General features: G+C 50.2%; 3 protein-coding genes across 4 annotated transcripts in view; 2 read left to right on the top strand and 1 right to left on the bottom strand.

The window, feature by feature from the left end:
* Window positions 1–5,787, top strand: part of Gpr20 (G protein-coupled receptor 20) — a 10,106-nt gene extending 4,319 nt beyond the window's left edge. Inside the window, exon 2 of the mRNA XM_032916524.1 lies at window positions 4,103–5,787. Coding sequence (XP_032772415.1) covers window positions 4,103–5,203 — 1,101 coding nt within the window. The 3' untranslated portion in view covers window positions 5,204–5,787. The remainder of the gene's footprint in view (window positions 1–4,102) is intronic.
* A 51,923-nt stretch (window positions 5,788–57,710) lies between these two features.
* Window positions 57,711–125,092, top strand: Slc45a4 (solute carrier family 45 member 4). Of its 2 annotated transcripts, none has more exons than XM_032916498.1 (8): window positions 57,711–57,762; window positions 98,039–98,670; window positions 116,363–116,551; window positions 118,261–118,440; window positions 118,878–119,944; window positions 120,593–120,692; window positions 121,478–121,689; window positions 124,389–125,092. In XM_032916498.1, the coding sequence occupies exons 2-8, from the start codon at window positions 98,427–98,429 to the stop codon at window positions 124,752–124,754; spliced, it is 2,358 nt and encodes a 785-aa protein (XP_032772389.1). In that variant the 5' UTR covers window positions 57,711–57,762; window positions 98,039–98,426; the 3' UTR covers window positions 124,755–125,092. The 2 variants fall into 2 exon arrangements, with proteins under 2 accessions (XP_032772389.1, XP_032772396.1); XM_032916505.1 differs by lacking the exon at window positions 57,711–57,762 and adding an exon at window positions 57,847–58,351.
* Window positions 125,093–134,560: 9,468 nt separating this feature from the next.
* The window catches only part of Dennd3 (DENN domain containing 3), a 58,794-nt gene continuing 51,278 nt past the window's right edge, over window positions 134,561–142,076 (bottom strand). Inside the window, exons 20-23 of the mRNA XM_032916514.1 lie at window positions 140,115–140,248; window positions 138,742–138,857; window positions 138,522–138,659; window positions 134,561–135,963 (exon numbers count right to left, since the gene is read on the bottom strand). Coding sequence (XP_032772405.1) covers window positions 135,763–135,963; window positions 138,522–138,659; window positions 138,742–138,857; window positions 140,115–140,248 — 589 coding nt within the window. The 3' untranslated portion in view covers window positions 134,561–135,762. The remainder of the gene's footprint in view (window positions 135,964–138,521; window positions 138,660–138,741; window positions 138,858–140,114; window positions 140,249–142,076) is intronic.

Below are 142,076 nucleotides of genomic sequence, written 5' to 3'. Positions count from 1 at the left end.
TGAGTGTTAGGGCAAGAAGCCAACCATGCCCTGCCAGCTTTGGCAGGGTGGCTATTGTGTGCTGGGCCCTGACAGCCCACAGTGCTCGGACTAGTGAGGAGGCACAGCATACAGCGTCACAGAAGTAGCAGAACCACTGAGTGAGGAGCAGAAGGCCAAGTTGAAGGGTCACCTAGAAGCTGGGCAGTGATCATACTGCAAGAGAGAGAGTTTCTCTCTAGCAAGCAAAAGCCCTGGCAGCAGGGACACTCCAACCCTGGTCAAGACTCAGCCTCAGGTCCCTGGTGGAAAAAGGGCTTCCCAACATCTCTGAAGTTTGTTTGTGTGTGATCTGGGAGACCTAGCCCACCACAGCTTGCCCTCGGCAAAGCCTCAGCTGCCCTATAACATGCAGACTCTGATCTCCTGAAGGGAAGAAAAGATGTTAGCAGGGCCAAGCAAGCCTCCACCAAGTATGATCACTCTCTGTAGAGGCCCACAGCGGACTTTTCTGCCCCAAAGCAGTGGAGACAGGGAGGGTGGTAAAGAGGCATGGTGGCCCCATAGAAGCCTTCTCCTCCTTAGAGGCTGTCAGACTCAGACAAGTCTCTGTGGCCTGCTTGTTTGCAGCTTCCCTCTTCCTCAAGGGCCACGTTTGTGCTTCTCCTTCCAGGCTTCCCCAGTTTACACACCCTGTCCACTGGGACTGGGGAGTCTGGGAGTGATCACTTAAAGACGCACTGAGGACTTCAGTGTGAGGGGGAGGTTGGAACTAGGGGAGCACTTGACGGAATATCAGGGGTGGAAGTCATAATGGGTACAGAGGCAGCAGACTCAACAGAGGGGGTAAGAAGGAAGGAGGGAGTGAGGGAGGGAGGGAGGGAGGGAGGGAGGGAGGGAGGGAGGGAGGAAGGAAAGAAGGAAGGAAGGAAGGAAGGAGGGAAGAAAGGAAGGAAAAAGGATCACCTGCCCATTGCGAGGCCCTAGTTATGAACAAAACTAGAGCTTCACAAACAAGACCAGGTCTCAGGATCACTATGTAACTATAATTGGGGACCAAGGACCAGTATACAGCTGTTCTGGACCAGGGTCCAAGGGATCAGGGTTCTGTCTGTGTGTCCAAGTACAACAGAGACATATGTCTAGGAAGAGGAAACCATGCATGCCGGATCAGGACTTAAAATGAACCTGGGTCAGGGTGTGACAGAGATTAGTCTTCTTGTGTCTATGGGCCTGGAGATGTGTGTCTGTCAGATCCAAAAGAAACTCAGGGCCAAATGGGTATCCGTGGTGCCAATTGGCATACCAAGGTATGCGCTGGCCTTTGGGCTCTCTCAGAATCACAAGTGCCGGTTACAGAGTCCATGCTTGCACTCTGGCTCTCCTCCCTCCCTGCCTCCCTCCCTGCCCACACCTCACACCCTCCCTGGCTTCCTGGTCAGTAATAGCTCTACTATTGTAGCTATACCTTCTCTCTTTTGTCTTCACCTCTTGGTCCTCCTCTCTCAGTCTCCTCTGCCCACGTTTTCTTCATCTTCATCTCTCCTCTCACCCCTCCACCCCCACCCCCATCTCCTTTCACACCTGGTCCAGTCTGCTGGCCATGTTCAGTTTGCTACTTTCTCTCTTTGCTCTGGATCCTTCCAGACACCTCTGGCTGCACTCTCCCTCATTCTCCTCAGCCATTCCTTGGAGCAGTCATAGTACTCGGTTTATACACCTGGTGCTTTGGAAACCCTCAGTTCACCCAGTATATAATTAGGATCAGGGCTCGTTCTATCTCTGGGATCAAGTCTCAGTGTGTAATCAGGATCCAGGCTCAGAGAGGGATCAGAGCTCTTACAACAAAACAAAACAACACACACACACACACACACACACACACACACACACACACACACACACAGTCTCTTTATGTAGCTCTGGCTAGTCTATAACACTATGTAGACCAGACTGACCTCTGTCTCACAGACACAGGCCTGCCTTTACCTCCTGAGAACTGGAATAGGGTGTGCACCACCACACCCGTTAGAGCGCTCAGTGTTTGACTAAGGTTGGACTCAGAGTGTTACAAGAATGGAGGCTTCTTGTGTTATTGAGATCAGGGCTCAATGTTTGACAAGAGTCAGGGTTCAGTGTGTGAGCAAACACCCATCTCAGAGTGTGACAGGAACCTAGGCTCATTGATTTACTGAGATCATGGCTCAGTTAACAAGTTTTAGGATTTACTGTGATACTCAGATCAGAACACAGCTTTATTCAAAGCAAGGGCTCAGATTCTTGGAGCAGAGCAACAATACGTGTGCCTCCCTGCCTCCTCACCTGACTGGACTCTGGGATATTCTGAATGTGGCTCCCGGCTCTCTCAAGGCTCAGGATCCCCAGAGCCCCACCACTGAGCTGTTGTGTCCCCAACACCTCCGTAACACTTCTGGTGATCACAAATGGCCCTGGGTAGCTTCTGGGGAAGCAGGGCCCTAAGAGTTGGCTACACCCTGGGACTGACTCTCAGAGGGAGAGCTGTAATGTTTATTACAAGTCTCTGATTGTGACACTCGTCCAAGGCCAGAGCCTAGGGAGTATCCATAGAGAATAGTCTGTCTTTCCTGGCTCTGCCAGCTTTTCTCCCAGCATTTTCTTAACTGTAAAGTAGGAACCCATCAAGTGGTACCTCAATCCTTCTAGGAACCTTCTGTGTCCTTGATCCTAAGGTACAGCCCATAGCCCCAAAATGCCAGGACTTAACTCCACACTCCCTTTCAACTATAGAATACCTTTCCTGCTCTCTGCCTGGTGCCTTGGAACCATAGGGCGGGAGGAAGGCCATACAGTTTACTCAGGAAACACTTTCTGCCTAGAGGGGTTTGTGTCCCGGGCAGCACAGAGATTCTTCACAGTGGTAGATGTCCAGGTACAGGACTCTGGGACAGAAAGGTATGCTGGATGACCTCAGCAGGCAGTGATCTCTCTGAGCTTAATAATAGAGGTGACTACCAGCCCTGTTCTTTTCCATTCAAAGTCAAAGCTGAATTTACCCTACTAGGATAGGCATTGGACTCTCACCCCTACCTCCTGGGAGTCAAGACTTGGTGACTCACAGGTCACAGTGGCCAGAGGGAACCTGCTACCTGAGGTCATGTGGCCAAGCCCTGGGAATAGATAGTGCCTGGGCTGTTTACAGCAACCAGCCAACGGCCAACAAGAGTGATATAGGGAACAAGCCTATGGGTGGGGAGGGTCTTCTCGTGCCCTGCAGGGGGATGGGGTGGTGAGCGCCAGCAATGTCTTATATGCAGCTCTCCTCCCTGCCTCTTCCCAGAGGCTCCTTTCCCCTGAAAACCCCCCAAAAATGTCCATATTTGGAGGGTCAGTCGGCTGGGGTGGGGGTGGGATCCTGTTAACCCTTCCTCTTTAAATAAAGGGATAAATCAGAGCAAAATTAAACACTATGACAGAAACATAAACAGCGGGTGGCTCCAGCCCAGCCCCCTGCTTCCCCCGCGCCACCCTGCACAGAGTCCAGTGTTTATTTGACTCACACCAGGGGGCCAGGCAGCTAGGCAGCTTCTGCTGGGGCCTGCCTCCTGCCTCCAACCCTCAGCACCCATGCAGCCTGCTGCTGAGCACCCATTCTCCAGGGAAAGTCCAGAGTGGTGATCTGGAGCTGGCCCCAGAGAAGGTAAGGATAGACCAGTGCCCAGAGGCTGGGACCTTGACAAGGGGTGTAGGGCAGGAGTGCAGCAGGCCGTTTCTAGTCCCCACTGGTTCATCATCCATCAGCTATGTCTGCAATGCTCCCAGAGGCAATGGGATTCCAGTGGCATGGAGCAGAAAAGAAAGCACAGTAGTTAAGGGACTTCCCTGAGACGGTGCAGCTAGGACATGTAGGAGCTAGCCCTGAACTCACATAGCAGCCCCGTGTGTTGGCTTTTCTCTGGAGTCTGAGGACAGTCCTCCGTGCAAAGTTTTGTCTGTCCAGCAAGGTTGATTGATCTCTGGAGTCTCAGCACCTTGCCCCATACACTCAGTACAGTGTCTGGGTGGGATGCAGGGAGCTGGGTCAAACAGAAGCGTGTGTTGGGGAAGCCAGATACCTGGCAATGACTCCTTTGTTTGCTTCCAGGCTGGGGGTTCACTGACCACTGCCATGCCCTCTGCGTTGTCTTCGAGGCCCTGGGACGCTGTGTTCCCCAATACCACTACAGCAGCATGGACCAATAGAAGTATGCCAGAGACTCCCCTGTTCTACCTATTCGCTCGGCTGGATGAGGACCTTCATGCCGAGTTCCCCAGCCTGTGGCTGGCACTAATGGTCGTGCATGGCACCATCTTCCTTGCCGGGCTGTTCCTCAATGGACTGGCGCTGTACGTCTTCTGCTGCCGCACGCGGGCCAAGACACCTTCAGTCACCTATACCATTAACCTGGTGGTGACTGACCTGCTGGTGGGCCTGTCCCTGCCCACACGCTTTGCAGTCTTCTACGGTGCCCGCGGCTGCCTACACTGTGCCTTCCCTCACGTCCTGGGCTACTTCCTCAACATGCACTGTTCTATCCTCTTCCTCACCTGCATCTGCGTGGACCGCTACCTGGCCATTGTGCAACCCGAGGGCTCCCATCGCTGGCGCCAGCCGGCCTGCGCCAAGGCTGTGTGCGTCTTTGTGTGGCTGGCAGCGGGAGTCGTGACCCTGTCTGTATTGGGTGTGAAGACTAGTGGACGGTCGTGCTGCCGTGTCTTTGCTCTGACCGTTCTGGAGTTCCTGCTGCCGCTGCTGGTCATCAGCGTGTTCACAGGCCGTATCATGTGTGCACTGTCGAGGCCAGGCCTGCTACGCCAGGGTCGTCAGCGGCGCATGAGGGCCATGCAGCTGCTGCTCACGGTGCTGGTCATCTTCCTGGTCTGTTTCACACCCTTCCATGCCCGCCAGGTGACTGTGGCACTGTGGCCCAATGTGCCTCACCATACCAGCCTTGTGGCTTACCATGTGGCCGTCACCCTCAGCAGCCTCAACAGCTGCATGGACCCCATCGTCTACTGTTTTATCACCAGTGGCTTCCAGGCCACTGTTCAAGGCCTCTTCTACCAGCGTGGAGAAGAATTCAAGCCCAGCACTATGGATATGGTCAGCATGCACAAGAGCACCAAGGGCTCAGCCCCCATTCACATCCTCAGCACCGGTTCTCACACCCTCACCCAGCCTTTGACCAACGGGCCTGAGCCATAGGTAGCAGTACTCCACCAAGGGTCGAAGGTCGAGGCTCTGAGAGGTTACCAACCAGACACATCCTGGTCCTGGACAGCAGTTAATTTCCTATTGATCTGTTGGATATGACTGTTCAGTGTGTTGTGTTGACAAACTGAGCCCACTGTGCTGTGATTGATTAGCAATGTCTGCAAGGGCTCCAGATAGGGTATAATGATATAAATGCTGGATGCTTGCCTTTCCTATGGTTATGTAGTATCCACTGAACACTCAAAAAGGTATCTAGGAGCTGCTCCTAGCCTCTGTGAATTGTTCCCTGAAGAAGCTCTTCCAGAGAAAGCACAAAGATCAATGTTCTGATGACTCCAGGAAGGTTAAACCCAACCAGAAGAGTCTCCACTACAGGTAGATGGAGAAACAAGAGTAGATGGTCAGTGTTTGGGGGGCAATAGTGTTATGTACAGGGAGTAGAGACACCCCAGACTTCTGTGAACTACACCACAAGCCAGCATAGCAATACAAGGTGGCCCTCTGTGTACCAGGAGTTGGACTTGGGTATCCTGGTTGACATTTGAACCACTGCAACCCCAAATGAAGAAGCTAGTTTTAGTTGCATCCTTGGGTGTATGTGTGTGTGTGTGTGTGTGTGTGTGTGAGTGTGTGTGTGTGTGTGAGAGAGAGAGAGAGAGAGAGTGAGAGAGTGTGTGCATGCACATGCACACACAGAGGGAAATTGACCTAGACACCACCACTGGATTATAGTGGGCTCGATGCCAAGAACCAATCTCAGTCTCCAGCATCCCAGCTCCTGCATTCATGGCTACCTCCCAGACTCCAAAGATCCAGCCTAAGAATAGTCCTGAACCCGCTGACCACTGCCCCAGACTCTGTGTGGCCAAAGCCCTGTCCAGTGGTAGAAAATGCCAGGAATAAAGATACAAAGCAACTCAAACTCAGGGCCATGAACCCAAGGCCTCTTTGTCCTGTAGACTCTCCCACGGAATGAATCTCTGATCACCAGCTCCATGCTGGATTCCAGAGAATCTCATTCTTGCCTCTCTCTAGCTCCAGGCTCCTGCTTGGTGTTTGGGGAGTAGTCTGTAGGGGAGGGGCAGGCTCTAGGTCACAGCTCCTAAAGCAGATTAGATGAGATCTGGGCCCAGAGTGTACACTGGTCTAGTGAGAAGTCTCCTATGTTCCAGGGACCTCAGCCTTGAGCAACTGGTAGTTGGGGCAAGGACAGGATACACAGTTTTCACTGATTCAGACAGGGTTTCCATATCCAAGTTCTGGGGGGCTGTGTGAGAGCAAGAAAGACAGTCAGGGCCCCACTTTTCAGCAAGAAGTCTGGACATGGGGGTATAGCTCACTGCTATATTGCTAGCTCAACATGCATGGTGCCCTGGATTCAACTTTTAGTCCAACACAACAAAACAAAAAGGGAACCAGGACCCGAGCTTTAGAGGAAAGGCTTTGTGACAGCCATGATGGAGAAGTGCACTTTGTTACTCCAGGCAGGCCATGTCATCTGTCCCCACCCCTGTTCCCCACCCTTCTTATCCCAATTGGGTCTCTATGTCCTGGCCGAGATGACCTGCAGTTCAGACATCAAAAACATATGAAGTCAGTGGGGCAGGACCCTGTCTAGGGCTACTTCCTGTCAGTACACCTGAGAAGCAGGGAGCAAAATCATGACATTCTTTTGCCCCCTGCCCCTAACCATCATGTACCTGATCCTCAGTAGAGGCTTCTGTTGTACCTCCCCAAACAGTAGGTCATACTGGTCCAGAGACCCCAGACTCCATCCTAAGGAGTCTCTCAAGTTCCCATAGGCTATTCATGATTCTCCCAGGTGCTCCAAGCCAATGTCCTTATGACCTGAGGTGTGATACCCCTCTGACCATGATTCTCTTCTGTGCTATGAGACCCACTTAGATCTCATAGAGGTGGGAACTGCGGACAATGGAAAGGAAGGCTGAGACAGGGAAACAGCTTGCTTAGTCTAAGATCAGTCCGAGCCCGCCTCTCTGAGAGCCAGTGATCACAGGGAACGACTCCAGCCTCTTTGGCCTCACATGAACATCATTCAAACCTTTTTTCAGCATGCCCCAGTCTCCTACTCTAACCCCACTGTCCATGCCACAGCAACCAGTCTGTTATCTCCGCCCTTTCCCGTCCCCATCAACGCTCCCTTATGCTGACTCCCTGTCGTTATCATTCTAATTCTCACTAAAGAGTGAATGACTAGGCTTGGTGCTAAACAGATTGCAGTTGTTCTGGGACCATCCTTTCTAAAAGAAAGGGATCCCTAGACTGGATGGACAGATTCCCCTCCTACCCCTAAATCCAAAACAATACCATTAACCCGTGTTCCCCAGGGCCTTGGAAGCTTCTCGGCCTTAAGAGCCCTTAGTCAAGGATTTTGAGGACCAAGGTAGGAGTTTTGCCACCATTCAAAGCCAAGAGGACTGGCTGCCATCTCAGGGGTCAAGAGCCAGGCTTGGAGCCATCCTCCCACCTCTGAGAACTCAGACAACCCCTCTTGAGGCTGTGGGGCCTCAGCTTCCCCACGCCCCAGTCCCTTTCCCTCTCTTTGAAGATGGTCTCCCTGGTCTTGGGAGGTCAGGCAGCTAAGGGTTTGTCCAGGAGGGCTTTGCTCAGGCCATAGTGCCCAGGCTATGAGGTCTTGGTGACCAGTTTCTCTTCCCTCCCCACCAAATGACGTGAAATGTGTATTTATATCCGATGTAAACAGCATCCTTCACTAGAAGTCTTCGCCCTAAATTAACACTGTTTATTTTCTCTGTGCCTGGCTCAAGGCCCAGTTGGCAGGTGGGGGCTGGTGGGGGCCCCCAGCCTAAAGGGACTTGTGTGCCCCTCCCTCTCCACTCGCTGTGGAACACCCAGGAGGGAAGAAAGAGATAGACGAGCAGCTAGATGCCTCACAGTACCTCACCAGGTCCCTAAGGAGTGACCTAGAGGTAGGGGGAGCATTGGCTCGTCTGTGGCCCTACTAAGCGCTTGAAAGCCACTCTCTCTGCCCTTAAAGGTGAGGGTACCCACTTCAGTTCATTAATGGGAACGCTGAGTCTAGGAAGGTTCTGCTTGGTCCTCTAGTACCCAGCTTTTGTCTCTCAAACAGCCTGACCGCCTTGGCCCTGGGAGGCTCAGAGGAGACGGGTGTAGGGAGGGACTTTGGCTGTACGGGGCTCATCATTCTTTCTGTCTGGCACCCTAGAGCAGCCGGAGGCGTCTGGAGGTAAATATTAGGGACTGTTTAGATTAACCTCCATTAATAGCAGGAAATGTCACCTCGGATGCCTGCCTTGGCTTCCTGTAGGCCTGAGGCGGGGCTAGTCCATCTCAAGCTGATGGCCTGCAGAGAATTGCTCGAAAGAATTCCAAGCTCAGGCCCTCCACACCCATGCTCCCAAGCTCAAGGCCACCTTCTGGACTGAGAGGGTTCAGCCTGCCACAGCTCCCTGAACCTCACTCTCACTTCCTAGGGGGATCCTGGGTACAAACAAGGGAAGGAGGCATCACCTGGCTGGCTGTAGGTACCACCACATATCCTCTGGGCTTGACTCCCTTCTCAGAGGGGGAAAGTGAGGTTGGAAAAACAAGGAGATAAAGTAGTGTCCCACCCCAGTGTCACCCAAAGACCAGACTGGAACTCCTCACACTGACCATGCCTCAGCCAGGACCCAAATGCACAGGAACCACTGAAAATGTGGATCTGGCCAAGTAGGCAGAGACCTATCCTATATCCCTGAATGCCAGCAAGGGTCACTTGGCCTCAGAGAAAGATGTGGGGGCAGGGCAGAAAAGGTGGAAAGACCCCTCCTACTACCACATCACACTCTCTTTTTTTTTCAATATTTTTTTAAAGATTTATTTATTTATTATATATAAGTACACTGTCAGTGTCTTCTGACACACCAGAAGAGGCCATCGGATCCCATTACAGATGGTTGTGAGCCACCATGTGGTTGCCGGGATTTGAACTCAGGACCTCTGGAAGAGCAGTCAGTGCTCTTAACCACTGAGCCACCTTTCCAGCCCCACATCACACTCTCTTAAATACATCTTCCCTATTCCAGAGTCCACAAGACCTCATGGCCTAGGAAGACCCCTAGATTATTCAGTCCACAGTGCTTCCTACCTGTGCCCCACCCCACCTGCCTCTGTCCCATCTCAAGATAGTTCTACTCACAATGTTACCAGTACCTCCCGAACCCTTACTGTCCTGGGGACCACCTCCCTCCTTTGCCTCGCTCCCTGAGGTCACTTGTGCCCAGACCCACTCCTCTCCAGCCCACTGCAAGATAGGACCTATTTCTCAGCACCCTCTACCCTGTACCCTTCCCCAACGCTCACCCCATTGACTTTACTATCTGTCTATCACTAACTACCCTAAGACCTTCTGCTTCTCCAGGTGAGCCCATTGTCCCACACTGTGACATCTTCCTGTACCCTGGTACTGGTAGCCTGCTGGCACAGCTGGGACCAAGCTTGGGTCAGCCTGTGACAACAAACAGTGAGTCCAGTCATAGGAGGGCTTCATGGCAAAGAAGGGACCCTCTGCCTTAGCCCCCTCCCCCATCTGTTTCCTCATCCACAACCAGAACTCAAGTTCACTGGCTCCCAGCCCCAGCAAGAGAGTGGCGGAGCCTCCAGAATCACCAAGCCTCCTTCCCCTCTGCCCACCGCCTGGAATCAGATCTCAGCGGAGACTAAACGGGAAATGTTCTGTAAATGCACTGCTCAACCCGTTGGCCCCCACCTCTGTTAGTCCTTAGGCTCCTTAGGCCTCAAGTGGTTGGGCTGTAGATGAAGCCCACTTTACCCTGAGTGGAAGTCCAACCACTGTCATAACCTGGGGAGGTCAGCAGGCACAAAGAGTCTAGACTGGTCATAATCTGGGCAGGGATGGCCCCTGCCGTGTTTCCTGTACTGACCCATCAGTCTCTTGGTTACAGTGGGCTTTCTAGGTTGATGACATAACAGTACTTCTGGGTTTGGGGCAGTCTTTGTATTTTACATGGTCTGGGTTCACAGACCACCAATTCACAAGGGACACAGTGGGACAGGCACTGTCTGCTAGAACCTGCTAAGCTGGGACTGGGCTCTGAAGAGCTGGGCCCAGGGTCACCGCTTTCTGTCTCTCATCTACTGCCCACACAAAGCATCATTTCTTGGTGGCAGTATCCAGGCTTCTAAGAGGACCATGAGCCTGACAGCTTCAGCATCCTGTTGCTTTACTCAGCAAAGGAGGCACCTCAAGCTGGGGAGCAGGGACCAGGTCTCAGTGGGTTTCGCTTCCTGGCCAGACCAGGGCTGTCACCTCCCAGCCCTGCATAGTAAAGACATCTAAGCCTACAGTGATACGATGTGGCAAGCCTCTCCACCACACTGACCCATAATATCAAGCTCTTGTCCATGGTGAGGAGCCCCAGGGCTTTGAGTTCCCCACCTCATCCTTGCTAGAGCAAAGCCATAGAGTTATGTCAGAGAAGTTTCCAGAACCCTGCTCAGGAGTTCACAGCCTCATGAGGACAGGCATCCAGAGAAGGTCCAAACCAGGGACAGGGTATTCCACTTTCCTGCCAATTGCTCAGTTTTCTTAAGATCTTCTTCTGACCTTTAGTGGACTCTATCTACCTTAAAGTGAGAATACAAGAATAAGTGAGAGTGCGTGACCAAGGGAGGATTACCTCAAGTTCAAGGCCACCGTAGGCTACATAATAAGGCCCTGTCTCAGAAGACAAACGAGTGTCTATGCATATATAGGTACATATGTGTACATATATGTAGACATATGTATATACACATGTATACACATATAGACATATGTAGACACACATTTGAATGTGTGTGAAAACGTATATATACATATATCATGTGTGTATGTATGAAAGTATATGTGTGTCTGTGCTTATGTATATATACATGTGAGTCTACATGAATACACCTATATATACATGTATGTACAAGTATATCTGTGTACCATGTGTGAGTATGTGTATGTATAGTTTTAAGTCTATGTGTGCATGTATATATAAATATGTATGTGTATATGTGAGTGTGACATGTGAGTCTGTGTATACATGTGTGTATGTCTACATGTACATGTATAAATGTATATGAATATACATGTGTGAGTCTGCATGTACACAGGTATAAGTCTATATGTGTGTGTATTCATGTATATATGTATATGAATGTATATGTGTAAGTCTGTGTGTACATGGTTATAATAAGCCTTTGCATATGTGTCCATGTGCCTATATGCATGTGTGCATGTGAAGGTTGTCGTGGCTGTCAACCTGAAAGGATATGGAGTCACCTGGGAGACACCATGTCAAAAGAGGTTTAATTGACAAGGGAGGCCCACCCTCAGAGTGGGCGGCACCTTCCTACAGATAGCCCAGATATGGAGGTCTGAGGAAAAGGCCGAACTGCTCACCGTCTAGTCTTTCCGAATGGGCTTAAAGAAGCACCATTAGAAAGAAACTTCTCTCCACTCTGGATTGATAGGAAAGATCTCTTGACGGGCAGGACCTCACTTCTGGCACCAGTTTTCTGTGTTAGTTACTTTCCTTGTTGCCTTAACTCAACGGCTGACAAGAAGCACCTTAAGGGTGTTGGTAAGGTGGCTCAGCAGCTACAGGTACTTGCATGGCAGCCTGCAGGAGCTGAGTTCCATCTCCACGTCCCACCAGGTGACAGGAGAGAACCAGATCCCGTGAGTTGTCCTCTGACCGCCACATCTGTGCCACATCATGCTCACACCTGCACTGCCCCCACACGCCATAAGTAATAAATAAAAATATTTTAAAAGAAGCAACTAAAGGGTTTATTTAAGGCTGTAGTTGAAGAAGAGTTCAGTCCAACATGGCGGCAGGAGCATGAGGTGGCTAGTCACATTGTGTCTGCAGTCACGGAGCCTGTGTGTATGTGCATCCTGTGTGTGGTGCCTGTGTAAGTAATGAGTCTGTGTATCTGTGTGTCAGCATACATGAAGGGGCATGTGTACACATGTACACATACGTGCGAGTCTGTGTGTCAGTCCTTGGTACTCAGCATTTAATAATTAGTGATTAATTTGAGCCACTTAAGAGGACAGGGTTATCCCCACGAAAGCCAGCCCATTCACTCAGTCCCTATTCCTGCGCACTATGCCTCATATAATATGAGGTCTCTTTCCCAACAGGACATGTACACACACTTGCATGTACACATACACACATGCATATATGCACATGGACAAGCACATGCACACGCGTGCGCACACACACACACACACACACACACACACACACACACACACACACAAACGCTGGGGTCTCAGTGATAGAGTCCTCAGCTGGCGTGCATCCCACACATCAGAGCTGGTCAGAGACAAAAGAGCAGTTCCCTGGTCCCAGGCTGGGTGCAAGATTGCTGAGTTTCATCCTGACTTGACATAGAGAGCGAGGCCAAATTGTAGCCTTGGAGATAATCATTTGCACCAGGGTATCTGTGACCAGAGGCCACCAGGTGGCGCTTGCTGGCTAGGAACAGGTGTCAGAAGTCCTGACCGGCATTGTGAGGAACCAGCTTCTCAGTACCTGGGTTACCTGGAGCACCAAGTCTAGAAGGCAAGGCCCTTGCACTCAGCCAGCTGTGGAACAGGATCTCCCCTGTAGGGAACAAATTCAGACGAAGGGCAGAGCCTTCCTCATTTTTTGCTAGGGGTCCTGGGAGGATATCCTCACCATATGCTTGTCCTCTTGAAGGGCCTCACTGAGGGCAGCACAGTGGTCACACACCCTCACCTACATAGCTTGGGTCCAGAGCACCTACGCCATGTCTTCATCTGCGCTCACGGGAAGTATGTCGGCAGTCATCTCTAAATGTGTCCTTCCCCGCGGAAGGGAGCCTGAGTTCTTAGCACGGGTATAAGGTCCATTCATGAGGACTTCCATTTAAGGCAGACACCAAGATTCTCTTGGAGGAGCATCCAAAGGCCACACTTGAAGAACAAGATCTCAGCACAGCGCAGCAAGCAGACGCATGGAGACAGGGAAACAGAAGGGATGGCTTTTGGTGCCAGGGGGCTGCCCTGGGATGGGACCTGAGGCTTGAGTAGGGTAGAGGGGCTCTGACACAGAGTTAATGAACATGAACTCTGGCTCTGGCCTGAGTTACCCTTGTCCTGATGCTCTTGCCAGCCTGCTGCCTGGCATGGCAGGTAGATGTGCAGTGTCTGGGAGTGGAGAGAAAGAGAACTGTCCTTCTGTTAGGGAAGGCATCGGTGGCCAGGCCCTGTGGCTGAGCAGGCCTGTAACCTTGACCTTAGTTTCTCCTGACGCAGTATATGAGTAAACCATGCTCTAGGCTCAGAGGCGTCCCCGCCTGTAAACTGTGTACAGTGTCAGCCAAGAAACCCGTTGCCTGTAAGCACTTAAACCCTGGCGCCAGCCAGGAACCAAAGAGATCAGCTGACTCTGGCCTTGGAGCTTGAAGGCCTAACTCCACCGTGTGCAGGCTGTGCCCTAATCCAGGAGTAGCGTCCTACTCTGCCCAGTATAAAGCTAGCACGCTGAAGAGCCACTCTCATAACCCCACTGCCAAGCAAGTATTGTCTTCCCTATATGACAATGAGGACATAAAGAGGAAGGGACATCAAGTAACTGGGCCTGGAGTCACCCCCAGGAGCAATGGTGGGCTGGACAGGAAGCAACTTCCTTCCCTCCCTTGGGCCATGCCTCTAGGCCTCCTGTCTCTCCAGCCATAAGTTGGTGGGCTCTGTGGACAGAGTCACCACCCTCCTTCCAGATATGCCAAACTATAATGGCAGGTGATTTGTGGGAGCAGAAGGCGCCCTGGTCAGAACTGAGGAGGTGACTCAGTGGTTAGGAACACTGGCTGCTCTCGCAGAGGGCTTGCGTTCAGTACCCAGAACCCTCATGGCATCTCAAAGCCATTTGTAACTCCAGTCCCTAGGGATCCATCACCATCTTCTGACCTCCACAGGCACCAAGCACACAGGTGATACACACACATACATGCAAGCGAACACTTACACAGGAGGGCAAAATAAATAAATAGTAAGGGAAAATAATTTTACTCACAAGCTGCGCATGGTGATGCTTGCCCATAGTCATCGCAGTCTGGAGGCTGAGGCAAGAAGATCAAAAGTGGGGCTGGAGAGATGGTTCAGTGGTTAAGGGCACCGACTGCTCTTCCAGAGGACCTGAGTTCAAATCCCACCAACCACATGGTGGCTCACAACCCTCTGTAATGGGATCTTCTGGTGTGTCTGAAGACACTGGCAGTGTACTCACATATATGTAATAAATAAAATCGTTTTTTTATAAAAAAAAAAAAAAAAAGATCAAAAGTTCCAGGCTATTCTGTGCTACATAGAGAGTCTCTACCTTTAAACAAACAAACAACCATAATTCACTTTATCTGCTATTTGAGAGCCCAGAAAGTTGCCTTCCCTGAGTCATAGAATCTGGCTGGCAACTGAGCCCACTGCGTGGGCAGGAAAAACAGGTCTGAGGATGGGGTGTACCAGCAAACAACACCTTGCATATTCAACCACACAGTGCTGGCAACTGCCCTAGGCCAGGAGGTAAGGCAGCAGCAGGCAGAGTAATGGAAAGATGCCAGTGGCATGCAGTCCTGGGGCTCTGCCATCAAGCAGAGAGGATAACACAGGCCTTAGGGACCAGTAGGCCCTGTCCCAACAGCCATGGCTGTGACAGTGCCATAAGCACTTTGGCTGCAGAGAATAGCATGGAATGGCGGACCACTGTAAGCCAACCAGCTGGCTCCATCAGGGTTTCTGGCCTGCCGTAGGGCCTCTGGGCCCCAGAACCATCTGGGGTCCAGCCACAGCAAGGGCTTGTGTCAGGAAAGGTGTCTACCACCTCTCTGACCAGATCATAGGGGTCTCCCATCCTTTCTTCTACTGCCCGCAGCCTGTCACCATTCACAGAGTGAGCCCGTCGCCTGCCCCTCTGCCAGGAGCTCTTTGCTGGAGCAAAGGTAGCCATGAAGATGGGTGGCGGGGGGCTCAAAGCTTTGACTTTTCACAAATGAATCAGAGATCTTTTCTTTAGCTCCAGAGACTTCCTCACACCACCTACCCATGACTGTGGCTTCTGGCTGTGGCCACCCAAGTCCCTCAAGGTGGGAACCTTTGGGTTGTTGTGCTTGTCCCAGATCCTTAAAGAGCATGAGACGTGGGAATGGCCTGAGAAGAGGAGTGTTGTCACATGTCACTCACAGTCACTAGACAGTCATGCGGGTCAGGTCTCGCTTTAGCTGAATATCAAGCCCTTCCCTCTCCTGCTCCCTCCTGGAAGCTATAGATGGCAGCTACTAGGATCCCTCAGAGATGGGCTCAGCTCTATCCCTTGCAACCTGTGTCTCTCAACAAGTTCTTATAGGACCCTTGTGAGAGCAGGCCAGTCCTGCAGACATGGGGAAGTGGAGTATGAGGACATTACAATGAGAGCCAGGGCAGGAGATGGAGGAAAGAAGGCCCCAGGTCCCACCTACGCCCTGCTCTGGTTTCAAGATGGATTCCCCATGAAATCTATGTGCCTGGAAGATGGGAATGGAAGCAAAGCCCAGCCCTTGGCTGGTGTGACCTTTGGGCTTGTGATTTTTTTGCCTCTCTGAGCTGCTGTTTCCTAATTGCCAAAATGGTCACGATGACCCTCATTCCTCAGGTTACTATGCTAAAAATTCCGGGAGGGAGCAAGGCATAGTTCACTGCACACAGCCCACCACTCCATCGTTCCATACACTCTTATGAGCACCTGCTATCAGCTTTGGCGTGACACAGGGTGGGGCAATGAACAAGGCACACTCCCTCTCCTCATAGAACCCCCAGCCCCAATCCAGTGTGGTGAGATTCCCCCAGAACTCCCGCTGGTTCATCTGCCTGCCAGAGAGCTGAGGAAGGCTCTCCAGAGAAGTGACATTCAAGCAGACTTTGTTTTCCTTCTTCTTTTCCTTCTTCTTCCTTCCTTCCTTCCTTCCTTCTTTCTCCCTTTCTTTTTATTTCCTTGAGGTCAGGTCACATGCTGTAGGCTACATTCACCTCAAATGCACTTCTGGAAATCCTCCTGCCTCAGCCTCCCAATTGCTGGGATTTCAGGTATAAACCACTAAACCTGGCTTAGTTGGGCTTTGCAGGATGTGTAGGAGTTTAGGTGACCAGCTAGTAGACTAATCCAGGCAATACTCCCAGCACTGGGCCTCGGGTACCTTGTCTATAAAGACTAGAAAAGCCCATCTCCCAAGGAAGCTCCCGGCTGTGGATGATCCTCCAACTGTACTCAGACTTCCTATTTAACTTTCCATGTGTGTTGTGAAAGCCAGGGCTATTTTTGTCCACACTTGACTATTTGTGGGTCCAGAGCCTGTCCTTTCCCACAGAGGACAGAGCTGAGCTGCCATAGCCACACTGCCCACTCCCAGGCTATTGTGGGAGGGGAGGTGAATGGAGCAGGAACTCAGTCGTGAGGGGCAGATCAGGGAGGGACTCAATGGCCTAGGAGGTCTAAGGCTCCTCTGGAAACCTTGAGAACTCCTGGGGCAGACCAACTAGTCTGGTTAGTCAGTCAGTCAGTTTTTATTTTATGTGTATGGGTGTTTCGCCTATATGTCTCTGAGCGCCATGTGTATGCTTGGTGTTCACAGAAGCCCAAAGAAGACCTTAGATCCCCTGATGTCAGGTGGGTACTGGGAATTGAACCCAGATCTTCTTTTTTGTTTTGTTTTGTTTTGTTTCTTTTTTCTTTTTTTTCCAGAGCTGGGGACCGAACCCAGGGCCTTGCGCTTGCTAGGCAAGCACTCTACCACTGAGCTAAATCCCCAACACCGAACCCAGATCTTCTTAAAGAGCAGCCAGTGGCATACTGACCCCAACCTAGTTATTTTATTTTTATTTTTTATACTCATTGGTGTTTTGCCTGTGTGTGTCTCTCTGTGATGGTGTCAGATCTCCTGGATCTGGAGTTACAGACTATTGTGAGCTGCCACGTACATTCTGGGAATTGAACTTAGGTCCTCTGGAAGAGGAGACAGTGCTCTTAACCACTGAGCCATCTGTCCAGCCCCTAGTCATTTTAAACAGAGCTTCACTCTGTAGCCCTGGCTTGCCTAGAACTCCCTATATAAGCCAGGCTGACCTCAAACTTTTGTGCTCAAGTGTAACTGGAAAGCCTCCTTTTACAGATGAGCCAGGCCGGTGACTGGGGAGGAGGTCAGGCACCTCCCCAACACAATGTGCTCCTCCTTTATCAACAGCTGAAAAACTACATCTTGCCTGCCTGGCAGAGGCCCCTTCTGGTTGCCTAGCAACCTCCCCACTTACTTTCCGGTCCTGAGTATTAGCCCAGGGGTATTGAATCTTGGAAGAAAACTGGGGAGAGAAGAGTCTGGCTTTTCTGTAAACCAAGCTGTCTTCCCTGAAACCCCGGATAAACAGGGAAGGGGCAACAGGCCACTACCTTCCAGTCAGCTCCCTACCTCTGGCTGAGAAACCCAGACACAATGGGTAGCTTTCTGCAAAGCTCCTGGCTCCTACTATCTTGCTCCCACCCCAATCCCTGGTTAGGAAGACTGGCCCTTCCTGGCAGACACAAGAGGCTCTCTACTCCTGTGTGGTGAGACTCGGGGTTGCCGGCAGGAAGGAAAAGTGGTCCGTGGAGCTTTAGGCTTAGGCAGAGGGAAGAGATCATGCTTTGGCAAAGAAACAGTATTTCAAAGGGCAAGAGGACCAAGAACAGCCAAGGACAGCTTGGGAGGAAACAAACTTCACAGCAAGGCTGACCTGAGCCATAGATGTTGATGCCCCAATCAGTATGGACTAACAGGAGCAGACGAAAGGGTGAAGCCTGCCATGGGGTTGGGGATAGATGGCACAAGGAAGGAGCAACCTTTGCGCGGTCCACTGAATCCTGTGAGCCCCATCCTCCATCCTCAGTCTCCTAGGATACAGGAATGTTCACATTAAGACCTTTCTGACCATCTGACCTGAGAGCTGGGGACTATGTGTGTATTAAAGATGCCCAGAAGAACTGCAGTTCTGACTGGCCCATCCCCAGCACACAGCCAGTAACCCAGCCAGAGCCACCTCCCCTTCCAGTCCAGTCATATGCTATCGAGCCTACAACCTTCTACACCTCTTGCCAAATACCAGCTCTGGTAAAATCCACACTACACCAGCCACCTCCTCCAGGAGGACTGCCTTCTTCCAGATTTCCAGCCCAACTCTCAGGAAACTTCTCTCCTTGAGTAGGCTGAGGGATCCAGGAGTAAGAAGGTAAGGAGTGTAAGGATAGAGCCATGACCAGGGTCTATGTAAAGGGTTGTCCTGATCAATGGCCTTCCTTGAGCCCTGAACCACCGCTACAGTCAGAAGGCAGAAACAATATAAGTATGCACCGAAGGGTGACCACATGGATATCTTCAGTGGCTGGTATTTGACCACAGAAAAGGAACACTCTGACATATGGACAAGACTTGAGGGATGGTTTTATGGTTAAGAATACTGGCTTCTTCCGGAGGACCTAGGTTCTTATCCCGGCACCCACACAATGGTTCACAACCATCTGTGACTCCAGTTTTAAGGGAGCCTGTGAGGATACCAGGCACACAAGTGATGCGTGCATATATATGGATGAGCTGCCTCTGTGTGTGTGTGTGTGTGTGTGTGTGTGTGTGTGTGTGTGTGTGTGTGTGTGTGTGTACACAAGAGGGCCATGCGGTCTTGGTACACACCTTTAATCCCAGCACCCAGGAGGCAGAGGCAGGTGTATTTCTGAGTTCAAGGCCAACCTGGTCTACAGAGTGAGTTCCAGGACAGCCAGGGATACACAGAAAAAGCCTGTATCTCAACATACCTTCCTCCTAATCCCAACCCCGCTCTCCTCCCCCACCCCCCAAAAAAAAGAAAGGAAGGAAGGAAGAAAATGTCTGGCTAAGTGAAAAGCCAAATTCAAAGACAGCTCTACTGATTTGGAATCTGGAAGACCAGACCCTGGAGCAGAGCAGGGGGTGAGTGGCTAGGGCTGGAGTAGAACAGGGATCAACTGGCTCGTTGCAAGGGAGATGGAAACTGCATAAGGAAGATGCTCGCACAGCCATCCCGTCCACCAAATGCCAGAAAAGGTCGACCTGGTGCCAGGAGTGGAAAGCTATTACCAAACACCCTTATCTACTAACAAGAAGAACAACGCCCTGAGGAGGTGTGAGCACAGACCACAGGTGCTGTTTGTGTTTGCAAATGGGCTCAGGATGCTTCAGGCTCAGCCTCTGTGACGGACAGAGTCAGTCCCGGGCTAGCCTAGGACACAGAGCAAGAACCTGTCTCAGTGAAACAGACACCCAGGGGCTGAGAATGCAGACCACTTGGCAGTGGTTAAATAGCAGGCTCAAAGCCCTGGGCCTAACCTTGACATTGGGCGGGGCGGCTCATGCCTGTAATTTGAGCATTTAGGAGATGGAGGTGGGAGGTGGGGATCAGAAACTCGAGGCTATCACAGGCTACATAGTGAGTTTGAGGCCAGCCTGAGCCACATGACACCCTCTCAAAAACAAAAGGGAAAGAAAGTGACCGCCCCACCGACTGCTCCCCCTGTCTCCTCCAGTGACACCTAAGCCTCATTAGACACTGACCGGTTCCACCAGCTCCCCCCACCCCTACCTCGTGCATGTGTGACAGTTCACACACACACACAAGTGTGAGTCTGAGTGTCACAGTGTCCTGTTGATCACTTACTTAACTCCTGTGTCAGCTAAGCCTAGAGGCATGACCAGTCCTGTCCTCATGACTATCCCCTGTCCTAGAATCACGTCCCCTGCTCCAGAATTGGCCTGGCCCTTTCCAGCCCACAGTGACTGCTGGGTAGCAAGATTCTAGGGCTCATTTGACCACTGGCCCCTGAAATGCCTGTCTCCCTACTGTCATCAAGAGCGACAAATAATCACTATCACTTCAGATAATCAAGAAGATGCAGGCAAGGGGCTTGGTTCTGGAGCCTGAGAAGGGAGTTGACTCCCTGCTCTTGCTGGCAGCTTGCACTGGGCTCCCTAGAGGCTAAAGGGTGTTGGCACCTGACTGCACCCATCAGCCTGGGTGCCCCCTGTGAGGAAGGACATCCGCTCGACAACTCACCTAGGAGCTCCCAAGCCTATCTTGGGTACACCTGACTTGGCCTCGCGCTGTGCAGCGCCTGCAGGGAAATGGTCCTAGGTCCGTGGAGAACACATGCTCATTCTGTAGTAGCTCAATCTGTGAGCATGCAAGGAAGTGGCAGTCTTCTGGGGCCACCTGGTGGCCACCTCCGCTCACCCATTCCCACGCTGGGCAGGGCTAATCCCACCCTGTAGCCCTTGACCAGGTCCAGCCAGTCAATTCCTGGAGGTCTTCTATGACTCAGGGTTTCACTTTGACATCCAGACCCTATCTCTCTGCCCAATATAGTTTCCTCACCAAGCCACAGAAGGCCAGTCAAGCCCCACTGGAGATTCTTGGGCAGCTCTGCTCAGCAATCCCTTTGTTTCTCAAAACTCCTGCCTAGGACCCCTGTGCCCTGCTCTTTTTACTGACTGACTTCCCCCTCTGGCAATCACGTTCTATCCAAGGGCCCACAAGACGCTGGCTTCAGCGTGGTGCTTTCTCCCCCTCCCCCCTCATCAGACAGGCCTGGCACCTAGCAACCCCTGAGTTGCTAACCGGGTGCTCCTGAAGGCAGGTCCCTAGGTACCAATCGTGTTTCTCCATCACGATACTTCTAGTTCAGCTCCGCCTTTTTGAACATTCTTTTTCGGAGAAACCTTTAGCAGAGCCAGCCACTCAAATGAATTAATGTCCCTGTCCCTGCTGACTCACTTGAGAACATCAGCTTCTGCCAATGACTGGCAGTCCTGGCCACCAGAGAACGGACCTGTACCCAGCCCAGGGTCATAAGGACAGGGTCATAAGCCTTTAGTGCTCTTCCTATCCCCACCATCTGTGCCAAGTGTGGGGGTTCTTGGGTTGGAATTCTTTGCATGGAGTTGGGGTCTCCACTGTGACCTTATTGGAACCCTAAAAGGAGGGACCCCTGGCTTGTTACAGGTAGGGAAACTGAGGTTGGAGAAGGAAAGACTCTGGTGCTGAAGGAGCTAGATGGAAATGATCTCCTGAAGAGTCTCAGTGGAGTGTGCTTTCCAGCAGACAGGGGCTGGCCCCATGCTGGATGGTTTCCCACTTGTCTCCATCGTCCTCTTTTGCCCACTTCCCCCCACAATAAACCTGTCTCATGCGGAACTACATTGGCCTGGTGTGGTGTGTCCGGACTCGAGCCTCAATTTTCTTTTCTTTTTTTTTTTTTCAGAGCTGGGGACCGAACCCAGGACCTTGTACTTGCTAGGCAAGCGCTCTACCACTGAGCTAAATCCCCAACCCCTCGAGCCTCAATTTTATCACAGCATATAGAGGGCTCAGAGCTGGGCTTGGCCTCCAAGCATGAGTGAGACAAAGGCTGCCAGCCTGCAGCTCCCACACTTCCCTGCAGCTTCCGCTGCCATCAGAGTGTTCGATCAGGACTCAAGGGTGAGGCAGGGACAGATGGACAGATCATCACTCCTCCAGGCTAGACATCATCCGCAGCAGGCTCCCTCCGTCAGCTTGGAGGTGGAACCTCCCTGAGGCAGAGGCGGAAGGAAGGACTCAGTACCTAGGCCCCTGCAGCCAGACTGGACCACACAGTGAGACCTGCCAGCAAGCCGCCTCTGGGTCTTCCAGAACATTTTGTAAAATGAAAACTCAAAAGATTTGGTTGATTTTTATGTTCTGTTGAGATAGGGCCTCACTCTGTGTTAGATCTCAAACACCAAACCTGGACAAACAGCTGTAGTCCCGCTCACATATCAACGCTGATGCTGGTCACTGATTCTCCCAGCATCCTTCAGTCCCACCTGTTACAGGGTTCTCCTGGCTGACATACGCTGCCGTCCCCTTCCCTAAACTTCTCTAGCGCATGGCCTGGGCTTCTCTTCTCCCAGCTGCTCTTCCCTGTATAATCAAGCCATTTTGGCTATACCAGCCTCTTCACCTAGTGGCTTCTTGGCCAGTCTTGGCCCAGGAGGCCCCTCTTGCTTGGCGGCTCCACTCTTCCTCTCCCTCCCCCACCCTCTCACATGACCGACTGTCTGTTCACTCTGGATTCTCCCAGACGTCTCTGCTTGTTTTCCCCTTTTATCTACTTTATCTACACTGAAACCCTCAACGCCTTAGGAATAGTTGTGCACTTCCTTCCTTTTTTTTTTTTTTTTTTTTCCGCTCCTCTGGTGCTGAGACCAGGGACTGCACTTTGTAGCTAAGGTTGTCCTGGAGTTTAGACTGGCTTCGAATGCTCAGGAATCTTCCAGATGGCAGGTGTGAGCCACGCTGTGCCCAGTTCAGCACACATTTCATGTTGTTGTCTTTTGAATTAACAGCTCCTGAGTGAGCCAGGTCTGGTCTCACATGTCTATAATCCCAGCACTCAGAAGCTGAGATGGAAAGACTGAGTTCAAGGCCAATCTTGTACGTAGTGAGACCCTCAAAACCAAATACATATATATGTAGATTGACCATTTTAGCCCAGGCCTGTTGTTAGGGTTTAAATCTCGGCCCGCGATGGGACATGGTTCTACATGGAGAGGTTTAATGAGAGAAGGGGAGAGGAGAGAAAAGAAGGCTGGCCATGGGCACATGGGGGGAAGGGAGGAATGGGAAGAGAAGGGACAGGGACAAAGGGGAAGAGCAGGGAAAAGAAGAGAACAAAGAGAGAGCAAGAGAGCGAGAGAGCGAGAGAGTAAGAGAGCAAGAGAGAGAGGAGGGGACAAGCAGCCCCCTTTACAGTCAGGCACAGCTGGCTGTTGCCAGGCAACTGTGGGGCGGGGCATACCCAGCTGTTCCCAGGTAGCTGTGGGGGTGGAGCTTAGACAGAACACCAACACCTGTAGTCACAGAATTTGGGAAGCAGAGGCAGACTGATCAATTCTGAATTGGGAGTTCAAGGCCAGCCTCGGCAATATAGCAAGTTTGAGGACAGCCTGGGCTACCTGAGACCCTTAATTTAAAAAATAATAATAATAAAGGCACTAATCTAAGCCTGTAATTCCAGTTCTTTGGAGGTGGGGGTAGTTGGACCAAGAGTTCAAGGCTAGTTTGGCTACATGAGACCCAGTTCCAAAAATCCAAAAGATAGATCTAAATAAGCTCCTGAGATTAGGCCAAGAAGAGGTGGAACACAGAAGGCAGAGCCGGCTCCTCTCCACAGGGGGGTATGACTAAGGCAGACCCACAAGATTGCACAGCCTGTGGACTAGCTGAGAGGGAGAGTCCAGGCAGAGGCGATAGCATCTCCATTGAAATGTTAATTACACACCTGGCCATTGTTTGCAGCTCTGAGGGTGCTCTTTATCTCTAATTTCTGCTCCCTTGCCCTGCCCAGGCAAGCCTGCCGGGAAGGGCTGGGGGCCCTGCACAAGAGAATGTAAACAGCTCAGTCAAGCCCAGGAGCAGGTGGGATGTCTCTTCCGGAGCCTACCTACTCTGAGAAAAAGCAACACCCTCCTCTAAAAAAAAAGGGAGTTATTCTTTGGGAGTGTCACCAGCAACCTCCAACACCCCCCACCCCAGTAATGTCACCAGATGTCTGGGAAGCCCACGGCTGGTGGATAGGAATGTGCCCAGGTTGAATTTCCCAGCAGCCATTGCTGCTGAGCTAGATACAAAATGTGGCTTTTGCCCGAGGCACGGGGACTCTCTCTGCTGAATGACTTACAGTGAGCTCGTGTCTTCTCTAGATTCAGCTTAACACAGCCATGGGCTGCCTGTATGGTGCTGGTGTCTCTAATGCTCACTCTCAGGTTACACTAGGCATGTCCCTCTTCTGCCTGAGGGCCGTTGTGCCTGCACCCCTTTGCAGTGTGACTTTCCTGTAGAGAGCTGTGTTTCATGACAGCTTGGCCACCTTATTTAAAGTTGCCTCTAAGTCTCGGTTTCCCTGGAGCCTTGCACTCCTGTGGTCGCCTGTTCTTAGGTCTCTGCTGGGTGATCATCACACCCATTCACACTACTCACACTGACCTTGGCCAGAGCTGGGTAAACTCTGCCAGGGCAGGGAGTGTGCCTTGTATGTCTCCCTTGTTCTTGTCTTAGGTCTGGCCCAGCCCCGCAAGGGCGACTCTGGAAAGGCTTGCTGACCCACTATGGCAGTCAGCAGTATGGGTGGTGAGAGGAAGTAAGGCAGGCAGGGTCATGAGGTCAGGGCGTGCCCCATGAGAGCGCTATACATGCTGACCTCAGTCACCTACAAGATCCCTAAGAGACACGGATGGAGGAAACAGGGGTCCAAGGATGCCAAAATGATCTAAGTCAACCTAAGTCAAGCCCTGTGAACTTCAAGATGCACCACAGATCTTCCGGGCCCAACTCCCAGGACCAAACTCACCTCATGGCCGACAGCCATTTCCACCCTTACCCCTCCTCCCCGTCTGCAAGCTCTGGTCTCCTTGCCCTGACACTACCTTGGGAACCTGGCATATTTGTGCATACCTATGACCTGAGACTTAATCCTGGTCACAGGCTGAGCCTGTCTCCTGGTCATTGTCACACAGAACCTTGATTAAACTGGTTACACCAGAACACGGGTCCTATTCACAAGCCTAGATTTTGTCCTAGCCACACCCTGGACCCCTGACTGTCAGATTCCAAAGAAACTGGGGAAAATCTCACTCAGAACCCAGTGGCCCCTACCAGCACTTCTAACCCCCGACTCCGCCCCCAACCTCTCTATCCCAGGGTCTGGGCTTCACTTTCTCTCAGCTAGATTCCTGTATAACCCAGCCATTTCAGCCACTGGCTGTCTTGACTCCTGGCTCTCTCTTGGTCCACTCTCTTTACCCCCAAACCCCATGACTTGGTCTATTCTGCTGGCCATGTTCAATCTGGAGTCTTCCAATGCCTCTGGCTGTTCTCTCCCTCGTTGATGTGTTTATAAAAAGATAAGGGGGGGGTGGATATGTTCGATGGAGGTGTTGGAGATATGGGGAAGGAGATGCCTCAGCGGGCTCATGCTGAGGCATCAGCCACACAACGGTATAGCATAGAACAGAGTTTATTCAGGGCATGGGAGAGGAGTTAGAGGGTAGTAGAGAGAGAGAAGGGAGAGAGAGAGAGAGAGAGAGAGAGAGAGAGAGAGAGAGAGAGAGAGAGAGAGAAGAGTAGTAGAGGCCGGCCATGAGCACGTGGAGTGAGGAGGAGATGGAATGGGGAGAGAATGGAGGTAGGAAGGCAAGAGCAAGAGAGGAGCAAGAGACTGAGGAGGGGACAAGCAGCCCCCTTTATAGTGTCAGGCATACTTGGTTGTTGCCAGGTAACTGTGGGGCGGAGCATACCTGGCTATTACCAGGTAACTGTAGGGCGGAGCATACTTGGCTGTTGCCAGGCAACTGTGGGGTGGGGTGGAGCTTAGACAGAATGCTATCCCTCGTATCTACTGGAGAACCCTTCTCAACCACGCCTAGGAATGGGCTTGTGCTCATTTTCATCTCCTCACCCTCACCGTACTCTCAGATTTCATTTTGGTTATAGACTGAACACTGTTTTTTGTCACACGTTGAACCCCGAACCTGGTCAGTCACAGGCTGACCCCTGACTTCACCCATAATGCATAGGAGTTCCAGTGTCAAGCTGCCTCCAATCTAGGCTTCCATCTCTGTGACCTCCTGCCCCAACTCCTACCCTGGAGCATGCCTGCACTGTCCCTTCAGGGAGCTCTCACAGTCCTGGAGCCTGATCCTAAAAAATCAGAAAAAGTTCACAGGACTCCAGAGAAGTTCAGGTTCTCATGGTCCCAACTTCCTGTGTTCTAGTCCGTCTAGCCTGGCAAAGACAGGTAGAGGGGGGCATGCAGAAGTGTATGAGCTACCTGTGTGCCCCAATCTGGTTCCTATGTCCTTGCCATAGGCATATATATATATATTTTTTTTTTCAACAGTCTGAGGGAGAGATGGTGTAGAGAACCAGCATGGCACTGATTATCTCTTTGTAGCTGGGGTACCTGGATCAGGGACAGTTGGGTATGATTCAGGAGACCATGGTACTAGCCAGATATAAAGGACAGTGATACTGGCTGTATAGACTAGAAGACACGACCACTTCAAGGTATGGTTAAGGGGAGGTTTTTATTCTAAATATAAGAGAGAAAACAGCCAGAGGCATCTCCAAGAGTCCAGAGCAAAGATAAAGAAAAAAAATAGTAGTAGGCTGAAGTGGCTGAACGCCTTCCATGAGAGAAGCAGGAACAGACTGTAGGAGGGGTGGGGCTCAGAAAGAATGGAGGAGAGCCTGTGATCTAGAGAGAGTTTAGGGTACACTGGAGGTAAGAAGGGCTGGTGCTAGCATGAACTTTGAAATGTGTAACAGGTACTTGTGATACTGAGCGAGCCTGGAGGGCTCACTTTGATAGGCTAACAGGAGTCATCAGGAGCTGTTTGTCCCCTCTGCCTTTTGGACTTTGGGGAAATGGAGTTTACTCTGGATCTGACCTGGTGATGGCTGAGACCCCATGGTCCCTTGGAGACTAGGACATCAGCACACAGAGGGAATGGAGCCTAGATCTAGGGGAACAGATGTAGCAAGCTAATTGTGAGCCCTGGAGCAGGGGCTGGAGAGAAGGCCTGAGCTCAAGAGGCCAGAAAGACAGTGCGATGCAGAACCCAGCGGTGTGCGTACTGAGCATCCACTACAGACACCTAAGGCACACATGGACACACGCTGCTGCTGCTGCTGCTGCTGCTGCTGCTGCTGCTGCTGCTGCTGCTGCTGCTGCTGCTGCTGCTGCGGTTGTACCATCTGCCCTTAGAGGGGAGGATTCCCCATTGACAGTGCTCTCCGTCCTCCCTGACCTCCCCTTGCCAGGGCCTCCTGCAGGCCTTTGCTTCCCTCTCCCCACCAGTTCCTGCCCCAATGGGCTCCCCGTTTCTGCAAAAGCCAGTGTTCCATATTCCATACTGTCCTCTACGCATGACTGCCAAGCACTCGCTGCAGCCAGGCCTGCCCTGGACACAGGCACTTGGGGGACAGGTGTCGTATTCCCACAGCGGGTAATGGGGTCTGGGGGAAGACGCTGGGGCTGAGCAGGAGGTGAGAAATCCCCCATGGGAAGCAGTTTCTACAGACTTTTATGAAGATGGGGGCTCTGCCTTGGAATCTGAGTATCTGTGGCTCTTCTGGGACATCACCTCTTTGCCCTATGGGAGTAAGCAAGGAGATAGGGATTGAGGGAGAAGGTTGATTCCCAAAGGACAACTTAAAACTTTCAAATGAAGCAACCCTGGGACAGTTGGTCATAGCTTAGTTTAGAAGGAACCTTCCAAATAAGGTCTGACGATGCGTGCCTGTAGGGCCAGAGGGGAGGCAGAAGAATGGCAGTTCGTAGTGACTTTGAAAGCGGCACAGGCTACAAGAGACTCTTGTTTCAAAACCAGAAGAGCTTCTTGGGTCTCTAAATGGGCAGTGAAGCTAACGGGTAAACTGGGGACTGTAAATACCATTGGCCTTCCTGACCCAAAGCTAGCAAAAGCCAGAAGTAAACTCACAGAAATTCAGTCAGCTGTTCTATGTCTCAAGCACCATTCTGAGCTTGGGGGCCACACAGACAAGGCTTTAGCTAAATACAGGGGGTTAGGCTGAGGTTAGCTGCTTCTCCATCCTTTGGCAAGCAGAGATACACTTTTCGTAGTCAGGGTTCTCATCATCCTGGGCAGAAGGCAGCTTTTACGCCTATCTGGATGAACGCCTTGGTAGACAAACTCCAGGCCATCAGCTCTTCGGTCGTTCCCTAGTTTGCCTGTTTTGCCTTCAAGGTACACAGCCCTCGCCCTGAACTCTGCTTTACATTACAAGCTCCCTTGACTCTTCTGGTTTCTGATGATTCTTTGTCTGGGAAGGCACTGGGGAAGATGTTCCTAACCTTTTGCTGACTGTCTCATCAGGAAGAGTTGGTTCTCCCTGTTTCTGGGAACACTGCTGGGTGGTCTCCAGACCCACATACCGACACAGACGTTCCTCTGGTCCTCCTCTCCTTGTTCCTTGGCCTTCTTTCCACTCCCAACCTTGGGTGCAAAGACAGGGGCTGGCTCCCCAACCTCTATCCCCAACCGCTCCACTCCAGGTCTATGCTCCTTGTGCCAGGCCCTCCGTGTCCTTTCTCCCATTGCCACATGCGGTCACACCTCATCTTTGCAAGTTGCCAAGTTGCCAAGACTGACAAGCAGGCACCAAGCCCAGTGCTCTGGCTCTACCCACCATGCTCTCCCTTCCGATCCTCTCCTGTCCTATCCCCAGTCTCCACCTCCAAGCTCTCTTGTCCTGGGCTTCTTTCTAACTCCCAGCCTGGATCCTGCCCTGCCCCTACCACCACCAGAGGCTTCCCTTTGGAATCCCTCTCAGAACCTTGAACCTCTTGGCCCAGGACATGCCACCATCATGCTAATGAAATGGGCTGAGTGAGCCAGTGACTAAACAGGTTTAATCTGGTGAGAGCTGTCTCAACCAGCCGAAGGTGAAATAGGCTCAGAGCCTGTCAGCCCTCCCTACTCTCGCTTCGGAGAAAGGAAGGTATGATCAAGGAAATTGAGCATCGCCAAGCTCATCCCAGAAGGCCAAGCTCACAGTGGGCAAGGAGCAGGTTAAGGGTATGGAATCTTGGAGGCGTTTGGGGGAGACAGCACAAGGAGCATGGGCAGCTGCTTGTCCTCCCCAGAGACTGGGGCAGGGCCTGGCTTGGATGGCAGCTAGGGAACTGAGAAAGAGCCAAGCCAGCTTCTGTATCTCACTGTCCTGCAACTGGAACTCATTGTCCCCAACTGCAAGCCACAATTCCTGTCCTCATCCATAGAGCCTAGAGAGCTACCACAAATAGTATAGCTGGCATACTCTCCTTAGGCTGATTTCTTCCTAAACTCTGACCCTACCGTCTCCAGATTCTTGGGAGCTCAGATAGCCAGGGTCACGTGTACTGTTGCATAGGTTGTAGATGACAGAGGGACCTGAAAGCTCATCTCACCTGACTCAGCAGCTCATGCCTCTGTCTCCATCTCATCCCCTAGACAAGCAGCTCCCATACAAGGGCTTCTTTTTACCACAATTCACCTTTAAATTACATTTAATGTCCCAGTCAGTAAGTGGGGCTTGGACCAGGAAGTTTGCTGCTCAAGGGCATACAGTTCATCCAAGGCAGATCAGAGTTCAGGACCTGTGTCCTCCAGCTTTGCCATCTGTCCCTTGCTGTCATACTCAGCCTGTAACCAGGGACTGGCTGCCTTCACCTAGCTCAGGGCATGCCCTCTCAACGCGTACATTTGGAGATAGGTGATCGGATCGCACTTCCTTGTTTGTGACTGGGCTGCTATTAGGATCTGCTTCCTACATAACACGACAGCAAAAAACCAAAGGACTTGGAACAGCCAACTCCCCAGTGTCCATTGCTGGCTACGAGCATTGGTTTAACAGTGGAAAACCTCAGGGTGACAGAATCAGAGTACTGTAACTGTAGGCAAAGCAAGGGGAGTCCCATTTTGGTTCTGTGGGGTCCCTGAAGACCACCGGAAGGGAGCTAGAGGCTTTTTTTTTTTTTTTTTTTTTTCGAGCTGGGGACCGAACCCAGGGCCTTAAGCGTTTGCTAGGCAATCCTGAGCTAAATCCCAACCCCGGCTAAGAGGCTTATATCCTGCTTCCAGTCCCCAGGACAGACCTGCCACTGACTGTCCATTCAAAGGGGCAGCACTTTCTTCCACTCAGGGAATTCATGAGGAGCTTTCATTGGGCCCTGGTGTCAGGCATGGTGGTGCACACTTGTGATCCCAATACTTGGGAAGATGAGAAAGGTTGTTTTAAGATCTAGGGCGGCGGGCTGGAGAGATGGCTCAGTGGTTAAGAGCACCCGACTGCTCTTCCAGAGGTCCTGAGTTCAATTCCCAGCAACCACATGGTGGCTCACAACCATCTGTAAAGAGATCCAATGCCCTCTTCTGGTGTATCTGAAGACAGCTACAGTGTACTTATATATAATAAATGAATAAATCTTTAAAAAAAAAAAAAAGATCTAGGGCGGCTTGAGCTACACACATGCACACACAACATACACACATGCATACACCCCACACACACACACACACACACACTCACACACCATTTCTGCCTGTCTGACAACTCCATCCTGATAGTCCCTCTGTTTGAAGCCAGATATCAGCTATGAGCATCCTCAGATATCACCTCACTATGCTCTGACAGACACGTACAACCTCTGTCTGAGAAGCAGGGCCAGGGCTGTGCTAGGCTGTCAGAGAATCCTGCAGATATCCCTATAGGTCCCACACCCACAGCTTCATTAGAGATTCAAAGACACCTCAGTACCCCAAATCCACAGATGGCTTGAATAACAATGACCCTCATAGGCTTAGATGCTTTTTTAAGATTTATGTATTTATTTCATGCATGTGAGTACACTGTAGCTGCCTTCAGACACACCAAAAGAGGGTATCAGATCCCATTAGAGATGGTTGTGAGTCACCATATGGTTGTGGGATTTGAACTCAGGACCTCTGGAAGAGCAGTCAGTGCTCTTAACTGCTGAGTCATCTCTCCAACCCTGGCTTAGATATTTTAACCATTGGTTCCCAGTTGGTAGAACTATTTGGGGAGGATTAGGAGGTGTGGCCTTATAGGAAGAGGTGTGTCACTAGGATGGGATTTGAGATTTCAAAAGCCCACATCATTCCTAGTTAACGCTCTGCCTCGTGCTTGTGTAGCAGGATGTAAGATCTCAGATAATGCTCCAGAACCATGCCTGCCTGCCTGCCTGCCTGCCTGCCTTCTGTCATGCTTCCTGCCATGATGGTCATAGACTCTAACCCTCTGAAACTGTAAGCACCAAATAAACACTTTCTTCTATACATTGCCTTGGTCAATGAGTCTTATCACAGTTGTAGAAAAGTAACTAAGACACCCATCCTTATTCCTGCATCATCAGACAAAGAAAGGGTGGTCAGTTGTGACTTACCTTAGAGTCTTCTTGGTTCCTCCTAGAATTGGGTCTGAAGCAATCAAGGGAAGAGGGAGGGGCAGGGGGAACAGGATCATAACTCAGGTACACTGACTCCATGTTCCATATCTAAGGAGACCCCAACATGTGCAGTGAGCAACTGCACTTGAGTTTACCTCGGCACACTGTACCCCCAACCTACCAAAGGCAGGCAGTTCTTACCACTTAATCGATGTCTGGTCCTTAACCCTTTGTAGCAGTCTGGCCTGTGAGGCCTCCAGATGTCCCGAAGTGACCATATTGTTCCTCCTCTGCAGTTCCCCTGGTACTTCATCAGGAGTCTTAAGTACTCAGGTGCCCTGAGAGGCCTGCCCTCAGGGATTCCCCTACAACTTGCTCTGAAGTAGAGCCTGACCCCAGGATATCAGTACTAGCTACTCTTCCCTACTCCTTGAGATCCTGTTCACAGCCACATTTGACATTTCAGTGGTCACGGGCACATGTGGATGAAGATGATGCTATCTTATCTACTTGAACCTGTCCATAGACCATGAGACTTAGGAGGGCAAAACTGGCCTCTCACTCCCAGACATGCTCCAGTGTTTAGTGCAGAGTTTGACACATAGTAGGCACTCAATAAATATGTGACACAGTAGGTACTCAGTAAATATGTATGACAGAAAAATGAAAAGACAAAGAAGTCACCCCAGGACCAGGCGCTGTGTGCAAGTTGGAGGATCCTGGGCACTCACTCAGAGGGAAGTGAACAAGATACCTGGTGAGTTCGCTCCCAGAGCTGGGCTGGGTTTGGGCCCTAAGAAGAGAATGAGGATCTAGTAAGAGCAACCATTAGAGCTTACAGCCAGCCCAGACTTAGTCCCTGCCTACAGCTCTCCTCCCAGAGGCCATGCTCCGTGCTGGCCCATGTGCACACCAATGCATTGCATTCTCCATAGGTCCACAAGGGAGGCATCTAGGGCCTTGTTTTTACAGAGGTGGATTTTAAGACTTGGGGAGTATAAGTTCCCACCAGACCACCCATCTATATACTGCAGAACTTGGATGAGACACAGGGAACGTGTGTGTGTGTGTGTGTGTGTGTGTGTGTGTGTGTGTGTGTGTGTGTGTTCCTTGAGAATTCTGCTATGTTGGGGTGCACCCTGGTATTGCCTAAGCCCAGATGTTGGGAAGATACCTCCAGGACTTTGGAAACAGGCTCTGGTCCTCTGTACCCGGGAGGCTCTGGCCTCCTGCAGCTGCTGGGGGCCATGCTGGCTGGCTGCCCACCAAAGTGTGAAATGCTTCCTGAGGGAGTCCCTGGGGAAGCCCCTGGCAGACGCCCGCTGCAGAGTGAAGTGTGTTGGGGAGGCCTTCCTTCCGGCCGATCCGCTTGGGCCTCCAGGGTCAGGCCTCAGGTCACCCTCCAGATGGGACAGGAAGCCCATTAGTCTAGATTGGGGGCTGGAAGGCGGGAGCTGGTCTAAGACACATGGCTGCATGCCTGACCTGAGTTCCATCTCCAGATCTCACACAGTGCAAAGAGAGAAACAAGTAACTCCCAGAGCTGTCCGGTCACACACACACACACACACACACACACACACAGATATTAAAAATTAAAAACAAAAGCAGGTCCAGCAAGGAGAATAGACACTTGGGCTGACCTCATAGGGTTCTGCACTCCACAATGTGCCTAGCAGAAACAGAGCACCCAGATCAGTCCTTACCTCTTTGCAAGGTGGGAGAGCTTGTCCTGTGCCCCTCCTGTGAACTGCCTGTGTTAGCGTCTGAGTTAGATCTCCCCAGGTCAGCATCTCAAGGGCAGTTCTCCTCCATGATCTCTGCTTTGAGCACCTGCCTTGAGTTCCAGCCCTGACTTCCCACAGTGATGACTCAAGACCTGCAAGGATAAGAGGAGACAAACCCTTTCCTCCCCTAGTTTGCTATAAGGAGATCATGGTATCTATCACAGCACCGTATCAAAACTAGGACACCATGTAGCCCAGGCTGGCCTTGAGACATGGTAATCTTCCTCCCTCAGCTTCCTAAGAGCTGGGATTATAGCACCCATTTTTGGTTCTTTAATTAAAAAAAAAATACTAAAACTTTTTAAGTTACTAGGCAGACATAATGATGCATGCCTGCAATTCCAGAGCTCTGGTAAAGGGAGGCAGGAAGATCAAGAGTTCAAGGCCAGACTCTGCAACATAGTTGAGTTAAAGGGTTGGATAACCTGAATGTGTGTGTCTGTTTGCTTATCTGCAGAAAGGGGGAGAGAAGCTAGCAGAGCCAAAAGCCCTGCTACTCTTTCAAGGACACCTGCCAGGACCCTAAGCTAGGTGCACAATAGATACTGGAGAGATAGATAACACAGGGAGTTCACTGAATCAGCAGAAGGGAGCGAGTGAATTCCAGTACTTTCCTGAACACAGCCCCAAAGGGTGGAACATTTCTTGCTGATGCCCACCCCCTGGTGCTGAGAGACCCCCCCTCACCAGGCAGGGTTGAGTGAGAAGTCCCAGCTGTAGACCAAACCTGGCCAGCACTTGTTTATATGTGGACAGAGTCAAAAAGAAAATCTGGGAGCCCAGGGAGCTGGCTAGGTGGGTAAGCACTGGTTACACACATGTGCGGAGCCAAATGAGGGCACAGAGCCACAGAAAGCTTGACACAGTAGCACACATCTATAATCCCAGCATTCCCCCTGCAATATGGAAGGTAGAGAGAGGAGACTCCCTAGAGCGGTGGCTCTCAACCTTCCCAATGCCGCGGCGACCCTTCAATACAGTTCTTCGTGTTGTGGTGTGCAACGGTACTTTTTGGCTATTTTATTGGGTTCTTATATCTACCACCCTTCTCAATCCCAATCCCTTCTAGCCACCCAAGACTGGGTAGTAGAGAATGAAGATTAGAGGGGAAACGGGGTAGATCTCTTTAGTCTACTTCCTGCTGATGAGGGGCTTTGAGTTCCTCGGGGCAAGTCCAATTTTCACCCTCAGGATAACTCCAACCACCAATCCAGCAAAAGCAACCAGACCATGGCAATCAGTGCAACTGGCAGAAGCAGCAGCAGGGACCAGCAGAGCAGAAGCAGGGGGAGCAGCAGCCGCTGCCTCGCTCAGGGTCCTGGCATTTTTATACCCTGTCAAGAGTGCCCAGAATTCCAAACATAAACTTTCTGCAGCTGGCAGAATCACCCCCCTACCAGAGCACGAGACAAATCATAGTCCTCTGCTGTGGACAATCTGAAGCAGCTCCATATCCCACACCTGTGATTAAAACAAAAACATTTTCACATAACTGGGTTTTTAAGGAAACCCAAATTCTCACCACAGTGGTGCTCTCCAACCACAGAATTATTTTTTTTTGTTTTTGTTTGTTTGTTTGTTTTTTAATTTATTTATTCACTTACATCCCAGTATATGCCCCCCCACTTCCCAGTATCCCCATAAAATCATTTTTGTTGCTACTTCATAACTGTACTTTGCTACTGTTATGAATCATAATGTAAATATCTGATATACAGGAGATCTGATATGTGACCCTTGTGAAAGGATCGTTCCATTCCCCGGGGGGTCATGACCTACAGGTTGAGAACCACTGCCCTAGACGCTTATTCGCCAGATAGCCCTGGTATATGCAACAGGAACAATAGACCTTGTCTCAAGGTAGAGAGCTCGAGGACTAAATTACAAGGTTGTTATCTGATCTACACACACACCCTGGCACATATGTGCACACACTCACACACATACACGCACACACATCACATACATCATATATTTCATCATATATTTCCACACACACACACACACACACACACACACACACACACACACACACAACGAATCAAGAATAACTTTTACATTTTAAATGGCTGAAAACCTCAAAGGAGGAGACTAGTGGCCAATGAAAGTTATATGAAATTTAACTGTCAGTGTCCACAAATAAAGCTTTATTAGAAGACAACTGTTACTGAAGTTATTAGTGTCATAATAAGTCAGGCTTAATAGACCAGTTAAAAGTGGAAAGCAAGGGGCTAGAGAGATGGCTCAGTGTGTTGAGAGCACTGACTGCTCTTCCAGAGTTCCTGAGTTCAAATCCCAGTAAGCACATGGTGGCTCACAACCATCTGTAACAGATTCTGGTGTATCTGAAGACAGTTACAATGTACTCATATATATTAAATAAATAAAATATTAAAAAATAAATTAGTGGAAAGCAGGGCCAAGAGTCTTGTTCTTGCATAGACTGGGCGGTTCAGAGCCACCTGTCACTCAGCTCCAGGGATCCAATAACCTCATCTGGACTCCAAAGAGTCTGCACAGTCCTAGCTGTCCTGGAACTTGCTTTGTAGACATGGGTAACTTTGAACTTACAGAGATCTGCTTGCCTTTACCTGCTGAGTACTGGGTGAGATTAAAGGCATACCCAGCAATAAATCAACCAGGCTACACTGAGATGAAGGAAGAGGTCTGGTTACACTGCACTCCCAAGGTTATGTTCTTCAGGGTGTAGTCATGAGATCCAGTTTCAATAGAGGGGAGAGGTGGGCACAGTTTAGCAGTCCTAGTCAGTCTACTGTCCTTGTCTGGGCACGAGTCTTTCCTGCAAATTGGTCTGATAAGCTATAAATCTCATTCCAGTAAACAAATTTTCCCTCTGGCTAACATAAGGCTTCAGTCTTTTCCTTCTCCAGCAAGAGACACCCAGGGAAATTCCAGGTTCTTGGGTTACATTGTTTCAATCGCCAAAGGGAGGGCACAAGTGTTTCTTCAGAGTATCTTCCTTCTTCCGGGGAGTTTTACAATCATGCTTCCTCTCAAACCTTTCTTTTGAGAAACATGTCTCCCCCTTTTCTTACAGCCCAGCCTCACCTCTGACTTTCAGCTATTCTCCTGCCTCTGCCTTCCAAATGTCAGCATACTAGTGTTCATCCCCACATCCCATTAAGACTCTGGCCACTAGGTCTCATCTGTATACCTGCCAAGGCAAAGTCTTACAAGGGAGAGTTCCTGAACCACAAAAACAAAACACTCTCTGGCTCCGTCTAGAAATTTACCAATCCTGGCCATCCATGATCCTCCTAAGTCCCCGGAGAGCTGATTTTAATGGATGGAAAACGGAGGCATAGAGAATTTAAAGAAGTCACCAGAGGGCCCTGGGCATTGTCTGAGCTACTAACTTTTAAGTAGCATGGTACTCATCTCTAAGATCCGGGTCTTATTCTGTGCCGATCTGGAACTCACTATGTAACCCAGGATGGCCTCAAATTTGTAATCCTCCTGCCTCGACCTTCTAAATGCTGAGATGACAGGCATATGCCACAAACCCCATCAAACTCTCCCAATCCCCTTTTTTAAAACGATTCATTTATTATTTTTATTTTATGTGCATTGGTGTTTTTACCGGGACTCTAGTCAGTCTGATCATGGCCAACGTGGCTCTGGCAGGCCCTGCTCTTCTCCCCCATTCCCTCTGCCTTGCTTAAAAAAAAACCATTAGATCACATTCCTAAAGCTAGCCACCAGGGTCTATTCCCTTATATGGCCACTTCCTCTTCCTGAGACTGACTATCAAGGTCCAGCTATCAAATTATTGAAGTCCAGCAATCAAAAGCCCCCTTTGACTCACCTAATTAACACATCCAATTAAAATTAAACACCCATCCTGACTTGGGGGTTTCCTTTTCCCCTCTCTATCTAGAGGCAGGCATTGTCCCCTACCTGTCCCAGGACAAACGTCCCTTCCCCTCTCCCTTGTTCCTTTCTCCATCTCCTTTGTCCTCTATCTCCTGTCTTTGTCTCTTATTCCTCGACCTCTGTCCCTTTGGGGCAAATACATCTTCTTTGTGCTGAGAACTTGGTCTTGGGGTATCCTGAGCTGACTCGGTTCCTTTGTGGTTTTGCCTGCCTGTGTACCTGTGTGAGGGTGCTGGATTCCCTGGAACTCAGCTACAGATAGTTGTGAGTTGCCGTATGGGTACTGGGAATTGAACCTTGGTCCTTTGGAGGATCCTCCAGTGTTCTTAACTGCTGAGCTGTCTTCCCAGTCCTAGACGTCACCTTTGGATGGGGACACAGCCCACTGGGATCAGGTCTCAGCTACTTAGATGACATCATCTTCTGGTCCTAGGGGTTGGGATTCCCACAATTCAACGTATCACACCGAGTGGGGGGTTGGCTCCTCTCTGCACCTAACCTCCCTTGGAGTGTCCTAAATCCTCCTCCTAGCAAGTCTGTAAGAGAACCAGGACATAGAGGGGCTTCGTTTATAGGGGACGGGACGGCAACAGTTCAGGAGGTGGAGCCCAGCCCGATGGGGTGAATCGAGTTCACCAGGATGCTGTCAGAGCCAAATTTCAAAACCTGGGCCCTTGCAACAGCATCCTTGGCCTCTTCCTCCACCCCCAGTCATTGGCTATAGACACCCACAGGGGTATCGATGTTTTTTCTCCAGGCCCCACCTTGCCCTGCTGAAGCCCCAGCATCTTCCAGCTAGGATGCCCAACCTGCAGGCAACTCTGCTTTTCTTCAATGCTTTCTCAGCAGAGATCCAGGAAGGAGGATGAAGAGTCACCGAGCCCAGAGTGAGTCCTTGAGAAACACCCTCTCACCCCTTGACAGCATGGCTCTCCTGAGCTCCACAGGGACAGACAATTTTAGAAAGAGCCTCGATAGATAACACTTAGAAAAAGTTGTTCAGGGCCCTTTCTACTAGAGAAAAGCAGCAGGCTCAGAGAGGGCGTGGCCAGGCAGGGCTGACCTGACCAAAGTTTAGCCTCAACTCCCACTGCCTCAGGTCCTCCCTCCTAAGTCAGAGCTGTTAGGGTTGCATCATGTAGGAAGTATCTTCAGTGAGGCCCTCTGCAAGCCTGACTTCTCTCCTGGCCGGGATCAAGCTAGTGCAGAGAAAGCCTTTAGAAACAGGAGGCTTGGTGGAGTGAGTAGCCTGTGTAAGAGGAATGAGGAGCCCATCAGCCCTCTGAACTCCTCTGCCCAGGCCATCTGCCTTATTTCTCAGATAAGGAAACTGAGGCACAAGGGGTACCACATTGCTCAGCAGCAGGCAAGAGCCGGAGCTGAGCAGATCTCTATGTGTCCTTCCATTCCCTGGACCCCTGCCTCTTCATCCACACACCAGGCAAATCCTGCTCTTAATCCCCTTACCCAGGGGTCATTGCGGGGTCTGTGGAGCCCACAGGAGTGGAATCTTCTCTGTTGTATCCTCCCCACCGCCATTAACTCCATAAGGAGTCAGAGCCAGGTGTGTGGCTGTGTTTCTGTGTTTCTGTTGCTCACTGGGGGCATTGTGCTGGCTGATCAGAGCATTAACACGGAGTCTGAGAAGCTTCAGGAAAGATTCATGCCTCTGGGGAGCTGTGGCCGTTGGAATAAACAGTTTGTCCCAACCCTGCTGTCTCTCTCAACTGCTTCTCTTTACCAGAGAGTTCCAGGGAAAAAAGCTCTCCGCCTCCACTCCATAAGCCCTTCAATGGGAATGTTGTCCCATTTTACAGGTGGGGAAACTGAGGTGAAGGGCCATAGCCAGGATAGCTAGATAGAAACATCTCCTCTGTCCCCCATTGACAGAGAATACCAAGAGTCACAAGGATCATGAGTAACCTCAGTCAGCAGGCAGAAACCCCACCAGATAGCCCCAGCACTGGCATCAGGCAAATGGTTTGGGATCAAGGACAGGAAGGCTCCTCACCTTAGGGCAGCTGAGTCTGAGGGCCAAGAGGCTGACTGTGATCTGCATAGTTACCAGGAGAGAAGGCACTGGCAGAAGATAACGTCAGGGGGCAAGAGAGATGGCTCTGTGGTTAAGAGCATTGTCTGCTCTTCCAGGGCAGCATCCATCCACCTATGGCAGCTCACAAGTGTCTGTGACTCAAGTCCCCGTGGATCTGGCTCCCTCACCTAGACATACATGCAGGCCAAACATCAATGCACAGGAAAAGAAAACAACAAACGAACAAACAGACCTTGGTTCCGGTTCTGGAGGTTCCCCCATTGGGGCCCGAGCAGGAGGAAGGAGGAGACCCAGACCCTGTGCCTGGCAGCTCCCATGACACTCTGGGGCTCTGAGTGACTTCTCAGGAAGACTTGAGCAACAGAAGGTACATCCGAGAACAGGGTGGGAAGAGCAAAGACAAAGGTCTGTGCCAGTTCTCAGAGCATTCCAGGCACTGAGTGGGGAAAGCCCACAGCCCACACAGTGAGCAGAGCAGGACATGCAGAACGGTGTGCACATTAACACAACTGTGCGCACATTTGCACATGCATGTGTGCATGAGCATGTTCACCTGTGGGTCTAAAGGCAGTGCAGGTACGGATGTGTTTGCAAATCCTAGTCTTATACCCTGAGGGCCACTCACGTCATAAGCTGCAAGTCTCTTTTCGATATCAGAGAATCAAATGTGACAGTTGCCTAGGTCAGTGCCATAGTCCTAGTCGTGGGGAAACTGAGTCAGGGAGTAAGGAAGCAGGTTATCTGACCTCACAGCTCATAAGGAAAGTGACTGATTGCACCCTATGCCCTTTGACCCCATCCTATATTGAAGTTAGGGGTGGGTAGCTGGGGTACAGCCTTAATGTGGGCTTGGGATGTGAGCTGTCAGGCCAGGGAGATACCGGGCCTGCATTCTGAAAAGAATCCAGAAACCCTCTTGGGTTTTGTGAGGAATGTGTGTTGTTTGATGCTGCAGGTGTGGAACCTGGAATTCTGACTTCGTGTGATTTGCCCTGACTCAGTTGGAAATCCCTCTTTCCTGTGTCACATGTGCCTCGAAGCCAGCCGTGCCCCGGTGCTTGTTCTCACATTTTGGAGCCCTGAGGCTTTGTCCAAAGAGAGGCCTTTTTCTCTCACCCTGGTGCTCTCCAGATCTTAAGGGGGGTGTCCCAAGGACCTGATCCCCTATGGTGGGGCTGCCAGCCCAGCAGTCAAAGTTTTTGCTCTTAGACAGAGTGGTGAGGAGGGCGTAGCTGCGGGCTCCTCAGGCGTGGGGTGCTGAACCAACCCGGCAGGTTGGGTGAGAATTAGGTGGGCCTCCTTCCGTCTCTGTACCCCACCCTGTAGGATAAGGGTGACCTTATTCCTGGCCTTGAAGACAGCCTAGGGCAATGATCAGAGAGACCAGAGTTTTGTGTGCCCGCATGGGTGGACAGCAGGGATCTTGGGATGGGCCAGTCCCTTATGAGTAGTATGTGGAAGACCACATGGGAGCTGACCCAGAAGTTCAGGACCCCCGATCAGGAGGAAAGGTTCCAACAGGGACAGCACCTGTGCACTGTGTTTGAAAGACTTTTCAGCCTGGCATGGAGGCACATTCCTATAACTCCAGCACTTGGAAAGGTAAAGACAGAAAGTTCAAGAATTTAAGGCCGACCTTGGTTATATTGTGAGTTCCAGGCCAGCTTGGGCTACAGAAGACCCTGTCTTAAAACAAACAAAGCAATCCTTCCAGAAGTTCTGTAAAGGCAGGCCTGGAGATGGTCAGGTAACGACAGTAGGCCAAGGCCAGGCCACAGTGTCCTTCGGAATGCCTACCTGTTCAGTTTCTGAACTCGTATTACCCCGCAGAGGACCAAAGGCCAGCAAGGTCCCAGAATGGCGGCTTCCAATTAGAAATGTGGAGATGGGCTTGCAGAGCTACAGGGGCAAGGATCCAAGGATGGTGGGCAGCAGATTGTGACCCTCATGCAGCTTCTCTGGGTCCCCCCTTTTCCTTCCAGTTCTTTTCTTCCTCATCTACTCTCGGCCCTCATCTCCACCATCCCTCCCACCGCTCTGGCCCCTCCCACCTCTCTGGCCCCTCCCACTATCAGCTTCTTGTGCTCTCCTTCGCACTCTGGCCCTTCTGTCTCACCCACAGTGGATGGCTTCTCGGGCAGAGATGCCCACCAGCTGCTGAAGGAATCATTGTTCACTGACATGACCTGACTGAGGAACACAGTGTGCTCACGATAATGAAGCCAGCAGGAACCTCACCGGGGACAGAGCAGCACCATAGCACCCACCCCCATCCTTCATGCTACCCTGTGCTGCCCCAGTCTCTGAGCCCTTGCTGGAGCAGTAACCCCTGCTGGATGCCCTCTCACCCACCCTGTGCAGGCCTCCCACCAGAGTCTTCTGCAGAACCTTCCTGGGTCCAGGCCCCCCTGAGCCCCTCAGCTGCCTCTGTAGCTCACGACCCGCCCTGCAGTTGAGAGGCCAACTTAGTCTGGGCTTTAGCTGCATGAGAGTTGGGTGTCTGGCACTCAGGATAGAGCCTTGCAGAGCAGATGATTCTCAAATGAAAAAGAAAGAAAGATGGAGACTGTGTGAGTGGTGTATATACGTAACCCCAGCACTTGAAAGGCTGGGCTACATAGAAAAACCATGTCTCAGGGAAGGGCAGGATAAGGTAAGGCAAAATGAAGTCCATCTGTTTAAATAAAGGAGGCCACTCTAACCTGAGTCCACCTTAGGGTTTAATTGTAACATCAGTTCCATCTTGAGCCCTATAGCTAGTTGAAGACTAAGCCGTGATCCCGCTAACAAACTAGTCGTACTCCTAAGAGCAGAGGGAGCTGTAATCCACCTGGGACTTTGAATACTAGTTACAGTCTGTACCTGGTCACACACTGAGCCCTGAGCCTATACTGTACTTCAGCGAGTTTTGTGGGGTTTGTGTTTGTTGTTGGTTTGGGGTTTTGTTTGTTTGTTTGTTTTGTTTTGTTTTTTGTTTAGTTTTATGTTATATGCATGTCTGAGTGTCTGTGTGTGTGTCTATATATCACATGCATATCTGGTGGCCAAGAAGGCCAGAAGAAGGCATCAGATCCCTTGAAATTGGAGTGACAAGGCAGCGTGAGTTGCCCTGTGAGTACTGGGAACTTAACCCAGGTCTCCTTCAAGAGCAGCAAGTGTCCTTAACTTCTGAGTCATCTCTTTGGCTTCTGTGGGCTATTTTTGGGTGTGTTTTTCTTCATTTTTAAGATGGTTCTTCTCTACCTCAGTTGGGTCTCTGATTTTTTCTGCAGCCAATGATGATCTTGAATTCCTGATCCTCCTGCCTCTCCCTCCCAAGTGCTGAAATTTCACCACCATGCCCAGTTCTATGCGGAGTCCTGACCCTGGCTTCGTGCTGAATCCTGATCCTGGCCACACTACTGAGCTGGACCGCTGATCTGCTCTGAGCCCTGCCTTCCTCTCAGGTCACAGGTTGCGAGCTGTCCTCGGTCAGACATTCACCCCAAACCTGGCATATCTCAACCCCTGATGCTTTGCTGAGTCAACACCGGCTCTGGCTTATCCGAGCACTGGCCCGTCCTCACTTTGTTTACTAGGTTGCTTTCCTAAGCCCAGCACCCCCACTCCAGGCAGGTCTCTCTCCGCTCAGTTCTGCCCCGGACCCCAGCCCTGCCCAAACCAGAGGTGCTGGGAGTTGTTTCCCAGACTTCAGATTAGGGAGGGCTGAGCCATCCCACTCACTGGCAGCGGGCAGCCCAGGAGGCCTCAAACTTCCTTTCCACCTCCAGCACAGTATCCAACCGGTGTCCCTGGCAACGAGCCCAAACACTCAAAGCTCCTTGGAGCTAAAGTAGCTCTGTAGAAAACATGGAAAACAGGACTGGACAGCCAGCCCTTCGGCAACCGCCATTTTTGGCCCAAGACTTCAGGCACTCCAGGCAACGTTTCTAGCTCCCCAGCCTTGGGGTTAGACAGTACTGACCCCGCCACGGGCAACCGACTAACAGAGCTACCGCCCTGGACGCTGAACAGCTGACCCCACCTCCTCCCCGTGGTGAGTGGGTGAGCGGCCTTTTAGTTTGGCCTTGCCTTCTCCCAACTCCTTCTTTTTGTTTTGAAAAGGTGTCTCAATTCCTAACCCAGGCTACTTTGAAATTCTCTCTGTCACCCAGGGTGGCTTTGAATTTAGCAATCGGTCTGCCTCAGCCTCCCCAGAGCTGGGATAAGAGCTAGGCACTGCCACACCTACGTTTCACATCCTTCTTATTTAGTGTCTGGGTGTGCACACCACTGTATTTGTGGTGGTCAGAGGACAACTTCCAGGAGTCAGCACTTTCTTTCCACCATGTGACAACTCAGGTTGTCAGTCTTGGTGACTGGTACTTTTCCCACTAAGCTGTCTTGCCAGCTCCCAAGTTCCCAAGCTCCCCTCTCTCCAGTCCTCAGTCTGAAGAATTGTTTATTTTGTTTTCAAATAGTTTGCCTATCTTCATATTTTATAATTGGAGATTTATTTATTTTGTGTGTGTGTGTGTGTGTGTGTGTCTATATCAATTTATGTGCATCATATGTGTGCAGGGATCTGTGGAGGCCAGGAGAGGGCATCGGATGCCCTCGAACTGAAAGTACAGGTGGTTGTGAGCCCCCCAATGTGGGTGGTAAGAAGCAAGCCCAGGTCCTCTTTAAGAGCAGTAAGTACTTCTAACTGTTGAGCCCTCTGCCCAGTCCCTAGGTTTAATTTAGTTTATTACTGTGGTGTTTGAATAGGAATGACCCCATGGGCTTATGTATTTGGATACTCGGTCACTAGGGAGTGGAACTGCTTGACAGGGGTTAGAGCAGTGGTTTTCAATCTTCCCAATGCTGAGACCTTTTAACACTGTTCCTCATGTGGTAGTGACCTCCTCCAACCATAAAATTATTTTTTTTTGTTTTTTGTTTTTTTTTTTGTTTTGTTTTGTTTTTGTTTTTTCTGGAGCTGAGGACCGAACCCAGGGTCTTGCGTTTGCTAGGCAACCGCTCTACCACTGAGCTAAATCCTCAACCCTAAAATTATTTTCATTACTAGATCATAACAGTACTTTTGCTACTGTTATGAATTATAATGTAAAAACAAAACAAAACAAAAAGTCTGTGTTTTCTGATGGTCTTAGGTGACCCAACCCCTTGGAACACGTTGATATCCAGTGTTGAGACCACACTGGATTAGGAGATGTGGCTTTGTAGAAGAAAGTCTGTCACTGGCGTGGGGGATGCATGTGGGGTGTCGGGAAAGCCAGGCCCAGTGCCTTTCTTTTTCTGCTACCTGCCAATCGGATGTAGAACCCTCAGCTACCTCTCCAGCACCATGTCTGCCTGCGTGCCACCATGCTTCCTGCCTTGACAATAATGGACTAAACCTCTGGATGTAAGCCAGCCCCAGTTAAATGCTTTCCTTTATACGAGTTGCTGTGGACTTGACATCTCTTCACAGCAATAGAAGAGTGACTCAGACGATTATTTTTCTTGGGACAGGATCTCTCGAGAATCTGCAGCTGCCCTCAAACTTGCTACATAGCCAAGGGCAGCCTTGAGCTTCCGATCTTTCTGCCTCTATTTATGCGATTACATCATCCAAGGTGACAGCTATGTATCACCACACCCGATTTATGTGACCCTGGGAATTGAAGCCAGAGCCTTGGGTGCTGGCTATATTCGAAGGCTTTGATTTTAAGGTTTGGGACAGAATCTCACGTAGCCCAGGCTAGCTTCAAACCCCTTAGGTGCTGAACTCAGGACGACTGGTTGAGAAGCCTATTTCACATATCAAAGCGGACTCTCAGCAGAGCAAGTAGAGAATCCTCTTGACAGGCTATCCTGCCCTAGACCCTAAACCTCTCCACCCCTGAGCTTCCCCTACCCCCCACCCCCAGCTTCTCTTCCCTGTATAAATCAGCCACTTTGGCTGTTGTCCTCTTGGCTCACTCTTTGTCTCTCAATCCCTGCTTCCTCTTTTTGCCCCCTCTCTCTTCAGTTCCTCTCTCATCGCTACCCCCTTTCTCTCCTCTCATGGCTCGGTTCGGTCTTGACCCTTCCAGGTACCTCTGGCTGTTTTCTCCCTCCTATCTACCATAAACCTCCTTAACCATACCTTGGAACAATCATAACCACATTTTTTTTTCATTCAAAACTTACTATGTAGCTGAGGACTGGGGGACCCCCCACCACACCCCTACCCCCACCCCCTCCAAAGGATAACCTTGAATTCCTGACCTCCTGATTCTTCCTCCCAAGTGTGGGGATCACGGCATGCCCGGCTCTGAAGAACACTTTCAAATGAAGCGTGAGGGCCCGTGTCCCTCCTGTACGCTGACACTCCCAACACTCTCCTGCTCAAAAGGTTAGGGGCTTGGCTGGCTACCTTTTCCCACCCTCTCCTTTTCCGGACATACCAACCTCTTGAGACCCTCTACTTCTTGCTGACACCCACTTAAAGATGAGCTCCTCCAGGTGTTTTGCATTCAGAGTCTGACAACCCACAGGGTCTCTCACCCACTTGTTCCTTTCTTAGCTATGAGCTGTGTGCTAGGTATACATTGGGCATCGGAGACTGGGGCCAAAGGGTTTGACTGGAGCCCACCTTCTTCAGCCTCAAGGTTGCTTGTAGAGCCGGTGGCCAGAAAGAGAGAGAGACCAGGCCTCAGCCCTCAGAGGGAGGCGGGAATGAGAGGCAGTCTATTCAAGTAATTGCTGAGCTTAGTTCTGAACTGGACACCCTTTTCTCTCTGGTCCTTTCCTTTCTCAGGTTACTCTTTAAAGCTCCTTTGGGGAGAGGAGCAATGTCCTTAGAGGTTTTTTTTTGTATTTAACCTTTTCCACATATTTCTCACCTCTGCTTTGCCCCGCCCTGGCAGGAGGACTGGCTTGTTTGTTGCCATTTCCTTCTGTGAGCCTCTATTCTTCCCATTGAGTGAGTGAGAATGAAGGGCCAGCCCTTGGTCCCAAAGAGGTACCACACCCTGAGGGCTGGGGGAGCTTTGTTGCTGCCTTTGGATCTTGGGTGCATCTGTGAATTGAGGATATCTGACTCCCCTGAGGTCACAATCAAAGCTAAGTCTGGGCTTCCTTCCTTCCTTCCTTCCTTCCTTCCTTCCTTCTTTCCTTCCTTCCTTCCTTCCTTCCTTCCTTCCTTCGTGTGTGTGTGTGTGTGTGTGTGTGTGTGTGTGTGTGTGTGTGTGTGTGTGTGTGTCTTCATGTCTTCACCTTCTATCTTGTTTGAGACAGGGTCTCTTCTTGTTTATCTGAGACACCAGGCTGGTCCATGGGCTTCTGGAGACCCTTGTGCCTGTCGTCCATCTTGATGCAAGAATGCTGGAATGGCAGACTCCGTTTACTATGGAGTCTAGGGAGCTGAGATAGGGTGTATCTTACCTACCTTCTTGAGACTCTGTCTCACCTTAACATAGGCTGGCCTAGACTTCACCATGTATTAAGGATGAGCCTGAACTTGTGATCTTCCTGCCTCTACCTTCCATATTGGGACTCCAGGTTCATGCAACCACAGTTTGTGTTGTGCAGTGCTGGGGACTGACCCAGAACTCCAAACAGGGCAAGCATCTCCCAGATGCCCTACCCGCCCCCTCATTCCCCCATCCCCATTGGAGAGAGTGTATTACTATGCAGATTAGGCTGGCCTCAGACTTGCTGTGTAACCCAGGTTGGCCTCAAATTAAAGATTCTCCAGGCAGAGTGAAGAGGAAGACTGGGAAGAGAGGCCAGGGTGGTGCTGGAGCTGGTGATGATGAGGAAGAGGATTAATTAATACCTTGTTGCACTGGAGGATCGTCTAGTTTTCTAATTGACAAAACAGAATTGATACTTAGTTTTTTTAAAAAAAGATTCTCCTTCTGGGGCTTCTCAGGTGCTGGGAGTATAAGCATGTACTCTACCATGCCTGTCTCTTAAGTTCTTTTTGTTTTTACATCACATCTGTCTGTGTGTCTGTCTCTCTGTCTTTCTGTCTACCCACCCACCCATCCATCCATCTATCATCTATCTCTATCTATCTATCTATCTATCTATCTATCTATCTATCTATCTATCTATCTACTCTCTCTCTCTCTCTCTCTGTGTGTGTGTGTGTGTGTGTGTGTGTGTGTGTGTGTGTGTGTGTGTGTGTGTGTGTGTGTGTGTGTGTAAAATGCAAGTGCCTACCACAGAGGGACAACTTTAGGGAATCAGTTCTCTCTCCCTACTGTGTGGGTCCCAGAAATCAAACTCAGGTTGTCAGGCCTGGTGAGAAGCACCTTTACCCACTGAGTCAGCTCTCTGGCCCTCAGCTTTCTGTTGACTGGATGCTGAGGGAGGCAGGAGTTACTATCAGCTACAGCGACCTGGGAAGGCTGTCTGGAGGAGTGACACCCAGGGCAGCCTGGCCCAAGGAAAGCAAGGGACAGAGGATTTTGACCCATAAAGCTGAGAGGGAGGAGAAACAGGTCTAAGTGATGTGGGGACCTGTCCTAGGAGATGGATGACTGGCTGAGGACTGTGACCCCACAGGGAGGAGCAGCCTGGAAACTGCAGTGCCTTGTTGATGCCAGCCAGTGGGGCGGTCCCGTACATAACCTGTCTTCACCCTTCATTCTTAGAGCTGTGCCAGGTGCCTCACCCTGCCACTTGCTGTGGGTGGCTGGCTCCCTGCCTCCTCTCCAGGTCACCCTGGTCATTTGGTTCATGGCTATGGCTTCTGAGTCAAGCCGAACTGGTGTGACTCTTCCCTTGCTCTGCTCATCTTGACAGTGTGACCTAGATATGTGGTGCTGTGGCCCCCTTCCCTACAGGACTGGAAGCTGCTTGCAGAAGCTAGACAGCCTTCATGGGTTCAGACCCTTGCTCAGCCACTTGCCCACTGATCCCAGGCCTGATAACTTAGCTGTCTCTGCTCCTGCTTCCTCTTCTACAGAGAGGACACTAACAGCGCGGGATTGCTATGTGCTTGTGGCTGCTTGCTTGTGTTTTGAGACAGTGTCTTGGCCTTGAACTCATGATCCTCCTTCTCCTGCCTCTAGGTGTTGGGAGATAGACCTGTGCCACCATGCCTGGCTTGTAAGGTGGCTTTGATCACACAGGGCCTGGGCTGCTTGTTGGTTGGTTGTCTTTCTGAAACAGGGTTTCTTTGTGTAGCCCTGGCAGTCCTGGAACTCAGTCTGTAGATCAAGCTGGCCTTGAACTCATAGATGTCTGCCTGCTTTTGCCTCCTGACTGCCCTGCTGATGCCTGAGCTCCTACTCCTCTTGCTTCTTCCTCCCCAGTACTAGGATTATAACTAAACAGCACAATGCCTGTCTTTTTATTGTCGTCAATTATTTTATTTCATTAGTTTTTTCGTGATGTAGCCCAAGCTAGCCTCAAACTTTCATGGATCCCTCTTGCCCTGGCTTCCCTTCTGAGTGCTAGATTACAGATACGCACGATCATGTCTGCTTTATCTGAGGGACCTTCCGAGGCTGCTGCTGTCCTGAACTTCCCTGTGACTCAGCAGGTCCTTCACAATCCTTTCCCGGTGTCCTCACCACGGAGCTGGAGCTGTGGGGACATTTTCTGCTCACTTCACAGAGGCTTAGGGAAGGACTCTGGTATGCAGAGACAGTGGAAGGAATTTGAACCTCCATGGGAAGCCATGTGACCCCCCAGGTGTCCATATGACTCAGGGGTCACCCTGGAATGTGACTGTACCCATGTCATGGGCCCAAATGGCCCCATGACCATGGAAGGATTTGTGGACTCCTGAAGACTCTAGTAATCTCTGCTTTGTGGTCAATTCTAGAGCCTAAAGTACTGACATGGCTTTGCCCAAGCCTGAGGTGTTTTGAGGTTCCTCGTTGCCTGGACCCCTGGATCGCTGGCCTGCAAGATTTCAGGGCTTGTTGTGGGAAGCCACCTTGCTGGAGGGAGATCTTGGCCTGGAGTGTAGGCTCACTCACTCTCTTCCTAGAGAGTTGCACCACTCTGTGGGGCTTCCACCCACTTCATTCCCAATGGGGCTTCAGCATGGGGGAGGGTGCTTCCCCAGGGTACATGTTTTTTTTTTTTTCTTTTCTTTTTTTTTTCGGGGCTGGGGACCGAACCCAGGACCTTGCGCTTCCTAGGCAAGCGCTCTACCATTGAGCCAAATCCCCAACCCCAGGGTACATGTTTTGAAGGGCATTTAAACAGGGATAGCTGGGGTGAGGGTTTTAGGGCACACTAGATGCAGCTAGGACTATTTAGCCCCAGAGCAGAGAAAGGGGCGTGGCTCAAAGCAGTTGCTCAGAATCTTTGGCAATTAAATTAGCATGCTAATTGAGACAATGAGGAACTGGAAAATAGGAATTTTTAAAGGTGTTCACTGTTGTTTTTTTTTAACGTGGTCTGGGCATGGTAGTACATGTCTGCTATGATCTTGGCACTCTGGAGACAGAGGCTGGAGTATCAGGAATTCAATGCCATCCTGGGTTACCTAGTGAGTTGGAGGCCATTCTGGGCTGCAAGAGCCCCTGTCTCAAAACAAACAAAAGCAAAGAGTTGTATGAGCAAAGGTGCTTAGCCAGGGACGGTTCAGTCAGCCTATGCCTTCCCTCTTCAGAACCACCCGTCCCATGCCTAGCTGCAGGCTGCAGTCCCCTGAGTGAACTTACCTTGGGATTAAAGGGATCTGGCAAGGTAGAAAGGGGCCTCAGTTAATAAGTGGGTGTGTTTGTTGCTAGTGTTGTTCTTGTTGTTGTTTTGTTTAGTTGTCTGTTTCGTGACAGAGTCTTTCTCTGTGGCCCGGACTGGCCTCCTACTCTGCATCCTGCAGCCTCAGCGTTAGCCTCCAGGTGCCGGGATTACAGGCGTGGACCTCCACACCCAGGTCTTTATTGAAATTTAATCATAGTACAATCTGAGCCATCCTAATGTATACAGGGCTTCAGTGCGCACCACCTCCCTTCCTTCCCAGGAACCCACAAGTCCATGGTTATCGCTTATCAATCTGAAACTTCCGTGGCTTTAGAGAGGCAAGCATTCTCCCGGGAGAGTTCAAAGGATATCAGGACAGTCAGCCTATAGAATCAGCAGAGGGTCTATGGAAGGGCAGATGGGACAGATCCTCAGGAGTGTGTCCTAGATGCACCTAGGCATCTGTGCCTCCCAACAGCCACCATTGGTTTTCCCTTGGGGCCTTCCTGCCCTCAACCCTCAGCAGTTCCTGCAAGCAGAGAGGATACTCAGGTTAGACATACTCCCTTCCGCCTTCAGTTTCTTCATCTGTGAAATGGGATCATACCAGTGCCCAAAGGACGGAAGGTTAAGGGGAGGGTGTGGGTAGATATGAGTGTGTTGAGTCCATCTTCCTCTTCTGCTGGGTACATCTTGGGTTTCGCTGAGCATCTTCCTCCCCTCTGCTGCGGTCCAGCAGGTTTGTTATGCATCCCAGAGGTGGGAGTCTCATCTTCCTTAGCACAGGGTGAGGAGCAGTTGAGGGAAGACCACCGGTTTGTAGCCATTTTGATTAAAGAAGGGTGCAATGCAGACATCCACCTTGAAAGAATCCTCGTTTCCTCATGGGTAAGGCACAGAGATATGCGGGGAAGGAAAGACGACTAACAATAGTCAGAATCCTCCCTTCCTTTGTCAGCCATCTTGCTTACTGGACACCTAACCAGATGTGACCCAGAAGTGAGTCTTGGCTGTGTCAACTGTACTGCACAGTGGCAGGTATAACTTCTTAGGCCTTGTCTCAAGAGGAGTGTGTGAGCCTGCAGGCGGCACACAAACACACACACACACACACACACACACACACACACACACACACACACACACACACAGGGCCAAAATGGGAGGAATGCAGCAGGTCTCCTCAGGTAAGATGGGGTGACATGCAGGCAGCAATGAAGCCATTGTGACACTCCAGGCTCCTTAGCAGCTAGGAGATCAGTGTGCTTTACAAACGAGGATTTGCTATGTAGTTTGTGGTCCCCTTGTTTTTAAAACTGCTGAGCGGCAGAATGCTGGAGGCACAAGCTTATATAATCCCAGGCAGAGGCAGGCAGATCTCTGAGATCAGAGCCAGCTTGGTCTACAGAGTGAGTTCTAGGACGGCCAGGGCTACACGGAGAAACCCTCCTTGAAAACCAAAACCAGGGGTTGGGGATTTAGCTCAGTGGTAGAGCGCTTGCCTAGCAAGCGCCAAGGCCCTGGGTTGGTCCTCAGCTCCGAAAAAAAAAAAAAAAAAAAAAAAAAAAAGAAAAACCAAAACCAAACCAAAATAAACAAAAAGGAAGATGACTGAGCAGGTAGAGCTCAGTGGAGTGGGGTTTCGGTTCCTGGCACCTACATTAGGTAGGTAGCTCATAATCACCTATGACTCCAGCTTCAATGGGATCCAACTCCTCTGGCCTTTGTGGGCACCAGCACTCATGTACACATACCTACACATATGTGTGCAAATACATAAAAAAACCTAAATATTCCAAAAGCAACTGCTTAGCATCTGAAGATGGAGATGGGATGATAAACCAAACACAGCACTCTCCTGCCTGCGAAGCCCGTGGGCCTCCACGGCTCAGCCCTAAGACAGGTAAGGGTCCAAGCATTCTCGCCCCTAGAACAGGCCAGGCCAGGTACAGAGCTTGGCTTATTTATATTTGTTCTGAGACAGGGCTTTGTGTGGCCCAGACTGATCTCAAGGTCACCATATAGCAAAGAATAGCCATGAGCTCCTGATTCTCCTGCCTTAGCCTCCTCAGTGCTAGAAAGACAGGTGTGGGTACACAGCTTACAGACCCTAGCGCGAGAGGACTGCCTGACACCACGCTCTCTTAGGGCAGGATGGAGGAACAGTTATTCATAACCTTGTCATTTATGGAGAATTTGGAGAAGGGAGAAGTCACTTGGGGACTGCGCTAAGTACAGCCTGATGGCAGAGCCAAAGGCTACGTACACATCAGGCCTCCCTGATGGCAGCATCGGAGACCAGGCCTGGCCTGGGACAGAATACAGTCAGGGTGACTCGACCTCGGTGAATTCATGCATACCTGTCTTAGAGTTTCATTGCTATGAAGAGACACCATGACCAAGACAACTCTTATAAAGGACAACATTTAATTGGGGCTGGCTTACAGGTTCAGAGGATCAGTTCATTACCCTCAAGGCAGGAAGCATGGCAGTGTCTAGGTAGGCATGTTGCTGGGATAGTTCTACATCTTGATTGGAAGGTAGTCAGGAGAAGACTCATTTCCAGGCAGCTAGGAAGAGGGTCTCAAAGCCCACCCTGACAATGACACACTTCCTCCAACAAGGCCACACCTCCTTTTTAAAAAACATTTAATTTATTATTATGTATAAGTACACTGTAGCTGTCTTCAGACACACCAGAGGAGGGCATCAGATCTCATTACAAATGGTTGTGAACCACCATGTGGTTGCTGGGATTTGAACTCAGGACCCCTGGAAGAGTAGTCGGTGATCTTAACCACTGAGCCATCTCTCCAGCCCAAGGCCACACTTCCTAATAGTGCCAACCCAAAGGTACATACACAGGCACACATAGTACAGCAGCACATACAGAGTGAGAACACACTTCTCCTTAACCTTGTGTGTGTTGTGGTATGTATATTATGTGAGTGTATATGTGGTATGCTTAGCATGGTGTATTTGTGGTGGTGATGGTGCATGCAGTGTGCGTGAATATATTGGGGTGTGTATGGTTTAGTGTGTGTATGGATAAGATACAGTGTTTCTGAATGTGGTATGGTGTGTGTATGTGTGAATGTGTTGTGGGGTGTGTATTTGTTAATGTGTTATGGTATATGTGTGTGTGTGTCAAGGTGCTGTGTGTGTGTGTGTGTGTGTGAATGTGTTATGATGTGTGTATGTGTGTGGGAGACAGTGCATACATGTGAATATGCAGTTACATACAGAGGCCAAAGCAGGACTTCAGGTACCTTGCTGCATCTTTTTCTACCTTGTTGCCTGAGACAGGATCTCTGGCTGAATCAGAGGCTTCTCCTCATAGCTAGGCTAGAGAAGTCTGAAGATCTGCTTGTCTCTGCCTCTCAGTACTATGCTTATGCAATGTGTAGCTGTGTCAGGCTTTTAAAGTATGTGTGTGTGTGTGTGTGTGTGTGTGTGTATTTGATATTTGAACCCAGGTCCTCTGGAAGAGCTTCCAGGGCTCTTAACTTCTGAGCCATCTCTCCAGCCCCAGTGTGCAAGGCTTTTTCAAATATGGATACTAGGGATTCAAACTCAGGTCCTCGTGCTTCCAGAGCAAGCAAGCCCTATTATCAACTGAGCCATCTCCCTAGTCTCTCTCTTACCTTTTACCTGATATCTTCATTTAGCTCTAGACCACAGAACTAAACTCCTGAGCTATTTCCACGCCTCAGGCTCAGATGTTACCTTTCACATTCCACTGAACCAGGCACTGCTGTCCTCTGTTACTTTGTTCAGACGGACTCTTGCCATGGAGACAAAGCCCCAGCTGGCCTCACACTTGTGACAATGCTCCTACCTCTGTTGATGCTCACTCATCCATGTTTGCTTCCCTCTCCTCTGTGACATCTTTAGGGAGAGGAGTTCCCGGCTCTAAGTAACGGAGTCCAGTGTGGCTTGAGGACGCAGTTCTCATACATTCCCTATCTGCTTGCTGATGAATGAAGGTGGAAGAAGATCAATAAATATCATCAGTTAGTAAATAATTAAACAACTTTCTAAGCCGCCCTTGGTACTTCGTCCTGTACTGTCTTTTTCAAAGGCATTTTTTTTTTTTTTTAAAGCTGGATGTAACGGTATACACCAGGAGGATAAGATCATCCTTGGGTACAAGCAGAGCTTGAGGCCAGCCTGGGCTAATGAGACTCTGCTTCAAACAACAGCAGCAACAACAACAACAACAACAACAACAACAACGTCATGAAAGAAATCTTTCAAAAAGCTGATGTAGCACTGTCTTCCTGTAATCCCGTTACCTGGGGAGTAGAGGCAGGAGGATCAGGAGTTCAAGGTTATTATTGGCTACCCAGTGAGTTGCAGGCTAGCCTGCTCTACATGAAACTCTGTTTCAAACAAATAAAAGTTCTCATGTTGTTATTTTATTTGATTCTCAATGGCATAGAGAACTATATATATATTTTTAAAAAGATTTATTTATGCATATGAGTACATCGTAGCTGTCTTCAGATACACCAGAGGAGGGCATCAGATCTCATTATAGATGGTTGTGAGCCACCATGTGGTTGCAGGGAATTGAACTTAGGACCTCTGGAAGAACAGTCAGTGTTCTTAACAGCTGAGCCATCTCTCTAGCCCAAGAACTATATATATATATTTTAAAACAGTTATTGTTTGAGAATGTGTACGTATGTGTCTATGTACATGAATGCAGGTGTCAGGGAAACAGCAATGTTGAATCTCCTTGGGACTGTAGTTTCTGATAGTTGGATAGTTGGGAGCCTCTGAAGGGGTTGTTAGGAATCAAACTCAAGTCCTGTAAGAGCAGTGTGCACTCCTAACTGCTGAAGCCATCCCCCCAGTCCTCAGAACCATGCTTGTTCCCAGATGAGAACTCAGTAAAGTACATAGTCACATAGCTGACACACTCTGCAGCTAGAATCACAAGTCAAAAACCAATCCGGGAGCGGCTGATGAGATGACTTAGGGGTGGAGGTACTAACTGCTAAGCCTGACGACCTGAGTTTGCTCCCTGAGACCCGCAAGGGGCTAGAAAGATGGTTCACTGGTAAAAAGCGCAGATCGTTCTTGCAGAGGATCTTGCACCCATGTCAGCAGCTCACAACCACATGGAGCTCCAGCTCCAGTTCTTATAGCCTCTGCAGGCACCTGCGCTCACACAGAAACACACACAGAGACAGAAACACACACACTGAGAGAGACACACAGAGAAACACTCACAGAGAGACACATACTGTATAGACACACATGCACACCAACACAGACACACATATACACAGAGGCATATACAGAAACACAGACACACACACAGAGAAACACTCATGCAGAGAGTGAGAGAGACATAGAAACATAGAGAAACACACACAGAAACACTCAAACACACACAGAAACACAGAGAGACACATGTAGAAACACACACAGACACACACATACACAGAGGCACATACAGAAACATACAGATACACACAGAAAAAACACAGAGGCACATACAGACACATAGTCACACACACACACACACATAAACACACAGAGAGAAAAAAAACACAGAGGCACATACAGAAACACACCCATTCAAAAACACACACACCCATACAAAAACACACATACAGAAACATACACACATAAACACACAGAGAGAAAAAAACACACACAGAGGCACATACAGAAACACACACATACAGTTTAAAAAGAAAATCCTCAATGGGCAGTGGTGGTAGACATATTTTTTTAAAAGATTTTTTCTTATGTATATGAGTACACTGTATTTCATACTGTGTGTACTTCAGACCCACCAGAAGAGGGCATCAGATCCCATTACAGATGGTTATGAGCCACCATGTGGTAGCTGGGAATTGAACTCAGGACCTCTAGAAGAACAGTTAGTGCTCTTAACCGCTGAGCCGTCTCTCCAGCCTGGTGGTAGACATATTTAATCCCAGTACGTGGGAGGGAGAAACAGGAGTATCTCTGCAAGTTCAAGGCCAGCTTGGTCTACAGAGTTAGTTCTAGGACAGCCAGGACTACACAAAGAAGTCCTGCCTTGAAAAAAAAATCCTCTAAATACTCAAACAATAACAACAAAATGTCAACAGGGGAGCCATGCCCTCATTGGTGGTCACCCATGAGTCACACACAGACATGCACAGGAACCAGAAGCAAACTAGTCCCTGGACTCACCCATTATACCCACTTCCAAGTCCCCTCCCTCAAGCTTAGCCATTGTTCTGACTCCCAGTACCTGCTGCACACATCTACAACTCCATAAGCACGAGGCATAGACCTTATACATCTAACTTTTCCCTCCCTGAGAGATTTTCATATAGCTAGCCTGGAACTCTCATTGTCATATAGACCTCCCAAGAGCTAGGAAAACAGAAGTAGAGTACTGTACCTAGTTTAGTTGTGTGTGTGTGTGTGTGTGTGTGTGTGTGTGTGTGTGTGTGTGAGAGAGAGAGAGAGAGAGAGAGAGAGAGAGAGAGAAGAGAGAGAAAGTAGCCCAAGCTGGCTTTGAATTTCTGAGAATCCTGAATTTCTTCACTGATGGATGCCTAGCTCTTATCTGACTTCTTTTGCTCAAAGTCCTTTGTAAGAGTCACTCTTTCTCATTGTATGTAGCTGCAAACTATTCAGCCACAATATCAATCAAAATCAATCCAATAGTGAATATGGCACGGTTTCTATAACCCTTTAATGACCTACAGGTCATCAGTACTTTCCACTTAAGACCACTCTAAACAGCATTGCTAAGGACAGAAAAAGGAAGTTAGGTAAGCCTCTTGGGTGTGAGAGTACCAGGCTCTGAGTCCTTTAAAGCAGATTTCCAGATTGTGCACGGTGTGGCAGCACTCAGAAGGACGAGGCAGGCAGATCTCTGTGAGTTTGAGGCAAGCCTGGTCTATGTAGTGAATCCAAGGCCATCCAGTGCTACATAGTGAGGCTCTGTCTCAAAAGCAACCAACCAAACCAAAAACAAATAAGAAAGCAGATATCCACGTGGCAGTGAGTTTTACATCTCCACAAGAGTAGTGTACAAGCCTTCCAGTTGCTCCCTTTCTTGCCAACACTTGGCATTGTCAGATTTTCCCATTTTAGCTGTTCTGGAGGCTGACCCAGGGAACTTTATTTCTAAATTCCTCCCTAGCTTCTCAGATAGATCTTAGGGTTTCTGTTTTGCAGATGAGGACATCAGGGCCCTGAGAGGTGTGATAATTCGTCCAAAGCCACTTAAACTTTGGCACGGACTTAGGGTTGGGATGCCAGCAAGGTTGTCTGACATCAGCCATCAATTCTTCTATCCGTCCAGCCCCCTTCCGGACCTGGCCTTGTTCTGCTTCTCAGCAGAGGGGAGAGATCGGCTCTGTGGCTCAGGCTTGGGTGTCCTGGCCATGCATGGGTCACATCCTACCCAGCTCTCCCGAGGGCTCACAGGCTTGAGAGGATGTTCAAAGTGCTTCAGAAGGGGAGATGCCTAGGGAGTGCGATGGTTGGAAAGGAATAAGGATGGGGGAGTTTCAAGCAGTCAGTTTGCTCCCAGGAGGGGTGCAGCTCTGTTGGCGGAGGGTGAGCATAGCGCACTACACAGCGGCGGCCTAGAGACCTTGAGGGTGTCTGGCAGGAAAACCAGCCGAGGGCGGCGGAACGCACAACCGCCTCCAGAGCCCACCAGCAGGCCCAGGGCGGGGCACGGCAGAGGGGCGGGACCCTCATGGGGGCGGGGCCACATGCCTCTACTGACCAATGGACGAGCGCAGCTCAGGCCCCGCCCCTAGAGTCTGCTGCATAGTCATGAGGCGCAGGCCGGCGCTGCGTCAGCGGAAGCGGCGCGCAGCGGCTGTTTCCGACCTGATAAAGCGGCGTTGTCCCCGCGCGCTGGCCGCAGCCTCGCAGCGCTCGCACCCCGTCCGAGTAGCTGACTGACGGACCCGCCCGGCCGGCCGCCGCCGAGGGCGCAGCCGCCGCCCGGACGCCCCGCCGCCGCCCCGGTGCGCCCGGGGCCCCGCACCCCAGCCGCCAGCCAGCCCCCGCCAGCCCCGCGGCCCCGGCCGGAGGAGACAGGTGAGCGCCGCACCTGCCGCCCCCCCCCTCCGCGCGGCCCGGGCCTCGAACCGGCGGCCTGACCGACCCCGCGTCTTTCCCCGCCCCCACCCGGCTGCTGCGCTGCAGCCCGCACCTGCCCTTGCTGGTCCGCATCCCCGGCCCTGCGGCCGCAGTGTGTGCACTCCTTGCACACCGGTCCGGGGCCACTCCAGCGCTCACCTCTCCCGCCTTTGGCGTTGAGTGCTCACCCTCCTCTGCCCAACCCTTGCTAACTTCTGGGAGTTCACCGGCTCTGGGCCCACCACCTAGAAATGCTTCTGGGTCACCGCTCTCTATCCTTGTCCCCAAGCACGCATTACTTGCAGCGCTGCTAGCTGGTAGCCTGACCCTTTGCGGGCACCTTTTATTTCCTGAAGCCCACCTCGTCCCTGGAGAAGACGGGAGCACTACGCTCCAGGTGCAGAGCCCGGATTTGGAGAAGTCCCGTCCCTCTCCCCGAGACCAATCTTCCTCCAGTCCCTTGAGCTTAACCCATTCCTCTCCAAGGTGTGCTGCGCTAGATGGGCGCCCGGAGAGCACACTCCTGCGGAGGGCTTTTCCAGGGGAGGTATGTCCAAGTTGGGGAGCACAGCCTGCTGGTTAGTTATTCGTAGTAATTCTACAAGGTGGGGCCAGCCATGGGTGGGAAGAGGTATTAGGTGTCCTGGGGTGTAAGAGCCTTGTGCTTTCCCCGCGGGATACTGCTAGAGTATGGCTTCAACTTCTGCCTTAGTCTCCCCTTCTGGTACCCTAGCTGACCACACACTGGGCCTTGCAGCTTCTCGTGACTGAGGTGTTCCAAGACTAGTGCGTAGCAAGCAGGATTTAGAAGATGAACGATTGAAACAATTGTTTCTAGTGGTCAGCCAGGCCCAGAAACTCAGAGGGTGGGCCATAGTACACCTGGGTCGCCCCGCTGCATGGTGAAGTCTGTTCTAAGCAAATTCCCTGCAGCTGGCTCCACTGTCTGCTTGACAGGTAGGGTGTGGTGGGAATCTTTTCCTCTGTTATTTTTTCATTGTAGTAAGAAAGCATAAGTGAAAAGCTAGAGGAGTGCCTTACTGCTTAAGGGGTGACAAATGGCCAGTCATTGAAACTGGGAACCTCCAACCAGCTTTGAAACACATGTGAACAACACCCTCTTGCTGCTTACATCTGAATCCTGCGTTAGAAGAGCGAGTTGATTAAGGCGCTGCAGAGATTTTGCAGAAGCTGCTGAGAGGGGAGAGAGGCAGTGACCGAGGCCTGGCCTGAAGCTGTGTGGGCTCCAGGTGGGAAGAGACTCCAGCATAATGAAGAAGCTTTGGGGGAGAGATTGGGGAAGTAGGTCATCTGAAAATCCTACACTTGAGTGGCATTCGGGCTGATTGTGGTTGTTTTGTGACTGCTGTGGAGAAGAAGTTGTTCCTTCGAAAGGTTTGAAATGCCTGTTAGGTATATGTGGGGGTGATCTGTTTGGGAAACATCCCTGCTTAACTCCGCCAGGGACTGTGAAGGGAGGCCACTCAGGGCCAACTCCTAGTACCTCGGAGGATCACTGGCTTCCTTGCAGAGATGCTGTGTGCTGAGCTCTGGCCCTTGTTGCATGGAGAAAGCAGACCAGAGATGGGACTGGGTGACCTCCAATGTAGCTTGATTTTAGCCTCTCCAACTTTGCTTATTGGAGAGGAGGGAGTTGGGGCTGGGGGAGCAGTAAACTGTTCTTGCCCTCATCTGACTGCCCTGCAGAGCTGTTAGGAAGGGGGGGGGGGTCTGTGATGCTGCAACTCCTGGTCTCTTGTGCAGGAAAGGAGCTTCAGAAGGTATTTGAACTGGTGTTCGGGGGATGCGAATTGATTTCATCTGCGTTATCCAGAAGACAGATGAGGGCATTGAGCGAGGGTGGTGTTAGGGTTTAGGATGCCTCAGTTGCCCTGCCCTTCGCCCTCTCATTGTTCTGAGGACCCTGGTGCCCTAGCTTTGGGTAGCCAGCTAGGGGTGGTTTCTGACAGATTTGTGGCCTGGCGTTGAATAAGAGTGACTGCTGATCTTTGTAGGTGGCAGACAACCCCAAATTGCTAGTGCCCTCCTGGGGAACACCCCTGGCAGAACTGTGCCTGTAATTTGTGGAACCAGAATGTGCTAAAAGCTGTGTTCTTGTTAAGGGTGGGTGAAGATGCTGCTCTATGCTCGCCTCCTGTGGTTTCCTGGATTTTTTTTTTTTTAAATCATAATGTAATTATGTCAACGAGGGTACACTTAGACTCTGATCTGCTTAGTGATATGCCATTAGGAGAGAGCCTCAACTGCAGACCAGGTGACACGAATGCTCAGTGGTGTCCAGCAAAGGTTCTGCAGTGGGGACAGACAGCCTCACGCATTAAAAGCCATCGCCATCGTGGGGGTGGAAGACCCCATACACCAGAGTCTACAGAGGGCTCAGCTGAAGCACCTCCCCCACCAGCTCCTAAACAAGCTCTCCTTGTTTGCATTAGCGTAACTGCTCCACTAAAGTCAATGAACAAGGATCTTTTTAAATGGGAACTTTCAAAATGTGCCTCAAGTGTCCCCCCCCTCGCCCCCCCCCATCAAGTTCTGAGCCCTGTGATACTCCCTTTCAGAGAAACTTGAGGTCTCTTCCTTGCTAGTGGAAAGGACAGCCCTGTTCCCAGCCTGAGGAACCTGGTCAGGCTCAGGACAGGTACCTCCCTGATTTTTATGTGAAGGCTGGAGTGTGCCTGGGGTTTCTTGTTGGTTGTGTGTGTTGGGGTTTTGATTTTTAAAGACTGGGTCTCACGGAGCTGAGACTAGCCTTGGGCTGCTGATACTCCTGCTTCTACCTCCTGGGTGCCTCCTTCTGACAAGTGCTGGAATTACAGTTTTGTATCAAGGTGTCTGCTCTGTGAAGTGTTTTTGGGAATAAAACACTGTAGCATTAGGAAAGCTGATGCAGCAGGATTGAAAGTTCAAGTCCAGTCTGACATATGTAGGGAGACCCCTTTTCTTTAATATTTAAGTTTTACTTTAAGCAATGTATATATGTGTGCTTTTGTATGGCTATGTGCATGAGAATGTAGGTGTTAGCCCCCCAGCCCCCTGCAACTGGAGTTTCAGGTAGTTGTAAACTGTCTGATGTGGATGCTGAGAATCAAGCTTGAGTCCTCTGGTAGAGCAATACATGCCCTTAACCACTGAGCCATCTTTCTAGCCTGAGACCTATTTAAAAAACAAAACAAAACAAAACAAAAAACAATTGGGTTCCACAGACTCAGCAGACATAACCCATTTGTGTTTTATATTTTGTTTTGTTTTGTTTTTTAAAATTGCTGTTAGCTTTTGTTGTGCCCCTCTCAAGGGGCCACTCTGTTCCCAGGTGGCCAGCCTTGTGTCCTCCTTGGAGGGTGTGGGTGTTAGTTCCTCAGAATGTCAGACCGGCAGTGTGGAAGGCCGAGTGTGTCTGTCTCCAGTGATGCTGCTGCTGGGCTTCTGGGAGCTGTGGGAAGGACACAACCTGAGGCCGCCGAGCAGACAGTCCCAAGTTCCCTGTCGCTCAGCCACTGCTTAGGTGTGGTCGTTGCTTGTTTTTGTGTAGATTGATTTTATTTTGAGTATGTGAATGTTTTCCATGTGTATGAATGTCTATTATTTTTTCGTGTTTACTATTTACGTGTGTGAATGTATGTCCTACTACATATCTGTGGCTGGTGTCCAAAGGGATCAGAGGAGGATCTCCGGGGACTGGAGTTACAGAGGGCTATGAGCCACAGTGTTGGTGCTGCGAACTGAACCCAGATCCTGTGTAAGACTAAGTGCTCTAACCCTGAGTCAGCTTTCGGAGAGCCCATTTTTGTTGCATTTTGAGACAGGGTCTCTTGCTGGCCTCAAATTCATCACCTTAGCCAAGGATGGCCATGAACTTCTGGTCCTCCTCCTCCTATCCCAAAACTGTTGAGATCCCAGCATGAGCTGCCACTCCTGGCTGGATTTCTTTTAGAAAGGGGCTTTGGTGCTAGGTGTGGCCTCCGACTGAGTACAGGGGTCTGAGGATGCCAGGCTGCTCACAAGTGGAACCCAGAACATTCATGGGCCCTGGGATCTACTTTATGGTTTTCATCCTTTTTTGTTTGTTTTTGAGCCAGGGTTTTTCTGTGTATCCCTGGCTGTCCTGGAACTCAGTCCGATAACCAGACTGGCCTCAAACTCAGAGATCCTCCTGCCTCTGCCTTGAAAGTGCTGGGATTAAAGGTTTTGCCACCACCGCTCAGTTACAGTTTTGATTCTTAAGCTTAGTTTCCTTTCCTCTTTCAAGCCCAGAACTGGGAGACTGTACAGACTGGTCTCCCTGTCCTCTGAACTTCCCACATCTGTAGAAGGATTTGCCCAGCTGGGCAATTTGATAGGAAACAGCCCTGGCATGGGACCTGCTCTGCCAGGATCTAGCCTAGCTAATGGGTCCTACACAGCCAACCCTTGGTTTGAGTCCCTGTAGTTAGTGTCTCTTGAACTTGCAGCCACATGACTTGGTTAGGCACCATATCCCCGTTTCGGACAAGGGAAATCTTGAGTAAGAAAAGCCACACTTTGGACTGGAAGATAAACATTGATGCGTTGAGGTGGGCATGCGCTTGGATCTGATGCAGTGGACACTGTACTTTGTGTACAAGTCTTACTGCATAATTTTATGCAGTCACTTAGATGTTGTAAGCCAAAGGATAATAAATAACTCACTGTTGCCAGCAACTTAGTCACCACTTGAGGGAAGTGCAGCCAATCAGCAGAGTGTGATTTTTGGTTTGGAGTACGGAGGGAGTATTTTTCCATTAAATCTTTGGAAGACCAGGATTGAGTTCAGGGCCTCCTGTGTGGTACTTCACTGCCACCACTGCAGCTCTCAATCGGCTGTGTGTGTGTGATGTGTGTGTGTGTGATGTGTGTGTGTGTGTGTGTGTGTGCGTGTGTGTGTGTGTGTGTGTGTGTGTGTGTGTAAGGTCAGAAACTAACACTGGGTATCTTCCTCTACAGATCTCTACCTTAATTTTGAATCAAGAGTCTCTTACTGAACATGGGGGCTGACCAGTGAGCTATAGGCATGTTCTTGCCTCTGCCTCCTCATCCCAGTGCTGGAGTTAAAGATACTGCCACCATGCCCAGCCGTCCATTGTTTTGGGGTTTTTCGTTTTTAGCAGTTTTTAATGGCTGTGCATTGAAGGGGTATACATGCAACCCTGCAAAATGTGGGCGGGCATCAGAACAGCTTGAGTGCTGGGTCTCTCCTGCTTTTCTGTGGCTTCACATGGCAATTACCTCTACCTGCTGAGCGTAGCACTGACCTCCATCTATTTACTCACCTATTTATTTAATTAATTAATTAATTTATTTACTGGTTTGTTTCAAGGCAGGGTTTCTCTGTGTGTTTCCCTGGCTCTCCTGGAACTTGCTCTGTAGACTGGGCTGGCCTCAAATTCAAGAGATCTACCTGCTTTTGACTTCAGAGGGCTGGGATTAAAGGTGTGCACTACCATCATCTGTTTTTTATTTTTGAGGGCAGGGTTTGACATCTATAATGGAGGTAAAATCACTTGTATTGAACAAGACTGGGCAAGGTAGCCCACACCTGTAATCCCTGTACTCAAGAAGCTAAGGCAGAGAGAGTTGCCCCGAATTTGAAGCCAGCCTGAGCCACATAATAAATTCTAGGCTGGCTTGGGGTAAAGACTGACCCTGTCTCAAAATACCAAGGGGGGAGAAAATACAGAGCCGGGCTGGAGAGATGGCTTAGTGGTTAAGAGCACTGACTGCTCTTCCAGAGGTTCTGAGTTCAAATCCCAGCAACCACATGGTGGCTCACAGCCATCTGTAATGAGATCTGATGCCCTCTTCTGGTGTGTCTGAAGACAGCTACAGTGTACTTATATATAAGAAATAAATCTTTAAAAAAAAAAAAAAAAGAAAATACAGAGCCGACGTGGTGGCACATACCTGTAATCCTAGCACTCAGGATTCTGAAGCAGGAAGATCAAGCTGGACATAGGGAAGACTAGCCTAGCTGAATACCAAAAGATTCTCTATCTACAGTAGTGGTTACATTTCATTAAAATAGATGACTTCCCATGTGTTTGCCTTGGAATTGGGTCTCTGAACAGAGTGGCTGAGTAGGGGACTTATAGGGTTTCTGTCTCAGGGGAAGGACTTCCTGAACTGTCCCCGGGACCTCTGCTGCTGGAACATTCTGTGAGAACAGTCCCCCCGCCCTCTCTCTCTAAGACAGAGTCTTGTACCATACCAAGCTGGTTTAGAATGTACAGCAATCCTTCTGCCTAGCTTCCCAAGTGCTGGCATTATAAGCGTTCTTTTTGTCTAGGTGTGGAAGAAGCGTGAAGGTGACCTTGAGTCTAGATGAGGCCTGCCAGGGACTTCTCAGACAGTTAATTTTAGGACATACTTTGTGAAGATTGTACCTGGGGACCCTGAGGGTGTTCTTGCAGGATACCCCATGCTTTTACACGCCTCCTGCATATGTGAGGAACAAAGCCCTTGTCTCATTGAGCTGTCACTGGAGATGGTCTGTCTTGCACCTCAGTATTGTGTTGCATGCTTTCTAAGTGCTCGGTGTTAAATGACAGAAAGATGGGGGATTTCAAAGGCATTTGTGGTTCAGTTAGGGGTTTGCATCTTTATTTGGGTTGGTTAAAATGTAAGCCTGTGGCATTATGCCTTGAGTTAAAATTTAATTTGCCAGAAAAACGCATGGGCAGTAAGAAGACCAAGGTGATTGGGCCTGGGGTTCCTTGGGGACTCTTGCTTGCTAATCCAGTGTTCCCATTTGCTCTTCCTCCTGCTCTAGGCCTGAGGGCTCCTGCAGTCTCTGGTGAGAGCATTGGGTGGATTAGAGAGGACAGTGAAGAGAACCTGGACTGGGAGACTAGGGTGTTGGAACCTTTTTCTGAGAACCCAGAATGGGCTACTGTGGAATGCTTAACTGTCCTTAAATCCTACTAAGGCATGTAAATGTGCTGGGCCCTTAGGATGTTTAGCAATTCAATGACAAATTGTTCTAACCTCATGCTCAGAACAGAACAGGCAGTGGCTGGAGAGCCGCAAAAGCAGTCCTATAGGATAGTGCTGCGTGCCCAGCAGTGGACAAGAGATTTGACTGCTCTAGAGATCCACAGCATGGTCTGCCCTGGCTTTGCACTGTCTCTGGTGAGTACAGCACAGGAGAGCTGGGTGTGGAGACTCACATCTACCACCACTGGAAGTTTGAGGTCAGCCTGGGCTACAGAGCAAGACTAAAAAACACAAACCAAAGAGTGCAGTCGAGATTGTTTGAGCAAGGACATGTCAGCATAGAAGGGGGACCCTGTCCCCTTTATACCTGGCGTAAGAGAAGACAACTGAAATCAAAGAATGAGGCTGTTGGAGATGCTGAGTGACCCCAGAAGACGGAGCCTTGCTGGCTTATCTCCAGCACAGCGGCTGTTTTACAGTTCCCTTGGTATATCCGGCATCAGGATGGCGGATAGGGTCTCCTGATTTGGAGAACCTCTGTGTGCTGAAGGAAAGCAGGTACCAAAAAGGATAGAGGTCCTCTTGCTTTATTTCTCTAGAAATAACTGCACTCCCCTGGGCTTCCTTCCAGCATGCAAATCTCCTCCCAGTCAGGCAAGCAACAGGAATACTGAAGTGGCTGTTAGTGGTTTTTCATATCGCTTATGTAAAACTGTTTGCATCAAAGCTTGGAGTAGGGAAGCCCTCCCCCGCTGAGGCCCTCTACACCTCTGTGCAGCGCTCCCCTCTGCTGGATGGAGTAAGGTCAAGGAATGGGCCAGCCTGTTCTGCCATTGCTCAGTACCATTTGAAGGCAGATCTGACTTGAGGGAGAGCTTGAGCAGGGAGGTCAGGTTATAGATCAAACTGTCCTTTTCCCAACATAGCCTATAGCTGAGTAAGTATGGAGAGTGGGGCGTGGAGGGGAGCAGTAGGGACCAACAGTTATGTCCCTAAGGCAAAGTGCAGGAATTGCAAAGCTATTGAAAACATTTCCACTCTTGTTGAGTGAGTCATATATAGCCAAAGTGATCTTAATTCTGAAGAGGGTGGGGAGGGGCCTGCACCTTTTACTCTTTAGTGGGAGCTTGGCAGAGCCTAACTTTGTCCTGGGAGCTGTACAGGGAGTGGCCAGCCCTGGCTTTGTGTCCTTGGCCCAGAAACCACCACTGCTCACAGAGCCTTCAGTCTCTGTGTGATAACCATGGACCTAAAGGGTATTTGTTCTTGTGGAAATAGGCACTTGAAGAGTAGGAGTGACAGCCGCTAACACAAAGAGCATTGAGCCCTATGATAGAACGCAGAATGTGAAGGTTAAGTGACTTGCCCAGAGTGCCATCACGGGTGGCCAAGCTTGCGCACCCAGGGTGTGTCAGGCTGCCTGGCTTATGTTCTCAAGTCAAGCATTACTTAAAGTGCTGTTTGTTTCCTGCCCAGGTGCCATCTTTGCTTGCATTCCAGATCAAGGCCCTTCTGTAGCTGCTGGAGGAGACTCATCTTGGCTCCTGGCTGCTCAGCTGCTGGTCTTAGACTTCTTTATTAGGAGTGAGGCAAGAAGTATCTCTGAGCTGGGGGTGGGGTGCTACTCGCTGGTCAGTCATGTGAGCCTGCCCTGGTACCCAGTTCCTTCTCTTGTTGTCACTGCTCTTGGGTTAGCTGGGCTGTGAACTAGGCCAGGGCTGGTTCTAAGATCTATTCTACCCTTCGGTGTGGCTTGATCAGAAGGTTGCTTTTGACATTTGTTGTTGCTGTTCTCAGACCTAGAAAGGTGAACAGCACAGCAGATAGTGTGATCTCTGCTTGTTACCCAACACCGTCAACTGTCTGCGTGTTTCTAGTCTGGACTGTCCTTTTTGGTTTGCTTTGTCTTTTCTTGACATGTCTTGTTCTTTAGCCAATGCTGGTCTGGAACTTGGCCTCTTTCTGCCTCAGTCTCCTAAGCTCTGGGACTGCTGTGATCCAGGCATGTGCCATCATGACTCGAAAAGTTTGGTGGGCCTTACATGTCAGGCGCTCACTCAACCACAGAGCCATATTCCCAGCCCTGTGCTTCTAATTTAAAAAACAAAAACAAAAACAAAAACAAAAAAATCCCCCCAAATCGTTTTTGTTTTGGGCCTGGGCCTCATGTGGTGAGACTAACAGCTGAGGCTGGTTTTTGACCTCCACTTCCCAGGTTCTGAGATTAGGCATACCTGGCTTGTTTTTCCAGTTCTGAGTGTCATTTTCACCTAATACTCTGTGTGTGTGAAAAATACTGGAGTGGGACGATGCTTGAAACCAACCAAGTGCAGAATGAAATCAGAGCAGGTTTTGAAGGAGTAGATTGCCTGTGGCAGTTGTCACCAGTAATGGAGGAAGATGTGGGGCAGAAAGAAGCTCTGCCTGCAGGTCTCCAGGGTAGGAGCAGCTGTGGGCGCAGACGAGTGGCATTGTCACCGCCGTTATCAGCCCACACTGACAGTTTGCGCCATCTCTGGCAAGGGGCGCTGGGTCCCGATAAGCCTGCCAGGAGTGATGGTAGTTTGTGTCAGGCCCAGATAGGGTTTTTATGTGGGTCTGTGGGAGACTGGAAGCCATCAGCACAGAGCATGGCTTCTACCTGTAGAATGGCACAGGAAAGCAGTTGAGATCAGGGAATGTAGGCTTACCTCCCCACGCTTTGCCTGGATCCTGGTCCACTCAGTGAATTGTTGATGCCCACACAGTTCTGCTTTGCTTTGGAATCTTAGGCGGGCCGTCCTGCAGAGCGTTACCTGGGAATAGGCAGGGGGTGGGTTCCTGTGCCCTTCTGTGGGCCCTTTGCTGGTGTCCTGGTTCTTAGTGGCCATAGGGAAAGCAGTTGTGATGCTTATTTATACTTTGTACAACACCACAAGGTAGATTAGAGAGTCCTGGTCCCAGTCCTGTCACCCCTGGGAACGAGTGTGTTTCTAGAATGCTATACTAAATTTAGTGGGACACTAGGATCTTAGAAATATAGGCTGGGACCTTAAAAACAGCAGTTTATTTCCCATGGACTTGGAGGTGGGAGACCCAAGAGCAGGATGCTCTCAGTCTGTCTGCTGAGGGAAGGAACATTTGGTGCTTCAAAGAGATGCCTTATGGCTATAGCCTTGTGCTGGAAACGGACAAGGCCTTAACCCAACCTTTTCATAGACATGAGGAACTCACTCAGGTCTATCTCTTGATCTCATCACCTCTCACTCACCTCCCGCCTCCTTAGAGTAGGTTTCCTGCACGTGACTGGAGGGTATGTGCTTTCCAGGCATAGCACTCTTTTGGTTAGTTGTAGGTGACCTTAATCACCATAGAACCTGGTTGACACAGCATGTAGATCATTAGCATGCCTTGAAATTGACTCTGTCCTGCTGTGGGGTCGAGTTTCTACAGGCCCAGTGTGCACTGACTGCCTGAAGTGCTGTGTGCGCTTTGACTCACCCCTGTTACATGGTCTGCCATAGCCCTTACCTGGGCATCTTGCTCCTTGCTCCTGACTGTCTCCTAAAGAGTGTAACCTTGGTCTTGTAGAGCTATGACATGAGCTCAGGGTGCTGGAGCCAGGGGTGCAGCATCATCTGTTCTGGGGGCCAGGCCACCGTTTGGCTGCGTCTGAGCAGCAGTTGCTGGTTTAGAAAGTGGAGTTGGCAGGGCCTCTACTTACTTCAGTCGTCCCCATAGGTGGGGGAAAGACAGGGCCAGCCCTCAGCTTTCGGGGAAGTGGAGCAGACCTGGTTGGTGGCCTTGTCAGAGTCCTGCTGAAGGGGGTCTATCTCCCTGCCTCCTAGTCAGGAGACCAGACTGGGTCCCAATCTGAGGTCCTTGACATTGGAAAGCATCCTGTGACACTTAGAGAGTTTGTTTCTGTCATTCTGCCCACCTGGGTCTTATCTTAGAAACAACCCAGAGGAAACAGACAGCTCAGGAGACAGGTGAGGAGGTTTGGCTGAACTTTTTTGGATACCTGTGGGTGCCATGACATAGCTCCATTGTGTCTTGGGCTCTGCCACATGGTAGCAGGTGGAAGGATGATGAACAGGATGTCTCTCTGTCACCAGCCAAGTGCTTGAAGTTTTTGTGACACCATTTCAGTGAAAAGGAAGCTGTGAGGAACTGCGACTACCTACATGTCAAAAGTCTTCCTCCATCTTCCTGGTTTTTCCTTGGTCTTTTTTTTTTTTTTTGGTTCTTTTTTTCGGAGCTGGGGACCGAACCCAGGGCCTTGCGCTTCCTAGGCAAGCGCTCTACCACTGAGCTAAATCCCCAACCCCTTCCTTGGTCATTTAAGGAGAGTGGTAGCCTGGATATTCTGGATGTGCCTGGGGCTGGAGGTCTGTGGCAGTAGGACTTGATGCCTTCCTCCCAAGCTGTGTGAGTCTGGACAGCCCCTCATCTCAAGGAGCTCACGTGTGGGAACAGGCATGGGGAAGCCCAGGCACCTTCAGCCTCTCAGAGGTAAGTGCCCGCTCTACAGTACTGCTTGCCTTCTGTGGTCCTCTGCATCCCAGCCTTCGTACCCCGAGCCCATGTTCTTTTTGCCCTCTCCTAACTACCCAGTACCTCTTTTGCCAAAGTAGGACTGCTAAGTTCTGCTAAGTGTTCGTTGTCGTTGTTGTTGTTGTTGTATTTCCCCCATTTGGCTCTATAGTCCAGTCTTGTCTAGATTATATAGCCCAAGGTAGACCTCAAATTCCTATGCTCAAAGAGTAACTTTTTTCTTTATCAGGGTTACTGTGTTTGATATACAACCTCGTGCATGCTAGATAAGCACTGTGCCACTAGAACCTACCGTAAATTCTGCCTCCATGTCCTGTGCACTGGGATTATAGCTGTGAGCTCTTGCGCAGTTTTGTTTGCTTGTTTTTTGATCACTAATGGCTCTATGGAGACCTGGTATATGCACAGGCATATGAGACCATGTGTGTACAAGGGTACTGCTTCTGTGGAAAGACAGATCCTGGTGTGGTCAGGGAGTGTGGGACCCTTGTGAGTAGAGGGAAGAAGAGTAGAGTTGATGGTAGGACTCTGAGAAAGATTCCAGGTGAGAGAGCACCCTCCCAGGGAGCTTCCACCCGCTATAGCTTGGAGCGTAGGGATGAAAGAACAGAATCAGAACTGTCAGAAGTGGGCTGGTAAGGATTGGGCCTTCAACAAAGGGGTGCACCTAACTGACTAATGGCGATCCTGCCTGATCTGAAAGACTACTTGGCCATTTATTCTCTCTTGGAGTCACTTGGCATGGTGTGAGCGCCTGGCTGCGAGTTCATGGATGCTTAGAGTCTAGGGGAGAAGCAGGAGAGGGAGCTGGCTTGGCCAGTGTAGCTTGAGAAGGCAAGACTCGGAGGGGTGTGGTGGGTCTGGCTGCAGCTGTGACCTCCCTGGGGACATCTTCTATGACTGTGCTGTGAGAGCCATCCCAGGAATACTGTGAACATTGTTTGGCCCTGTTTTCTGCCAGCTGTGTGCTGGGGTGGCTTTATAGCAACCCCCCTCCCCACACACCTAGCAGGCAGGTGCAGGGGCTCCCAGAGCCAGCGTGACAGAGTAAGGCTTAGTTTCCGGAACCTTCACAAAGGGGCTGTACTGGGCAGCTTGCTTAAGCTGAAGGGGGAGGTGACGGCACGGTTTATCTGGGTATGGGAATGTGTTGGTTATGAAATGTGAAACCAGGATTTTGCCGAGTGTGTTGCTAGCTCTGCTTTTCCTCCAGAGGGCCAGCCCTGGGCTTTTTCTCAAAACAGGGAGCTAAGGCCATGTGCACAAGGTCCAAAACAAGCAGACTCACCACCTCTCACCAAGCGCAACACTCAGCCTGTCTGCTTCTAGAAAACACAATTTGACCCATGTTCTCATATACCACCAAGTGTAGTGAGCTCAGGATCTCAGTCTGGCCAGCTTCTTAGAGTTTCCTAACTTAAAAACCATCTTTTTCCTGAAGGAGGAGGGCAGGCCAGGCCTTAATATATTTTCCTCTCCACCCCTCCTTTCCCCCTCCTCCTTTTTTGTTTGTTGTTGAGACAGGATCTCACTACATAGCTCTGGACATCTTGGGACCCATTGTTTAGATTATGCTGGCCTCAAACTAACAGGGTCTGCCTAATGCACCTGCCTCTGCCTCCTTAGTGCTGGATTAAAGGTGTGTGCCACCATGGCTGGGCTCTGTTGTCCTTTTCCTTGGCTGTTTGTAAATTTGCAGATTTAAGTATCTTCCTACCTCAACTTGGGGAGAGGCTGGGGCCACAGGTATGTGCCACTGCCCCGGCTTCTCTATTTTCCTTGTGGGTTTTATTTTTTTAAGTACTGGAAATGGAACCCAAGGCCTCATAACAGCCAAGAGCTCCTCCACCTTTGAGTTGCATCCCTAGACCCTCTGTTTTTCTTTTTATTTCCCTTCCTTCCTTCCTTCTTTCCTTCCTTCCTTCCTTCCTTCCTTCCTTCCTTCCTTTCTTTTTTGATACAGACTTACATTGCTCATCTAAATCCTAAAGGCAGCAGCAGAGTGGGGTAGATTTTAAACAGTACCAAAGGATGATATCATAACCACAGCATAGCAGAACGTCCTTTAACCAGTTTTGAGGCCACATGCTGTCCTCAGCACCCTGTCTCCACGGCGCTGCCCTGAGTTTCTTTGGAATCTGGTGAGAGCTTTGCCCCTTACAGCACAAATTGACACAGTTTTGTGTACATTTTAGTGGATGGTCATGTGTTTCCTAATGCCCACCAAAGGAGGCCCTGTCTTGCCCTGTCTCTAGATAAGGTAGGCTGCTGGGCAGTTTTTAGGCTCTGGGAATGGAGGCCACAGGGTCTGGCGTCAGAACTGTTGAAACTTTGAGATAGATGGCTGCCTGTGTACTAGGCCATTCCTCTGCTCTGTCTCCGTTGAAGATCAATTCCAGCAGGGTTGTCCTTACAGCTTTTCATGTGTTTTTAACATTGTCATGTTGACCAGGATTAGTCATCACTATGGCCTTGGAACCCTGTTCATGCCAGGAACTCACCTGTCCGCAAAGCTGTGAATTGAATACCATGCAAAGCGACTGTTGGATGCTGTTGTGACAGCCTCTTTATGGGGATATTTAGGGGAGTTAAAATTAGCAGTGAGCACCACAGAAAGTCAAGGTTGCCTAAAAGATCCAAGCAATGTCACATTGAAAAATGTGGCCAAGGTAAGACTTGGCAGTGAGTGAGTACAAAGTAGAATTTTCTTTTTTTCCTTTCTTCTTTTTTGAGAGATATATTTATTTTATGTATGAGTGCTCCTTTTTCATGCATACTAGAAGAGGGAATCAGATCCCAACACAGATATGAACCTCCATGTGGTTGGTGGGGGTTGAACTCAGGACCTCTGGAAGAGTAGCCAGTGCTCTTTAACTGCTGAGTCATCTCTCCAGCCCCGAAAGTGCAATTTTCAACTCTGGGCAAAGAAGCTGGGAGGATGGTCAGAAATTGAAGTTTGTGGAACCCTGTGGGACCTTTTAACCAGCACCACAGCCCTGGAGAGGAGTCCTGGTCAGACCTGCATCTGCTTGTCTGCCTAATCACACAGCCAGATACGGGAGGCCGGTGCGAATCCCCAAATCCCTTAGAGCAAATGACATGGTGTTTGGGTGTGAACTATGGATCTGTGTGCCTCAGGTCATCTCTAACCCCGACACAGTGTAAATGCTGTATAACCAACCACTATAGTCTATTGTTACAGAATTATGGCAGGAAAAAAAAATGTCAGCTGACATGAAGTTTTGTGAATAGTTTCTGCCTGTAGTTGGTTGGGTCAGTAGATATAGAAGGCAGGGACATGGACAACAGACCTAGGGACTGTGTGGATGCATATATCTATGTGACAAGTGTAGTCCTTTGTACATAGTCTGATACAATCTTACTGTAGAAGGTAGCTTATGTACTACATTGATGAATTCTGTCTGGCACCCTGTTGTCGCACACATGTATAAATTGCATGTGCCATGTGTTGTATACTGAAGTAGACATAGTGTATCATTAGGTGATGTAGCCTATCATACACTTTCACTTTCTCTTTTGTAAAGCTCTTGGGGACACCTCCTTGTTGGGCCCAGTTAGTCAGTAGTTGAGTAAGAACTGGCAGATACTGACTGCGAAGCACTAGCCTGGGGTCTGAGCCTGTCCTATCAAGAGCCCTTGACTGGCCTGCCGATAAAAGATGACATTTAGCTGGCTGCTGACCATAGGGTTGGCAGGGATGGGATGTCTCTGGTGAGGCCGGAGAATTGGTGTCTGCTTGCTCCAGCATTGTTCATTAGCTTCCCTTGAGACCACTCTGCAGAGGTCACTTAGTTCCTCTTGTGATAGGAAGCCTGCTCCGATTCAGTGTGGCTCCTACACACGTAGCCCCTGGCTTCCTGGCAGGCGGGCCCTCGAGAAGGCCAGCCACGCCCCGCAGTCCTTAACAGGCTGTAGCATTCAGCCCTTGTTTCTAGGAAGAACCAAGCTGTAATGTCACTTCTTACTAGTTGCTTATGAGCTTTGATCAGTCTACAGTTTCCCTTTTTTTTTTTCTTTTCTTTTCTTTTCCTTTCTTTTCTCTTCTTTTTTTTGGAGCTGGGGACTGAACCCAGGGCCTTACACTTGCTATACAGTTTCCCTTTTTACAAGATAGTCTCTTGCTATGTAGCCTAGGCTGGTCTTGAACTCACAATCCTGCCCCAGCCTTCTGAGTGCTAAGATTATCATCAATGTGTGTTACAATGGCTGGCTGTCATTTTTTCTGTAACAGAAGTCTAAGACTTGATCATCTAGTTCTTGCCAAGAGTCCTCTATTCTTTTCCTACACAGTGCCTTTTCTCAGAAGTGTATAGGGCTTGTCCTTCCTCCCTCATCTCCTCCAGCCATTACTGTTCTGGTCTCTTTCTTGGGGTTATCTGTGATTTTAGGCCATAGTTTGCTAGGCTTGCCCCCTGTTCCTTTGGCCCACACTCCCACACTTTTCTGTCTTTCTTCCTGGGATATGGGATACCCATTCCTGGCATTGTTGAGGGCTAACACCTGTGGGATACCAGTCAGATCTCACTGCATCTTGCACAGCAACTTGGCATCCCATGTGTGGGATCCAGCTTCCTATTGGCTTTACATGGAAGAGAATTCCCATAGAACAGTACGCACCCACTTGGTAGTATGATAGGTAGCCGGTAGGGTGCCCTAGGAGCAGAACAGCTGCCCAGCCCAGCCCCTGCCACATGCCCGAAACAACAGGTAGATGCCTGAAGCTGGGTATTAGCTTTGGACCCAAAGCAGCATGGGTATAGATTCTGTAGGAATGGTAGCTATATATGGACCTGCTGGGCCACCTGACCGGTGGGTAGGGTGGAGGAGGGCTCCCCTCTTAGCTCCATTGTGTCCTCTGAAAGTGAACCTCTCAGGAGAAGCTGCTCCTGCCAGCACTAGTTCCTTGTGTATTGACAGGCCCTCCCAAGTTTGTCTTTGGACTTACATTAGTTCAAAGAACTCTATCCTCCTATTCTCAGGGGCTTCCATGTAGGCTGGTTTATCTTTTTGGTTTTTTTTTGTTTTTCTCCATGTCTTGGAAGTTTTGTGTCAGGCTGAAGAGCTTTCTCTGCTTTTAGATTGTACCCACTCCCTTCTGCGTGAAGAATGTTTTACTAGAAACCTTAGTTTGCCCTAAATCTCTGTGTTCTGAAGAATGGAGCCTATATGGTGCAGGTGACTGCCCAACTGTGTCGGTCACCTTCCCTGAGTCAGGTGCTCCATCTGTCTAGCTCCCTGTGAATGCTCGGGTGTGTTTCGATATCCTCCCACACTGGGACTGTCGGCCTTCCGAGCGTACAGCAAGCGCCTGCTGACCGAGCTTCCTGGCGTTAGTAAACCTGGAGAGGAAGGCCCTGGCTCTTTCACTGCTGGCCCAGTCCTCCTCACATCACCTCTTCCTTCTCACGGATTTTTCCAGACTCACTTGTTCAGCTGACAACAAGGGGAGGATGGGAGTTTTCCACACGTAGTTGCTGGGAGGTTAGTGAGCTGGTATAGATGGAGTTTTTAGAAAAGAAATTGGCTCATGGGAAGCACCTTGTGAGTTTCAGCTACGATTGCTGCACACCCACAGGAAACAGTTGAGTAGGCAGTGTCTGCGGGGGGAAATGAAAACGAACCCAAACACACGGGCTCTGCAGTTCCCGTGAGGACAAGTATGAGGCCTTGGATGGAAGGGCTTTCTTGCTTCTGGGAGTTGATGACATGTGGTGGGGCATAGCCGGGTGTTCTGACCGGTGGGGATCCTAGACACCTCATGGGGGAAGGAACAGGTTAGGCTCCTTTGGGCTGGAGCGGGGCTAGATGGCTGGCTGGGAGGTAAAGTGAGCACTGTTTATCTGTTGTTCCTATTAGGGCACTGGGTCCCTCCCTCCTGTGTGGTTTCACAGGGGTGGCTGCCAGAGGATGGATCAGCTTGCCTGGGAGGTGGAGCTGGAGGTGGAAGGAGGTATTGGAAGGTGGCTGAAATAGCAAGGGCTTAGAGGGAGACCTACATGTGAGTGAATAGGCTGGCCTTCAGCTCCTTCATCTTCCCAGTGCTGGCATTAGGAAGCCCTGCTTTCATTAATTTTTAAAGCCTTAATAGACTTTTAAAGAAAAAAATTAATGTGTGTGTATGCACACACACATATATGGAGATCAGGGACAGTTAAAAGGAGTGTGTTCTCTTCTACCACGTGTGTCTCTGTCCCCTCCTTTTCTGCCATGAGACAGTCTTGTGATGTAATCCAGGATGTTCACAGGTCACTTTTAATAGCTCAGGCTGACTTTGATTTCAGGGTATTCCTCCTGCTTCAGCCTCCTCAGCGTCAGAATTACAGCACTGGCCAGGACACTCTGCTTCTTTTTCCATTTATTTAATTTTAGAATTATTAGCTACCTGAAAGAATATGTTCTTTTCATAAACACCCAAATAATTTGCATATTTGCTGTAGCTGACTATCCACATTGGCAGCTCAGCTAACTGGGTGAGAGGCCTAGTGCCCCACTCTGGAAGCTCCCTCCTCTAGGAGTTCTAAAGGATTAATGCTTGTGGCTCAGCTGACCTGGGGAGGTTGGCAGGGGGGTATAGTGAGATCTGATGTCCTTGGTTGGTGACTTTCAGGACTTTCAGGACCATGTGAACTCACCTGTCAGCAGTGTTGGGGCTGTGAATCAGCAGATTGCTGAACTGCGGCCATGTCTTCTCCGTAAATTAGTCTTTTGAGGATAAAGTGGGGTACACTGAATTTATAGTATGGATCCTTCTCCTGGGCCTTGCCTCAGTGAGTGGCTCTTGCTCCCTTCTGGCAAGATGTCTTACTGTCTGAGGAGATTGTATGACCTGCTGGAGGCCATACTGCTTTTGGAATCCTGCTCTGCTTAAGCCGTTGCTAAGTTCCTCAATAGTTAGTGATGGAATCTGACTTGAGCAGGGCAAACCATGGAGACACTGGGATGTTTCCAGTTGACACTGCACTGATAGTTCATCTGGTGACTTCCACCTGAGGTATAAGTGGATTTGCAGAGAATGGTAGAAGTTCATGTTGGAGAGGGCCATAGGGAGTGACCAGCAGCTGACTTCAACTCTTTTCTTCCCCATGAGCTCTGGCCTTCTTGCAGGGACCAGGAGCCAATACAGGCCCTGGATGTTTCTGTGGCTTTTGAAAAATAAGGGTTACTTGGCTAGTACTTTGATTTTCTGGATTGAAAATATTTTGAATACGTTGGGTATGATAGCACTAGTATTACTAGTACTTGGGAAGCCCAAGGATCCTGAATTCTAGATCAGCCCAGGTTACTTAGGAAGACTCTCTCAAAAAAGAGAGTAGTTTCAATAGAAGATATGTTTAAAAGAGGGGGTGTATATTGTTTAAGATTTTAGTTTGGGGGGTGGATAGGGAGGGGAACACCCTTATAGAAGAAGGGGAAGGGGAGAGGATAGGGGGCTTATGGACAGGAAACTGGGAAAGGGAATAACATTTGAAATGTAAATAAAGAAATAGCCAATAAAAAGGGAGGGAGAAGAATTCCAGAAAAAATAAATAAAAAAAGATTTTAGTTTAACTTTTTAAATATTTACTCTTATTATTTTTTGTGTATGAATATTTTGTCTGTGTGTATACCTGTGTACCACATGTATGCCTGGTGCCCAAGGAGATGGTGAGCCTCTAACATGGATGCCGGGAATTGGACCTGGGTCCTTTGCAAGAACAAGTGCTCTTAACCACTGAGCCAACTCTCCAACCCCTAGCTTAACTTTTTTTTTTTTTTTTTTTAATTTGGATATTTTGAGACCAGGTTTCCCCATGTAGCCCTGGCTGTCCTGGAACTCAGATCTGCCTGCCTCTGCCTTCCGAGTGCAGGGATTAAAAGGCATGTGCCACCTCTATTGGGCAATCTAGATAAACTTTAATTATGTGTATATGTGAACGTCTAAGTGTTCCAATGTACATTCGAGTGCTGTGTCTGTGGAGGCCAGGAGAGGCATCAGATCCCCTTGAACTGGATTTACAAGTGGTTGTGCATCGCCTGACGTGGGTGCTAAGAACAATCCTGGGTCCTCTCAAGTGTTCCTAAGCTGAGCTACCTCTCCAGGTCTGTGTTAGGTTTTAAGGCAGGATCTCTGTCTAACTTTGGTTGGCCTGGAGCTCATTGTAGCCCTTGTTCTAGAACCTGTGTGATCCTCCAAGCACTGAACTGTGAGTGTGTGCTGCCATGCCCTCCTCACCCCCCGGAACCCCGAATCTTTTTTAAGGATCTATGTGTGTTTGCAGGCTTGTATGGTGACCACTTCCTGCCTTGGTCTGCTTTTAATGACTGCACGTGAGGCTGCCTCTCAGACCAAGTGTCTAAGGACGTGTTTGGAGTCCCTGTGCAAGATTCTGATCTCTGGTGCTGAGGGTCATGGCTTTTCAGAACACTCAACAAATCCCATCACTTTTGTTCCCTTGTCATCAGTTCCAGCAGAAATTGGGGAAGAAGAGAAGCTGTGAGTTCTGACCTGCTCTCCTAGAGGCTGGAGGTGGTAGCAGAGATGTGGGGAGCTGGCACAGTGGAGTCACAGTGGGCTCTTTCTTGCTGGAGTTAGGAATCTTCCCTCGTGTCTGTGATTCTTGGTACTGTCCACAACTAGATCCTTAGATTGAAATTGATTTAGATTTCCCCAGCGTATAGTGGTCCACCTAAGCCAATTGTGTATTCAGCTACAGAAGATCCACTGGATCTCTGTCTGTCCTTTACCCCTGCCCTTGTTGATGATCTACCCCAACTCCTGGAGCCAGTGTCTGAAATAGAAACCGTGGGGGTGGGAGGCCACTCCCTGGCCCCGGGAATGTGGAGGCGCACTGTGAAATAGTGCTGAAACTTGCCATTTGGTCTTTTGAGGATTTTCTGTGAGAAAAGACTGAAATTTAATGCTCTAAATGTCCTGACTGAGGAGAGCAAACCCTTGGGGCAGCCGCAGAGTGTTCCTTCTCCCTGACCTGTTTAGCTGTGTTCCCTGCCTTAGGATTCCCTTGCTATATATGCTGCATTCCTTTGTGTCTTTGTTGGCCTGTGCTCCTGAGCACTGCTTATATAATAGATGTGTGTCCTGGAGAAGCAGTGTGTAATGGAGGCAGGGGGCTATGCCTCAGTGGGATGGAGGTCACACAGGCTTGCCCGAAGACTACTCTGCTGGCTGTGTACCTAGGAGTACCCTGTAGGTCTCTGCACACATGGGATAGGTTCTGGCTTTGAGGGAGGGCCTAGGCTCATCTCTGCCTAGGGGAACCTAATCTGTGTATGGCTCCCTGGAGTGACCTTTCTTGTTCTCATGCATGATTCCCTTCACTGCTAGTGTGGAGAGTTCACAGTGATAACCCAGAGCAAAGGAGGAAGGAGTTATTGGAGCATCCTTGAAAGGTGAGGGAGGCCCAGGAGGGCTCTGTCCTGAGATGGCTCTCTTTTGGAGCAGGTGGTCAGCTCCAGGGCTGTCCTGCACAGGCCTTTGCAAGCTTTTCCTCTGACAGACTGATAGATCACGTAGTTGGGAGGCTTTGGCCAGCCCTGGGAACATGCAGGCTCTACGAACCACAGTGGGCCTAGAGCAGTCATTTCTAGGTGGTGGGCACCACAGAGACAAAGGAACATTGGGATGAAGAGGAGATGAAAAGTGCCCTATGCCTCAGCCTCTGTCTCCAGGACTAAGGGACACAGGCCAACTGGTTAAGGGATTAGGTTTTTATCCCCAGGCGAATTCTACTTGTACCAAGTAAACAGCATAGAGTTACCTTGGGCCACTTGCCAAACTGGAAATATCTTGGATCTGGTGCTCTTTTCTTTGGGTTGCTGTTGACTGTGGAAGATTTTGACCCCATTGCATTGCGGAGTAGGAAGAGCAGCTTATTTTTCAGAACGGCAAATAAGGAAAAGAATGAAAGTATCTTAGAGTGCCTGTTTCCAGCCATCTCCCGGAGGAGTGCTTTTATAGACACCAGGCAGCCCTTGCCAGCTGTGGCTAACTTTCCATCCATAGAAAATTGAAGTGAGCCTTAAGGAGAAGGCCAGGGCTGTCCTTGCCCCTACAACTCTTGCCTGCCCCTCTCGTGTTCTGCCTGGGCCCCCTGCCATGGGGCGGGCCTTGGTATTCTTCGTTCTGACTCTCCTGCAGTTCGTTTGTGAGAATGCTGTGGTTGGAGGTCAGCATGGTACTGAAGTGCCCTTTAAAGCCGGTTGACAAATCATCGTTTGGACTCACGTTGAAGTGGGTTTGTCCTGGTAAGGCCTGTGTGAAAGACCCTTTGAGTCTTTCAGTAGCATCTACACAGTGACATGCTCGAGTTGTATGATCTGTCCTAGAATTCCTGTGGAAGATGTCATACCAGTTCTCCGGGATGCTGCCAGCCGTCCCTGCGGCCCTGCTCTCAGTGACAGACAGCTGACCAGCTGAAACCCTCAGTGTCTCCTAGGAGCTAACAGAGGCCCAAGAGTGCAGTGTCCCACACCTCCTGTTTTGCCCTCCTGCTGACCTGTCTTCCACAGCTGACTGCAGCTCAGGCAGCAAGGCCTGCCCCACTGCTGGCCACCTGGAAGGAATCTGGAGTGAACAGGAACTGGGTGGCAGGGTTGTGAATAGCAGCAGGACCTAGGGAAGGTCTGTACACAACGGGCAGAAGTGGGGGTTTCTTAAACTTAGCTTCCATCAGAAACAGTCATTTAATGTTTTGTATTTCCAAATCAGAAACTTAGCCCTTTATTAATAGCTCATCAAGTGTGGTGGCATGTACGTGTAATTCTGTGTTTAAGGTAGAGGCAGATTACCAAATGTGAGGCCAGCCTGGGGCTACACAGCACATCTAGAAGAAAAGGAGAGAGATTAGTGTTCTTAGATTGACCATTGATTCTCGAGAGCCACTCAAATGGGCTTAGAGCCCCCAAAGTAGCTTTATTTTCAACCTGTGTTCTCCTTCGCTTTCCTCTGAGCTGGGGGTCTACAGATGAACACTGTGTGGCGGGAAAGACTCACTTCAGCTGAGAGTTCATAGAACAAGCTTCTCAGTCAACAGAGCTTACTTAGGTCAAGAGTTGTGAGAGTTGACTACACTTGCTGAAGATGGTGGGCTGTCACAGTAAGCCTGCCCATAGCCCACATGACTGTCACTGTTGTGGTCAAAGGGTTGGTCAGTTCTCCCTGCCTAGGCTGGTTCTTACTTAAGGGCTGTGGATGTGTGAGGGGCCCTATACCCTGTGTGCATGTGAGTTTCTTGAAGGAGCAGCTTAGCTGCCCAGGAGTAGAGAGGTGAAGCCAGGCTCTACGAGTCAGGACAGTCCCTCTCAGCACAGGAACTGAGTTTGCCTCCAGCCTAGTTGGTTTCTTTTCTCAGCTGAGCTCCTAGTTGTGATTAAACTCATAGAAACTACTAGAAACTCATAGAAACTAGATGAAATGGAAAGAGGGCAATGTGGGGGCCACCTGAGGGTTGGCAGTGAAAATATGCCGTGGGAATCATCTTCCACCTGCTTGGCTGCCTGGCATCTGGGGTCTCTAGAGCTGCCTACAGGGCCAGACCTCTGTCATAAGACCACTTAAACACCTTTCAGCTAAAATGATCGGGGTAGTAGGGGCGCACACCTTTAATCCCTGCACTTGGGGGTGGGGGCGGTAGGGGGTGGAGGAGGGAGGGGGGATCTGTGAGTTTCAAACCAGCCTGGGCTACAGAGTGAGTTCCAGGATGGCCAAAAACACAGGAAAATCCTGTCTTGAAAACAAAACACGCCCCCCCTCCAAAAAAAACAACAGAAAGAAATTAAGCTGAAGTCAGACTCAAGCCCCCACTGTTCTCTTTTATCCCCCAGAGTATCTTAAGCCTCTCCTTTGAATAAGTTCATTTTCCATTCCCTGTTCTGTCAGTGAGTACTGAGCTTGCCCAGAGACTGCTGCCATACACCTTTGGAGGTGGTGAGGCCCCAGGACCTGCCACCTGCTGGGTGCTGAGGATTAACAACACTGAGCCTGGACCAGGAACAGAGGTCACCTACCCAGGCACCCAGAGCCCTGCAGCTTCTCTTCCTCCTTCTCCTCTTCCTTCTTTCTTCTTCTTCTTTTGTAAAACTGCCTCTTTGTCAGCTTTCACTTCTTGTGTAGGCAGGTCCCAAGCTAATATTTATCCTGCAAAAAAAAAAAAAAAAAAAATTTAAAAATGCTAGCGTGGGGAGCATTTACAAGGACTTTATTAATTGTTGAAAGGGAGTTACTGCCTTAAACTGAGCAGTTGTGTTTAACTTGACTTTTGATTAAATAGTTGTTAACAGTTGGAATCAGTTTGGTCTTTCTCTTAAGGCTTCTTTTTTTTTTTTTTTTTTTTGGTTCTTTTTTTTTAGAGCTGGGGACCAACCCAGGGCCTTGCGCTTCCTAGGCAAGCGCTCTACCACTGAGCTAAATCCCCAACCCCAAGGCTTCTTTTTCATGTGAGTATTGTGTGTTGTGGCAGGCTTTGGCTGTATGCTCAGGGCTCAGACCTGGACCTAGACCAGGAACACTGGGTGCTTTTGTGATGCATATATCCAGGCAGGCTTTTTTTTTTTTTAATGATTTATTTTTATTTTATGTGCATTGGTTTTGCCTGAATGTATGTCTGTGTGAGGGTGTTTGGTCCCCTGGAACTGGAGTTACAGACAGTTGCAGGCTGCCACATGGGTGCTGGGAAATGAACTCGGGACCTCCGGAAGAGCAGCCAATACTCTTAACCACTGAGCCATGTCTCCAGGTCCCTACACCTGCTCTTTTGTGATTGGCAGGCTTTTCAGAAATTCAGACTTTTATACTAGAAGCTCCCAACTTTATATGAGTTGTCACTTTAAAACCTGGGAGGACCTCCTCCAATGTGGTACAGGTGACCACAGATCTGAAGGATGGGTGTTAGTTTTGAACTCCTTAAAAAATGAAACTCTTGTGATGTTGTTTTGTAGTAAAGCTAGCCACAGCTGGCTTACCTCTAGTGCACGCCCTTCACATTGCAGTGCCCTAGACTTTCCAAGTGGGTGGGTGTGGCCATGAAAGGTCTCCTGGAAGGCAGGAAGGAGCCAGGGGCTTAGCATCCATGGCACGTCCACTTTCAGCAGCTCCTGCTTTCTCTAGGCACTCAGAATAGGAAGATGAGTGAGGGGGAAGGGATAGTCCGGGTCCTAGTGTATGGGCTGGTGTGGTCTGAGAGTGAGGGATGGGTTATACCCCAAGAGCAAGGAGGGGTGCCAGTGACAGTACATGGGGTGTTGAGAGCTGGAGTAAGGACATCTATGCTGAGGCCCAGAGGCCAGGGAGCTAAAGTGAGGTCTAGGACAGAGGTGATTGTCCCTGAGGCTAGAGCCCCTCCTCCACATCTCAGTCTCTCCCTTTCTTGGTGTAACAGGTTCTGGGCTAAGCTTTGTTAGCAGAGTCTTCTGACCTTTTGAGTGGGTCTCCAGCTCTTAAAGACCTTGTTAAGACCTTATGACTTCCTCTTTGGTCAGCTGATTCCATTTTCTTGCAAGCCTCTTACTGTTTTCCCTTCCCCTGGCCTGTGGCCAACACTGGGAGCTGTCTTTCTGTAACTCAAGGCAGTATACACAGCTGGCCACTGTCTGTCCCCTTGGGCAACAGCCTGGGTATAAAACTCCTGTTGGGTTGAATTCTACGGAGTACACGAGGAGACTGCTTGCTCTCTTACTAACCTGATGGTGCTGTCTAGGTGTTGGAACTCTACCCAGCTGTTTGGGATGGCAGCACTGAGTAAGCTACAGAGGTGTGTTCAAAGGACATTGTAAAATTGTCAGATCGCACACAAGTTTGCAATCTAAAAACAGACTTTCAAGTGAATTTCCATTTGTTTACATTGGAGACAAAATGCAGATTACTTTACATGTACTCATTTTGGCATTCTATATACTATAGAATCTAGTGATTCGTACCTATAGTAGATTCACATGTGACCCTGCACTAGGCATTTACAGGAAACACACACACACAGTGTATACAAGAATGAGGAACCACTGTGCTCAGTGCAGTGTGGCCTGCCTACTTCTCTCAGCATAAAGGTTCATGTTTCAGCTTTACATCCAGGGCAGAGTAGCAAGATTTGCTAAATAAGAGGCAAGCATTCCTTAATCATCTTTGCAATGGGTTTTGTCTGCAAATCCATCTCTGTAGCTGTGTTCCAATTCTCTTGTTTCTAAGTGCTCACTGCATAGATGCTCCAGTATGCTGGCTCCAGTCTTTATTTGACTGGAATCTACACAAAGCATAGATATAAGGATTCTACCACAGTCTTAGAGATGGCTGCTAGTCTCCCAGAATGGCTGAAATGTTTTGTGCACATTTAGATCTGCATGCTATTCCATGGAAGGCTACCATTGACCTCTGGCCTGTGCCTGAGCCTTTCTGAGTTAGCACTGCATGCAGCTGGATTGCAAGTGGCTGTGTTCCAGACTTAGTCAAGACAGCAGCATTATCGGGCTGGCTCCCAGACCAGGACCTGGTACTGTATGAGAGCCTAGGCCTCTGGCTCCTACAAATGACTGAGTGGAAAGGGGACCTGTTTATGTCTTCAGTTATAAAACCAAATTGGGTCTTTTGCTTGGCCCTGAGGAGCATTGCTGGAATAAAGCTGCTTCCTCCCTCTTAAAGAGTCTTGTTATGAGTGAGGTCCAGGCTGCCCTCAGGCTTGAGATCCTCATGGCTCTTCTTCATAAATACTGAAATTGCCACATGTCCTCCATACCTGGCCTGGGTAGAGCTTCTTGACCCATATGGGCTTGTGTATACTCAGGAGAAGCAGGCTTAGGGTTCTTGTCTCTTTTCCCCTCTAGCCTAGAAAGAGGAGTTACCTTGTGTATCCGAGCCTTGGAGGATGTTTGGGTAGACAAGCAGTCTGTCTGTCTTCAATAATTTAGTTTTGTGTTTAGCTGAAGTTAGTTCTAGAGCAGCGTGATGACCCACAGAAGCAGCACTTTGGGGGTGTGGGGATGGTGCCAGAGATTCAGTGAGATACCTTGTGCATGTTGGCAAGCACTGGCACTGAGCTACAACCCAGCCTGAAATAATGCCTTTGGCTATGTGTTCATATGTTCAAGACCTAATGCCTAAAAGGGTTGTATCTTTTACATCTAGCATTGGGTGTTTCCTGTCAGAAGACAACAATATACAACATGATTTTATGTGTGGATGTGTACTTTGTAGCTAATGTCTCTAGACACTGGAGGCTTCTTAGTGTAAAACCCCAGTGGCCTTGTTCCTTTGAATGCAGTGGCTATTGAGTGATTACCCTGCACTGTAATGTTGTGGCTGTGTCCTTCCCAGGTTTGCCATCTCGGCAGCCACACAGGGTCTAGAGCAGCAGTAGTTAATCCAAGGAACAGCAAGCCACAGTCTCTAGTGTGAAGAAAATGCTGGGGGACCTGGTATACCAATTTTTCTCCAGAGCCAAAGGAGTGCCAGACAGCATTTCCGCCACATTCCTCTTTGTCAAGGTGGAGGTTTGGGGGTGGCCCTTTCCTGCTATGCCAGCTGACCCAAGGTTCCAGCCGCTCTGAGTGGAGCAGGGAGGAGAAAAGGAAGAGGAAGTGGCTGGCCAGTTCCCTTCCTCTCTCTGTGAGTGGCATGGGGGTCTGTGTGGAATTGGGCTTGCCAGGGTGAAGCAGGAGTCCTTCGGGTGCTATTTCCTCAGAGGCCACCTTCCCAGCCTCCTTTGGAGTCTGAACACAGCTATGCTGGTAAACAGTGCCCTGTCATAGGCCTGTGGTTCTAAGTGAGGAGTTGCTGGGACACTGGTGCTGATCTTACTGTTGGGTTGTTTGGCCTTAGGAGGGGTTGGTGTGGGGGAGAAGCTGTAGCCCCAGGCTATAGCCACAAGTAAGCTTTCTTTATCCATTCAAACCTAGACTTTCGAAACTTTACCCAATACAGTGGTAATCCTCTCCTGTTCCCCCACTCCTATTCCCAGCCGCACTCACTGGTGTCTGCCATCTGCCATCAACCAAGGTCTGAAAATGTTAAAAAGAAAGTTCTAGAAGTTGTTTAAACCATGTGCATTCTGAGTAATATGGCGAAGCCTCTATTGTCCCCTCATGCCCACCTCAGGACTGAGTTCCTTTGTCCTGGTTCTATAGTGTGTCTACCACTCACTCAGTCAACAAGGGAAATCCCTAACCTAATAGTCCAGGAAGAGTTATACTGAATTTGCTGAGGTCTGTGTGGTCCCACCCCTCTGCTCTGCTGCATGGCAGCTGCAACCCTGGGTGGCCCAGGTGAAATGCGTGCAGGTAGAAGAAAGTGGAACAGCAAGGTGCTTGGGATGTGTCGCTGCGGGCGAGGGGACTAGTTGGTACTGCATGCCTCCCCTCTTTTAAATGTCAGCATGTATCTGACCACGTGGACTGACATTTCAGGAACTCCCACCACTCACGGCTGAGCCTCACGGCCTCTTTGCCTCAGCACACGTTTAGGATCTGGAAGGCTCTGTCTATTTAGACTTTGCATGCACCACTGTCTGAGGGGCCTTCACAGTGGTGTTACTCAACTGCAGTCCTATCTTTGGTCTGCTCTTGAGTATATGTATGTAAATGACAGGTTTTTAGTTAATTTGTCATGCCGTGTACTCTTTCTCCTACTCACTTCCCTGTCCTGACCCATGGAGGACGTGGTCAGTAACAGAATCACAGTCTGTCGGCATCTGACTTGCACCGAACACAGCACTGAGAGCGTCTGATCAGTGCTCAGCTTGGGACTTGTGTATCAGGCCCCTCTCGAAGGTTTGATATTAGAGCTGCAACAACTTCCTTCAGCCAGCCTGGATTCCAGGAGCTTCTCAGTTTAGAAGCTTGCTGCAGTTTCCATGGCAGCCAGAGCTTCATTCTGACTCTAGTGGCCTGAACCAGCAAATCTGCTAGTGCTAGAAACCTTTAGAAAAGAGGGAGGAGAAACCTCTCATTGCCAGTTAATTAAAAAACAGACCCCTCCTGTTCAGCTGATAGTGCAGATCGAAGAAACATACAGACCCAGGTAAGGAAGCGAAACCTGCAGAGAACCCTTTCTTTGGGCGCTGTTTGTCTTATTTTCAGTACGATTGTGTACTCAAGTTGGCTTTGTTATGAGCCTTTGAGGTGCTGGTTGCCAGCTTAGTCCCCTTGACATTTGGGTTTTAGTAGAAAATGTAGAGGGAGTCTGTTTATAAAGTGTTTCCATCTCTAATCCCAGCACTCAGGGAGGAGAAGCAGGAAGATGAAGAGTTCAAGGTCACCCTTAAGTACGTAGAGAGTTTGAGGCTACCCTGGGCCATGTGAGACCCTGCTTTTCTTCTTCTTCTTCTTCTTTTTTTTTTTAACTAAAAAAAAAAACTAAAGGCGCAACAACAACAAAATATGTTTCCCCCCTTGGGAGAGAGACGCCAGAGAACCCAGTGTGGGGCCAGCTAGGCCTCAGAACAAAAGAACATGGAAACGCTTTTCATTTAAAATCTCAGTGTCTCCCCTTCAATCCTTTGTTTGTTTGAGGCAGAATCCTATATGTAGTCCAGGCTAGCCTGCAACTCATGGCTCTTCTCTTGCCCAGCATCTCTAGTGCTGATGGCAGGCATAAGCCACTCTGTCCAGCTCTCCTTGTTGTTTTCAGTTGACAGTGTTAGCCAGGCTGGTTTCAGACTGTGGGCTCACGTAATCCTCCTGCCTCAGTCTCCCATGTAGTTGGTGTGCACTGCTGTGTGCAGTGTGCCTTTCACATTGTGAGCAGTAGGGCAAAGGCTATTTTGATTCAGTTCCATATTAAAGGTGTTTGCTGTCTGTCTGTGCATAGTGCTGTATGCCATGACCGCAGTGCTCAGGAGGCAAAGGCAGGCCAATCTCGAGTTCAAGGCCTGCCTGGTCTTATAAAATAAACTCCAGGCCAGCCAGGGCTACACAGTGAAGGCCTGTCAATAGTAATAGTCCATTTTTTTAGTGTCATGTTAATCACCACTGGGGTTTACCCGTTTCATGCAGATTCAGTGGCATTTCCTTTTAAGCTGTCACATTGTTTGTATCCAGTGTGGTGGGTAGCTCTGCCAGCTAGGCTTGCTCAGGTGCTCTGGGTAGTCTAACTGAGAAGGGGCTTCTGAGCATTGGTAGCAGTTGGCAGAGACCTCAGCAGATATGTGACCAGGGTTGGACCTTGTGTGCATAGCTTAAAGCAGATGGCTGGAGAGCCAGGGCTCTTTGAAGGGCTAATCCAGAGGGGAAGAGGCAGAGGCAGGGAACAGTATAATGGACTCACAGGGGTCACTCGGGTTCTGACACTGAGAGTGGGTCTACAGTGTCAAGGGGAAAGTCACCGGTCCAGTTAGGAGCTTCTTGAGTGGTTCAGGTATTAGAAAGGCAGAGGTGGTAGTTCTTACAGGAGTCTGAGTGAACTGAAAGTCAGAGTCCAGCAGAGCCCGAACTCTTGGTCCTTATTATCTGATGGGCACACCACATACCTTAAATGGGTAACTCCACTCAGGATTTTGGCCTCAGTGTTGTCTTGTTGGTACTAGCAACCTTCATGATCATCATTCCTGTCTTTGTGTGACTTGAAGGCCAGGAAGATCTATGAGAAATTAAAATTTAAGAGGCCAATAGTTCTTCTAGCCTAAGATTACCTGTGTAAGGGTATCTGTGTGTCAGTGTGTCTATATGTGTGTGTTTATGCCTCTTGTGTGCTATGTTGGTAAGCTGTGGACTCTTGCAAACATGCACAACCACGTCAGAGCTGAGTTGGTTCCCTGGCCTGCTGCTTGAGGGACAGAACAGGATAGGATAGGATAGGATAGGACAGGCGTATGGAAAGGGGCTGAGCTCCTTCCCCCCACTTGGCTCAGTAAGCTAATGCTTGCTCTTTACCCCGTCCGTTCATCCCAGCCACCCTCCATGCAGGGACTAGAGCTGGTGGTCCAGCTGCAGTCTGTTTTCCTAAGACTCTGCTCTTAGATCTATCTGGGCCAGGCTGTGCTGTACTCCATGCCCCAAAGGCCCTGGGAATTCCCAGTAGTCTCCTGCAGCTCTCTTGGCAATTCTGATGTTTTCCTTTGCAGATGGAAAAGTTGCTTCCAGAAATGGTGTGCCAGCCATGTAAACACAGGCACTGGTGAGTTGCATTTGTGGTCTGCAAATAGGCTTGGAGGCTTTGCAGTATGCAGTTGTGGCTTAGGGGCCAGTGGATTTCCTTGTGTCATGTGTTAGGGGAGGCCAGTCAGTGTTGGTTGGGGCCTTCCAGGGCTCCTCTGGGTTTTGCCATTGGTGCTGAAACAGCTTCACTTTAGTGCTTGGGTCCTTTGACAGTCATGTTCTCTGTCAGCTGTTGGAGTCTTGCAGTACTTCCTAGATGCATGCCTACTAACTGATGGTGCTACAGGAATGTAGGAGCAGCTAGGGACAAACAGGCTGAGATACTGAGGGATTCTGTTGTGGGCGGCACTGGGTGGCGGGTACCAGGCTAGAGGAAGAACTTTTATTAGCTGTATCTGAGGCATTCTGACTGGATGGGGGATAAGAGGGTCTGGATGGTGGCTCTCCCCATACCACTTCCGCAAACCTTGACACTGATTCTCTGCTGTTCTGGCTCCCTGAAACTGTAACAATGGTGTCTCTTGTCACACCCTTCTGAGGGCTGGGATTCCAGGTACACACCACCCTTCTCCATCTACATAAACAGTTTATATGGCAGTGTGACAGCTTCTCTAGATGGCCTAAAGAATTCTAGTGTTTGTTTGTCTTGAAGTTTACTTTGATTTCATTGTGCCAATTTCTTAGCAAAAATAAAAATTTAAGTCATCTTGATGAGTCACTGGTATTGACACACTGTTTTCTGCTTCTTGTCCAATGAGAGAAAATTGGGTCTTTGGGTCCTGTGATTATTTTCTTCTCACTAAATGGGAGGCCCTGGTGCCTCAGGCTGGTGTTAAACTTGTAGCAGTTCTCCTGCCTCAGCTTCCCAAATACCTGGAATTACAAGTATTACCATCAATTCTGGCACAAGGGAGGGATTTCAAATTTTCTAAGCATTCATTTTCTTTCTCCTTCCTCAGTGCTGGGAATCGAGTGTAGGGTTCCATGCATGTCCAGTGCACACTTTACCATTGGCCAGGTCTTCAACCCTCTTACTGTTCTTGTTGTTTTAAGACAGGGTCTTATACCTGAAGCTGGCCTTGAACTCCTTATCCTTTTGCTCAGCCTCCCAAATGTTGTTACTTCTTATTTTGAGGCAGTGTCCTGGTAAGTTTCCTGGGCTGGTGTCACATTTACTCTGTAGCCTAAGCAAGCTTTACACATACAGTCCTCCTGCCTCAGCCTGCTGCGTAGGTGGAAAGACAGGCACTCAGCTCTTTGCTCCCAAGGTCTTATCTAGAAGGCCATATAGAGTCATGGTTGTTTCCTTTCTCAGGCTCATTTCCTGCCACTTAGCAATTAGCATTTAACAGTTCTCTGTGTCTTGATGTGCAACTCTAGCTAGCCCAGAACTCACTATGTAGACTGGGCTGGCCTCCAGTTTGTCATAATCCTCTTGTCTTGGTCTGCTGAGTGCTAGGATTATAGGCATATGCCATATTTGACTTTCTCCAGTTCATTAATTCTCCTACTGGAAGACATCTTTATTGCTTCCAGATAATAACCAGAGTTATGTATTAGCACCTATTTGCAGGGTTTGTGGGGTCAAAAGCGTGCAACATGTTTTAATTCTGGATTGCATGGTGATATGTTTAGTTCAGACTGGATCCCTTTGCATCCTACCAGCAGTGAGTAAGCAAGGCTGAACCACACCCTCACTAGTGCTTGGATTTGGGCAATTCTGCAATTCTGCCAGGTGTGTAGAGGCCTGGCACTTAGGTGACACATGAAGGGAAACACCTTTTTCATAATTTTGCATGCTTTCATACATCTGTGTCTTCTTGGCCTCACTTTTAGGCTCCTTTACCAATTTTTTAGATTTGTTTTTAATTTTTTGAGACAGTCTCATGTAGCCCAGGCTAGCTTTGAACTCAATACCTAGCCTAGCCTACTGAACTACTCTGACCCTCCGTGCTTTTTTTAGCCCACATGTTAGGGTACCATTCCTCGCCACTAGCCTGTGTCTAACCAGGCTTTTTTCTTAGCATGTGTTTTGGAGAGCCAGCTTTTGTCAGCTGTGCTCTTTGCAAATCCTTACTCCTAGTCTGTCGCTTATCCTGTAGTTCTCTTAATACAGCATCAACTCATTGCTTATGTTCTGTCCAGGAAAAAAAACAAAACAAAAACAGGCATTCTGTGTGCTGTATTTCATTGGTACAATGGGCACTTTAGACTAGCTGAGTTCAGTTGACCTTCTTAATTCTTGGTTCATACATTGATATTCTTTGCTGTCTGCTGCCATTGGTCCAATTTTGCTGGCTCGTGTTGTTTCTGATCATCTGGAGAGAGGTGCTGGTGGTGACCAGGAGGCTGTGAACATCATGTCAGTGAATATCACTCAGGGCTGTTTGTGGTTCCATTACTACCTAGTGCACTGTGATCTCTGTCAGATTACCTCAGCAACTTTCTGGATTTACACTGATGTAAAGGAAGCAGGTAGTTAACTCCCTCTCCATACTTTGAACTTTGAATTTTGATTCCCCCACAGCAGGGTAGCAGTTTGGTAAGGTCCTTTCTCTATGTCTCTCAAAGATCCAGGCTTCTGCCTACCCTTGGGAAGAGCTGATAACACTACTTAGAAGGCTGTGCCACAGGGCTGGTAGAATCACCATATTTTAAAGATATTTTCAATTTAAGAGGCTCATTGAGTGACTGCACTTTTAAGTAAAAGAGCATCTCCTGTGCCTCAATTTGTGCCTGTTTATACATGTGAGTGTGGGTCGCCACTGAGCACTTGTTGGCCACATGTAGTTAGAACACACAGTTTGCACATGTGTGAGAATGTCTGGGCCATGGAGGGGGCATCTGTATACCCTACAGCACTCCTGCACTGTGCCCAGGCTGAGTGCATCATTTTGACTTTGACAGTACTGGTGAATGTTGTAGCCATTTTGACCTTAAAACTTCCTAGCCATGGAGCTGGGGAAATAGCTCAGAAGTGAAGGACTTGCCTTTTACCAGTTTTGGATCTTCAGCAACCACAAATTGCCAGGTGATCACGGTAGCCCATTTGTCATCTCAGCTCTTGGAAAGCAGAGACAGGGATCCCTGACACAAGCTGTCTAGCCAGAGTAGACCAGTTGGCAAGCTCTGAGCAACCCTGTCTCAATATGTACAGTGAAGAGAGATTGGAAACGAAACCCAAACCCAGTGTCAATCACTAGCTTCCACGTGTATATGCAACACGCGTGTGTGCATACAGATATGCCTTCTGCCACGTGCGTGCGTGCGTGTGTGTGTGTGTATATGTGTCTGTATATATATGTGTGTGTGTATATATATAATATATATAATATGTATATATATATATATAATATATATATATAATATGTATATATATTGCCTACAAAAGCCTACCCCAGGACTTTGAGCCAAGCTTGGGGTACAGATCCAAGCTGCTAGGCAGCCACTTTTCCAGAGCAGCTTGAAGGAAGTCACATGTTTTGGCATCGGTCACTCACATTAGAAACAGGACAATAGAGGAAGTTGTTGGTTGGAACAATTGTCGTTGCATTTGTCTGAGTACATCTGCAGACTGTAACAAACTTGTCACCAAGTATGTAACTTGCTGGAGCAGGCTCCAAGGGAATGTTTTTGCTGTACTGGGGAAAAGCTGTCCTGGGTATGTCACAGGTCACTTAATAGAAGATGCCAGAAGCCATAGTTGTTCTTAGCCTGTTCCCTTCATGTTCTCAGGTGTGCAGAGCTGCCTTGCTATGAGCAGGTGCAGCTGATCCTTCTGGTCTTGCCTCCTGCGTGTCATCACACTTTAGCCTGGGCATTTTACACTGTGTCTCTCAGAGGAAGTTTTTGCATGTGACTACATAGTGTTCACTCCTGTGATGGTGTGGGACCAGCTCCTTCTAAGGAACTGCTGTCCTGTACTAGGAGATAACACCTAGGACATTGCTTTATGGACAGTGAACCTGCTTTTATGATACTAGCTTCTCTCCTGAAATGTGCTGGCCAAATGCTGGATGCTGGGCCTCTGGTCGGGAGTCATGGCTCTACCTTGCTTGCTTCTTCAAGCTTTTCTTTTTTGGGCCCTGATGGGGAATACCAGAGATGGGCATGCATGGGCCCATCAAAGAAAGGGTTTCCAACCCTGCAAGGCCTTTGTGCCTGGGAAAGGCACAGCTAGGACTCAAGTCTCCAAACAAGAGCAATGCTTGATTAAATTCAGATGAGAGGACCAGCAAGAAATCTAGGACTGCCTTGTCTCTAGGGAAATGGATGAGCAAGCCAGCCAGGTGTCTTTGGGATTCAGAAGTTTGTCTTCTAAGTCTGGGAATGATGATCAGATTATTAACTTGGCTAGTCTCTCTCTCTCTCTCTCTCTCTCTCTCTCTCTTTTTTTTTTTTTTTGTCTATTCTCAGAGAAAGCATTAGACAAGTTGAAATACAAAAAGTGGCCTCAGTTGTATGGAGAGGGTCATAAACAGTCTAAGGGAGCAAGCAACATTATTATTAGCTTTCGAATGTTCACTGACAAAAGAATGAATCTTGCCAACAGAGACATGGCAAGTGGAGCTAGGACTGAGCTGGAGAACTCTGTAGAACCCTCAAGGGCTTTCTTCCGGGAGACTGGAAAGAAAACCAAAGATAAGACTATAGCAGACAGCAATTCTCCAAACACAAGTAGAATCCAGTCCAGATTCCAAAAGAACTTTTCCCCCAGAGCTCGTCACTCTGCTTTTAAACTCCATATGCTCATAGCGTTCTTGGAAACGAACATGGAAGAATAACTTGGAGAGTGTGAACCGCCTCTCAGAAAGGGGAAGGGGCCGCTGCCCTTCTTCGTAAAGCAGTGTTGAGGGCAGCCAGGCTAGTGTGAGTGGAGGCCTGACTTCCGCCTTTGACAGTGGCTTTGGCAGAGATGCTCTAGCTGCTTCTTGGACATTGGCCTTAAATACTTCCCTCCTTTCAGATCAGGGAGTGCCTGTCTAGGCCACAGCATCCATCTTTCCTCCTTCCTCAACTGTACCCTGTAGCTCCTTAGATACCAATGTGTATCCCTCAATCACCCGAGGTCCCTTTCTCCTAAATGTGACATCAAAACCGCCTTACCATATAGGGTCCTTTGATCTGGTTGCCACTTGCTAGGGCTTTGAAGAAGAGAGGTTGGGCCTAGTGGCTATGTCAGGTGGCACTCGGGTGGGGAGCAGATTGGTTCTATGGTGCCGAGCTGTAGATCCATGTTGGTCCAATCCCTTTGTGTTGGTGAAGAATCGCTGCCATTCGCTGCTTGAGTCTGTTTTGTTCTTGCTAATAGCATGGCTTTATTAAAAGACCCAGGTTGATGCTGCCTGGCCCCTAGAGGGTTAGTTGCCTTGTGGTTGTGTGAGTGTTGTGGGTTGGCTGTGCCTGGCACTTAGTTTACAGACGGAGACGTGTTCAGTAGGCCTTGTACTTAACCACTGCTCCTTAAGGCACTGAAAGATGCTCATGCATCTGCCTGTGTCCGATCGATGTCTGCTCATCTGGACCACGTGAGCAGCAGGTACCTAACTCCGCACACACACTACTGTCCACAAGGATCCCAGAGAGCCCAGCCTAGGATGAGGGGCTGCTTGCCTTTCACCAGATGTGACTTTCAGAACTGCGGAGTGTGACAGTGGCCAGGACAGGCCCCAGGTGTCCTCCCTGTTACTGCTTTCAGGTGGAACATCATCATTCATTGAACCCCACTGGGCTTCTGGTGTATGGCCAGTCCCAGTGTGAGCAGCAGCAGGACCCACGTCAGGGAAGTGAGGATGCTAACGGGGGACTGCTCAACAGCTGGCTTGAGATGGCATCCCCCCCCCCAGCAGCTGCGACAGTATTGGCAGGAGCAGAGCCCACAGTCCTAAATGGGGAGGAGTCTGGAAAGGTTGCTGTGGCTTGAGCTGGTACACAGAGGCGGGAAGCATAGTAGGGCTGTATGGTGTAAACCCTAGGGAGAGAAGCAGTTAAAATAGGCCTCCCTGGTCCCAGAGTTTGTCATTCAAAGATGACAGCACTGTTCCAGGTAGATCATGCAGCTCCGTGCCAGGCTTTTCTGAGATGATGGGTGCTGAGGCTGCCTGACACCTGTGTGCTCATCTGCACACCATGCCGGGTCCTGGCCTTGCACAAGTTCTGAGTCTTTGATTCTGTCCATCTCCCTCCCTGCACTACTGTTTGATGTTGTTTCTTTTTGCACTCACCTGGTACTTGTGCCACCATGCATTGCTCTGACCAGGTAAAATGAGGGGATGTGTAGTCAGTTCCACAGGCCTCGTGCTAGCTGTGACCAGAAGCTGCACACTCTTATGCCATGGTTTGCTGGACACTTGCTGTTCTTACTTGGCCCTCTTTCCCTAGTAAGCTGCTATAATCCCAGTCTGAGAACTGTAGTGTTACGGTGGAGCCTGAGCTTTAGTCGAGGGCACTATATCTTCAGAGCCAGCAAATATGGCTTGATGGCATGCGGCTTCCAGCTCTGTCTGGTACAGCCTGGGTTAACACTTCAACAATGGTGATAGAGTCAGGTTGAGTGGGAATTGGAAACCCAGAAGCTGTTTGGATGGAGCAAGAGAACCTGCTCTATTGTGAGGTTCCTAGGACTGACTGACCGTCTGTCTTCAGGGTATAGGTCAGCACCCATAATCTCAGAAAGGCCTAGTGAGATCTAACCTGGGGTCCTGGTCCTGCTGGGCTGCTCTGTAGGTTTTGTATTTTAAATGGGTTGTTTAAAACAAAACAAACAAAAACCCCAGCAAACCTCTAGGTGTACCCTTAACCTCAGCACTTGGGAGGCAGACAGGCAGAGTTTGAGGCCAGCCTGGTTTAGAGAGAGAGTTCCAGGATAGCCAGGACTACACAGAAACCCTGTTTTGATAAACAAACAAACAAACAAACAAAACAGAACCTAAATAGACTATATAACAGAGGCCATCTGGGGTTTTAAAAGAAACTTGGCCATACTTGGGTTGGAGTTGATTCATATTTCTCATGCTATGAATAGAACTCAGGTGAAAGCTTCTCCTTCTACTTTTGGGTTCCAAGAATATCAGGTTGTACTCACTTGCTGGCTCAGGCTCAGACATCTTATAGAAACCCTTAGAAGAGCATTGCTTGGGGCTGATGGCTGGGCGCTGCAAAAGGCTACAGTGTGCTGGGAGTGTCCCTGGCCAGTAGGTCCCCTGTTCCATTGTGACTGGAATGATTTGCACAACTGTGTATCAGAGGTTAATTTTTGTCTGAATTTGCTTTTGTTTTCTTTGTGGCAAGGCCTTATGTAGTCCGAGCTTGCTATGTAACCAAGGACAACCTTGAACTCCTGTCTTCCTGCCTCCACCCTGCAAAAAGCTGACACTACGGGCTGGACAGGTGGCTCAGTGGTTAAGAGCACTGACTGCTCTTCCAGAGGAAAAAAGAAGCTGATACTACAGCCATGCACCACCACGCTTGGGTTCAGAGTTACTGCCTCATTTTGCTGCAGTGACTCTGGAGCCAAGTCTTAGCACGGCATTTCAGGCGCACAGTGTCTGAGGGTTGAGCCGCAGTGGGTCACTGCCACTGAGCAGAGCGGCAGGGTTTAGTGTTTGTAGTTATGCATTTAGGACTGCTTGCAAAGTAATCGCCATTGTCCTGCCCAACACCAGCTCATCTGTTTCTGTTTCTCAAACTTCATGGACTCATGTCCTGAAAATGTCCCTGTCAGCAAGGGCCCTGTTTTGACATAAGACTGGCAGGTTGACATGAATAGAGGCCATGGTGGTTTCTCTTGACAATGATGGGACAAAAGTTGAGGTCAAGTGCAGCAAAGCGGGACTTAGGGTGAGTTTTCCACTGCTTATCAGCATGTGTTGGAAGTGACTCCTGATACAATTTTGGAAACTTTATAAGTGGGTAAATGGTGTTTTGTTTTATTTTCAATTGTGTGTATTGAGTATCTATGTAGGGTTATGTGCATATGAGTGCCAGTGTCCTCAGAGGTAAGAGGTGTTGAATCCCCTGAAGTTATAGGAAGTTGTAATGTGCCCAACAGAGTTGCTGTGAACCGAGCTTGGGTTCTGTGGCAGGAAGGCCTTTTAACTGCTGAGCGGTTTCTCTCTCTCTCCAGTCCAGGACTAAGGCTTATGTGGTGGGGGGATAGGTGAGTGTGAGATGGGGACAGAGAATCGTGTGTAGCTGAGACTTCTGAGTCTCTGGTTCTGGGGTGGGGTGGGGTGGCCCTGAGGGCTGGGTTCTAGTTGCAGCCAAAGAACAAAGTGAGTGGGAGTGGGTGGGAAGAGCTGGAAGCCATGCTTTGGGAAACCTTCCCATGTGGGTTGTCCTGAGCCTTCCCTGAGGCTGTCCCAAGCTTTCTGCCCATCCTAGAAGGGGAGGAGGGGCTAGCTAGGACTCACTCTAACTAATACTAGAAATACTTTATCCAAAGCAGTCATCAAGAAATGTTTGGTAAGCTGTTAGCCTACAGACCCAACTTCATATCCAGTGGGAATTCAGCCCCCCTCCCCCCTTTCAGCCCTTTAATAGAACCTAGCATGTAGAGGTCCACCTCTCAAAGAGTTGCCGTGGTGCATGTGTGTGTACCTATACTGGTTTGAATCAAGGCAGACCTGGAACTCGAGATGCTCTCCTGCCTCTGCCTCCCTGGTGCTGTCTAACATCTGTGTGCCACCATATCGCTATCTGGAGCCTTTCTAAGAGGACGTGCCCGGTTATCGCTAAGAAGTGACACATTGCTATTGTGTATGTCTAAGTAGAGATAAGCTGGTCACAGAAACGGGAATGGAACAGACTTCAAGACTGGGTTCTTGTGTTCCAAAGCCCCTGGTAATACCACACTTAGGCAGGGTGTCTCTAAACTGCTAGAAGTCAACAGTTTGGCATGCGTGTACAGGATTCTTTTAATTTTCATTTGATTATCTCTGTGTTTTCTGATCTAGACAGGTCAAGGACTACTTCCCAAGCTGCTGCTGAAGACCCATGCTGAGACCCAGCCTCAGCATATTTTTGAACTTGCCTGTTAGGCAGTGGGGCTGGTATCCCTGCTCTGTCTAGCTTGCTTCCTCTTAAAAAAAATTTTATTTAAGTACATTGGTGTTTGGATGTCTGTGTGTGGGTGTGGGCCCAGGAACTGAAGTTACAGATACTTGTGAGAGTTGCCATGTAGGTGCTAGGGTTTGAACTTGGGTCCTGGAAGAGCAGCCAGTTCTCTTAACCACTGAGCCGACTCTCCAGCCCTCCTCTTGTACCTTTTATTGCACATTTGCAGGCAATGTCTCATGCATCCTTTTGTGCATATGTCAGTTGCTCTCCAAGCTTTCCTTTCTTCCTTTGTACTCTTTTCATGATATTGGTGGGCCACGAAGGGTACCACTTGATGCCTCTGTCAACAGGAATATCGACTGACACAGAGGTATCAGTGTATTAGTGGTAGCTAGAGAGTGGGCATTATTTTTCCTGCTCACTTCTCTTCTGATTGCACTTTCTAAAGCGACACCAGGTGTAATTCTCCTGAGCCTGGTTTTGAGTGTTGCTGATGATAAGCAGGCTCCGGGGGTTAAGGGGCAGGCATGGTGGGCTAAGAGACCACCCCTGACTTCAGCTTGTCTTTGCTCTCTTGCAGATCCTCTAGCCGCTCGATGGGGAGTCACAGAAGACCGCCTGTGTGTGTCAGATCCCCACCTCTCTGTAGCAAGAGAAGTGACTACAGCGCCTTCACAGTCATGATGATGAAACTGGTATTAACTGAGTGGCCCTTATGGATTTTTAACTCTAACTCACAGTGAGCCAGCAAGCCATATGTTTACACTTCAACCAAAAACCCTTCTGTGTTGCTGCACTTCTTGTGTGAGAAGTTGAGACGCCTGTTGGTGCAGAGTGGAATACAAGAGTTACTTGCCGTGGAATGTACCTGCAGCAGAGCGAGAAGACGTCTTAGTTTATCATTGGAGAGAGATGATAGTATTATTTATATAGGTAGAATAAATATATATATATATATTTTGGTGGTAATGAAAATGGCTCCGCAGAATGCCGACTCGGAATCTATGCAAGTACAAGAGCTGCCTGTGCCCCTGCCAGATCCTCAGAAACCCAGAGACCCAGCGGCCGAGACCCAAGAGGAAACCACAAGTGAGGCGTCCATAGACAGAATCCCCACACGCCTATGGGTCATGCATGGGGCAGTGATGTTTGGCAGGGAATTTTGTTACGCCATGGAGACAGCACTGGTTACACCTATACTGTTACAGATAGGTAAGTCAGCGCGGAGGGCCTGGCAACTGCTGAGCGTGCACGGTCCTGGGGAGCACTGCCGTGGGCCCTTGTCTTCTGTGCTTGACCTCTGTGACAGTTTTCTCCTGTTAACCTGTTTCAGGGACTTGTTCCTTTAGTTTGGACATTGTGTTGCAGGTCCGTGGCTAGGCACTTGAGAAAACTGGGCCTGACCATGATGGACATACTGGCTGTGGAGGCCACTGCCTGTACTCCCATGGCCAGCCACCCTGTGTCACACTGGAATTTCTCACCTACAGAATGAGGCCAAATGCAATTCACCCCAAAGGTTGTGCAACCTCCCCGGTTGCCATTAGAGCAGGTTTGTCCCCAAAGTTTGTCAGTGTCTTTAGTTTTCTCTGTAGGCACAAGAAGTCTTAAAAACTTAACTCTTCAGCCCTGAAGCTTCTAAGTGAACTGATCTAGAAGCATCAGCTTTGTTCTAGATGTTCATGGAATCAGGATTAATATTGTAAAACTCTGTCTACTTTGGTGGTTTTTGCAGTATTTTTTGCCAGAAAATGACTGCGTCCTTCCTTTCCTGATGAGAGCTAACTAACCCTGGTGTGCTGACGTCAGTCACTCAGCGTGTGATTGCTCTCTCCCCTGTGAGATCATCACCACTTCTTCCTCAGCACACAGGATTCTGTGGGAGCAGGCTTCCTGACACTGGCTCATTGCCATACACACTGCTCTGTGGCCCGAGTTAGGAAAGCAACTAGCATGGGTCTCATTCTGGGGTTCCACTATGAATTCTGGCAAACTTTTCTTTGGGAATTAGACCTTAATCTTTACCCTGAGCTTCCAAAACCAGTTCTCAGAAGGCCTGGAGGTGGCCAGAGGGCTTATGGGCAGGTGTGCTGGGGACTCTGCTGGAGGTGAGCAGGCATTGAGCTTGACCATGAGCAGCTGCTCCCTTGTTCTAGCTGTCATCATGCTGCTTCTCATCCCTTACGGGGCCTGCCATGTGAATCATTGGGACAGACAGGACAGCACATCTGTACTTGGGTGCCTCAGCCTCAGAGAGGCAGGGGTGATTAACCTGAGGCCCCACCACACCCCTAGCCATTTTGGAGGTGTCCCGAGGGAAAGAAACCGACCATCTTGAGGATTAAAGCCAGGGCCAGAGGAGAGCAGGGTCCTGCTGTGGTCACAGGAGACAACTTGTCTAGTGAGAGTGGTGTCAAGCTTACTTAGTATTTGTTCTGTCCTGTCAGAACCTCCTGAGAACTGGCTTCCATCCAGGTCTTGTAGCAAATCTGGAGCCAGAATGGCCTTCGTGTTGGCCTACCTCTTATGTCATGGCAACAGTGATGTGATCGACAGCCCCAAGCTTCTGCAACCCAGGATTCACAGCTGCTCGGAATCTACATACTTCATGGCTTATACTGTCTCCATGTGACCTTTGGCACTTTTTATTGTTTGGTTTTAAATATTTATTACACGAGGTTGTATGATTTTAGTTAATAAAGGATAATAAATAGTTTACCATGTATACCTCCCAAGAAGCAGGGATTATGTATAGGCTGAAGCACCGGTCTCTAAGACCCCCATCTTACTAGAAGTTGCTGTGGCTCCTTAGAGAGATCCACATGACAGGGAAGGGCTCCGACCAAGAGCCAGCAAGGCCAGCTCTTAAGAGCTAAGAGCTTGTAAGAAACCAGTCCTGCCAGTGTTTGGTGGGAAGTTTGGTGATAGACCTTTTTCCATCTGAGCTTTGCCATGACCACAGCCTTGGCCAAGACGTGCAGCGCAGCTTGAGTCACTACTGAGCTGAGCTTAGGTTCCTGACCCACAGGAATCATGAGATGACAGATGCTGTGTGTGGGCTCTTGGTGTTCTGTCTGAAGCTCTATGGCTTCCCTGTTTCTAAACCCTTCATGATTTAGAACAGTTTTTTTGTTTGTTTGTTTGTTTGTTTCTTTTTTTTTTGAGTCAGGATTTCTCTGTGTAGCCCTGGTTGTCCTGGAACTCACTCTGTAGAACTCAGAGATCCACCTGCTTCTGCCTCCCCAGTACTGGGATTGAAGCCATGGTATTGAATATACCACTGCCCTGCTGTATATTCCTCTTTCTAAAAGGTGTCAAGCTGCTTTAAAATTTTCAGTTACATTGATTGATTTGACTGACTGACTGAGAGTTGTGGGTCTGCACTTGATCAGAGGACAACTTTCAGGAATCCGTTCTCTCCCACTGTGTGTGGGTCCTTGGAATTGAACTCAGGTCATCATGTTTTGCAACAGTTGCCTTTACCTACTGAGCCATGTTACTGACCCTCCAGTCATTTCAAAGGAAAGGTGTTTTATTGACAAGTATCTCCTCATAAAATATGCCTATGCTTTGTGGAAGTCTGCCCTTTCTTTTTCAAATGTTCAATTTCCCATAGATCACTTCCTGTCTGGAGGACAGCAAGCAGAAGCTAATGAGCAGAGTATTAGCTCAGATTCTGGCCTCTGAAGTCAGTGTGCCTGGTGGGCTCAGTCCAGGGGTAGCCAATCAAAGGAGAATATGCTGGGTTGCCCTTGGCAGTTCCTGAGGGCAGTGCCCTTGAGTTGTCCTGTGAGTATATCCCTCTCAGCAAGTTGTCTTTCTTGTTAAAATGTTACTGGTGAAGCTGATCAGTGAGCCTCCTTGTTGGGTGCAGAAAGGTCAATGTCCATGGAGAGGAAGTTGCTTCTGCCTGCTGCTTACCAACTTCTTTCTGGCTGTCACCAGCCATGTGGCAGCCCGCTGCCCTATTCCCCCGTGATGTCACAGCCTGTACTCCCTGTGCGTTTTACCACGGTACAGCTGCTTACATTGTTTGTTGACACAGGGCTGGCTGGGGCTCATGAAGGGACCCTTAAGACCTGACTATCATGGAGAGGCTAGTGTCCTCTCAGGGGCTGCCTCAGTATCCTCTGCCCTTGATAATGATAATGTCTGGTCATTCTGAGCCCGAGCACACCAGGGGTTTTCCGCATGGTGGTCCCCACTAAAGAGTTGGAATAGAGGAGACTCCAGAAGCTTGGGCTGAACAGGAGGAGGTGCGGCCAGCCAGCCACCCTTCCGCCCGCCTGTGATGAATCACAGCGTTTTCCTTTATGAAAGCAGCTCAAGGCCCCTTCTGGGTTCTATGTCATTTCCATTCTCTGCTCAAATGGCTCACAGGCTTTTGTGCCTGTGTGGTGGTGGTATTGGAAGGCACCATGTCCCACAGCCAAAGCTGACTCCTTGGAAAGCCTTGGCCCTCTTTGATTCAGTGCTGGCAGGTTTATTTCTATACCAACATCTCTTTTGAAAACAGTCACTAAGTTTACATGTCTAGAATGCTCACATTGAGTCTGGCCATGTGAGACCTGAGTGGCTGCTCCTCCCTTACTTGGGCTCCCACAGAGGCCTGGGGCACCTTCGATTTGCACAGCTGCCGGGAAAGTGAAGCTGTAAGCAAGAACACCTGGGTAAGGGCAAGGGCTGTAACTGAGCTCCCAGACTCCAGGGTCCAGGAGAAAAATCAGAGTCGGTATCACCATGTTACATAGCTTGAGATGCGACGGACCAAGAGACTTCTTTTTCTCACAAGATCCCAGACTGTCCTCTGTTTCCCACCATGCAGGAATGTTCAGAGTACTTAGTTCTTCTTACTGTTGGTACTTAGAACCTTTTATTTAGAGACAGGCTCTCCCTCTGTACACCAGCTTGGCCATCACTCTGAATCCTCCCCACCAGACTCCCCAAGTGTTGGGATTACAGCTCTGTAACACCATACCTGCTTCTTAGTGCAATTTGTATGTATGTGGAGTTAGGCATTGAACCTAGGGCCTGCTGCATGGTTGGCACATGCTTTGCCACTTGTCTCAATTTTAACCTTTTACTTTTATTTGTTTGTTTGTTTGTTTGTTTGAGACAGAGACAGGGTCTCTCTCTGTGTTCCTCTGGCTATTCTCAAACTTGCTATGCAGACCAGGCTGGCTTCAAACTCACAGACCAGGCTGGCTGCCTCTGCCTCCCAGGTGGTAGAGTTAAAGGTGCTCACCACCAAACCTGGCTAGATGTTTGTTTGTTTGTTTGTTTGTTTGTTTGTTTGTTTGTTTGTTCTGCTTGTTTCAAGACAGACTCACAGTCTCCCAGGCTGCCCTTGAACTCCCTCTATAGCCCAGGCAGGTTTTGAATTCGTAACCTTTCTGCTTCTGACTCCAAGTAACTGGAATTATAGGCCTGGCTACCACACATGTTGCACCTCAGCTCCTTTTTTATTCCTGGTCAGCTCTTTGACCCAGCTTGAGCTCCCTGAAGGCCAGTAAACCTGGCAGGGAAGCCCTGTCTCTGGGAAGGAGCCCTAGGGTAGAGGTGCCATTGTGTTGCTGGGGGGCTGTTGCTGAATCCCCTGAATCTGGGAAGGAGTCCTTGATGTACAGAACGTGACTAGATTGCTATGATGGGCAAGAATGGAGCTGGTGTGACAGGGACCTGACTGACTACGAATGGGACAGGGCATTTGCATACAAGGGACAGCTCAGAGAACCCTGACCCCAGAGAACTCCTGGTAATAGGCATGACCCAGTGCCGTCCACCTGCCTTTGTAAGTCCCATCTCATAGGATGTTTCTGGTCAATTTTCAGTGCCGTCTTCTGGGTGGAATGATATTTTTAACCCATTCAGAACCCCAGCGTTCTATACTCCCAAGACATTGAAATCTCTCCATTCTTATCCCCCTTTCCCCTGAGGGTCACATACTAGGCACCCGAATTCGTGCCTTATCATTGTTCCCAATGTGGATGTAGGTTTTGTTCTTGTTTGTCTTTTATGTATTCTTTTCAAGTCACACATTATTTGGTATGTGTGCACTCACGCTCATGCATGTGCACACCACAGTGTGAGTGTCAGGGTTGGAAGACAACTTTGGAGGGTTCAGGTCTCCTTCCATTTTGGGAACCATTTGCATGACCAGTGCTGCTTACTCTCCCAAGTCATCTCACTCAACCTCTTGTGTGTTTGAGAGAGTGTTACCGTGTAGTCTTGGCAGGCAGCCTGCCTCAGTATGTAGACAGTATGTAGGCACATGCTGGCCTGAACTTGCAGTGGTCTTCCTGCTTCTGCCTCCAAGGACAGGGATTACAAGCATGTGCCCCCAACCCCATGTGATGTGAAGCCAGCTGGCTACCAGGCTGCCCCTTCCAGAGAGTCTGAGCAGAGGCAGGGCCCGAAAGATCTACAGAGCACCTCAGGGCAGATCTACACCCCTGCCCTGCCTCTCCACTATGGTTTGTGGTATACCCTGCCATTCATAGATCACTTGACTCTGGCATCTCAAACTCGGGACCAGACGTGAGCATACAGCTGCTTTTGAAAAACAGATTTGGAGACCGACTGCTCAGGAGTTTCTGGGAAGCTTTAGAGAGCCAGCCTAACCTTGCTGGATGTCCTCCTGGGCTGTGTTCTCATGTTACATTCTCCCCTTGAGGAAGGGGTCAGTCTCCTACTACCGTTTATTGTTTCCCTCTTGGCTCAGGAAGTATACTCAAGGGAAAAGGAAAATCAGATAACGGAGAAAAGGGTGCCTTTTGTTGTGGTCTATGGACCTGTCTTGTGAATAACTACTGTGCTAGCATGAGATCCTACCTGCTCCACTTTGGTGAAGACCCCAAGAGCAAACAGTGGGGTCTGAGGATTGGCTGGTGCAAGGGGGAAAGCTGGTTTACTGTCTCCCACATGAGGATAGGGCTGGTCACTTTGTAAACACATTCTTTATGGAAACTCCTGGGGAACAGGTGAGTTTCTAGGATTCACTTGGCTGCAGCTTGAGCCAGCTTCTTCTCCTATGGGAAAAGCTTTAATAATTATCTATATTGGAAGATGAAAACAACCTCTGTGCCCTTCCCTCCCCATTCAAGGGGTTGTGTGAGGAGTGTCCAGGGAGGCTGGGAGCGTGAGCAAGATGCCAATAGGCTAGGCCAGTGGCCTGACGCTGAGTTGTCAGCAGGGTGGTCATCTTCCTGGCTGTGGCTGAGCCCAGCCCTTCTTTGGACCCCAGCCCACGGCCTTCAAAGCTGGCTGCTTTCCTGTGCTTTTTCATGTCCAAGCACACAAACATGGCAAGCCTTTGGTAAAGCTGAGAAGCCATTCCATAGGTGACACCGGAGTGCAATCCATCTCTACAACAGGCGTGTGAGCGCATGTAACTGGGTGGCGACTGTGGGTGTCTCTGTGACCTCTCACAATTGCCAGTACTGTGTTCCCTACCATGGCAGGATCTGCATGCCTTGTCAGTGGTGCCCTCCTGCCACCTGGGTGCTCTGACTTCTCCCAAGGAATTCTTTGTGTGACGACCTTAGGTTTGTTGCCTGCCTTGAATACCCAGGGCTGTGGATGTAATGCAGTGTCAGTATGTATGTATAATGTGCTTGAATGCTGGAGTTAGGCCTCAGAACCCTCACCCTCCATTCCCAAAGAAAGCACTAGCCGGTTTAGAAGGACCATTTGAGCTGTGAACCTTATCCATCCTGGCAAACAAAATGAGCTCCCAGTCTTACCTGTTCTCGAAGGGTAGTAGTACTAGGGGCTGAACCCAGGACCTAGTGTATGTTGGGTAAGCACTCTGTCCACTGAGCTACCCCACCCCAGCTCAACAGACATTCATCTCAAAGCTCTAGTCCTAGAGCTCTGGCTCTTGAAATAGGAAAGAAGAGCCTTACAAGGGTAGCTACCTAGTGTGGCTGTCACACCAGCATGTGCTAACACAGGTGGGCTAGAATGGGTGCTCTAAGTATGAGGGAGCTTGGCCGCAGGGGCCTCACAGTAACTTCCCCAGGACCCTGACTAGCACACCTCAGCCAGTGGCCTGTGATCCCTTGCATGTTTGCAGCATTAAAGTCTAACCTAGGGAATGAGGGAAGTATCACATACACTCAGGCTTCCATGTTATCCCGTGGCCCTTCCCCACAGAGTGCTCTGTATGTACCCTGTGGCAAGGCTGCGGCAGTGTGGGCTGAAGGCGGCACTGAGGAGGCAAATGGCCACTGAGGGGAACCTTGAGGACTTTCTGCTCTGATAGGAGGTGGACACAGCAGGACACACACTGCACAGACAAAGGCAGAGTGGTGGGTGTAGGGAGAGGGAGTAGAGTGGGGCAGTCTGGAAATGTGCTGTGTTGTTGGCTGGTTAAAATAGAGCATACCGGTATATTTCACCAGCAACTTCCCACCCACCCAAGAAAGACCAGAGTCCCCCTGCCACCTCCCCTGGCCTCCCCCACAGACAGTCAGGGCCGTGGTCTCCTGAAGGGCAGCACTGTGCACATGCTTGTGTGTGTGTATGTACATGGTATGCATGTGAAGGGCAGGGCAAGAATCTCCCAAACTGTAGCACAGTGAGTGGGAAGCGGCTTGTGCTGGGTATGGTTTGGGAGGGAAGTCTGGATTTCCTTGCATTTCAGATCATTGTGTTTAACAAACAATGAAGTAGTCACCACAGTCGTTTTTCCCAAGGAACTCTGTACGCTGTTGCTCTTTGTCAGACTCTTACTAAGTGCCTGCCTGTGTGTGCTGGGCAGCGTGCCTGACATGGAAGTGACATGGCAGCTCAAAGCCTGGGCTTGCCTGGACACCTGGGCATGTCACCCGAACAGCTACTGTGGAGAGGAAAGCTTGGAAGTGAGCGTGGCTGCGTGGCCGCAGTTGGGCTGTGGACTTTGCCCTGGATGCCCTCTGCCTGGAGTCTTCCCTGTTGTCTCTCGAAGACAGAATCGGGAACATAGGGATGTGTTGATGGAGGCTTCCTAGCCGAGTACAGGAGGAAGGGTACAGGAGGGACTGTCTCTAAGCAACGCTGAGTGCTCAGTGAGGGGAAGAGAAGGGGAAGGCCACACAGTGACCAGAGCAGTTAGTGTACTAGGAATAGTGCTGGAGGATGCTCTCATTCAGAGCCTGTATGCCTCACAGGGATTTGCTTCAGATACCCGAATGCACCGTGTGTGAGGCTGGAGGTGATGCAAGGTGGATGGAGAAGCACTTGCTGAAGTTATAGTCACTTGTGTTTCAGAACAAAGCAGTAGGATGCACAGCATACACAGTAGGTTAGGATGTACAGCATACATAGTAGGTTAGGGTGCACAGCATACATAGTAGGTTAGGGTGCACAGCATACAGAGTAGGTTGGGATGCACAGCATACATAGTAGGTTGGGATGGACAACATACATAGTAGGTTGGGATGCACAGCATACATAGTAGGTTGGGGTGCATAGCATACATAGTAGGTTGGGGTGCACAGCATACATAGTAGGTTGGGATGCACATCATACACAGTAGGTTGGGATGTACAGCATACACAGTAGGTTGGGATGTACAGCATACATAGTAGGTTGATCCCAACCTACTACAGCATACACAGTAGGTTGGGATGTACAGCATACATAGTAGGTTAGGGTGCACAGCATACACAGTAGGTTAGGGTGCACAGCATACACAGTAGGTTGGGATGCACAGCATACACAGTAGGTTGGGATGCACAGCATACACAGTAGGTTGGGATGTACAGCATACACAGTAGGTTGGGATGTACAGCATACACAGTAGGTTGGGATGTACAGCATACAGAGTAGGTTGGGATGTACAGCATACACAGTAGGTTGGGATGTACAGCATACATAGTAGGTTGGGATGTACAGCATACATAGTAGGTTAGGGTGCACAGCATACACAGTAGGTTGGGATGCACAGCATACACAGTAGGTTGGGATGCACAGCATACACAGTAGGTTGGGATGCACAGCATACATAGTAGGTTGGGTTGGGATGCACAGCATACACAGTAGGTTGGGATGTACAGCATACACAGTAGGTTGGGATGCACAGCATACACAGTAGGTTGGGATGTACAGCATACACAGTAGGTTGGGATGTACAGCATATATAGTAGGTTGGTATGTACAGGATACATAGTAAGTTAGGATGCAGAGCATACACAGAAGGATGGGATGCACAGCATACATAGTAGGTTGGGATGTACAGCATACATAGTAGGTTGGGATGTACAGCATACACAGTAGGTTGGGATGTACAGCATACATAGTAGGTTGGGATGTACAGCATACACAGTAGGTTGGGATGTACAGCATACACAGTAGGTTGGGATGTACAGCATACATAGTAGGTTGGGATGCACAGCATACACAGTAGGTTGGGATGTACAGCATACATAGTAGGTTGGGATGTACAGCATACACAGTAGGTTGGGATGTACAGCATACACAGTAAGTTGGGATGTACAGCATAATAGTAGGTTGGGATGTACAGCATACATAGTAGGTTAATGAAGGCAAAAACCTTCATCAGGTCCTGCAGGACATGGTCATTTAAAACTTTATGATGAAAGTCAGAAATAAGTTAAATGTTAACAAAATGACACAAATATATGTTGAAAAGATAGACCAAGGGTATCAGCAACCCAGAGACCCGTCAAGGCCCACAGGAGGCGCTTGCTCCGTGTGCCAGGGATTAGTACAGCACAGCTAGGGAGTATAGATATGGGGGACAGCATACAGTTGTCATGGAGAAGTGGGCTTTTCAAACAATGTACAGTCAGACTATATGGCAGTAGATAACCTTGAATTCCATTATACCCTGCAACCTGGAAAATCTTAGAACCAATGCTGTTTTTGGACAAAGATTTCATCCATCCATCCATCCATCCATCCATCCATATATATGAGTCCACTGTAGCTGTCTTCAGACACATCAGAAGAGGGCATCAGATCCCATTCCAGGTGGTTGTGAGCCACCATGTGGTTGCTGGGATTTGAACTCAGGACCTCTGGAAGAGAAGTCAGTGCTCTTAACCACTGAGCCATCTCTCCAGTCAGCTGTCTTTATTCTTAAGAGCAGTCAGTATAGAAGGTGCCCACTGGACCACTTGCCCGACTTGTACAGAACCCTGGATTTTTCCCCAATATGGAGGAAAAGGTAACTGTTTAAATTGAAGCTACAGAGTGTATACACATGTAGCATGCAGTTGTGTAAACAGTTATGGATAGACTTGTCTTTGGTGTGAAGTGGCTTGTCTGCTTCCTCTTTTTTTTATTTTTTTTTATTTTACTTTCTGCTGTGCTGTAGAGGAGAGCCACGCTTTGCACATGCTAGGCATGCATTCTGCCCCTGAGCCACGTCCCCAGTGAAGTGTAGGTAAGTTGTAACTTGTAGGCACATCAGAGGAAAGAGCTGCCCTCGGGTTCCACTGCAGGCAGATTACAAAAGGAAAAGCCTAGAGAAACTGAGGGCAGAGGGGATTGACAAGTAGGACTCTATCCAACACTTGGCTGAGCTAAGTCGGGTGCAAAGGAGGAACTCGGGCCTGGGCTTGGGTCTTCCAGCCAAGGCAGCCCTGGCTGCAGGCGTGCTGGCTTGGGCAAATGCAAGCGGCTCGAGCAACAGTCATTATTTGTACTTACTTTCTTGCCACCTCACAGCAGCAGTTTGGGCTCTCTCCTGTGAAGGAGTGACTAAAGCCAGTGCTGTGTTGGGGCGACACTGCTTCAGACCCAGCAGCCGTTGTGGGTTGCACTGCCTCTTCCTCCTGTCATACTTCTCTCTTCTGTGCCCAACTTGGCTGGCTTCCCTACCAGCAGCTTACTTAGGCCTTCCTCATGTGGCCTGGCAGCTCCTTGGGGACCATTTTGGGTTCATTGTCCTTTGCTTGTCCCTTTGTCCAGAATATGGGTGCAGCCTGACTTCCTCACTTGTGTCCTGGTCAGCTGTCATAGCAGTGCAGGGTTCTGGGTTGGAAGTGCTTCAGTAATGGGGGTCATGAATAGGAACAGGTTGTGTGCGTCCTGTTCTGAATGCAAAATCCTGGGAGTGCAGTGTGTCATGACCCGTTCCCAGCAGTGCAGCGCAGGCCAAAAGCAGCTCAGCACTTGACTGGACAGGACAGGCCCAGTCTGGCTTCTGTGTGTGAGACACCTGCATCCCTGGGCAGAGGTGTTACCTGCACAGGAAGTGAGGCAGTGATAAGCCCAGTATTGAAGAGTTTGTTTCACTTTACACACTCATTTTGAGGGTAGCCCCAGGCAGGCCAGATGTACCTTATGCTCAAGAAGGGCAAACAAGAGGGTCACCTGTCTAGGGGTAGTCATGACAAGACAAGAGACTTGAGTCCAGCCTTAGTCTGGCTATGCTGAGGCAGGCATACTGCAGATCTGCTTAGAGAGTTCCCAGTACACAGCCCACCCCCTTCTAGAACTCCTGCCTGGGGGATACAAGGTACTGTTAAAAAGTCTGAGAGCCACTTTGGATGGAGGAATACAGTTAACACCCAGGAGGGTGTGGAGGGAGGCAGAGAAGAGGCACGAAAGCCCATTTTCCACATCCTGTGTGAGGAAATTGAAACTTTGAAAATGAAAGTACTGTCAGGAGTCTGTAGCCAATGAAGAATCAAATCTGAGGTGTCCTTCCAACCCAGGTCACCTTCAACAGAGCACCAGGCCAGGCAGGGGTTCCCAGTGACCATTTATTTGCTTTCTCTATATATGTAGCCTTGTACTCTCCTGGCATTTGACCTTGGGGGACTTGATGAACCCTTGGACACACATGTTTCTGAGCCCCATAAATCACCCCCTAAGTTTGCTACCCTTCTGGTGCCCCACCTCTCCGGACCAGATACCTTTGAGCTTCTCCTGGTACTTGAGCCTTGCCTACCTGTCTGGGCTGCATGTTTCCATAGCTCCTTTCCTCCAACATTCCTTCCTGTCATGTTCTTTGTCTTGTCTTACTAGTCTTGCCTGTCAAGTATTTCATGTACTCTTCACCCCCTAGACACGGAGAAGGAAAGGCTGTCCTTTTGAAGGACAGAAAAAGGTAAGTGGGAATGGAGGCAAAAAGCTAGACTGCTCTTCAGACCTAGGTAAAAGTGCTGTCCTGGCCCTTCCTTCGCCTTCCTGTTAGTCCTCACAATTCAGAGATACCACTGAGGCAGAGATGGACCCTGCACCTGGCCATATTCCTGTGTACACAAATAGATGTCCAGCATGGAGTGGCCTAGGAACACACAAGGAAAACCAGGCTGGATTCCTAAAAGTACCAGAGGCCTGTTCTCCTCATCCCCCATTGCCACTCAGTCTAGCACCTGTGCTTCCTTGCTGGGATCATCAGCCTGCTGATGCCACTTCTTCCCCTGGGTCCTAGTTACTGGTACACCATAAAGACTTTGGAAGCTTGTCTTGAGCTGCTCGCCTCTACCATCTAGCGATCTTTCCTTTGTGCTCAGAACAGCTCAGTGCTACCCTTTCCACAGGACTGTTCCCCACCGGCATCTGGTAGGACATTCCTTCTGCTCTTGGGTGGACTCCTGTCTCAGGCTGCCTTGTCTCTGCTCCCCTGGTGCCAAGCATGACAGTGCACACCTGCTGGGGTGGAGTGGCTCATGTTGGTGGGGCCAGGGGGGAGTGTCTCTGAGTTACTTGTGTCCCTGGGTCCTCAGAAGTGCGTACTTCACCCCATCCTATAAATGAAGGAGAGGCTAAGGTAGTGGGGGTCAGTGCTACCACCAGAGCTGAGGAGGCCTGTCCAACATCCATGCCTGGGTCCCCAGCATGGAACATGTTCCTCCCTGGTGCTGCTGTCTGGCATGTTGAATTTTATCTGGGGAAATGTTGCTGTGTGCATGATTCCTTTCATAGCATATAGTACTGAATTACCTGTACGTGTGCGGGACTCGATTCTGTAGGAAAGTCATACAGTGGCACCCACGTGGGGCTTACTGACTTCCCCTGCTGTAGCCTTCTTTCTCCAGTACTCGGCTCTGAGGCTGAAGTGGGAGGAGGGTGCTCACAGCCCCTGTGCCCGTCCCATCAGGCGCACTGGGGTTTCCAGCCTCTGTGCAGCCGTGATGATGGTGATACAGGGTTCCCTTTTCTCATGGGTTCAGAAACCACCTGGCCTTGCTGGGAACCCTGTGAGGTGATTTGTTTCCTCCGTGCGTCTTACTCCACAGGAAAGAAAGTTCAGGACTCGGCATTGGGCTTGGTGATGGATATTTGTCCCTTAAGAAGTGGCTTTAGCTTTTGAGCTTTCCTAGCCTGCATCCTAGTCTGAGTCAGCGTTGTGGAGCCAGGCCTGTGTGGTACTGCAGTTCAGTGGGCTCGTGGGGATCCGCGCCCCACAGCAAGTGGGCCCCTGAGTCTGTGCTTGCTTGCTTTGGAGAGGCAATTAGAGGGAGTTTTTAAAGGCAAGATTTCATGTGAACTGGCTGTGTAGCCAAGGATGGTATGAACTCCTGATTCTTTCTTCCACCTTCTAAGTACTCGGATGGCAAGTATATTCCGTCTTCCCTGAACCCTTCCTTAGGCTGTGGGTAAGGGAAGCATAGAAGTGACATGTTAGCAGGTCAGTGGCAACCCTTCGTAGCAGTTAGGAGAAACCGCCTGAGCACTGCACTCCCACTCTTTCCTTGTGTCCCTGGCACTGATAACTTCACAGTGTTCCTCCATGCTCTCTGGCCCTGCCCTTAGCTGGAGATGTACGTTCTCCAGTACAGGCCCTCCCTGCCTAGAGGGCCCCAGGGTCTCAGCAGCCCTTGCTGAGGTTCTGGCATGGCTACAAGTAACCATGAGGTGACACCTGGCCGGGCCTGTGGCAGGTAGCCCATTTTCCTCATGCTGTAGCCTTAGCAAGCTTAGCCCTGAAGGGGGTTCCCAGTGAGCTCACTGTCAGATTGCTGAGGTCACTCAAGGATGCTGAGCTTTTCCCACCAAGAACTTCTCACCAGCAAATGTTATCATGGGGTTTTGTCCAGGAGTACAAACCTATCTGGCTTCGCAGGCTTGTCCATTGAGAGAAAGAATGCGTTCTTATTCCCATCCTGGACCTTTTGTTAAATATTTATAGGCCAGTTTCCCAGCCTCCCTCCCCCACAAAACACCAGTTTATCAAAAATGCCCTTGTGAATAGAAACCTCTGCCTGTGACCCAAGTGCTGCAGTGGGCTGTCCCGTGTACACATAGTGACACAGTGAGTATTTCCTGTGAACAGGGAACCTTCCGGGTCCCACCATTGTTGTTCAACCTTTGCCTGGAAAAAAACAAAAATTATTTACTAGGAACGGCTGTTGTGTTTGTTTAGGGCTTTGCTGGGAATCGCTTGGCTGAGGCATCCCAGGGATGTGGGTGCTGGCAGCCAAGTGTTGGGGGTCGCAGCACCGTTTGCTCACCCTGGGCAGCACTGGAGATCTGTGGTAGAGCAGAGTGTTGTTGCCTGGTGAGCGCCTTGACAGCCCTCATACAGGTAGCTGAAATGGCATTTGGTTCCTAGAGGCCAGGGTCTGGAGTCTAAGATGGACTCCTGAGTAGAGTGGGGTGACAAAAGGCATCTATAAGGCCACCACTGGTGCTGTGTCCCCTGTGCTTGTGTCCTTGTCCCCTCTCTTTGGTTTGCACAGTCCTGGGTCTCTGTAGCCAATGCTGCTACCCTTCAGTCCTCCACAGCTGAGCTCACAACTGCCTAGCCCTGTTTTCTATTCCAGTAGGATTCTGGACTCTTCCAGCACAGTGCTGTACCTGGTACATCACCAGGCCCACTAGCAATCCGTCACCATCCTGTGACTGCTAGCACCATGTGGAGGTCTCACCCAGGTCCATACCTTTTCCAGGAAGTGGGGTGCTGTTGTGCCTGGTCAGTGTCCTGTCACAGGTACTGCAGAACACAGCAGTGTCAGCTAAGTGGCCAACTGTGACATTCCTAATGAATACAGCAAAAGCTGGCAGGACTAGAGGCTGAAGTGTGGGGCTTCACATTGTAGCTCACATTCCTACGTCAGCATTGATAAGGTGGCTGCCTGTATGGAGGGTGCAGACCTAACGGTGCCAGAGGCACAGCAGTTCAACCTCTGCAAGGGTCCTGGTTGATTGTTTCACCCTGACACAAGCTAGAGTCATCTGGGAAGAGGAACCTTAGTTGAGAAAACGCCTCCATTAAACTGACCTGTAGACAAGTTTTCTGATTCATGATTGGCATGACTCAGACCATTATGGGGACAGTCACCCTACTTAGCCTGTACTACATTGTAAAAGCAGCAGGGTGGACAAGCCAGTAAGCTCCCATCTCCAGATTCCTTCCTGTGTGCCTGCTGCGAGTCCCACAGCGATGGACTGTGACCTGAGAAGTGAATAAACGCTCCCCCCCCACCCAGGTTGCTTTTGATGATGGTGTTCATCAGAGGACAAAGGGCAGACAAAGGGCTAGAGTTGAGGTTGACAGTGTGTTGGCTGCTGCTCACCTGCACCAGAGCCAGTGAGTGAGAAGCCCCGGACCCCAGCACACAGACTAACTGCACAAAACTTACAAACATTAAACTTGAATTTTGAAAGCTTTTTTTTAGTTCATTTATTTTTATGTGTATAGATGTTTTGCTTGCATATATGTCTGTGTACTGCATACATGTATGGTGCTCATGGAGGCCAGAAGAAGGTGTGGGATCCTCTGGGACTGGAGTTACAGAGGGTTATGAGCTAACATGTAGATTTGGGTCCTGTAGAAGAGTAGCCAGTGCTGCTGAGCCATCTCTCCAGCCCCCCTGGATGTCTTTCTATCAGTAAGAATTGCAGCCATCTTTTGTAAGATGTATGTGGTAGGGCACATGGTCTTGGGCAGCAGAATTTTCTCCCCGGTTCTGGAACCGTAGCTGTTGGGCTGTGATGGCTACAGCTGTCACTTCTTGTAAAAGTAGTGACAGCTGGTCCAAGGTCTCTGGGACGATGCTCTGTCTCCATTCCAGGGCAGTAGTCTTGCCTGCCGTGCCTACCTGGAGGAGCCAATACTATTCACTGACTCTCATTAGCTGCCCCATCGGAGCATGGCCTCATTTAGTAGCCAGTTTTTGGCTGCTTTAAAGGCCATTTTGGGTACAGCAGGGCCTGTTGTTGTATATCATGTGTTCTCATCCTACAGCCCACAGATGGACCTGAATGGATAGTCCTCCCCCACTCCTAAGGTGTTGGGACAGTGACAGCAAACAGTTGCTCCAGGCAGGAAAGGACAAGCCTGCTAAGGTTCTGCCAGGGGCCATGAAGATGCCCCATGCCCACAAGAGTGAACTGAGCTCCTTATTTACTTTTAAGTTGGTGGCATGGTCAGTGGGAAGCTCATAGCACTTCCCCCTCCCCTGAATCCTTGTTTACTCTGGGCCATTTTGAGTAGGGGTTGTGCTAGGAAACACAGGGCACATGACATGGGTGTTGCTGAAGGGCAGGCAAGGGCAGAACAGCCCTTGAGCACTTTGCCTAGTAAGACCGAGGAGCCTGTACCGTCAGAACTCTGCTGGGCTCGTCGGTTGGAGCTCACTAGCAGACCCTAGCTCGCTGACTCTTGTCTGCCCTGCTGACTTGGGATGGAAACAGAGCTTGCCTTCCTGTAGCCAGGCATGGCTGCAGAGGTCAGAACACACACCTTAGACCCTGGCGGAGTGCCCTGGTACCTAATGGCGTGATGGCACGAGGTTCTGCAAGGTGCTTCCTCCCTTGACATGCTCTCCTCCCACACGTTTATTTTTCTTGCCAGCGCAACGTGAGTCTGTTTCCTCAGTGTCCTTAGTGTGAGTGCTTGTCTGATGGAGTGAAGTGATTTTTTTTTAAAGATTTATTTATTATATATAAGTACACTGTAGCCATCTTCAGACACACCAGAAGAGGACATCAGATCCCATTACAGATGGTTGTGAGCCACCATGTAGTTGCTGGGATTTGAACTCAGGACCTCAGGAAGAGCAGTCAGTGCTCTTAACCACTGAGCCACCTCTCCAGCCCCCGAGTGAAGTGATTTTAAGCAAGCTTCGGGTCGTTGTAAAGTGGGGAGAGTTTTGCTGATCTTGTGATGACACTCAAAGCCTCCCAACCACATCCAGGACACAGTGTGCTGTGCTTACCCAGCATCTGCTCACTGCTCTCAGTGAGTAAGGACAGCCAGCCTTCTGACCTACAGGACGCGTCTTTAAATGTCATTCAAGAGGGCGTGTGGTGTGCTCAGGCGCCAGGGCCTCTGGTACAGGGGCTCATCAGAGCGCTGGTCTGTGCCCAGGGCCGTCGTTCCTCTGCTCTGTTGACAGCAGTTTGAATTTGTATGACAGGTAGGTGGCATAGACAGTGGTGCCAGGCTGTTGAGTTCCATCCTGAGGCCACCACACTCTCCGTGTCAGGCCTGGACAGTCTGGAAAGGGGAAAGGAAAAGGCTGTTGTCACCTGGCTCCAGGTGGATACATTGTGGGCTCAAACCACCGCAGTGCTCAGGGCACCCACTGCCAAGGTAGCTGAGGGCTTCGGTGGCTCTGTAGACCGTTGGCAAGACTGTCTGGAATAGATTTTCCTCAGTCAGGTCCAAAGTTCAGTGGCTCTTCTATTCCTGCAACCGAAGACATTGTACCACTTCCATGGTATAGCATAGAGGGACAGGGGACCGTACCTGAGTAGTTCAGCCCTGCTCAGTACCAGCAACATGGTGGCCCTTCAGGCAGAGCCCAGTACTAGCTCCAAGGTCTGGAGTACCCTCTCTAGCTGAGGAGACTTGAGGGAGCGAGAGCGTGTGTCTATGTGGGTGCACACGGTGAGTGACAGGCTGTGTGTCCCTGCAGGCCTCCCTGAGGAGACTTGAGGGAGCGAGAGCGTGTGTCTATGTGGGTGCACACGGTGAGTGACAGGCTGTGTGTCCCTGCAGGCCTCCCTGAGAAGTACTACAGCCTCACCTGGTTCCTGAGCCCTGTTCTTGGCCTCATCTTCACACCGCTTATTGGCTCTGCAAGTGACCGCTGTACCCTGAGCTGGGGCCGCCGGCGGCCCTTCATCCTTGTGCTGTGTGTGGGGGTCCTCATTGGTGTTGCACTTTTCCTCAACGGCTCCGCTATAGGTGAGTGAGTGCTGAGCTTGCAGTAAGTAGTCCGTGCTTCACTGGGTCCCTGTGCAAGGCCCAGCTCAGGCCGCTGAGGACCTCCTGGTGGAGACTGTAGCAGGGAGCTTGGCAGTAGAGCCGGCCCCTCATGGGAAAGCTGGAGGAACCTGTTCACAGGGAAACGCTTCCTGTTGTGATGGCTTGTTTTTAATGCGTATCTGACACCACGTCCTGTTTCCAGAGTGATTTCAGAAATTATCTTTTCTTTTTTGTTCTCCTTTTCTTAGACATGGTACTGAAAATGTCCAGAACCCAGTCTGATGTTTGTTTTTTTGGTTCATGCCTCATGTGTTGTTTTGCCTCTTTCTGTTGTTTTGTTTTTAATTAAAGCTACTCTGTGGGAAAATATTTTCTGCCTTGCGGGCACCGTTCAGAACTGGTGGAAACAAAGCCTTGTTTTTTGGCTCCTCGGGTGAAGCAGTGCAGTATGGGCTCCTAACACACAGGTCTGCACAGGTCTGCCCAAGTTCCAGAGGCAGCAGGGCTGTGGGCAGAGAGGCCCCCATGAGACCACCTCCAGGGGGCAGTCCCAGCTCTGAGAGCCAGGGTAGGGACAGTCTGTAGCAAGCAGCTTTGGGTCGGTCTCCTCCTGGCCTAAGTGCCTCCTTGCTAAGTCAGACCTGTACCTGGCAGATCGCTACCAGAGATGGTTCCCATCTAGGAGTCTGCGCATGACACTTTCCAGGTATTTGCTGCCAGCCCTGGGCCTGTCTATGTCACCTGCAAGCATTCCTTTACTTTTCTATATGTGGTGGCATGTATAAAGAACAACCCTGGGCTGACCCTGGCCGCACAGGTGATTCACACATAACCAGTCTGGAGGCACCAGCACTTCATCCTGAGCTCTTCCCCTGTCAGTCGGGGCCGCCTGGGCAACCCATGGGCCAGCATGTCAAGCATGAAGCATAGACTACTTCATGGCCAGACCTGTCTTTGCCCCACCTCTAGTCCTGAAGGTTGGTCCCAGTATGAGCTAGCAAGAGCTCAGGTCTGAAGATCAGTTCCTGGGTCCAGACAGCCTCCGTAGAGGCTCAGCATGCCTGCCGAGGCGGTGTGGCCTCTCCACTCAGGCCTAAGGTCCTTGTTCTCACAGCCTGTTGTCTAGTTTGGAAGCTAAGGCAGAGCCAGCCAGCTCAGGAGGTAGCACACAGAGGAGTTTGTGTTGGTGGGCAGAGGAGGAGACAGAATCCTAGAGATGAAGGCAGGGATCCTTGCACAGACACTGCAGCTGATGCCAGTAGTTTCACCAGCCAGTGGCCACTGTTGCTTGATTGGCAGAGGAGGAAGAACCTGCTCCCCTCCTGTCTTGAAAATCTATGAGGGAGGGAGAGACAGCTTAGTAGGGAGCATTGCTGCTCTTGCAGAAGACCCAGGTTCAAGTCCCAGCATCCACATGGTAGCCCACAGCCCTCTGTGACTCCAGTTCCAAAAGACCTGATGCCCTCTTCTGACCTCTGCAGACATCAAGCACACATGAGATGCACATCCATATATGCAAGCAAAATACTCAAAATACTTCTTAAGAGAGGAGGCTCTTAGAGGCTGGACGAAAAGGACACCCACAAACTACAGAAAGGGGGTGAACTTTACCGCTATCCTGAAAGCATTTGCCTGAGGAGCCTGACAGTTGGCACTGGCGTATGACTGCTTCCCCACACTCTGTCCAGGTCTGGCGCTTGGCGATGTTCCCAGCCGGCAGCCCATTGGCATTGTCCTCACGGTGCTGGGAGTGGTGGTCCTGGATTTCAGTGCCGATGCAACTGAGGGGCCCATTCGTGCCTACCTGCTGGATGTGGTAGACAGTGAGGAGCAAGACATGGCCCTCAACATACACGCCTTCTCTGCTGGTAAAGACCCATGCCAGGCCCCAGGTGGGCGGGAGGGATCTGCGGTCATTGGTGGTGGTGATCAGTGACAGATGGACAGGGCTTTAGGACGCACCGGGACTCACCTACCATGTGAACCTAGCAGGGTGAAGGGACTGAGGAGCAGTAAGGAGGGAATAAGGCCTGCCTGGACGACATGGCTGCCAGGCGGACACTGCCCAGGCTTTGTCACTCAGCTGGAGGGGAACACACGGGTGCACTCGGGCTGCTCTGGGCCCAAGACTCCCTTTGCCTTCGTTTCTGACGGGAACGTTAGGCCAGTGTGAAGTCCCCTGAGTTGTTCTGTTTGTTGTCTCAGCCGTCCTTTCGTCCTCCATCTCACTGATTTGCCACATAACCCTGTGTGAGGGACAGCCCTGTGCTGGGGCTGAGCCGCACTGTCCCTTCTCTGTCTACAGGCCTCGGTGGGGCCATTGGCTACGTGCTGGGCGGGTTGGACTGGACGCAGACCTTCCTAGGGGACTGGTTCCAGACGCAGAACCAGGTGCTGTTCTTCTTCGCCGCGGTCATCTTCTCGGTGTCGGTGGCTCTGCATCTCGTCAGCATCGAGGAGGAGCAGTACAACCCACAGCAGGACCGCGGGCCTGAGGACGCCGCCCTGCCCAGCACCAGTCTCCAGCCTGGCGCCCCAGCCCCCACCCCCCGCCTCAGCTCCCTCGGTGGGGGCATGCAGGATGGCAGCCCCCCATTTCCAGATGAGGTGCAGTCGGAGCACGAGCTGTCCTTGGACTACCTCGATGTGGACATCGTGCGCAGCAAGAGCGACTCAGTGCTGCACATGGCTGACTCCACACTGGACATGGAGCCTCAGCTGCTCTTCCTGCATGACATCGAGCCCTCCATCTTCCAAGATGCTTCCTACCCCAGCACCCCCCAGAGCACCAGCCAAGAGCTCCTGAGGGCCAAGCTGCCCCGCCTGTCCACGTTCCTCAGGGAGTCCACCAAGGAGGACGACACTTTGCTTGATAATCACTTGAATGAAGCTAAAGTCCCAAATGGGAGAGGCTCCCCACCAATGAACCCCCTCAGCCACTCTAAGGTAGACTTGAAGCCCTCAGTCACATCTAGTTCCATGCGGCGGCGTAGGCACATGTTTCACAGGCAGTCTTCCAGCACCTTCTCCTACTACGGCAAGATTGGGTCCCACTGCTACCGCTACCGCCGGGCCAACGCCGTGGTCCTCATCAAGCCGTCCCGGAGCATGAGCGACCTGTATGATCTGCAGCAGCGGCAGCGCTCCCGGCACCGCAACCAGAGTGGGGCCACCGCCTCCAGCGGGGACACGGAGAGCGAGGAGGGTGAGACAGAGACCACCGTGCGCCTGCTGTGGCTGTCCATGCTGAAGATGCCCAAGGAGCTGATGTGGCTCTGCCTCTGCCACCTCCTGACTTGGTTCTCTGTCATCGCAGAGGCTGTCTTCTATACTGACTTCATGGGCCAGGTCATCTTCAAAGGGAACCCCCAGGTGAGTACGCTAGGGCTACCAGTTCTACTGCCTAGGGAGTTTGGCAGCTTCCGGGCAGGGCCTCCTGTGAGCCTGCATGCACTGCCCTTGCATCCACATGGCCGTGTGGGTCAGGTAATGAATGCCCAGCGTGCATCCTAATGCATAGTCACACACCTGAGACAAAGTTGTTACAGTGGGGTCTCTGGTGACCATTCGTGATGCCAGGTACCTTCACAGGACCAGAACCACTTTGAAAATCGTGAAGAGACTGTTGGCTCAGCTGTCAAAGCAACAGCCTGTTTTTATTCTTGCCCCGCCCTGCTAGCGTTTCTGGGCTCACACTGTGACTGTGTAGGTGACCACAGTGGTCTGTTACACCTTTTTCAGGTGCTGGCATGGCAGCTCAGAGAAGGCAGAGTCCTCTCTGCCGGTCCAGACCAGCCTTATTTCAGGGCCACAGGCAGGATTCCGCTTCTCATTGCAGGCAGCAGAGTCGCATGTGGCCTGGGAGGGACTGGAAGTAGCTTAGCAGATACTGACCTGGACTTGGGTTGACTCTCCTCTCACGAGTGTCTGTCACCTCTCAGACTGCCTGCTTGGGAGTGCAGAGTAATCTCCTCTGCCCTGAGGGCGGCAAATGCCTTCAACCTCCTCTCTCTACAACAGGCCCCCTCCAACTCCACCAAGTGGCACGCCTACAACGCTGGCGTGAAGATGGGCTGCTGGGGCCTGGTCATCTACGCTGCTACTGGTGCTATCTGCTCAGGTGAGTATCAGGACCCTGGCCTTTGCCTCAGTAGAGGAGAAGTTGTTCAAGTCGGTTGCCGTGGTCTGGGATCAGGTGTCTGGGAGGCTGGGAGGCTATCCTGAGCGCGTCTCATGACACTGTCCAGCATGGACGCTAGCCTGGGTTGCACTGGTTTATTAGCATGAAGCCCTGGCATGCCAGCCCCGTCTGGGGCCCACAGTCTGAAGGGCAGCGGACCAGTCCAGCCTGCCACGGGCAGGAGCCCTGATGGGTGGGGTGATAGGCTCTCCCCGCAAGGTAGCATGCCCCTCTCAGTCCCAAAACTTGAAAGACATAGGATTGGAGTCCTCTGTCTTATCTGCCCATACTCAGTCTGAACCTGGAATGGAAGTCAGCTTTGCCTGATCTGTAGTTGTGTAGGGAGGATGGGGCAGGTCAGCCAAGTGGCAGGGACCACACCACATCACCAGTCTGCTGCAGCACAGATGCCTCATGGAGGAGGTGGTACCTGTGAGGAGCCAGTCAGGAGGCAGGATCCTCAGACTGGCCTTGGGTGCTTAGAACCCAGAGTGACAAGGGAAGGGCCAGAGAGTTCTACTAAGGAGAACTGGGTGGGCAGTCAGCATCCCACGGAGGCCAGAGAGCTGGCTTCTTTCAGACATGCTAGAGCCTGGGGGAATCCAGGTGGGCAGGAGACTACATTTATGCCTGAAGGCCTACGTTCAACCAGAGGGAGGCAGTGTTGGAGGTCAAGAGGGTTTGTGGACACCAGCTAACTCATATTCCTGTGACCCTCTCTACAGCCCTGCTACAGAAGTACCTGGACAACTATGACCTGAGCATCAGAATCATCTACATGTTGGGGACACTGGGCTTCTCTGTGGGCACCGCTGTGATGGCCATGTTTCCCAACGTCTATGTGGCCATGGTCACCATCAGCACCATGGGCGTCGTCTCCATGAGCATCTCCTACTGCCCCTACGCCCTCCTAGGGCACTACCATGACATCAAGGAGGTACAGCCAGAATGCTGAGTGAAGGTGGTGATGTGCCCTCAGTGCCCTACAGTCTTCTCTGTCCTCTCTCCTGATGAAAGCACCACCGCCACTCTCCTGGTCATTACCTGGCCGCAGGGTCTCTCCTCTGCCATCCCACAGACCCCTTTACCCTCATCTTCCCTACTGTGGGCAATTCCCTTGCCAGGCTCACTGTTCAGCCCCTGACCTAGCAGCCTCAGTGCCCTTCATGCCTGTGGCTTTCGAAGAGCTACTCTGTTGGCCACTGCTTCTCAGCTACCACTGTTGGGCCCTGTGTAAAGGACTGGAACCAGTTATAAACCAGCACTGGTGAAGGCCAGAGTGCCGGACTTCTAGATCCTTTATAGCAAGTTCAAGACCAGCCTGGGCTACTTAAGACCTCATCTTAAAAAGAAGCAAGCGCGCACCTGTACGCCGGTGCGCACCTTTGATCCCATTAATCATTAAAGCAAAGTCAGTTCTCAGTATGTGCTACCATACCCCCCACCCCAGTGAAACCTAACTGGTGTGTTGTATAGATGTGCTCTGCAGGTTTCATAACTGTTGAGGCCAAGCCACTTGCTAGCATTTCAGAAGTGAGTCGTACAGAATCACCCAGACCAAGAAAGATGGTGCCTGGTCTAGAAGCCTCTCTTCCTGATACCCTGACTTCACTCGCACCTGCATCTGACCTTCCTGTAACTAAACTGGCATTTTCTGTTCTCCCTCATTCTGTGTACTTGTGTAGTGTGGCAGGACTTAGCACTGATCCTAGGCCCCTGTGCCACTTCCTGCTGTCTACCCAGTGGGTTCTAGTGTAGCAGGAGGGAGTGGAGTTAACTCTCACATTCCTCCCCCTGGTGGGTGTTCTTGGGACACAGGGCCTCCCACCCTGTCTGCATTGTCACCAGATGGCCACATAAGTGCATGCACTGTGCCTCTGGCCAGTTCTCTTTGTTCCTGAGCAGGTGTGGTTCATTTTTTAGGGTAGGTAGGTAGGTCTGTAGGAGGTCGTGATGTCAAGCGCCCTGAGCTCCTCAGCACGGTTACTCGGGGTCGCCCAGCTATCAGATTGTAGCCTGTGTTGGTCTAAAATTCCTATGGAGCTCAGCCTGGACTCCAGCTCACAGAGATCCGATTGTCTCCATCTGACTGGTGAGTGCTAGGGTCAGGCGGGAGCTGTCATGTATATGGAGAGCTTTCTACACACAGCTTTTCTTTTTCCTTTGGAGTCCGCGTCTCACTAGTATCCTGGGCTGGCCTAGAATTTACAGAGATCCACCTGCCTCTACTTCCTAAGTGCTGAGGTCTATGATATGGATAGCCACACCCAGCTAAAGTATTACTTTAAAAATTTTTGTCAAAGATTTTTCTAAAGTCTAGGGGAAATAACTTAATGGATAAAGTTGGTGTCCAAGCAAGAGGATCTGAATTCAGATCTCCAGGACCCATGTAAGACCCAGTGCCAGGGACAAAGACAGGGCGAGGAGTGGCAGAGGAATTCAGGCACCTGTACTGACATCCGTCTCCACGTGTTCACACATACACTGATCATCCATCTCTACATGTACACACATACACTGATCATCCATCCCCACATGTACACACGTACACTGATCATCCATCTCCATATGTCCACACATACACTGATCATCCATCTCCACATGTACACACATACACTGATCATCCATCTCCACATGTACACACATACACTGATCATCCATCTCCACATGTACACACGTACACTGATCATCCATCTCCACATGTACACACATACACTGATCATCCATCTCCACATGTACACACGTACACTGATCATCCATCTCCACATGTACACACGTACACAGATTTTTGTGGGTTCTTGGCTTGATTTCTATTTTGAACCCAAGGCTTGTTCAACAGTGTGATGGTGAATTTCTGACATTTGGGAGTTTCTAATGATAGTCATAGCAGACTGGTCTCTAAAAATCAAAGTCAGAGAAAGCACACACATGGTTTTAGCCCTTAAATTAACTGATCACACCATCTAAGGCCCAGCGTGCCCCATACATGGTGAAAGGGGTGTTGCACCCGTGTGGTCTCTCTCTGTCGGTTGAATAAGGTAGGGTTCTCTTGTGTTGTTCTTTCTGGTTTCTGGAAGGTATGTTTAAAATCTCCCTCTGACTGTGGAGTACACAAGTCTAAAATCTGATTATGGTTTCCATCTTCTGGGTAGATTGGCCTCCATAGCTCAGGGACAGAGTCTCCTCTGGAGACTTGGGGTGATGTAGCCATGTCCTGCCCAGGCATACTTTTACATCATGTTGAAGAAATATGAACAAATAGGACTGCTGATGTTCCCTGCTCTGTCACCTGAGGCTGCGTGCATGTGAGTGACCTGAGCTCTCTGCTCTCCAAGGGGAGCTGATCTCCAGGGCGAGGTGTCTGCCCTGCCTCTCTTTCTTGGGACTGGAGGTGGTGTTCTGGGAATGGTCCCGATTAGGTTGTAGGACTACTTCTGTGCTCCTCCCTGTGAGGTAATGTTCTACCTCTCTCCCTATTGCCCAGCGCCAGGCTGGGCTCTGGAGAATCCCCCTTGGCAGCTGCTAGCTGCCCAGCTCAGGCAAGTGTGTCCTCTCAGTGTGGTCTGTCCATAGCCTTGAGGTGCTAGTGAAGACCGCCTTCTCTGTGCCCTCACCCTTGTGTCCTTTCTCTTGCAGTACGTCCACCACAGTCCGGGGAATTCCAAGCGTGGATTTGGCATTGACTGCGCCATCCTCTCCTGTCAGGTCTACATCTCCCAGATCCTGGTTGCATCTGCCCTTGGGGGCGTGGTCGACGCTGTGAATACTATTGTTGTCATCCCCATAGTGGCCTCTGTGGGCTCGTTCCTGGGCTTTCTGACAGCCACATTCCTGGTCATCTACCCCGAGGTGTCAGAAGAACCTAAGGAGGAACAGAAAGGCCTGTCCTCAGGGGCCGCTGGTGAAGGCGAGAGTGGGGTGGGCACTGAAAAGCCCACTGTCCTGAAGCTGTCTCGGAAGGGCGGCCTTCGGGGGCTGATGGAGACGGAGTCCATGGTGTGAGCCCCAGCTGGTACATTCCACACTGGAGGGCAGGGTGCACTGGGGGTTAGGCTTGCGAGCTGGAGTTCCTTCCCAGAGCACAGTCCAAGGTCAGTAGGTGTTAGGTGTAGGGTAGGTTTGAGCTATTAGACAAAAATATCACACTAATTACCTTTCCCACAATTAAAAAAATCATTTGAAATCTTTTTTTTATTGAAAAAGAACTTAATTTCAGCTGTCTTTTATTCTGCAGGTATATCATTCTGCATGTTTTAAATTGTGAAATATTCACACATAGTCAGTAAGCAATTTAGAAAATGTAAGGGTCTGCATTTCTAAACCAGTACCTGGAAGTGCAGCAGACAGCAGCAGTGCAGTGTCCAGATCGCCTGGCAGGAGTCCTCAGCTGAGGGGACACCTCAGCATCTGGCACTGCAACGCCTCAGAGTATTTTTCTGTTTATTTTAGAAACAGTATTTTCTTTTTCACAACTGTGGTTTTCTTAGAAGAACAGCATCTCTGGCGAATTAGGCTCACAATCCTGTGCACATTAAGACCACACACCAAAGCTGGAGAAGGGTGGGTCCCAGAGGTGTTTGAGCAGAAGGCAGCCATTCCCCAGGGCAGCCTCCAGACATCCCACCCAGGGACAGCACCAATCAGCAGGGCTGAATGTGAACTCTCAGTGTGCCTCCTGCGTGCTTGTGTGTAAGCTTGTCTGTGTCAAGTCCTACCCACGTGGTCCTCCCCAGAAGCCACCACAGGGCGGCTGTTGGCTCTGCGTGACATTCAGCTTGTCTCTACACATTTGGCTGGAATCCAGGCACAGAGCTCCAGGTGAGCATTGGCTCCCAATCCTGCTGCAAGGCTACCTCGAGAGTGGGGACAGTGGCATCAGAGCAGGGCACGTGAAGGTGCCGGGGCCTACCTCCCTGCCACATGGGTGACATTGATCCTCGATGGAATCTAACTGAAATCTCGTGACCTCATCACCTGCTCCTGCTGACGGTCACCGGGATGAGGAGGAAGGCAGAGAGAAGCAAGCGACTGCCTCTGAGCAGGAGGGCGGTGACCAAGATCCCTGTGCAGTTCCCAGTTTCTGCACACGAGCAAAACTTGGGCTTCAGGGAAGCAGGCTCATCAAATGCTGCAGCTGTGGGTAAGACTTTCCAAACGACGGCCTCTGTTTAACAACTCCCGTCTCTCGGTTCATGAGACAGTCAGTCTGCACTCAGGAGAGGGGAGGTCCTCCCTGGATGGTACCCAGGTGAAGTCAGAGCCGCGCTCTTGCTGCCTCCGTTGGTGTTTTTACATAACATGCATGAGAATCATGCTGCAATATGAGCATTCTAAAGCAAATATATACACATATATATTTCAAGATGAAAGTAAGCAGTTTTTAAATAAATTACTTGAATTTTCTGTGTCTTCAAAGGAACGCTGTGTTTATGTCCTTGGCTGGCCTCTGGTGGCACTGTGTCGTCTTCAGTGTTTTCTATCTGGGGAGCAGAGGCACTCAGGGTACAAGGGAACACCTTCCACCTGCCTGCTTCCCTTAAGCCTACACCTGCAGAGGACTGGCTCCACCTTCCAGTGTTTTCTGTGTTGCCCATTGAGAATAGAATTGTAAGTCTCCCGTTCAGCCCCACTGCTAAGCCCCATCAGCAGGGTGCTCTGTCTCTTTAGGGCAGGCGCTTCTGGGCTCCTCCAGCCAGCATCCTCGGAAGGTCGCTCCTGTGCAACTTGGTTTTAAGATGGTATCCCCTCCTTCCTGAGACTAAGGAGCACAGCCTCTGTTTTCGCCTACCCTGCTTTTCCACCTTGCCATAGGGGGACAGAAGGAGGCAGGGATGCACAGGACACTTAAGTGGGCAAAACCTGGTGGCCAAAATCTGGAACCATCGAAATGAGTGTGGGTCTTGGGACGCACGCTGCTCACGGCACCCCACCCTAAGGCTTCTGCAGACCATGCTCACCGAAGCCGAATGACAGGAAGTTTGGAGTCTAGCACAGACCACACCCACAGGAGCGAGAGATAATAGGATCCCCACCAACAGTCGGCCAGCCCTTAAGATACCGGCCTCCACTCTCCGTAATCTGAAGTAACACAAGGACACTTTGTGCTCATGGCACAGGTCTTGGCAAAGGCACTGGTAAAATGTTGATACCCAGTAAGAACAGTCAGGGCCATGCCTGTTTGCTGCTGCTGGATCAGGCTGCACATAATGCTACTCTTTCAGGTCTGAGCCTGTTAGATGTTTGCATCCAAAGGCTGCTGTCTGTGGGTCTGGTCAGTGTGAGGGCCCTTGGGATGAGACCCAAGAGTGGTGATAGAGTTGATTTCTGGGCTTCCTTGTAGATAAATACAGTGAGCCACAGACATCAAGGTGGATATCGTCTCATCTGGGGTAGACAAGTAGCCAGACCCTTTTGCCTAGCCCTTCCTTCCCTCACCGAGAGGTTATTCTGAGATGGCACCACTGGGCAACTCTCAGGGCCATTGCCTATGTGTTAAAGAAGCCAAGGGAGGAGGACTGGCTTTGCAGTGGGTGAGCCCAAAGCTTGTATCGCTCAGACTACCCCAGGTATTTCTGTTTCCTAACCTGGGCTTGCAACCCCAGCCCCATGGGCGTTGGGATCCCAGAGAGTGCACCCGAGTAGCTCTTCCATGGCCTATCATCTTGAGAAGAAAGGTGGTTCAGAGGGCTGGCAGGGCCAAGCAGATGCCCACTTGTGGCCAATGCCGAGGGTGCTAATGGAGTTAGCTTTGTAGCACCTTGGGGTTTAGACTGCGTGCAAGCACCATGCAGTAGGCGATTAGCAGAAATTTCACCGTTCCATGGCCACAGAATTGCACACAGGTTACTTGGGAGGGAGCAGTGATGGTCTGAAGCCTGCTTCTGTTGCCTGTGAAAGCCAACAGGTTTTTTAAGAGATGCCTCTTAAGATGTGTAACCCAAGTTTGCCTGCGTGAGAGTATGAGCTGTTAAGAGGTCCACAGCCTGCTTCTGACGGGGGGCAGAATGGAACGGTGGCACTTCCTGGTATCTGGTAAGCTGGCGGTGGGACATGGTCTGTTCTTAGCCTACGGCCTCAGCTGGAACATTCACACAGGCGCACAGCCCTTAGACTCCCACCCTCAAGATCCTCAGGGCCCCATGGGGGCGGGCTTGGGCAAAATTGGGAGTGACAGAGCAGGATCTGGTTGGCAGCCTCCTGGAGTGGTGAAGATGTCATAGAAGGTGTGGTGTGGAAAGTGCTGTGACCCCTCCATCAGCAGCAGCCTGGCTCCCTTATCTCCCTGGTGCCACTGGCTTCGGCAGCCCATGGAGTTGATGGCTCCCTTTGTCTGTGGTCAGTGGTCTATGTGGCAACCATGGCTACGTGTGCCACAGGCCAGCTGTAAAACACCGTCTACTGAGACGAGGCACTCGTCAACGTCACACGCACCAAAGGCCGTGACTCCCTAGTTGTTCCGCTTCCACCTGAGCCTCTGTCTTCAGCCACCAGCACCTGGCTTGTGCAGGTGAAGCTACCAGTGGGTCCTCCTCAAACGGCTGTCACCAGAAATGGGCTCACCCGTGTGCATGTGAGCTAAAAGCAGAGCTTTCGAGAGTGCCTGGGGACTGCCCAGCACAGCACAGCAGCCTTGCTGTCCATTTTATTCCATTTTGGACTGACTCTTAAACGTGGCAGGCAGGGGTGTGCACTCAGTAGCTCATCACCACCTCATGAAAAGCCAGCCTCATGGCAGAGGCAACCCTTGGGCTGCCAGGAGAGCAGAGCAACCCAGGAGCCCCAGCTGCCTCCCCTGCTGCCTGCTGAAGGTCCTTGCTGGGACCTGCAGAGGAAGAACAGTTGTTAGGCCTCAGTGGCACTCCCCAGGCACCTCGGAACAAAACCATTTAGTTCCTTTGTGAACTGGAAACAGGACAACTGTTATCAACTTATTAAGTTGGAGCACTGTAATAGCTCTTGCTGATTTTAGCAATGGTTAAGTGTGTGTTAAACACATGTTACAATTTATGAGGAAACAGATTCTAGAGAGAGCAAGCACTATCACACATGACTTTGTTTTTTATTAGGTGGATGTTTATGTCTGCTGCTGTCCAGAGATGTCGTCCTCCCCACCCCCTGGGCCTTGTCCTTTGTCACATGCTGGGCTGCCAGTCCCTGTACATCTCTTGGTGTGTGCGGCCTGACTCCTTCCTGCCCGCCTCTATTGCTGTCACGCTGTGGTTAATTCAATAAATGTTATCATTGCAGGCAATATTGTGGTCCTGTCATTTTCCAGTGGCTGACTGGCTGGAGCCTGTTGAGTCCAGGGAGAGGCAGAAAGTTCTTCCTGGCTGTGGCCAATGCCTGCCGGCACAGTGGGGTCCCCAGGGCTCCCCCAGGGCCCACAAAGTAGGCTCCTGCAGCTTCATTCCCCAGCAGTCGGGCCTGTTCCTGGTGGGCCTCCCTGCTGTAGGAAAACTGGTGAGCAACAAGAGGACCTAATGAACAAGGGGGGAGGCGTCTGATGGGGGCTGGCCCTTGTGTGCGTGTACAGCCTTGGTGTCCCAGGCCTTCCTGGGACAGAATATGTTGTGTGTCTCCTGGTGACCCGCTAAGGTTTATAACAGTTACAACCCTTCTCAGGGTTCTCAACCTGGGTTACTCCCTGAGCATGGGGCTGGAGTCATGCATACCCATGGAAAGCTGCTGCTATTTTAGCTACAAACTCCTACTGTGGCGCTCTAAAGGGCATACTGCAGTTGGGCTGAAGAACGGTGGTTTCTGAACATACTGGTAGTGGCCCAGGACCCTGAGATCCTACCTCACACACACTCAAGTCAGGTCCACTCCCCCACTGGGGAGAACCAGGTGTGTCAACCCTACTATCTGCCAGCCCGAGTGCCTGAGATCTCAGGGGATCTCAAGGGTGGCAACTAGGAAGGAATTTCTGCAAAGGGGCACCTACCTCACTACTGGCTGCAGGAGCCAGAGTCCGCACCTTCCAGGCCTCGTCAGCAGCCATGACAGTGAAGTGACTTGTGGCTCAAACACCCTACCTAAGTAACCTCCACTGGGAGGTGACAGTCCCGGACTGGGATCCTCTCCTAGCTCCCCAAAGGACAGTCTCTAAGACTGTATGTGTGCAGTGACTACTGAGAGGAAGAACCCCTTCCTAGTCTCCTGTCACTCCCATAGGCTTCGCCCATAAGACTCTGGAGTGATGGGTGTGTACAGTACTCCTGGCTGAAAAAGTTCACTTTGTCCCTGTGCTAATGAAAACGCCAGACGTCCACACACTCAGCCATCAAATGACGTGATTTAAGTTGCATTTTGCCGAAAACTAGCCATGTTAAGCTTCTTTCTTGTTCGTGAGTCTTTTGCCTGCGTGTTTATACGTTCACAAGTGTGCACAGGTGCCTGCAAAGGGGGCGTTAGAACCCCTGGAGCTGCAGTGGCGGGCCCTGTGAGCCAACATGGCCTCTGCAACAGAAACAAGCGCCTTTAAGCACGGAGCCACCTCCCCAGCCCCACTGAACAGCCAGTGAACAGCCGTCCAAGCAGCTTCATTGGTGAGGCGCTTTTACTCGGTTTTTAGTTGGGCTTCTCATCTTAATTTGTAAATTTTTTTTACATATTGTGGATTTTAATTAAACTTTTTGTCAAATGTAGTTTTTTCCCTTAATTATGGCTTTTTCCCCCCATTTATTCATTTATATCATGGATTTTGGAACAGGGCCCTGTTCTATAGCTCAGACTCACCATGATCCCCATTACATACATGAGCCACTTGACCTGGCTTTTTATTTCTATTTTTCCATTTTAATACTGTGTGTCAGTGGAGTCATGTGTAGCATTCTTCCCATCACATGCAGTGCAGCAAGGGCTTCATACCCTTCCCACGCCTGTGCTTCTCTCTCATCCAGGGGCTGTCCTGCTTCTGCGTGTTCACCCAGAGTCCTTGTGGCCTGTTTACCTGCTGCAACAGATGCCATCATTGCTTTCTCCATCACTGCTGTTTGGAAGGACACTTAAAAACCACGTCCTGGAGGGGTTGGGGATTTAGCTCAGTGGTAGAGCGCTTGCCTAGCAAGTGCAAGGTCCTGGGTTCGGTCCCCAGCTCCGAAAAATAGAAAAGAAAAGAAAAAAACACGTCCTGGGCGACTTATTTCTCTGATATCTCTCTCTCTCTCTCTCTCTCTCTCTCTCTCTCTCTCTCTCTCTCTGGTTTACTTACTTTATTTATATACACTGTAGCTGTCTTCACCAGAAGAGGGAGTCGGATCCCATTACAGATGGTTGTGAGCCACCATGTGGTTGCTGGGAATTGAACTCAGGACCTCTGGAAGAACGGTCCATGCTTTTAACCACTAAGCCATATCTACAGCCCCTCTGATCTCTTTTTAAAATGTTTTTCTCAGCATTTCTTTAAGTGGTGTAATCCCCCTGCTCCACTGGAATTGGTGAATCTCAGGCACTTAGCAGAGAACACCTTTACAACATTAAAGCTTTGCAGTTCATGAACACAATGTGTCTTTTGAGACTCTTACAAAGTTTGTGTCCAGGATGTCTGAGCTCTCAGGATACTGGTCTTCTGGCCTTCCATCTTCCATCGGTTGTCCTTCCACCTCAGGTGCTCTACACTGTCAGTGCAGCTAAAACAGCTCCATTTCTCTGCTGCAATCCTGTGCCCTGACGTCACACCCACTACTGAGCTGAGTTTCATGTTTCTCAGGTTTATACAGACAGTGATGTCTGCAGACAGCCATGGTCCTTACAGACTGGTCTTTCTTAGCTGTTATTTTGCAGCTTCTGATTTTATGTGGATGAGTGTTTTCCTTGCATGAATCTCTGTGCACCACGTGCCTGCAAGGCATCCAAAGAAGCCAGAAGAGGCCTCGTGGGTGCTGGGGCCTGAGTCTGGATCCTCTAGGTCAGCCAGTGCTTTGAACACTGAACCATCCCTCAGCCCTTGTTTTCCCTCTGTGCCTTTGGTGGGGGTGGGCAAAGTCTCACATTATAGCTTCAGGCTGGCCTCAAGATCCTGCCCATCCTCCTGTCTTAGCCTCGCAAATGCTAGAATTATAACCATGAGTCACCACACCTAACCAGTCCACTCTCTATGCTCTCTATCTTTCCTAGTGCAGTAGCTCAGCCTCCTCCATGCAGTGTGCCCTAGAGGTGAGAGCAAACGCCCTGCCTGTTTCCCAGCCTGGGAAGAGTAGTGAGTCTTCACTGTTATTTGTCACGTGTGTACCTAGTAGGTGCTTTGTCTTCGGAAATCCCTTTGTAAGCTGCGAACACTTTAAAACACCATGAACAGAGCCGAGGCTGTAGCCCAGTCGCTTTAGGGCTTTACTGCCCTGGGCTCAAACTCCAGCACCTCATAAACCAAGCGTAGTGGTATCTAATTAAACTCCGGAGTCAGAGATAATGTTCTGTAGGATCGGGACCTTTTGTTGGTGTTTGGTTTTTGAGACAGGGTTTCTCTGTGTAGCCTTGGCTGTCCCGGAACTCACTCTGTAGACCAGGCTGGCCTTGAACACAGATTGGCCTGCCTCTGTCTCTGCCTCTTGAGCAGGATTAGAACCTTTCTTAACTCCCTGTGGTCAGAGAGCGCATTCCTGATCTGTGGGAGTCAGACCTAGTCAAGCATCTGCTGCAGCTCTCTGAGCCTTCCCTCCACACTGCTGCTATTGGATATTCTACACCCTTGGGGTTCCACCAGTCACTGAAAGAAATGTCATAGTCTCCATCTGTAGTGTGGGGTTTGTCCACATTCTAGTCTGTTTCATGTCTCTAGTAGCTCATTTTACTAAGTACAAGACACTGTCATTTCTTTTCTTTCTTTTTTTGAGGCTGGTCTCAAAGTTGCTTACGTGTTGTCAGTGACCTTTGAGCCCCTGAGCCCTGCCCTCACTTTCTAAGTTGGCAGTCAGTGTTTGCTGAAGGCGGTTGCATCGCACAGGAGCCCCGCCACAGGAATGGTGCGTGTGTTACTTACATCCCGTCCTTTGCCCTTCTCTCTCAGCCATGTCTTTACAAACTATCTCTCTAGTAGACAACACAATGACATTCAGGAGGGAACTGTCCTTTCCTTCCACCACGTGGGGCCCAGGGAGTGAACTCAGGTTACCAGGCTTGGTAGCAAACTTTACCCATTGAACCATCCCACCAGCCCAGGTGGATCATTTTTATGTAGTCGGGCAGTCTCTCTCTTTTAACCAGAGAATATAGTCCATGCACACTTAATACGATGCAAGGGGCACCATCCCAAGGGTTAGGGCCCCAGCTCAGCACCAGCAATCACCCGTGTCTGTTTCCTGTGGGTGGATATAATGGAACCAGTTGTCCCACTCTATCCTGCCATCATAACCTGCCCCACTAGAATGGACCAGACCCTCAAACTGTGGGCCAAAATAAATCCCTCCTTAAGTTGTTTGTGGCACAGAATTTGTCACAGCAACAATAAACATAACTAACACAAACACTAAGCTCTACCCCAGCCCCTCTCTGGCTTTTTCCCCACTGAATTGTCCTGGCTGGCTCTCAACACAACCGTTGAGCTTATGATCCTCACTTCTAGAGTGCTGGAACTACCAGCATGCACCACTGTGCCTGGTAGGTTTTTTTTTTTTCTTCTTCTTTTTTTTTTTTCTAAGACAGGGTTTCTCTGTGTAGCCCTGGCTGGCCAGGAACTGACTCTGTAGACCAGGCTGGCCTCAAACTCACAAAGATCCGCCTGCCTCTGCGTCCTGAGTGCTGTGATTAAAGGCATACACCACCACTGCCTGGCCTGGTAGGTCATCCTGTAAGAGTTTTGTTTTGTAGTCGTTCACATGGAGATGTCAGTGATGCACGGTTGGCTACGCCCCTGTCCTGCCCTTGCCTGGACACTGTCAAACCCTGCAGAGCCATAGCAGGTACACCCCTAGGACCCGCAGCCACACACACTTCTCCTTAGCCTCAAGGAAAGATCCAGAGCCAGGGAGACACGTTCTTCACCATCCGGATGAGTTCACCCCTCCCTTACTGGTTGTGCCCAAGACACAGAAAAAACCAAAGGCATCGAAGTGTACCTTTTCTTCGTCTCAATCCCTCACAAGGCTCCCTCACAAATGCAAAGCCATGTGCTCACTCCGGTCCATTGGGTACCAGAGAACGGCCCCACTGTGGTCTACTGTGTCTCCTCTTGGTACAAGTGACTACTCCCTAAGTCTCTGGCTCTCTGTACCAGGTGGTTGCTCCATATGAGATCGTAGAAGCTAAAATCACCACAAATGAGTCCGATTTGGAGCGACTTGATTGGTGCTTAGAATAAACAGAGAAATTAAAAACCGTCTCCCATGTGTCCCAGTTATGGTTGGCCTGCCTGTCACCCCAGCACTTGGGTGATTAAGGCCACCCTGGCGCCTTGTCACAAAAGTGAAAGTGTTCAACTTCCAGACGTCTCCAAGGCTGAGAAGATGTGGCTCGGTGCTGGAGCCCTTGTTCATCAGGAAGAGACAGACCCTGGTTCCATCCCAAGCACTGCAAAGAAAACGGACTTCCGGGCTCCAGACCTCCCTATCCGCTCACAGCAGCCAAATCGAGTGCCCAGCATTTATTAACAAAAAGGGTTTATTATCACAAGTTGTAAACACCTGGTCATTCACGGACTGGCATTAAATAACTTAGAATGCTTTTATGATCGCCTTTTACAAAGACAGTTTGAATCCGTGCCCTTGGCCGACATTGTCCTTTTTTTTTTTTTTTTTTTTTTCCAGAGCTGGGGACCAAACCCAGGGCTAGGCAAGCGCTCTACCGCTGAGCTAAATCCCCAACCCCCGACCTTGTCCTTCTGGATATAAGGAACACCCCTCAGGGAGCACAGACTCTAGGGATGGGTGTGGCTCTGAGATCCTCTGCACTACATTCAAGGGGACCAGCAGGCAGTGGTGCAGACCCGTCAAGCCCTTACCCGCATCTTCACATGCATGGGTTACGTACCTCTGGACCCTGGCCTGACGTCAGAGACAGGCATAGACCATTGGTAACTTTTTTTTTTTTTCCCCGGAGCTGAGGACCGAACCCAGGGCCTTGCGCTCGCTAGGCAAGCGCTCTACCGCTGAGCTAAATCCCCAACCCCTCGGTAACTTCTTAGTGACTGCCTCTCCACTCTCCAGTGGTGGACATGGAGTCCTGAAAACCCAAGGCAGGGGATCCAGAGGGCTCCATGCAGAACATCCTCACAGAAGGATACACAGGAAATAGGCCATATCCTGTGTCCAGCAGCCATACTGAAACCCACCTCACAGAACATTTCCAGGATGACATTGGACCAGTGTGGTAAACACATTCACAAACCTCAGTGCAGATCGCTATGTGTAGTTGAATGCAGAGGCGTTTACACATGCAGGAGACACACACTGCAGATAGGCTATGAGCCAAGGAGCCAGTCACGCATGCATGTGCTTCCGAGGTGACTTTCTTGTCTGTAGTCGTTGGTCTTCATCAAAATTTTAATGCTAAGACAGAGCCACTCAGTTGCCCAATTTCTACACAGACAAGCCTGACCAGTATTGTCCCCTCCCCAGGGCAGGCCTTGGTCCCCTTCCTTGAAGGGGGAATCACCTGCCCAGTGCAGGCCAGTTCTTGGTGTTTACCTTCAAATACTCAGAAGCCTCTCTGGAATCAGGAAGTTTGTAGAAACCTGAAAGGCTCTGTGGCTGTGACATACCGGCCATCACCATACCACTGAGCCCGAGTGTTTGCAGAGTAAACATGAAGAGGGAAGGGAGAGAGGCCAGCCTTGAAGACCACAGGTCACATGCCAGGTTGGCAGCTGAGGTGCTGGCTCCCAGGTGTGGATTCTGGAAGTTTCTGGGTGACGTGAGGTAACTTTACAGTAGAGGCTGTCAGCAATATGATGGAGCTGCTCACCCAGGGATGTAAGGGCCCCTGGAGCAGACAGGCCCCAACTGGCTAGCCACGGCCACGGTGGTGTGACAGGAGACGTCCCCTCACAGGACAGCACTGGTTCAGTACGGAGCTTTCACTCAACTTTCCAGATGGCGATTTTCCCCTCCTCCCCGCCTGCTCCACTCAGTACATAGCGGTCCTCGGCGGAACACAGGGTCCTCACGGTGTCCGAGTGTGCCACCAGCTCCTTTTCCACCGTCACCTTCTCCACGTCCATCACGTAGATCTTCCCTTGGGTTTTTCCCTGAGACAGCCCCCTGCCGCCCACCCAGATCTGTGGGAAAGAAGCAGACACTCCCTTGAAGCTCAGTGCACTGCGACAGATGCACCTCCCCAAACACATGTCCTTCCTGCTGGTTAAGTGGCTGGGCCACCAGGACAGCCTAGGACAGACCTTCAGGTCTGAGAGCCCTTGGGACAATGTGGCCACAGCTCATGCTGTGTCCTGGACTTGAGATGGGCTGAGGGCAACTTGAGCTGTAATTGTGAGAGGGCGGGTACGGGAGCCTGAGTGGCGTGCATGTGTTAGCCTCACAGCAAGTCCACACAGCAGAACAGCAGACTCCAGCCGGGCTTCCACACAATAGGGCCACACCTTGCCACATGTTGGGCAGGGCTGGGACCTGTCACATCTGTCTTTTTTTTTTTTTTTTTTTCATTACAATTTACCCTTTGGGCATAGACTGTCTACCTTTGGCCTGCTCCACCACTGCATTTTACACAGAAGGGGACCCAGGATAGACCACACTCATGGTCTTATTGGGATGAGTGTTCTCTCTTGGAACTGCTAAGCCCTGCAGGAGGTGGGGCTCTGTGGGAGGTTTGAGGTCAGTAAAGGAGCTCTAGAGGGGACTAGGGGAACAATAGGCCTTCAGTCCCTCCTGCTCTTTGCTTGGCCAGGTAAGACTCTCCCCCACATGCACCGCCCACATCGCACCTCACCCCAAGCCCAGAACTGTGGGGCCGGATGCAGCATGGCCTTGGCAGGGACAGAATGACATGCTTCCTGCCCTTGGGACAAGGCCAGCAGGTGTGGGCTTCCATGAGTGTTGATGACTGCTGTGGGCATAAGGCTTGTTTTATAATAATGTACGTATTTTCATATCCTCCTCACATGGCCTCCCTAAAGCTGGAGAGATGGCTCAGTGGTTAAGAGCATTGGCTGCTCTTCCAGAGGTCCTGAGTTCAATTCCCAGCAACTACATGGAGGCTCACAACCATCTGTAATGGGATCTGATGCCCTCTTCTGGTGTCTGAAGACAGTGACAGTGTACTCACATACATGAAATAAATAAATCTTAAAAAAAAATTACTTAAAAAAATGGCCTCCCTATTATCATTAATGAGTCTATCATAATCAGAGATAGCATGAGTCTGATGTCTCAGCAGAATGGCAAATGCTGGGACCTTCAGGGCAGACCTTAAGGCTGTGGAAAAGAACTCTTAAAACATGAGTTCAAAAATATATAATTTTCCAGCTATGGAAAAATACAAGGATGAAATATGAATTGTATAAGAGGCTTCTAAAAAGGAACAGAGGCAGCTACTGTGAGCCAACTTGTCAGAAAGATATTAAGAAAGGAGAGCGATTTAGGGAGTGGTCATCGAGGGAGATCCCACCCAGCTAAGTTTTTTGTTTACACTTACAAAGGCAGACAGATTCTAGAGTTCAGGGTCACCCTGTTAGGCCCAGAGGTGGTAGAAATGGAAATTTCAGAACAGGTCCCACTCAGCTATCAGCTGTCTTAACAGAGGCAGGCAGATCTCTGAATTCTTTTGCAACCTTAAAAGAAAATGTGTGCTTGCTGCCTCCTAAGAATGAAGGGGCTGGGGTCTCGGGATGCTGACTCATGGGATAATCAAATGGGAATTTGGGTTGAATGACTTGACTGATATGTAAATAAAAGACTGGGCTATGATCTGCAAGGGGTGAGCTATCCAGAGAATTTTTAGAATAGCAAGAGTGAACTGCTTGGAGAGCGGTCTCCAGCAGAAACTAGAAAGCGATCTGACAGATCTCCAGAAAGGGCAGACCAGAGAAAGAGCAGGTGGGAAAGCTGTCTGGGGCAGAGCACAGGTCATCATCATCTCGGACCCAGGATTTGACTCTGAGTTGTTTGTCTTCGCCACTCCCAGACACCCTTTCTCCTAGCACCCTCTCCTTGGCACTGTGGGCGTGCTGGCCATAAACTATAGAAACCTTCCCCTTCTCAAGCTCTTGGCTGCAGTGGTAGAAGGCTGAAACTATCAGCTGTCCTCGGTTAAGGCTTGGCCCTCTGAGTCAGTGACAGAGTAGGCTGGGACTCCAGGACTTGGGGATGATGGTGTGACTGTATTGTGTAAGCGGGAACACTGTGAACTGGGCCGACCATTGTGTCAAGTATTGTCTCCCAGGCGGCCACCCTTTCAGAATGCAGGACTATTTGGAAAGAGTCCTGGGTGGGATGTGGACAGCTGCAGTGGCCTGGGCCCTTAGGAAACACAGAGAGGTGCCACATGAGGACTGGCAAGTGGGAGAGGCACATCCGTGAGCCAAGATGGTGAAGCATGGCCTTGTCAGGCACCAAAAGCTGTGTGGAAGGCAGGTCTCCACTGAGGAGCAGCTAGCCTGCCCACACCTGGGATTCCACTCCAGCTGAGGGGAAGCGAGGCCGTCCTTCACCAGACAGAGCACTATGAAGTCTGAGGCACATGACAACCTGTGTCACAGCCACCTTCACAGTCCACTCATTCCCACCAAGGAGGGAAGGAAGCTTGGGAGAAGAGGCAGAGCCACATAGACAAGGCCGGGGGAACCTGAGGGATGCTGGTGGCTAGGCACTTTCACCTCACCTGCCTCTTCACTCGGATCATGCAGGTGACCTCCGTGCAGTCTTGCAAGCGGGTCTTCTGAGGAGGCTGGCCCAGGTCCTTTAGGCTCCAGATATACAGCTCACTGACCCCGGTATAGGCCACCCACAGCTGCTGCTCCTGGGATAGAAATCACCGTGGGACAATGGCACCGCGGCCAAGACAGCCCAGGGCTGGACTTGCGCACACAGGCCTGGAGTACCTCAGGCAGAAGCTGGACGGCCAGGAAGGAAGCAGACGGCTCCTCAGAGGGCTGGATCCTCAGCTCTTGACGAACAAAGCCCTGCAGCGTCACCACCAAGATGCTGCCGGCTGTACCTGTGGGAGGAAGAACCGAGAGAAGGCATGGGAGGGTGTGCTCAAGTCAGGAGGAAGGAAGGGGAAAATCAGGCAGAGTCGGGGCTGCAGGGGCACTGGCACCTAGGACCCGTGTGAAAGGCAGGTACTGCCTTGTCCAGCTGGGTCCCTCTTCCAATGATGGCTGTGAAGCCTATCGCAGTCCCCACGAGATGTTCTCCTGCCACATGATGGAGATCTGGGGCCCAAGCCCAATATTCTTCTAGCATAGCAAGGAAGGGTGAGCAGGCAAGCAGGACTCACCAGGATGATACACATCCTGGCAAAATAAGTTTTCTTCATTTCCCTGAAGAGTGCTCGGTGACGTGAGGCCACGCAGTGCCGCCCTTAAGAGCGCCCATGCTAAAGAGAAGCAGAACGGAAGCTGGGAAGAGAGCAGAGAAGACAGAGCTGGACTAAAATACTCAGCAAGGGCAGCCACAGGCAGGGAAGAGAGCAGGCCCACAGTCTGGGCGCGCGCGCGGGAGGCTGGCAAAACTGAGAATATCAGCTCTCCTCAGGCGAGGCCTGGTCCCTCTGAGTCAGTGAAGAATGGGGACAGTAGAGGCAGGAAGGTCCCAAGTTCGAGAAGCGCCCATAGCTACCTAGCAAATTCAAGGCCAGAGTGGTCATCGCAGGACCCTGGAAGAACAGGGAGAGACAGAGCAAGGAAGCACATGCAGAAACGGCATCCTTAGGGCTAAGCACGGTGCCGACAGAATTCAAGAGGTCTCCTATTTGCTTCAGAGTGGCCTCACAGTACAGGCAACAATCCTATGCCCCAGGATGTTCTGAAACGTGCTGGAACAGGAGCCAACAGCCTGGAGCCTGCCCGTCCTATCACCCCCTAGCAAACTGACTCAGCTTGAGACACTGGGGCCCTAGGGATGGGCTTGGACTGATACAAGTCACAGTAGGTAGCTGGGCCAGGCTTGCCTTCAGAGGCGGGTGTGGCCCACTCAGAAGAGGTTGCAGGGAACAAGACAGGGTCGCTGGGCCAGGCTCACCCAAAGAGCAGGGTACCAAAAAGGAGTTGGGGACTGGCAGACAAGTAGTGAATGGCAACCATCTATTCACCAGCCTGTCAAGGGATGGAGAGGGGCGAGCCAAGCTACTGGGGCAGCACGGTTGCCAGGAGAGGAGGAATCAAAGCTGGAAACATGTACAATGAAGGGAAAGAGGCTCGACCAGAGCAGCATCAGGGCTCCATGCTCACTGGCCAGCGACCTGGAAACTTACAACAAAACACGCGGTCATTGTGCAGGCTGATGGACATGAGGTCGCCGTATTGCAGCTGGAACCGGCTGATCACTCGGAGCGTGCTGACATTCCACGCCAAGACCGTCCCATCCAGGCTGCAGGAGTAGACTGCACTGAAGGATCAAACACACGCGTATGCATTTAACAGGCCACGTGACACCTTGCAGCTAACCTTGGGGGTAACAAAGCCACCATTCACAGTAGGGATGGTGATAAATGACACACCAGGGACAGATCAGGGTCTTAGGTGCCCCTCTCTAGCCCCTGTGGGATCCATGGGGTGTCAGGGAGCCCCCATGCCACCATTCACTGCACCAAATCTTGAGCTGGGCCGTCCAGCTCAGAGGAGCCAGGGAGGGCCTGCTCACCAGCACCCTGCGCTGGGCATCCACAGTGGCCGGTTGAGGTGGGCAGTGGCTAGTACTATTGGTGACCCCTGTACCTTTCCCAACTCCTGTCATTCTCAGGTAAGCTTGAAATGTCCCACTGGACCTGAGCCTGGGAGAACAGGGATGGGGTGGTCTGAAGTAACATAGGCAGACGCTGCCAGAACTGAGGCTGCCCCACACAGCTACGAGCCCTGCCTCACTTGCAGGCCTTCCCTGTGGACTACTGACCAAGCTGCTGGGCATGTAAAATAGCTCACTTAGATGTTGGCACTCAAGTAAAGACAGTGACACAGCTGGTGTCACGGGTTTCGTTGTGTCCCTGAGAGATGATACAGTGGATGCCTTGCACTCAGCGCTCTCAGCCTGACTTAGAAACAGACGTAGCCAAGCTGACAAACCACCATTACAGTAGGCGCTGGCTCATTAGCACTGGTGCCCTTACAAACCGGCAGCTTGAACCCAGAGATGGCCACACCCTGTGGGAGGGTTTGGTAACAAAAAGTTGGAATAATGTATCTATGAGCCAGGAGACACCAAGGCAACCATCATATCTGGGGAGGTCAGAGAGAGCCTCCTACAACATCAAGAAGGAGCCCAGCCCAGCCCAGTGATCTTTGTCTAAGCCACTGTGGTTTTCCATCAAAGTGGTACTGGGAGACCAATACTCAAGGGAGGCTGTCCATCAGGATATACATGGACAAGCCAGTCAGGAAGCAGGTGGCCTTGGGGTGGGTGACCTCCCTGGCTTTCCCAAACCTGCCTTTGATGCTGGCTCCACTGGAGCATGGGCAGAGGAGGGAAGCCTCAGCCAGGGGGCCATACCCCAGATCCCCTCCGTCCTGGGCAGCACCCCGTACCCTCACCCTGCACCCGCACCCTGCTCAGAATAATCTGAGATTTTCATGGGTCAAACCTCTCCTAGGATGGCTTGGCCATGGAATTAGGGGGTTACAGAGGCAGGGACACATGAGTGAAATGGGGTTCACATGTGACAGGGTGACCCTCCATTGGTGCCAGCATCCAGAGCTGCCTGCCTTGAATGCCTTTGGCAGGAAGGGTGGAGCCCCCCGAAGCAAGCTGGATGGGTTTGCGAATAAGACAACGGGACGCCAGAGCCACCCTAGGACGACATCAGCTTCAGATCCAGTGGGGGGAGGTGCCCCCATCAGCCTGCTGACACTTGGCCTTTTGGTGAACCTTGGGGTCTTAGGGGAGGGACATCCCACAGTGGCATTTTAGAGAGAGTCAACATCAAGAACTGAGGTGTTCTTTCATACATAGCCAGATTTCTGATGTCTGGAAGAATGAGAAATCCAACCACAACCAGTGCTTCCTGGAGGGCGCACCCTCTCCAGTTTGCCAAAAGCGTTGGCTGCCATGAGTAATCTTGGCCGTGAGGCAGAGAGCCAAAACCGCCTTGCCATCTCAAGAGGCTCCTTCCTCTTGACCCACAAGCAGAACCGGACCACACGCCATCTATCCACTCTTCTTCCGTACCCTGGCCAGGGCTGGGACCCCTTACCACCCAACCCCTGGGAGCCAAGCTCTTCCC

This window comes from Rattus rattus, chromosome 1 (assembly GCF_011064425.1).
Source record: "Rattus rattus isolate New Zealand chromosome 1, Rrattus_CSIRO_v1, whole genome shotgun sequence".
NCBI lineage: Eukaryota > Metazoa > Chordata > Mammalia > Rodentia > Muridae > Rattus > Rattus rattus.
The sequence above is the reverse complement of the archived record's forward strand: the minus strand, read 5'-3'. Positions and strand labels throughout refer to the sequence as shown.

Excerpts from the sequence above, each read along its gene's own strand:
- Slc45a4 (XM_032916498.1), top strand. The coding sequence starts at position 98,427 with ATGAAAATGGCTCCGCAGAATGCCGACTCGGAATCTATGCAAGTACAA. Across the intron at positions 120,693-121,477 it reads TACTGGTGCTATCTGCTCAG|CCCTGCTACAGAAGTACCTG; the intron begins GTGAGTATCAGG and ends CCCTCTCTACAG. Across the intron at positions 121,690-124,388 it reads ACTACCATGACATCAAGGAG|TACGTCCACCACAGTCCGGG; the intron begins GTACAGCCAGAA and ends TTTCTCTTGCAG.